The 144,179-nt window shown below is 35.7% G+C and overlaps 1 protein-coding gene across 4 annotated transcripts; it reads left to right on the top strand.

Moving 5' to 3' along the window:
- Positions 1-34,553: 34,553 nt before the first annotated feature.
- LOC308258947 (sodium channel protein type 2 subunit alpha) lies at positions 34,554-128,033 on the top strand (the record flags this gene model as incomplete). 4 transcript variants are annotated; one of them, XM_080689584.1, is made up of 26 exons in its annotated part: positions 34,554-34,820; positions 35,992-36,102; positions 47,636-47,733; positions 48,517-48,645; positions 49,027-49,118; positions 50,183-50,455; positions 52,611-52,674; positions 53,740-53,881; positions 54,025-54,231; positions 55,584-55,847; positions 61,454-61,804; positions 65,637-65,769; positions 70,070-70,308; positions 81,067-81,240; positions 83,647-84,003; positions 90,645-91,124; positions 100,823-100,943; positions 102,730-102,884; positions 106,199-106,372; positions 109,479-109,601; positions 111,053-111,334; positions 113,998-114,051; positions 117,367-117,508; positions 117,780-117,904; positions 123,464-123,734; positions 126,838-128,033. In XM_080689584.1, the coding sequence occupies 26 exons, from the start codon at positions 34,554-34,556 to the stop codon at positions 128,031-128,033; spliced, it is 6,024 nt and encodes a 2,007-aa protein (XP_080545710.1). The 4 variants fall into 4 exon arrangements, with proteins under 4 accessions (XP_080545710.1, XP_080545708.1, XP_080545707.1 ...); XM_080689582.1 differs by having other exon boundaries at positions 35,992-36,110; positions 47,644-47,733; positions 61,454-61,753; XM_080689581.1 differs by having other exon boundaries at positions 35,992-36,110; positions 47,644-47,733.
- Positions 128,034-144,179: the final 16,146 nt, after the last annotated feature.

The following is a 144,179-nucleotide window of genomic DNA, read 5'->3' as shown; positions in this document are numbered from 1 at the left end:
TTCAAAGGGATGTGACAAAATGATGTTAGAATTTATTGTCATTCCATCTACAGAGAGTAGGAAAGAAGGTAATTTAACTGTTTTATTAAATTCCTCAGTCTCTTCTGCTTAACCTTAACCTTTACATAAAAAATTACTTCCTAGATATAGATCTGGCAGGGAGTAATCTTACATGAAGTTTATGAATTTCTTTATAATCTGACAGGCTGTGACAGCATCATTTTCATCTGCATAATACTTTGCAAATTGCTTATGGTACCATCTCTGAGAGGTATTTATAGCCTGCATCAGGGTCTGACAAGCTAGTCTTTTGTAGTCTCTTGTTTAAAATGTTTAGGGGAAAAAGAATGTTTTGTAAGTTTGAAATTTAATATCCATAAATAAATTTTCTTTGAAACTGACATAACTATATCTCTAACAAACTACATCTGTATTATAGTAGTGATATTTTCTTTAAACCAAAATTTATTTTGAGAAGAACTTTTTTTTTGCTTTTAGATTTCAATTAGTTGAAAAATTTTAAAACTTCTTACATTTAACATATTCTGGCCAAAGCAAATTTCTACCTTCAAAAAGGTATTGAGAACTGGAAGTGGTGGCACAGGACTGTGATCCCAGTACTGGGAGGCTGAGACAGGAGGATCACAGGTTCATAGGTTTGAGACCAGCCTTAACAAATTACCTAGGTCTCAGGAACTTAATGAGACCTTGTTTTCAAAGATAAATAAAATAAGGCTGGGTATATAGTCCAGAGGCAGAAGGTCCCTGAGATCCATTCTAGTAACACACACACACACACACACACACACACACACACACACACATACACACGTATGAGGTGTGATATATTTTATTTTCCTGCTTTGCTGCTCTGCCTGATTATTTAAAATTTGATGACTTTGCTGTTTGATCAATTTGGGAAGTGGGAAAAAGAAAGTATTCTCTGTATACTATGAAATTTGTCATATACTTATGAAAATAATAATTATTTTATTAACATTTCCAAAGAGTTTGTATATTTGCTCTCTAAAAACTGAGAAAATTAATTTATGTATTTTACAATTATATTAATTTTCACAAGTATTGTTTAAAGATATATTACTAATAGCCATGAATTTATGACTATTGTTATTCAGAAATTTACTTTTATAAATATAACATATCTTCATAATGCATGTAATGTAGTTTATTTTGCCTTAATGTATTTTGTGTATAATAAATAGCTTTGCAAAGCCCACATTTTTGTTTATATTTGCCAGATATATTTTTGCTCACATTTTATTTTTAATTTTGGCAATTTGTTCTGTGCTTCTTTTAAACAAACAGCATCTGCTCAACTTTTGCATTGTAATCTAATTCGGTACTTTTTGTTAGTTTACTTGAAATAACCAATTTACAATTTATTATCATAAGTGGTTGGTATATTTGGGTTTTTCTCTGTTAACCTGTTTCATGGTTTCTACTTTTAATGCTTATTATTTATTCTAATTGGCCTATTAGGTTTTTCAAGTACAAAATTTTCATTCTTTTTCTCCATATTTTTCTAGTTATTTTTGATGCATATATTGACTTATTTTCATTCTATTATCTTAGAAATCATCTGCATCATAAATGAAACAATACCCGCTATCTTTATATAAAATAAAAATGTTAATTACTTTCTTCCCTACTTTAGTACATACATATATGCATGCATGCATATATACATACATACATACATACATACATACAGAGGGTTGGGTGTAGGCAGTGGTAAAGTACTTGCCCAGCCTTCCTGAAGTCCTGGATTAAATTCCAGGCATCACAACAAGCAAACAAATAAATAAATAGGTAGGTATTTCCTACTAAATTTAGAGAAACTTTCTTCAAAATTGTGTATATATATATATATATATATATTTTTTTTTTTTTTTTTTTAGTACTAGGGATGGAACCCAGGGGCTTTATACCTCTGAGCTACACCCCCAGCCCTAGTTTTTTTTTGTTGTTGTTCTTTATTTTGAAATAGGGTCTCACTGAGTTGCAAAGAGCCTCACAAGTAGTAGCTGAGGCTGTCCATGAACTGTGATCCTCCTGTCTCAGCCTCACAAATTCTGAAATTACAAGCATGCAACACCACACCTGGCTAAATTTTAATAGTTTTGTTAACATGTTGACAATGATTACACTTATCTCTCTGGTTTAACTCCATAGCCTGAGTTATTTTTAGTTGCAATTCCCCCCAGTTCTTTTCATCATTTTCTATAGAGCTAAAGTATACTTTAGAGTTGCTTTTCCTTAAAGGGCACATTGCTGATATTTTTTCTTCAATCTTTCTGATTGAAGAAAACATCTTACTTGATGTTTTTCTAAAGCCCTGAAAAAGAATGAACAATTTCAGTCAGGACACAAATATCTTTTTCTGTAGTATCCTGTTTTTTTCTTCTCAGAAATCTAATACTGGGAAACAAAAGAAACAACCAGATTTTTGCCTCCCATTGGAACCTAATAATTTTTTTCTACCAGAAATTTAATGTATTTTATGTTTTATTTTTAACCATCTCCAGCTCAACAGGATATATCTACTTTGGGGTAATTTTCATTCATGTATATCTTCTGAAATTGTACTTTTTGACTTATAGACTCTTTTGGCTTAAAGATTCTATTCTTTCTTAAGATTGAAAGTTATTGCATCTATTACTATTGTTTTACTTTCTCCTCAAATAACTATCCTCCATTACAGCTCCTTTTAGGTTTTTGTCATATATATATATATATATTGTGTGTGTGTGTGGTACTGGGGGTGGAACCCAGGGGGCTTTCTACCTCCGGGCTATACTCCCAGACCTATTTTTTTTATATTTTATTTGGAAACAGGGTCTCAGTAAATTGCTGAGAGCCTCACTAAGTAGCTGAGGCTGGCTTCGAACCTGTGTGATCCTCCTGTCTCAGCCTCCCATTGTTATGCTTATATTTTTAATAATCATTTCTATCTTGCTGTCCTTTGACTCTGAGATGTTGAAAAACATTTTGAGTTTCTTTTCTACTTAGCAGATTCAATTTTACACAGTTTCAAATTTGTTGGTTACTGCTTATATTGAACTAATGAATTTAGCTATTTTTAAAAATATTCATATAGTCTCCAATTAGATTCCCTCAATGTCAGCTTTGCTTTTATATCTATTTCATTTTTAAAAAATTTTTGATACTGGCGATTGAACCCATGGCATTTTGCCCCTAAGCTACATCCCTAGCCACTTTTATTTTTTATTTGAAATAGGGCCACAGTAAGTTATTGAGCTCCATCTTGAAGCCTGTGATCTTCCTGTCTTAGCCTCCCAAGTACTGGGATCACAGGCCTATTCCACTAGGCCCACTTTTGCTTTCATATTAAAAAGTGTCTTCTTTAATCTCACCTAGAGTATACTTTAGCATGACAATATTCTCTTCTTCTTGTAGTAATTCTATTTCAAATTGAAATACCTTCCCCAATTATTAAGAGCAAGACCTTTATTTTAAACAATTTTATATGTTCCTTTCTTTTGTGATTTTTTTCCTCTACTAACCTTTCTTATAGAGAATATTCTATGTTGAGTAACATTGCGATTGGAGACAATTCTATCAAATGTTATTAATTTATTACAAACTTGTTAAAACATTTTTAGGCAGAAGTAAAACCTTTAGCTTTGACTGGTTACTAGGTCAACTTGTTTTAACTTGTTCAAAACTCTAGTGGTCGCCGGGTGTGTTGGCGCACGCTTGTAATCCCCGCGCTTGGGAGGCTGAGACAGGAGGATCACACAGGTTCGAAGCCAGCCTCAGCTACTTAGTAAGGCTTTCAGCAACTTAGTGAGTCCCTGTTTCCAAATAAAATATAAAAAGGTCTGGGAGTATAGCCCAGAGGTATAAAGCCTCTGGATTCCACCCCCAGTACCACAAAAAAACAAAACAAAACAAAACAAAAAACAACTCTAGTGGTCTAAGGGAAATTGGAGGCCATCATAGCAGAGACTGTGTTGATTTGGTGACCAGGTCTAATCCTGGGAGCCAACACATGATTTTCTGAACTCATTGCCTCCATTGGGAGCATATTCCTGTTCTTTGTCTAGCAAGATTCTCTACACCTGTGGGCTGGGCACACACTTTCCCACTTTTCTAGTGAATATTTCAGAAACATTGGTGAGATTGGCAGTGCCCTGTTGCTGATATAAAACTTCTCTTCTTTCAGTCCTTGCCATGGAATCTCCTGTGACTATGACATTCTCTTAGAAAATTCCCTCTCCCTCTCCCTCTCATTCGTCTCCCCCTTCTTCTCTTTGCTGAATTAAACTGGCCTGCCAATTTCTTAAGTCCTGCACATTTGGCTTTTCTTTAATTTGGTCCTGCTGAACTTTATCTGGAAAAAGAAATTCATGGGTTGTGCAGATCTCACTTCTCTAGTTCTCCGCAGTGGTACAGGTTTCCTCTCCTCAACTCTATTTCTACTATCCAATGCTCTTTTCACTTACATTTAAAAGAAGAATAGATAATAGATGTCTATGATATAATGTCTACCCAAAGTAAATGCCTTCAAATCTAAGATTTTTATCCACAAATAAAAAAGATATGAGGCAATTTACTGACTTTAATATATTTTATTTATTTATTAGAAAATAATTTTATTTTTTTCTTTTTCTTCAAATTACCTTCCTTCCCCATGGAAAATTCATTCTCCATGGAAAATAACATGGGATGGAGAGTCAAAAAATGTATCTAATAATAACTACTTATATTTAAACCTCTATAAAACTCCTAGTTTCACCATGCATACAATGAAAGAAATAAACTGCATTGTCTCTAAAGTGCCTTCCACTTCTTCACTGTTGGGCAGACACCCATTTATAAAGAATTACTGAGTAAATCTATAAGGGAAGAGGAGTTATTCTCTCATTTAGAAAACAAGGTTGCTTCTGAGGAAAACAGGTCATGTACTAAGTTGTCCGTGTGCTGTTGTTTGATTTCTATATTGCTCTGTTAACTTTATGTTCGTGTGTGTGTGTGTGTGTGTGTGTGTGTGTGTGTTTTGCTGGAGATTTAAATCAGAGGCATTCTATCTCTGTGAAACACGTAACACTTCCATATCTATTTTATTTTTTATTTTGAAACAAGGTCTCACTAAGTAGCTGAGGCTGGCCATAAACCTTCGATCTTCCTGTCTCAGCCTCCCAAGCCTGGGATTACAGACATATGCCACCGCACCTGAATTTTTTATTTTTTATCATTTGAAGGAATGAAATATGCTGAACCACCTCAACTGTCTTACATCAGTGAGGTGAAGCTGATTCAGGGACTCTTCCACATGAATCTGTGTTAACACAAACTCTTTCTGACACAGAATCTTGCCACGCTTCTCATACCTCGTCTGAGCTTCATGTCAGTTTTTTCACTCTGTATTGTGTGCACGATGCTGACAGTGGTTTAGATAGTTGAAAAAAAGAAAAGGGACCATATTTCATTCATACCGAAGCATTGGCTCATGCTGGGCATGGTGGCATGTGCTTGTAATTCCAATATTTGGAAGGCTGAGGCAGGAACATTGTAGATTCTAGACCAGCTTGAGAAACATAATGACATCCTCAGCAATCTTGCAAGACCCTGTTTTGAGATTAAAAAAAAAAAATAAAAAGAGTTGGGGGTGTAGCTCAGATGTAGAATGCTCCTGGGTGTAACCCCTGGTAACACACAAACATACAACACACACACACACACACACACACACACAGACAACACACACAAATAAAGCATTGATTCATAAGAAATAGTACTTAGCTACTGTCTCTTTGTAAAATGAAAATGGCCTTTGAATGCTTTGTCTGTCCATTGAAATGGCCTCCATTTTTATTTTATTTATTTATTTATTTATTTATTTATTTATTTTCAGTAATAGGGATAGAACCCTCCAGCTCTATTTTTTATTTTTCATTTTGAAACAGGGTCTCACTGATTTTCAGAGGGAGGCCTCACTAAGTAGGTGAGGCTGTCTGAGAATCGCAATTCTCCTTTCTCAGCCTCCCAAATGCTAGGATTACTAGAGGGTGGGGCCTCCATTTTTAAAACTAGTAATTATTGAAAAATATCCTGAGTGAAAAATGTAAAAATGTTGTAAAATAAATAAACTAGGATTTTATCACTATCCAGTTTGGAAATTATTTTTTAAAAAACATACATGTTAAGCCGGGCGTGGTAGCGCACGCTTGTAATCCCCGCGCTTGGAAGGCAGAGACAGGAGGATCACGCAGGTTCGAAGCCAGACCCGCGCGCTGGCTTAGGAGACCCTGTTTCCAAATAAAAATGTAAAAATAGGTCTGGGAGTGTAGCCCGGAAGTAGAAGGGCTTCCAGGAACCCCAGTACCACAAAAAAAAAAATACATGTTATAGTTTATAATATATGCTACACTTTTTATTTCTGGTGGTGGTACTGGGGTTGAAACCCAGGGGCTTTCTACCTCTGGGCTATACTCTCAGATTCATTTTTTAAAAATATATTTTAATTGAAAGCAGGGTCTCACTAAGTTGCTGAGAGCCTCACTAAGTAGCTGAGGCTGGCTTCGAACCTGTGCGATCCTCCTTTCTCAGCCTCCCAAGCGCGGGGATTACAAGCATATGCCACCACGCCTGGCTTGTGCTAGGCATTTTACTTATATGTCTTTGTAGTGTATATTTTTAGTCAGAGGCGAGACTTTTTGTGTGTGTGCGTGGAACTGGGGATGGGACCCAAGGGCATTCTACCTCCCTCAGCCCTAGTTTTTTAATTCTCTATTTTGAAATAGAGTCTCACTGACTTGCAAAGGACCTCGCTAAGTAGCTGAGGTGATCCTCCAGTCTCTGCCTCCCAAATGCTGGGATTACAAGTGTGAGACACCACTCCTGGCCAGAGGCAAGACTTTTTAACATAGTCTTCCATTCTACTCCCTTAATTTAAAAAATTTGGTGCATTTTTAAATATTTGTGTTTTCTCATTATTTTCTTCTTTGATAAAGCTATAATTTAACATTTTCTTAAAGTAAAAATTCTACTTTATACGATTACTTAACTGTTAAAAAAAACATGGAATTTCTTTCTTAATGTCATTCTCATTTAAATAAAGAAAAAAAATGCTTGGGAGGTGGAGACAGGAGGATTGTGCATGTTCGAAGACAGCCTTGCTGGCTTAAGAGACCCTGATTCCAAATAAAAACATATAAAATAGGTCTGGGAGTGTAGCCCGAAGGTAGAAGGGTTTCCAGGAACCCCAGTACCACCAAAAATAAATAAATAAATAAATAAATAAATAAATAAATAAATAAATATTAAAAATAATAAAAATCAATAAAGAAAAGTTATGTTTTTACTTTTTATTATGCTTATTTTTACAATAACCTGTTAGAATCAACAATAAACAAATTCAGTAACATTTCAGAATACAAAATCAACATTCTAAAATCAGTAGTACTTCTATGATATTTTTATTATCTTAAAAAGAATAAAGAAAATAATCTCATTACAATGGCATGAAATATTTAGGAGTAAAATAAGAAAGGAAATTAAAAGTCTATGCACTGAAAAAGTAAATAGAAATATATGACTTTTTCCACAGATTAGAAGAATCAATATACTTAAAACGCCCAGAATACCCAGAATAATCTATAGATTAAATGCAATCTCTATCAAAATCCTAATGTCACCTAGGTGTAGTGAGGCCTGCACACACACACACACACACACACACACACACACACACACACACACATCATTTTTTATATATTTTTAAAAATGCTTAAATTTATATGGAACCATAAAAGTCCTCAAATAGACAAAGAAATCATGAGCAGAAGATCAAAACTGTAAGCCTCACATATGATTTATTTTCAAAATAAATCACAATGAAGTATTAACCAAAATGTGATGATACTGGCATAAAATCAAATATATACAGATCAATGGAACACAATAGAGAGCCCAAATGTGCATCAGTGGGTAAAGGGATGAAGAAATCATCATCAACACACATATACACACACGCATACACTGGAATAAAATTTAGCCTTTTAAAAGAATAAATGTGTAGCCAGGCGTGGTGGCGCATGCCTGTAATCCCCGTGCTTGGGAGGCAGAGACAGGAGGATCGCGCAGGTTCGAAGCCAGCCGCGCTGGCTTAAGAGACCCTGTTTCAAAATAAAAATATAAAAAAAAATAGGTCTGGGAGTGTAGCCCGGAGGTAGAAGGGTTCCCAGAAACCCCAGTACCACCAAAAAATAAAAAAATAAAAAATAAAAGAATAAATTTGTTATTTTCAACAAGATATACCCCTAACCTCTTGTTATATTTTTTATTTTGAAACAACCTGACTTAGTTGCTGAAGCTGACCACGAACCTGCAATCCTATAAAATATTTTTAAAAACTATTCAGACTTATTATTAACACAAATCATATAATCCCTTGTTTTGTATTGCTTTTGTTCATTGTCCTTTTATGTTTTTACTGGACTCAGTATTGTTATTTAGATTTCTATGTGTTTGACTACCTAATAAGGTTTTTAATTCATTGGAGGCAGAGAATACTGATGGAGCCAAGTCCTATTAATTTGAAAGCTAAATACCTTAGAGGCTGGTACTTCTCACCAAAGCATGAGCCCATGTTAGAGAAGCCTAGAGTGTTCTTGCTGACCATGCAGAGATAGTAAATACCTGAGAGGAACACTCTGTTAACTGAAAGGGGATGAGCTGGTGAGTGAGAACAGATAGCTAGCCTGCCTCAGCTTACTCAGGCCCAGCGTGGTGGAATCACACGGATTCATGGAAAACAGGGAGCAGATGAAATATAGTGGAGCGTGGCTTATGACATTTTCTTTCTTTTATTGCTATATAACTTCCATCAGATAAATAAACATTTTTCAAAAGTATGTTAGTTTGAATTTTGAAAAATTTATTCCCCTGCCTTGCCACTTCTCCAATTAAGAAACAGAACAACATTTCTAGTTCCCAGACCCCATTCCTAGTCAATCCTCCTGCTACCAGAGACAATCACTAATAATGTTTATATCACTATAGCTTTTCTGCTAAAAAACTTCACATAAATGCTACCCAAAACTATGAACTCTTCTGTTTTTTACTTTACTTCTTTCACTCAACAGAGTGTTTCTGTAGACTTAACCATTTTGTTGCAATCATAAGTAGTTCATAGCTTTCTGTTTTTGAGTGGTACTCTCTATTGCAGATAATTTTCATTCATCTATTGATGGACATTTGGATTATTTGGAGGAACTGCATACAGGGCACCTATCTGCTTATAATTCTAACTCTTGAGAGGCTGAGACAGGAAAATTGAAAATTTAAAACCAGCCTTGGAAACTCAGTGAGACCCTTTACTAAAATAAAAAGGGTTGGGGATATAGACCAGTAGTAGAGTACTCCTGGGTTCAATCTCCAGTACCATAATAAAATTCAAATTGCTTTAACTATTATGAAAAATGTTCCTATGAACATTTTTATATTTTTGTGGGTGTATATTTTAATTACCACTGAGATTTTCAGATATGATAAAAAGAAAGATCCAGTGATACTCTGCTTTTAATGACATACATTAAATATAATAAGAGACAAATAAAATAGACAAAGTGAAAAGTAACAAAAGATATATCATACAAGCACTAAGAAAAGAAAGCTGTTATAGCTACACTAATTAAAGAAAGTATATTTCAAGACAAATTATACTAGCAGATTAAAATGGTCATTTTATAGAGGTGAAAGGATCAACTTGTCGTAAATATTATACTCTTAAAAGTGCATGATAAAATAATTGTTTCAAAATCAAAGAAAAAATGGGAAGAACTAAAGTGAATAGACAAATCTAATATCATAACTAGAGATTTTCAAAGTTCTCTCTCATTAGTTAAAAGAACAAAAAGACAAAAATTAGTAAAGTCATATAACACACAGATAAATTCTCAAACATGCACATCAAATTGACATTCAGAGATTATTATACCTGACAACTGCAGAATATGTATTTTTTTTGAAGTGCCCATGGAACATTCACCACAGATCATACATAAGGGAAATAAATTTAAGTCTATTTTAAAGAGAGTTTGACTAAATTGGAATTAAATTCAAAAGCAGCAAAAGTAAAATATCTAAGGAAAAGACATTTTGGGAGGAAATTAAGCAACAGGTTTCTAAATGGTCAATCTATGGATCAAAGAAAAAATCACAGAGAAACTTTAAAAATGTTTCATACTGCCAGGTGTGGTGGCGTATGCTTGTAATGCCAGCATTTGGTTGGCTAAGACCGAAGGATCATGGTTCACAGACAGCCTCAGCTACTTAGTGAGGCCATCTGCAACTTAGTGAGACCCTGTTTTAAAATAAAGAATAAAAATTAGGGCACGGGGTGTAGCTCAGAGGTAGAATGCCCCTGAGTTTCATCCCCAGTCCCCCCCACAAAATATATCATACTGAATGGTAACTGAAATACAACATATTAAAAACCTATGTGTCCACACTTTTACCATTTCATTCTCATAAGAAGTAGGCAGAAAATGGACTGAATGTTGAGAATTGTAGAAATCATGCCTTGGTTAAACCAAAAGATCAATATCTGTCCTTTCAATGCTCTAGTAAGTATCTTCGCAATTGTTCTCTGATAAATCCCACAGAATGATGATGCTTCCACTTCCATCCAATGAGATGCCAGTGGAGAGAGTTTGGATAATGTGAATATTGACAGAGATTATAACTAAAGAATAAGTTAGATGATGATTAAAGAGTCGAATAGGCAACCAAGGAAAGTTGTGAAATATAAGATATGAGACAAAACCATCTGTTCCTGGTTTTAGTTTAATCCTTAATGAATATAAGAAGCCTGACTAAATGATCTCTTGGGAGTCCCTTCCAAACACAAAATGCATTATTTTAATTAGTATTAACTTAGGGTGCCAACACAGGAAAAATTTCTCTCAAGATCATAAAAAAAGGATTCATTTAATTCTAAATCTGTCATGGCCTCTAATTTGTGAATGCTTTTTGTTTGGAAAAATAACTTCTTTATAGAACTCAAACCATCCCCTCACCCCATGATCTTGTCTTTCTTTTATAAGAAACCAAACAGGAAATTTAGTTTGCAATTTGTGATCGTGATTTGAACTTTTCAAAGAATGTGTGAGTCATTTCTTGCTCTTTGGTAATTTCCAAATGACAAGGCTTTGCTTTGATAGATCAGCCCTAACTTTTAATTATTTCAATGTATTATATTTGGTTGGGAATGGAAAAAATATATAAGAAATGTCATTTGTGAGTATCAACTTGGTTGGTAATGAACAGATAGAAAGCAAATGGCCACTGTAGGGGGTTGGGAGTGATGTGTTTTCCTGAGCCTCTTCCCCTTTGTTGACTCTGGCCTGCTACTTTTTCTGTGTTCATTTGCAGAAGAACATAATATAGCAATGTGGCAGGATGGAAGTCATGGAAATCTACAATATGTGGGCTTCCGTGTTTGTGTATATTGATAGAGATGCTGTTCAACATTTAGCCATCTTATGAGTTCTAATCAGAATTTAAAAATTCACATAGGTGAGCCGGGCATGGTGGCGCATGCTTGTAATCCCCGCCCTTGGGAGGCTGAGACAGGAGGAGGCCTGGGAGTATAGCCCAGAGGTAGAAAGCCTCTGGGTTCCACCCCCAGTACCACAAAAAAAAAAAAAAAAAAAAATTCACGTAGGTGTAATTACACAGAGAAGTTTTATATATTGAATGCAGAAGATAATTTTTTTCATTTTAAATAGTTTTTCTCTTTTTGTTCCTGTAGGCATGATTTGAAACTTAATAATATTAAGAAAAAGAAATTTAAGTATGGTGGTAAACTCCTATAATCCTAGTATTTGGAAGGTTGAGACAGGAGGATGGCAAGTTTGAGGCCAGCTTCAGCAGCTTATCAAGATTCTTAACAATCTAGAGAGAACCTGTTTCCAAACAAAATTTAAAAAATTAAATGGAAAGTGTAGCTTAGAAGTAGAATGCCACTGGGTTCAATTCCCAGTAAAACACACACACACACACACACACACACACACACACACACATCATAAACACACACACAATAAATAAATAAATAAAATGGAGTATTGTTTACACTTCAAAGAATATTTTTCAATAATATGAATTTATTCAATAGCAACCTTATTGGTTTAACTAAGACCAAAATTACCCTTATTCTAAGGAGGAGAGAAAATTTTTTGAAGATTTTTTACAAAGCAGAGATCAATGGGTCAGAGTGAACCGAGGAACAGGATATCTAGGTCTTCATTTGTGGTTTCTACAAATTAGCACTAGGAATGATCAGAAATGAAGAAACATGTTGGTGAAGGTGGCTGCTAATATACCGAGTAGACAAACACACTGAGATAACACCTTTCCCATATGAAAATAAACTAAAACCGTATGCAGCTATACCTCTTTCGTAGCTGTATCTTTTCATTGCTGCGCTCGTCTATTTTAAACACAGCATCGTATTTTCAGACATTAAGGAGAGGCAACATTTTGCTTTGTCTGCTTCTCTGATGTCGAGCTGCCTCTCGCTGCTAAATTTGGCCGCTGAGCTCTCCATATCCCGGAGCTGTTCTTGGGTCCACCCTACAGGCAGCCATCCAGGTTAGGATTTTTTTCCGGACAGCCTGGGCTGGCTATCGTGCGTTTCATCTCCTCGTTCTGTGCTTGGGCTTGGGGATATTGGATGGCAGTGAGCTTTGCTTTATTTCTGGTGCAATTGTTGCTTCTCAGGGTCTGGCTTGGGCTCTGATCTTGACATTTATGTCACAGGTATCACTGGTGAAACTGCTGCGCAACCAGATGGCAGGCCTCCCGGGGTTGGCAGCATCTGCTATTGTCCTTGCTGTCACTGCTCCCTGCTCTACTTTCTCCTTCCTGTTGTGCTGATGCCTCATGTTGTCACTCAATTCCTTATTTGCTTTCTTTGGGGCCTTTCCAAATGTGAATGCCCTTCCCTACGTGGCTCTTCATGTTTTCACTGTGCTTGGAACCCCTTCACCGGGGAAGGCTCAGGACTAGGCTGCTTTCCTCGCCTTTCTTCAGGGCTTCTGCCTAAATCTCATTTTCTGATAAGATTCTCCTCAACCACCCTATTTAAAATTGCAGCTCAGAAGCTGGGCGTGGTGGCACATGCTTGTTAATCCCAGCATTTGAGAGGCTGAGACTGGAGGATGGCGGTTCGGAGGACAGCCTCAGCTACTTAGTGAGATCCTCTGCAACTCAGTGAAACCCGGTTTCAAAATAAAGAATAAGCCTGGTGTGATGGTGCATGGTTGTAATCCCCGCGCTTGGGAGGCAGAGACAGGAGAATTGCGCTGGTTTGGAGCCAGCCTGGCTGGCTTAAGAGACCCTGTTTCCAAATAAAATCTCTCTCTCTCTCTCTCTCTCTCTCTCTATATATATATATATATATATATATATATATATATATAGAGAGAGAGAGAGAGAGAGACCTAATATAATATATATATTAGGTCTGGGAGTATAGCCCGGAGGTAGAAGGGCTTCCAGGAACCCCAGTACCACACACACACACACACACACACACACACACACACACACACACGAATAAAAAATAGGTCTGTGGGTGGGGTGAAGCTCGGAGGTAGAATGGCCCTGGGTTCCATCCCCAGTATGGCAAAAATAATAATAATAATAAAATATTGCAATTCATCCAGGCATGGTGGGGCATGCCTGTAATCCCAGTACTTGGCAGGCTGAGACAAGAGGAATGCAGATTTGCGACCAGCCTCAGCAAATTAACAAGACTTGCAGCAACTTAGGGAGAATCTGTTTCAAAACAAAAATAAAATAAGTAAAATAAAATAGGGCTGGGTTGTAGCTTAGAAGAAGAACACCCATGGATTCAATCCCTAGTAACAAAAATATAATTAATACAATGCAGTATAGTATAATATAATATGAAATAAACCATAACTCACCCTTCTTCTCCCCCACTCTGATATTTTTTCTCATTTTTCTACATTACTGTTTCCATAGCAATTAATGCCACCTGTTGTGCTCTGTGTTTAACTTACTTATGCATTATCTATGTCCCTTCATTAGTCTGCATAGAATAAAAGCTCTGCAAAGTCAAGATTTTGACTATTTGATTTGTTATTGTGTCCCAAGGATTTGGAGGAATGCTGATCGACTGTAAGCACTTAGAACTTGTTGTTAAATGATTGACTGAACAGAAAATACTGAAAGTGTAGGCTACTACCTTTAGTACACTGTGCTTTGTGTATGGCAATGAAAAAGGGTTTGCACGACACAGGGGGAAGTGAATAATTAGCATCTGCAAGGTATATGGGACATTTTACTCATATTATCTTCTTTGATCTTCAAAATAATTTAAGTACTTTGCTTGAAGAACCACAACCAGAAAGCAGCAGTTAGTTGGGTCTAGCTCCAAAGTTATTGCCTTTCTTCCAGAGGTATGATCTTACCAAGTATGGCAAGTAAATAAGAGCTCTTCCAAAGGAATGATATTGCATGAACAAAGTGTAGCTAGAAACCATGTGCTGATAATGTGTGACTTAAAATATCCATGGGAGGCGGAGGCAGGAGGATCATGCAGGTTCGAAGCCAGTGCTGGCTTAAGAGACTCTGTTTCCAAAAAAAAAAAAAAAAAAAATATATATATATATATATATATATATATATATATATATATATTAGGTCTGGGAGTGTAGCCCGGAGGTAGAAGGGTTTCCAGGAACCCCAGTACCACCAAAAACAAAAAAAAAATCTATAAATTAACCCCATAAAATAAAAACAACAACTTGAAAAGGAGGAATTGATCTCATTTTAAAATTATACACTTCCGGGAAGATGGCGACCGAGAAAAGCGGGGCTTAAGAGCCTGCTAACAAGCAATCTTCATTACCACAAAATCAGTGCCTTTCATAGCCAGAAAACACCATCACTAGAGAAACAAAAAAATCACCAGGCTCCAGAGAGAAAGCGGACTGAGAACAGAGCTCAGAGCCACAGAGGAGATACACCGGCCTCATTCCCGAGGACGCGGCAGCAGCGCCATACTGCTGGCGGCAGCGGCGAGTTCGCCGGACAGCTACAGCAAGCCGAGGTGAGCCGCTGCGGAACAGCCAGGCGGGATTTCTCAGCACAGGGAGCATCTAAAGCTCCCAGTGGCTGAGCTCAGCACACACTGCAGGGATTCAGAGTGGAAATCAAAACCAAGAAGAAATAAGCCAGCCTCACGGCAGAGGGCGTAGCAGCAGCGCCATATTGCCACTGGCGGCAGCAGCGAATTCACCAAATTCACCGAGTCCAGTACAGCAACATCTGCGTACTCAAGAACAGTGAGTCAAATTGCGGGCCACAGAGGAGAAATCCCAGTACTGTACTCCTTGGGACTTGACCCAGTGGGGGAGTGGCGGTGGCAGAGATATCACACCATAGGAGGACGTGCAACCTGGCATCCCCCACAGTCTAAAGCAGCCTCTATCAACTCTCTGGGTCGGAGACTCTGTGATACAACCAAGTAAAGGACTAGTGGGGTCTGAGATACTACTGACTCGAGATCCAGAACACCTTAAATGAAGTCATAGTGACCCAAGGGAAGAACCCAGAGAAGGCACAAACTTCCGAAATCATGGGAAAGAGGAATAATACTGGAGCAATGAATGCCCACAACCCCACAACATCAGAACCTGATAAAACAGAAAATCAGAGATTTCTAGAAGATCAAATCAGGAAAATAACTGTAGAAATAATAGAGGTGCTTCGAAAAGAACTCAGAGAGAGCCAAAAAGAGATAAAGGATGCAATTAATGAAGTAAAGGCCTCAATTCAAAGCACAAACAGCCGATTAGACCACATGGAGAACAGAATCTCGCTCTTAGAAGATGATCATTCCAAAAATGAACGCATAGTTTCTAATCTAGAAAAAAAATATCCAATAGCAGGAATCTGATATTGAAGAAATATGGGCCCATTTTAAGAGAGCTAACCTAAGAATAATTGGAATAGAGGAGGGAAAAGAAGGTGAAACCAAAGGGATCAACAATCTCTTCAAGGAAGTAATAGCAGAAAATTTTCCAAACATAGAGCAAGAGTTCGATACACAGGTCCAGGAAACTTATGGAACTCCCGTTAGAGAGGATCAGAGAAGAGGATCCCCACGCCACATAATTGTCAAAATGACCAATGTGGAAGCCAAGCAGAGAATCTTAAAGGCAACAAAAGCAAAGGGCCAAGTGACATTCAGAGGCAAACCAATTAGAATCACTCCAGACTTCCCAAACCAAGTCGTGAGAGCCAGAAGGGCTTGGAGTAACATATTCCAAACTCTGAAAGAAAACAACTTCCAACCAAAAATTTCCTACCCAGCAAAACTTTCTATCAAATTAGATGGAGAAATAAGAAGCTTCCATGACAAACAGAAACTGAAGGAATTTATGTCTTCAAAACTAGCACTAGAGAAAATACTCAAAGAGATTAACTACAAAGAAGAAATAGGTAACACACACCAGAACCAGAGAAACAACATTTTCCATCCAACAGACAACTAAGATTGGTTATCTGTGGAGATTCATTATTTATGTTAGTCTTTTACCTATCTCTAAATTGTATTGTTTGCCTTTATTGTTGTTAATTTTTAGGATTTCTAGTTGGAATATTAATATACCTTCAGATATAGCATTTGGAAATATTTTATCCCATTCTATTAGTAACTTTTAACTCTGTTTACATTGTCTTTGGATATACAATATGTTTTTTATTTCTTAGGGAGTTTGTATACTCTTCTGTTGCCTGTGCCATTGAAATCATATCCAAGAAATCACTGCCAATTTCAATGTTGTGAGGTTTTATGACCCATATTTTCTCCTAAATGTTTATAGTCTTAAGATTTATATTTAGGTCTTTTATCTATTTTGAGTTAATGTTTGTATATGGGATTAGGTAAGGGTCCAATTTTATTCTTTTCCATGTAATTATTATTTTTCAACAATATTTAGTTAAAAGATTATTATTTCCACCACCAAATGTTTGTGGAAACCTTGTCAAAAATAATTTGACAATATAGGGAAGAATTTAGCTCTAGGCTTTTATTTAACTCCAGTGGTTTATATATCTGCCTTTAGAATAGTACTACACTGTTTCTATTATTGTAGCTTTATATGGTTTGAAATCAGAAAATATATATCTTCTAGCTTTGTTCTTTTTCAAGATTGTTTTGGGTATCTAGAGTCCATTTTCCATATTAGGATAGATTTTTTTTCTGAAAAATAAATATATAAATATATGATAGTTTCACCTAAAAAAAATAGAAAAAAGCCGGGCGTGGTGGCGCACGCTTGTAATCCCCGCGCTTGGGAGGCAGAGACAGGAGGATCGCGCAGGTTCGAAGCCAGCCGCACGCGCTGGCTTAGGAGACCCTGTTTCCAAATATAAAATGTAAAAAGAGGTCTGGGAGTGTAGCCCGGAGGTAGAAGGGCTTCCAGGAACCCCAGTACCACCAAAAAAAAAAAAAAAATAGAAAAAAATATTCTCTGGTAAGAAAGAAAGTAAAAAGAAATATTGAAATGTTATCTTTAAGTCATCAAAAACTTGGTATCAGACAAATGAAACTGTTATGTGAGATTATCATTTTTAATTTTGGATAAATTGCTATAATACTAGATGTCAACCACTAAGCCAAGCATGGGAGGGAGGGATGGGGAGAGAATGGGGTGGGGATCGGGTGGGGGCTGACTGGGCGATGTGTGCATGTATGTCTACAAAAGTTTGTATCCCACTATGGTGTATGAATACAGTGCACCAATAAAAATAAAAAATAAAAAATATAAAATATAAAAAAATAAAATTATACATATTTTATTGTTAAGATTTTTTTTACTTGTCTTCTTCTTGATACTTTTGGATCTAGTTATACAAATGCAAATTAGGAATCAATTTTAATTTGGCGCCACATATTTATGAAGATCCTATCTAATGCTAAAGCTCTAAAAGCTGGAAAGTCTTTAGCAAGCCCCAGCAAGCTCTCTGTCCTCAGGGAGCAGTACCAACTACTTGTCAGGAAGGTGGCATGCCCTTTATCCATCTCCTGGGTGTTACATTTCCTCTGATCCAGAGTTTATGTAAATGACTATAATAAATTACCTATACCTTCGGTTTTTTTTTTTTTATTTAGTAAGAGGTACATTGCTGCTATGATTTTTAAAGGCAATCTAGAAGTGAAAAACAATTCTGGAACTATATATACCAATTATTTGCTCAGAGAAACATTTTTAATACAGTATCTAGTTGAATGTTTCTGGTAATTGACAGTTATTTTACTTTTATTTTTCCTCTGTGATACTGGAGATTGAACCCAGGGGCATTATAGCTCTGAGCTACACCCTTACCCTTTTTATTTTAGTTTTGAATCAGCGTCTTGCTAGGTTTCTGAGACTCTTGCCATGTTGCTGAAGCTATCCTTAAACCCACAATCCTGTCTCAGACTCCCAAGTACTGGGATTGCAGGCATTCACCTGCCTGATGGTCATTTTACATTTTTTTAAATTTTTTGTGGTATTGGGGATGAAACCCAAGGACATTGTACCTCTGAGATACACCCCCAGCGCTATTTTTCAGTATTTTTATTTTTGAAACAGGGTCTCACTGAGTTGCGAAGGGCGAAGCTAAGTAGCTGAGGCTGTCCGTGAACTGCGATCCTCTGGTCTCCACCTCTGGAATGCAGGGATTACAAGTGTGCAGCACCACGGCCGGCCTGTTATTTTACATTTTTTAAATATGCATTTTGTTTGGTACAAGTCTTCTCAGAGTGTGTGTGTGTGTGTGTGTGTATGTGTGTGTGTGTGTGTGTGTGTGTGTGTGTGTGTGTGTGTATTGGGGGAAGGTAGATACTGGTGAAGGAACCCAAGTGCATTCTGAATACCTTCAACCTCACCCAGCCTTATTTTAATTTTTTATTTTGAAATAGGGTCTTGCTAAGTTGCTGGAGGCATCATAAAGTTACTGAGGCTGGCCTCAAACCTATGATTCTCCTGTCTCAACTTCCAAAGTACTAAAATTACAAGCATGTGCCATCGTGCCTGGCTAAGTCTCAGACTTTGATCATCATCACCTGCATTTGGTCTATAAATATTAGATGTGCTATTTATACTTTTTAACCAAGGAAAATGAGGAACAATAAAATTCTAAAAAGTATGAGCGGACAGCAGTTTCAGAATCTGACAACTCCAAGCCAGAAGTAGTTTGGGGACTCTGAAAAAGAACTCAAGGGGAAAACTTTTATAGCATGAACATGGAAGTAAAGCAAAGAAAACAGATTGGCTGCAATTATACGGTTGACTTATTTGGTTTATCCTGCTGGAAAATCTCTAGTTATATAGCTGTTAGTTGGTGGCTTCTAACTGGTTAGCTTTAGGTTTTGTTTTCTTGAATAGATCATAAAAATTATTTAAGTTGTGCTTTTACTTGCAAATAAAGGAAGGGTAAGGTCATCTGTAAGCCCCAATGGCTTTGTTTGTCTAGGGATTCTTCAGATCTGGTCACTGTTTTAATTTACTTTAAAATAATGAATCAAAATTCTCTTTCCTACATCTATACTACTCTTTTATCTGCCTTTTGGAGTCCCAGGAGCCTCATGCACACTCAAGCCCCATTCAACACTTCTTCATTGCTATGGCTCTTTGAAATCCATTATTTAATTACTTTACTTAGTATTCACTTGGTTCCAGGCACCACTTTATGTAATTCAAGACTTTCAAGAAGGAATACAGCATAGTTGTACCTCTAGGTAACAGAGGCAGTCACTTCTAGTCTCACAAATAGTGTGGAGAAGCAAGTGTCCTTGAGCTTGAAAACGCATTGTGTCTTCCTTCAAAGATGTTGCTCTTTCAACTACATTGTATTTTCTGCCAGTGCCATCAAAAATGCAATATCTATTTGGATTCTGATTACCTGTAGCTGCAGGAATTAACTTCTAATTTGTATAAAAATAGAGTAAAAAATTACATCACTTATATCAAGCCAAACAAAAATGTAAATCATATTAAGTGTTAATTCACATGGTAGTGGTATAATAAGAGATCAGGAACCAAAAGAAAATAAAGAAAACGAAAAAGGAAGAAAAAAAAAAACGTACAAAGCTGGACAGATGTGAAAATACTAATGAAAAAATAGAGAATTTGGGATTTAAATCTGCTATTGTTTCATCAGGTTAAGCTGATGACACAGAATTTCAGGTGGGGAAAACAGTATGAGCAACAGCTTAAAAGTAAAAATATGGAGAGTAAGATGCAAGTTTAGAAAAGCTTGAACACGCCATTTTGTCTGTACCACAAGATACCAAATAGGATTGTAGAGAAGAAGATTGGCAAGTTGAAGGGTTCTTTTCAGAGAGAAAAAATTGTACTTCATATGGATAACAAGAGAGAACAGTTGAAGACTCTTGATGTAACTGATGAAAGTAAGGTCATACATTTACTAAAATTGACCTAGATGTCATTTTATAGGTTCATTAAAACAAAGAAAAATGTATATAGAAGGAGGAGTTAAGAGGTTAATACTGAACTAAATTTCTACTTAGAATGAAATGTAAATTCAGACAATAAAGAAGAGTTTTCCTAAAGAAAAATTTCTAGAGCAGCTGGATATGACAGATTGATGGGACTGAAATGTTGAACTTTCTGTGAAGGTGAAGTAAGCTACAGAGTCAGAAATAAATACATGTGTGTTCATGTGTGTACATGTGCGTTGTGTATGTGTGTGTGTGAGAGAGGTGGAGAGGTAATTAAAGTAGGATATTTTAAAACAATAGTAGTCCATAAATATACATGCAGTTATTCTATATGGTGTAATAGTGAATCTTGAAAGCAACAGAAATAAAATTAATTTGGCATCATGAAACCCAAACTATATGGGATAAATAAAAGTATAGTTGCAGGAAAACAAGAAAAAGCTACTGGATAATACAAGCTCAAAAAAATTATTCATCAATTAGTTAATGAATGATTCATATTTTAGGGAGGATATTGTGCTGGATACTTGGAAATCACAAAAAAGATAGGATATAATAAAGACGAGATAAAGGGAGGGATATATAGGATTAAGCACAGTTACAGTGCTCAGAATTCACTAAGTACCTACTGTGTGTCAAGCATAGTAGTAGCAGATATACATTTATCTGTTAAGAGTCAAAATGAACCTTGATTTGTTACTGATGAGAAAACCAAGTCTCATCAGAGATTTATTCAAGGTCAAAGTCATTGAGTTGGTAGACTGCAAAACCAGACTATAATTCCGATTATTTGATCCAAGCTGGTGTTCTTTCCAGTGTCCCAAGACTTTAGAAGGGAGAGATAGCTTCCCGCTTAAGATGATGAAAAGAGATTTCTTAGAGGAAGTGGTACGTGAATTAATTTTGATGAGTAAATTGTGAATTGTTGGTTGGACAGGGGATATATTTCATTCCAAATAGAAGCAGTCAAGCAAAAATATAAATGTGAGAAAGCTGTGGATTTAGGAACAGAATATAGTTCATCTTTTGCTAAATATCATCAAAGAGGTATACAGAATGGAGAAGAAAGCTAATATCAGAGCACAAAAAGATAATAAATTTGAGTTTTAATTTGACTTAAATACCAAAGATTTGGGCAGCATTTTATTATAATTAGAGCCATGTTTAAAATATACTAAGAACTAGGGACAGTGGCACACATCTGTAATCCCAGTACTTGGGAGACTAAGACTGGAGGACTGCAGATTCGTGTCCAATCTCAGTCATAGAGTGAGGCTCTCCACAAATTAGTGAGACTTTGTTCCAAAAAATTTATTTTTAATAGGGCTGGGAAGCACTTTGGGTTCAATCTTCAGTACTACACACAGAAAAATATAATACTCACTCATAGTCATATATAAAATGGATAGATCAGGAACGGACTGAAGTATAGACGCCAATTGTTTTAAGTAGTACAGTTCTTTGATGGTAAGGTCCTGAACCTGACTGGGGCAATGGAAAGGAAAGAGGTAGGTATGAACAATTTCTCAAGGCATAACTGACTGTATCAAGTCCTCTCAATGGTGCAAAGCAAGGAGAAGGCAGATAGATGATGTGGAAGTTGGGCTTGAGGTGGGAGATGTTGGCTTTAAAATAAATGGGAAAGATAATTTGGCTTGATGGAGAGTTCTATGTTTGTGTCTATTATGTCAGCAGACTGTTACAGTGCCTGGACCATAGAAGGCACCAATATATCACAATTGCCTGCATATTTAGTCCCAACTCTTTGACAGGAATTATCCTAAGCACTAGAGACATAAAAGAGGAGAGAGAGAGAGAGAGAGAGAGAGAGAGAGAGAGAGAGAGAGAGAAAGAGGGAGAGAGAAAGAGGAAGAGAGTAAGGAAGAGAGAGAAAGAAAGAGAATATGAATTTCTTACTCTCAATTTTTATTTTTTTTGCAGGTCTGGGGATGGAACCCAGGGGCATTCTACCTCTGAGCTACACCCTCTGCCCTATTTTTTAATTCTTTATTTTGAAACAGGGTCTCACTGAGTTGCAGAGGGCCTCACTAAGTAGCTGAGGCTGTCTGTGAACCGCGATCCTCAGGTCTCAGCCTCCCAAATGCTGGGATTACAAGCGTGCGCCACCACGTCCGGCTTCCTTCTTACTCTCTTTTAATACAGTGGACGTAATGTTGTTCCACTCAAAGCAGATTATGTGGTCCCTCCTAATCTTCCTGTGTGCCCCTCCTCTGGCTTCAGACAATCTGCACTTGTGTCTCTCCTCAATGACAGTTTTCCAGTCATTTACATCTTTGTTCCACTTCAACATGGATTCTAAAGTACCTAAGAGTTAATGTTTCTCACCCACATCCTTAGCCAGTAACTGATTATTTCTGTCTTATGAAAATCTTGACCTCTTGCTTTAGGTAGGGAAGGGCTAAAGACATAATTATACTAAAAACTGTCCCGCAGGATCATGCAATGACCTTCTGTAGGATTTTGTTGGGATACCACATCCTTGCTTGGCTTCTTTATCCAGATGTGTGGGTTTCCCTGCTCCCTTGCTGGGAGATAACTTAAATCTTTTCAGTGTCTGCTTCTGGGGAATCTGACCTAAGACATATAATTTACATTGCAATGGAAAAGGATGAACAACCTGAATAATTTGATTATAGGGTGGATTAGGAGTGGTTGAAGCTTTAGAGAGAAATAAGGGAGAAGATGTGGTCCGGGTGTGTGGATGTGTGCGCACATGCATTTTGAGGGGATGCTTTGCAAGTTCATATAGTGTGGTTGGGGAAGTCCTCATTGATGAGTCACATCTGAGCAAGGACTGAGGGGAGTGAGCCATAACACCTCTCCATGTCTGCAGGGAAAGCACTTCAGCCAGAGAGAAGGGCAAGTGAAAAGTCAGGAGGTGGGCTTGTGCCTGGGCTTGTGGAAAGGAATGACCAAGTGGGAAGGCACTGAGAAGAGGAGGGTGAGGGGGCTGGGCAAATCTTACAGACCTACACAGGCCACTGTGTGTACTTTTTCTCTGAGTAAGATGGAGAGTCACTGCTTTCAGCGGAAAAGTGACTCAGTCATCTTGCATTTTAAAAGAACTTGGCTACTACACTGAGGAGACCAAGAATAGAGCGGAAAGCACAGTTGGGGGATGACTGCTCAGGTGGGCTTCCTGGGGAGTCACACGGGCTCTGAGCTCAGAGGGCTGCACACACCAGCCTCACCCTCTGCATGGTTCATAATGGTGTGTGCATGTGTGTGCGTGTGTTTTGGGAATTGAATACAAATGCATTATACCCCTAAGTGTTACTCTTAGCCCACTTTTAAAAATATTTTTGCTTTGAAACAGGGTATCGCTAGGTTGCTGAGAGCCACACTACATTGCTGAGGCTCCAATCCTCCTGTCTCAGTCTCCCAAGTACTGGGATTTCAGGTGTGTGTCACCACGCCTGGCTCTGTCGTAATATATTTAGGTTAGCTTCGAGTCTGGGTTTTCTAAGTAAAATTCAGGGAACGATAGCATATTCTGGATCTTGGTGTCTATTCTGCATCCTTCCCCTGCTGGGGTTAGGTTCAATTCCACCTGCACCCTCTCACCTGGAAGCACAAACTGCTCAGCCTCCTCTTCCCACTTCTTGCTTCCTTTCATCACGATTACTGGTGGGGAGAGGTCTGTGTTCTCCTTCCGTTAGTCTTGCTGGTCCAGGAAACAAATGCAAATCAAACTGTACTGAGAAACACATCTCTGGGCAAGCAGCACCAAGGCAAGAGAGGAACTCGGCCGTCCTCCACTCCCCATCCAGGTGTGTGCAGATACAGAAGCTGCAGTCCCTTGGGTCACCCCTTGCACGTTAATTGTGGCATCAGTCTCCTGAGAAGGGTAGTTTGACTTCTCTGGCTTTATCTGGATTCAGGTTGCTTGGGTTCTGAAGCTGGTGTCAAGATAAAGATGGTGGGAGAGAGGGGAAAGGTGGGGCCTACACAAGCTTCCATGTTAAATCCAGGGTGCCTGTGTGGGTGTGCTTACAGGAGGACAGCAAAAAATTGCAAAGAAGAACCTTCAGCTCTGGAAAGAGGCCATCTAAGTGAAAAATGAACTATACCAGTTGGTGTGGTGGCTCATACCCATAATCCCAATACTTGGGAGGCTCAAATGGGTGGAATCACAGGTACAAGGATAAGCTCAGAAGTACTGAGAGTCTCAGCAATGTAGCGAGACCCTGTTTCTAAACAAAAAAATAAAAATAGGTTCAGTTCCCAGTATACCTCCCACAAATAATTAATTAAAATTAAAATTAATGATACCTCACTACCTGGCAATGTCCCCTTTGCCCTGCCACTTGAACCAGGGAACCCATATTTTCATTTTGCATTGTACTCCATCAACTATACTAGTGGGTTGTGGCATTTATGAGATCATAATGGAAAAGTTACCATGATTTGAATCCAGGTGCTGGAATTAGAAAAATTGGGGGAACAGTTGAATTCTAGATGTGTTTTGATATAGAACCAAAGAATTTTCTGATGAATGTGGTGCAGGTTCTGAGATAAGTGGAGAGTGGCTCTCAGTGTTCACCTGTGGAACTGGCCATCATTTGGCAAATGAATGCGTGGATGGATGGATGGATGGATGGATGGACAAATGAGTGAATGAAAGATGTATCCTGTATGGATCTGTGCCTGGAATACATTGCTGGTCATGAAGGTACAATGGCAGAAGCAAATCTTAGAGGTATTTTTTAGAGATAAAAATACAGATGTGGCAACAGAGATTTTCAGTAAAGAAAACACAAACACTTCTAATTTAGGAAATTGGTCCCATTGAGGCAAATTAAAATATTTGAAAAATGGTATCAATTTGTAGGAAGATAAATACATCTTGAAAATGTTCATTTGAGGCTTTGAGAACAGACAGATGAGAAAAGTTGTGTGTGTGTTGGGATCCTGAATGAACAAGACTAGGACTAGGGATCTATATCAAGGGTGCCATCATAAAGGTATGAGCTGGAGTCACAAGAATGGGCAACTCCTAGCTAGATATGGTGGTGCATGCCTGTAATCTCAGAGCATGGGAGGCAAAGACAAGAGGGTCATAGATATAAGGCCAGTCTCAGCAACTTAGCAAGGCCCTCAGAAGCTTAGTGAGACTTTTCAGTTATTTTCAAAAATAAAAATAAAATAATAGGGCTCTGGTGTAGCTGAAATGTAGAATACTTCTGTGTTCAATCCAAAGGAAAAAAATGGGAGGGAGGGAGGGAAAGAGGGAAGGAGAAAGGAAAAAAGGAAGAAAGGACTGATGGAAGAATGAGCAATGCTTTGAGGATTGAATGTGAGGAGGGAGGCATATGACATTGCACAAAAAACTCTGCATGGCTTTGGTCATGATGAATTGAGCAGAAGAGAATCCCAGAAAGGAGGCAGAGAAGCCAAGGTCAGAAAAAACTAAGATGAGTAACTCAGAAGTCAAGAACTCCACATTCCAGTGAATCAGCACACATGTTGATGTACAAGTTTCTTGAACATTTATTAACTCTTTCTCCATGCCTGGTACCAGTATCCTCAGTATGACGCGCACAAAGCTACTGGGGAGACAAGCTCTGCTTGCCGGCAGAGGACAAGCTAGTAGCATAATAGCAAGTTTATACGGGGAAACTAAGTTATCCTCATTTGTTTAGCAGCAAGGGGCCCGCTGGATTCTACAAATATCTTGGGTATAGAAAGAAATCCAATGACTTTTCAAAAATCAGATATATTTCACATTACCTTTTTTGAGTTTGCATCTCAATAGTGCATTTCTGGTTTCCGAGGCGAAATGGAACAATGAAATAGATTTAGTATATGAAATCAGACACCAATGTGGACCTAAACTTTTGCTCAATGTGATAATGGCATGTCACTCAGGAGCCAGAAATCTTGATCACTGCCACACTTGGCATGTGACATTGCTGCTTTCTTCACAGACACGGAGAGGATCAAACAAGATAACTAATAAAAAACCTAAGGAGGTGGTAGCATTTAGGTCCAGTGTTAACATGATAGGAAAAAAAATCAAGACATGTTCTTGTATGCCCTCGTTCTTCTTTCTGCTCTACATGTCTCTCTCTCTCTCTCTCTCTCTCTCTCTCTCTCTCTCTCTCTCTCTCTCTCTCTCTCTCACACACACACACACACACACACACACACACACACATTTTGTGTCTGTGCCATTCTGGAATGAAGCTATTTTTAAGCATTGTTTTTCACTTCAAAGTCCTTCCTCTCCTGGCTCTGCCTGAGGGTTCTGACATGGTGAAAAGACCCAGACATTTAATCTACGGACTCACTTGGAGTTATAGCAGCTTCTTATTCCCTCATGGGAAAGAAGAGAGACTTAGGGAGAAATGTTTAAGTAGACACGCCCCATAAAAGTGAAGGAATGAGAAAATCTGAGCTGGAGATGTTGAGGTGAGGCATATGTAACATGGGGGCGCCCCGCCCTCAGGGAGAAGTGCTCTAGGAAGTTTCTTCCTTAACCTAATTATGAAGATTGAGAAGTGGAATTCTACAATCCCAGAATAATTCATCCACCAAAACAAATATTTCATCTGATTAAAGGTGGTCTTTCTGCTTATGAGCCACTTAGCAAGGATTGAATTAGTTCATGATACTTTATTAACATGCATTTAAAGCACCTAAAGATTTAAAAAGGATCTAACTAGGTGTGGCAGTGCATGCCTGTAATCCCAGCACTTGGGAGGCTGAGACAGGAGGATCACAGGTTCACAGGCAGCCTCATCAACTCAGTGAGGCTTGAACCAACTTGGTGAGACCCTTTTGCCTAATGAAAAGAAACAGGGCTGGAGGTGTAGCTCAGAGGTAGAATGCCCCTGGGTTCAATTCCCAGTACCACAACAATAAATAAATAAGTAAATCTAGAAATACACTGTAGCCAATCTGCAAAAAATTAAAAATGCTTGTATAAAGATATAGGTAGCTGGGTGTGGTGGTGTACACCCGTAATCCCAGTACTTGGAGGCTGAGACTAGAGGATCAGAGGATTACAGGTCTGAGGCTAGCACCAGAACCTGTTTCAGAATAAAAAAATAAAAGGTGCTGGGGTGTAGTGAGCCTCTGGGTTTACTTCCCAGTAAACCCCACACACAATTGGCATGCATTTCTGTTTTTAAAAAAAGTCCAAAAAACAATCGTTTGAAGGAATACCTATGCTTTTATAAAGAATATTGTTCAATGCACATCATATGAAAATAACTATTTCATATTGGAAATAAATCTATCTCTAGCATGTAAAGAAAAGAATGACAGTGTATACTGAACTTAGGTCTTCTGTGTTCTTTTATGCTGTGTTCTTAATCGGTAGCAGAAAAAATTTGTAAATCTAGTTATTCACCCACCCCTTCCTGGAATTGTTAGTTACAGAAATAAGCTGGTGGATTTGGGCAAAAGAGAAGAATACACAAAAGCACAGCAAGTAACAATGTAAAAGCCCCTAAAAATATACACTGAAACCGCTGGAATAAGGAAATTGAAAATTCTGGAAAGCAAATCTTCAAATGGAATTTTTACTCTAGGTTTAAATTACTCTATTATACAGCAGAACTAAACAACTAAACTAAAAGTTGCAATTATAAAACTAGATTAAAAAGTCACAACCCTAAGGTAAATAAAGATAAGTGTTTGTACACTTACCCATAGCCATTAATTATAACATGAATTATTACATGGCAATAATTATGTCCTTATCTATAAGATTATGTTCCTATGAGATTTAAGAAGCCAATAATTTTTTAGTATATGTTTATATTTAGAGTGCTTAGTATACAAATGTCAGCCATTATGGAAAGAAATTAGTAATTATTACTATGCATCTTTCTTGCCCCTTCATATAACTGGAACTATTTATTTTGCACATTTCATAGTGTGTAATAATGTGGCTTAAACTTTTTAATTTAGACTCAGAAAAGGAAATCATTGAATAAGGAACATAGAAATGTCATTAGAATTTAAAGACCCATATTTTAATACTTTTTCTCTTTTTACTTTGAATAAAATTGTTTGCCCTTCTCATTATTCATGGATCTTCCAAAATAGTGTCTAGCTTTAAAAGTTGTAACAAAATCTCCTATCTGAAAAGTAACATAATGGAATGCAGTTGCAGTTCAAAATTCTCAGATAATGGCCGGGCATGGCAGCGCACACTTGTAATCCCCACACTTGGGAGGCAGACACAGGAGGATCATGCAGGTTTGAAGCCAACCTTGCTGGCTTAAGAGACCCTGTTTCCAAATAAAACAATTATAAAATAGGTCTGGGAGTGTAGGCCGGAGGTAGAAGGGTTTCCAGGAACCCCAGTACCCCCCCCACACACACACACAAACCCTCAGATAATGCATGTCTTTATAGAAGTCTTATGAAATAGCGGTAAGTGTTAAAAATGGTCAGAGAAAAAGGAAAAAGTTAATGTGAATAAATTCTGAAACTATAGATCAATGTTGCACAGAATTCAGTCTCTCTCCCTCCCCCTTTCTCTCACATGTTTGTTTGTGTTGTGTGTGTGTGTGTGTGTGTGTGTGTAAGTAGGGTTTCAACTAGGGATATTCTATTTCTAAGCTATACCCCCAGACCTTTTTTTTTTTTTCATTTTGAAACAAGGTCTCAATAAATTGCTAAGCATTTCTCTAAATTGCTGGTGCTGGCCTTAAACCTGTAATCCTAATGTCTCAACTTCCCGAGTACTGGGATTACAGACATATGTCACCATACCCAGCTATAGAAATCTGTTTCAGATGGGAAAATATTTGGGTATTGCTCATTTTATGTCTTGGATGTTTTAGTAGAAATTTTGTGTTCAATCTTTTAAATATTCTAAGGCAAACTCAATGGGTAGGATCACTAGTGGAGAAAGAGCTGATCCTACAACTAATATATCAAAGAGATTGCAAATATTTTGGTATGGTTTTTGATAGTAAATGATTCCAGAAAAAAAAAATCTTAACTATTGCACAATTTTTAGAAACATGGATTCTGTAGCCAAAGAGCATAGGCTTAAAATCTCACTCTCCTAAATCCAGTTAGGAAAATTTAAATATATTGCAAATTATTTAAGTTATTAGCACCTCAGTTTCTTTTGTTAAATAGGTACTTCATCTGAATGTTATAAGGATCAAATGGCGGTTCCATAGCTCTTAAAATAGTGTTTGACCTAAAATAGATAAAATGTATTATTATCATCAATCTTCCTCTCAAGATGTAGTATTTGGAAAATTACTTTGTAAAATTTTATTCTCTAATTCATTTTTAATTAAAATCTTCTGGATAACAAGTATGTCTATTGCTGAGCAAGTCTGTAAAGTGAGACATTAATATGTTTGGTTAAGAAAAAGCCTAGAGCCGAGTGTGGTGGCGAACGCTTGTAATCCCCGCGCTTGGGAGGCAGACAGGAGGATCGTGCAGATTCAAAGCCAGCTAAAAGAGCCTGTTTCCAAATAAAAAAGTATAAAATAGGTCTGGGAGCATAGCTCAGAGGTAGAAAGGCTTCCAGGAACCCCAGTACCACTGAAGAAGAAGAAGACGAAGAAGAAGAAGGAGGAGGAGGAGGAGGAGGAGGAGGAGGAGGAGGAGGAGGAGGAGGAGGAGGAGGAGGAGAAGGAGGAGAAGGAGGAGAAGGAGGAGAAGGAGAAGAAGGAGAAGGAGAAGGAGGAGAGGAGAAGAGGAGAGGAGAAGGAGGAGAAGGAGAAGGAGAAGGAGGAGAGAAGGAGGAGAAGGAGGAGAAGGAGAAGGAGAAGGAGAAGGAGAAGGAGAAGGAGAAGGAGAAGGAGAAGGAGGAGAGGAGAAGGAGAAGGAGAAGGAGAAGGAGAAGGAGAAGGAGAAGGAGAAGAAGAAAAAAGCCTAGACAGTTATAAAATATTTATATGTTCAATTATAGTAGGACAACTTGCTTTGAGGATGGGATCTTACAAATATCTTCCCTTGTCTCTAGCCTGTTATATATGAGCAATAATGCATACAGACGAACAGATGGACAGATAAATTGTTCCAGTAACAGTTTCTCCCAGCTCTGTTTGAGGAACACTCACCACTGTGACCCTTACTGTTCCTGTGTTTCAAGGGAGGTTTCTTCCTTGTTCCACAGGTGGAGAATATTCTTAGGGATGCCAGTTAAAGCACAACATTACCCTGGATAGAGTGATCACTTCAAGATGGGCATGGAACCCACCTGAAACCAGAAAGAGAAAATGAGAGGTTTTCTGGGTTTTTTTTTTCTAGTAAGCTTAAGTCTGGGAGGTTGGGTAGCTGGATCTGCTATAGCACCTTACCACAAAAAGCAAAGAATCTGTGTAAAAGCTATCACTATGGAAGTGAGAACTAAAGAATACAGCATAATTATTAGCCGAGCTCTTAAATCTTTCTATGCTTAAAGGTAGCCCAATACCAGGGAATGAAACTGGGGTGTTCTATCTCTGAGCTATATTTCCAGCTCTATTTTATGTTTTTGTATTGAAGCAGGGTTTCACTAAGTTCCTGTGCAGCTAACTTAAACCTATGATCCTTCTGTAGAAACCTCCTATGTACTAAGATTATAAGAGTGTACAGCCATGGCCAGCACTCTTCCTCTTTTTTAAAAAAAATTGTTTTTCTTTCCATATTATTTATTTATGTATTTAATTTTTTGGTAGTATTGGGGATTGAACTCAGAGGCATTATACCTTCAAACCACACCCTTAGCTCAATTTTATTTCTTATTTGGAAACAGGGTCTCGCTAGGTTGATGAGAATCTCACTACTTGGTGAGACTGTTCTTGAACTTGGGATCCTCCTGTCTCAGCCTCCCAAGTACTGGGGTTACAGGAATGTGTTACTCTTCTTTCTTTTACAATCAAAAGATACCTGCCACAGTGACTACATTTTTTTTTTTTCTGGCTAAGCCTTCACCTTTTCCCTTTCCAACAAGTCATTTTTGAAGAAAATCATGCAGCCAGAAAAATATGCAGATATATAGATTTAATAGTTAGAATTGTTCTAACTATAATTAGAGCCACTGCCCAATTTCATTTAATCTCTATTTTATGTTTCGGTTGCATGAATAGGTAGATTTTTTTCATGACTGAGTTAAAATCATACATTTTTGGTGTCAGACTTTGAATTCTGCTTATATGATTTTAGGGGCCGTTTTCTGATCTTTGTGTAACACTTTTATTCAGTTTTCAAATAAGGATTTTGAAAGCATTCATTTGATAGATTTATGAGAAGAAAGAAAAGGTACAGTGCATGTGAAAATCTTAGTTTTGTGATTGGCACTAAGTCCTCAAATCTTTGCTATTATTATCTATGTTATTAGTTGAAAAACTGGCTAGTAGGATCTCTCTTTCCTGTGAGTTCCTTTTTACTGGTTGCTTTATTGTTGTTGTTGTTGTTTGTTTGTTTGTTTTGGTGGTACTGGAAATGGAACTCTTCTACCTCCGGGCTACACTTTCAGACCTATTTTATATTTTTATTTGGAAAAAGGGTCTCTTAAACCAGCGAGGCTGGCTTCGAACCTGCGCGCTGCTCCTGTCTCTGCCTCCCAAGCGCGGGGATTACAAGTGTGCACCACCACGCCCAGCTACTGGTTGCTTTTTAATGACCTAAATCAGAGATAAAAAATAATAATAATACTGATGTATCATTAGGTTAATTTTTTTCCCCCTAGGAAAAGCTAATTTATATGGCAAAAAGAATATTTTTTCTTGAATTAGCAAATAATTTTATTGGATTTTAGATACTCTGGTCCTGAGGCTCATGTTAAATCTGACTACATGTAATATTTTCACTAATTACTGCTTTCTATGGATTTTTATTTTTAACCTTTTACTGTTTGCTTTCTTTTTTACTTTTAACTTGAATTACTTATACTGATTGAATGACTTCCTGGTTTAGCAACTATAAAGCATGAGCAAAAGCATTATCAGTTAACAAAATTAATCGATGAAGTCAGCAGTGTTAATGGTGCTGATGTTCAGATTAAGACACTCTTGTCAGCAGGCAGGGCTTCATCACAGAGAGCTCTGGGCTTCATGTATGTCTGGCCATACACGCGTTTGTCTCCACAGTCCTCGGCCCTCTAGTGGTAGTTACAGTAATGCCACTTTGTAGTTCCCGCACAGGAAATGCTTGTTCTTACTTCAGTTACCAGAATCCTTTTACAGGAAGTTAGGTGTGGTCTTTGAAGGAGAATTTGAAAAAAAAAATTTTTTTTTTCTTTTTCTTTTTCTTTTTTTTTTTAAAGCATGATGGAATTTTAGCTGCAGTCTTCTTGGTTCCAGCGTATCAATCCCAAACTCAGAGTGTAAAAGCTTCTTCAGGGGTAATGTGTTAATATTCTTATGCTTATTTTCTGTGATGCTTCTCTACCTTTACAGTGGAATCCTTGGGGAAATCTGCAGGGGGACCACTTTCATTTTGAAGCTGCTGGCAGCATGTGTTAGCATGTCTTTTCTATTAGAGCATCCAGGCATGACAGTTCCCTCTCTTGAGAGTGTGAGGGCATCTCCATGCCTATGCCTGTCTCTAGGCATGAGGGTCTCTGAGGATGAATGAGGAAAAGGAGGGATGTTTTGGAGGTACTGTGCTACTCGGAAGGCAGTCTGATAGCTGGTGGCTGAAAGGTTCTGTTCAACTTCAAAAAAATTGTGGAAACTGTACAGTAGCTTATGTTATTTCAGATTCCCCTCTGTTTTGTTTGATAGATACTGCAGAAATAAATTGGATTTTAATATATTTTACTCTTAGAAAATAGTGCATCTCATGTATTTTAGTGGGGACTCTTATTTCTGCTGTGTGGAGGTTAAAACTGATTGAATTCTTTAAAAAAAGGGAAAAAAGATTCAGTGATTTTGTACAGATGGCTTTCAGGAGCCAAGATTTTGGCTATATTGTTTAATAGCATAGATACTCCTGTGTCCTGGTTTAGAGACTACATTTGGAATGATTGTTGTGCTCTGTTGAGTTATCTCCTTTAGTAAAATAGGGTTCGGAGACCATTTGAAACTCCATTTATGTTATTATGATGACCCATAGAACAGGAGTTTGCTTAAAAAATAAAGCATCTTAAACTTATTTTCTCCAATTCCAAATTCTGAAATGAATACTCATACTACTGTGCTAGAGTTTTGTAAAATGGAATTTTTTAAAAGTCTATTTCTACTTCATTTCCAAAGGCACTGCAAACTTGTTAATTTAAGAAGCAATTATACTAGCTAGCAGCAGGTTCCTGAGCCAGGGGGTCCAAGCTACAGACCTCTGATGTGAATGACTTCCTGCCTGGCTTGGCAGGAACTGGATCCCTTCCTGTGCAGCTTCCGAGCAGTTCCAAACACCATCGGGCATCTCCTGCTCCTCCCCATTCCCTTGCTTCCACGCAATGTCTACCTGTGTTTCCACAGCCTGGCATTTCAGAATTTTCAGATCTCTTTACCAGGTGTAATACTTTTGAATAAACTCAAAGATGACAAAGTTGTCCAAGGGGAATGTGGATAAAAATGGAGAGAAACATGCAAGATCCTCGCACTGCCCCATTTCTACAATTTTATGTGATTTTTCATCTCTCATTTCAGTCCTGATATATTTTCAGAAAGAATGTTAACAAAGATGGCTGCCAAAATATTCACACAAGTGAAAACAGCTAGCACAAATCCGTATCCTTCATTTCCAAGCTCTGAATTGGGTCTTTTCCCCCCAAACAGAACAATCATGTAAAATGTTTTGGGAGTGGAAGATAGGATTACCTCATAGACACCTACTGAATGTGAACTATAGTTGTCTATGCAAGCAAATGAATACAGGCAGGAGATTCCCTGAATGCTAAGCACAGCTTCCTTTGCAAAGTATTATAGCTATTTTGGCTTTATATACTTTATATAAGTACTCAGTGTCAAATAATTGCATGGTCACCTTTTATCCTAATGGTCATTGCTTTTTCTCTCTCCTCCCCATCCCGTTTCTGTAGCACTTTCTTATGCAAGGAGCTAAACAGTGATTAAAGGAGCAGGATGAAAAGATGGCACAATCAGTGCTGGTACCGCCAGGACCTGACAGCTTCCGCTTCTTTACCAGGGAATCCCTTGCTGCTATTGAACAACGCATTGCAGAAGAGAAAGCTAAGAGACCCAAACAGGAGCGCAAAGATGAGGATGATGAAAATGGCCCAAAGCCAAATAGTGACTTGGAAGCAGGGAAATCCCTTCCATTTATTTATGGAGACATTCCTCCAGAGATGGTGTCAGTGCCCCTGGAGGACTTGGACCCCTTCTATCTCAATAAGAAAGTGAGTTCTTAGTCACATGTCTTTATTGCCCCTACTTCCTGTTCCTGAGCTATCTCTGGGGGGTGATGGTGAAGAATGCTGTGTCTCCTCCTGTCTGTCTAAAGTAACACTATGGTGCTGGGTGGACCTGACCAGGTAATAGGCTGACTATCTTAGAAGTCTTTTGGAAGCAAACATTTGGCTCTTCCTTTTTGAAATAGGCAGAAAACTGAAGAGGCATGCTGCAGGGGGGAATTAAGGAAAGACAAAATCTATTATTCCTTCTATTGAATATTAATTATAACTTAAATTGAATGCAAATCAACCCTAATCCTCTTGCAATATAATGAGTGAAGTAAAACATAGAAAGTAGAAGTGTATTTTCAATATATTTTTTCTATTTTTAAGAGCAATATCTAAATTTCTTTTGATCTCTACCTATAGATAAAACACTTTGCTCTTCAACAGGTTTGATTATTTTCACACCATGGACTTTTTTCTTTCCATTTAGCTCCACAAAAGAAATAATAGCAGATGACTTTTAAGGGCTAAAAAAAAAAAAAGAGTTTAACAAAGAACACACCTAGAAAACCTTTAAGTTCCTATGGAAAAATGATCTAACCAAAGAAGTAAACAAAGCATCACTTTTGTGCTTTCTGTGAATTATAAAGGCAATTTTAAAATACGAATGTTAAACCAGGTATGGTGGTCCATGCTTGAAATCTCAGTACTTGAGAGGCTGAGACAAGAGGATCACAAGTTTGAGGACAGCTTCACCAACTTAGTGAATCCCTCCAAAACTTAGTGAGACCTTTTTCAAAATAAGTAAACTAAATATAATAGGGTTGGGGGTATAGCTCAGAGGTAGAATGCCTCTGAGTTAAATCTTTAGTACCATACATACATACATACATACATACATACATAGAAAAAATACTTGATAAAAATACTAAAAACTTCTATGGCTCTGACCACAGATTTTCTGTATATTCTTAAAGTCCTTCTGTCACTTACCAAATTAGGAGTTTATAGTACTCAGGGAAATCATGTTCATCCTGCCATGTATCTGTAATGAATATATTACGGCATTATTCTATCATGCAATGTTTTTAAATATGTTTTCACCTTTCACCTAAAATATCTTTAATGCGTATTCTAAATTCTGTTTTCTGTTTTGTGTTTTCTTTTTCAGACATTTATAGTATTGAATAAAGGGAAAGCAATCTCTCGATTCAGTGCCACCCCTGCCCTATACATTTTAACTCCTTTCAACCCTATTAGAAAAATAGCTATTAAGATTTTGGTACATTCATATCCTTTTTCTGTTGATCACTTAATATACGTTTTTGTTCTACCAGATTATTGAAATGAGTATTTTCAAAATCTTTGTGGTTAGCAATGTTACATGCTTTTGTTTCCTTCCGTCTTACTCAGCAGTCAGCATGTTGTAAATGGAATCATAGGTAAGTAAAGTCTTTTGCCCATCACATGAGTATTTCTCCTTTCTCTGTCTCATTGCCTTATTTTTTCTCCTTCACACTTTTCTGAATTGCTTGCTCTACCCAATACCTCATTTATTTTAAATTACAAGGCTCTCCTTTTATCTCTTCACATTTTGTAGTGTTATATAATGGAGTAACTTTTTATGCAATACTTTTTTTCATTGCTTTTACAATTTTAAAATATATACACCTAGTCTGAAGTATGTAATTGCCTGTGATTTGGTCTGATTTATATTACTTTCTGCCCTTTATCTAGCTCTGGAAGCTTTGTGTTAATAGGGCATACACACTGGGCATGGTGGCACACGCTTGTAATGCCAGCGTTTGAGAGGCTGAGACAGAAGGATGGTGGTTAGTGGACAGCCTCAGCTACTTAGTGAGGCCCTTTGCAACTCAGTGAGACCCTGTTCAAAATAAAGAATAAAAACTAGAGCTGGGGGTGTAGCTCAGAGGTAGAATGTCCCTGGGTTCCATCCTCAGTATCGAAAAAAAAAAAATATATATATATATATATATATATATATATATATATATATATATATATATATATATGGCATACACTATTCTCTGTGTGGACACTAGCATTTCCAAGATTTTTTTCCAAGTTATTTTCCCAATAGCATTCCCATTAATGATGTTCTTTTTTCTGGCATTTATTCCTGTATTTTATTCCCAAGGCTTAATGCCTGCCTATTTATATACAACTTTGTTGTATTCTTTTTTTCTTCTTCTTCTTATCGAAGCATCTACTTCCTAGAGATAAGACTGACAACATCTTGATGAGAGAGAGAGAGTAATTTGGAGAGATTATCTACTCTTTAAAGTTAAATAGAGTGCCCCAGGCAATAGTCTGGCTGACCACAGCCCCGGAAAAGCCAAGAATGCAAAGGCTGAGAGGACTTGGGCTCTGCTGGGCAGGGGCATTTGTAGAAAGAACTCAGAAGCCTTGTTATGAGCAAGATCATACAGGAGAAACTGTTGTCCTTAGACAGGACGTTTGATGTTTTGTTCTTTAGAAAGTATCAGCATTCGGGAGGCTGAGACCGGAGAATCGCAGTTCGCGGACAGCCTCAGCTACTTAGTGAGGCTCTCTGCAACTCAGTGAGACCTGGTTTCAAAATAAAGAATAAAAAATAGGGCAGGGGTGTAGCTCAGAGGTCGAATGCTCCTGCGTTTCATCCCCAGACCTGCAAAAAACAAACAAACAAAAAACAGAAAACAGAAAAAAAAAAAAAAAAGAAAGAAAATATCATGACTTGGCAATCCCAGGACACTGTCAGGGCCTACCTTTAAAGCTTGCAGCATAGGTGCCGGGCGTGGTGGCGCACGCTTGTCATCCCCGCACTTGGGAGGCAGAGACAGGAGGATCACGCAGGTTTGAAGCCAGCCGCGTGCGCTGGCTTAGGAGACCCTGTTTCCAAATAAAAATGTAAAAATAGGTCTGGGAGTGTAGCCCGGAGGTAGAAGGGCTTCCAGGAACCCCAGTACCACCACCAAAAAAAAAAAAAAAAAAAAAAAAAGCTTGCAGCATAAAAGCTAATTATTACTAATAAGCTAATAAGCACGGGAATAGTTTTAATTAGATAAGTTTGGGAATTTAAAACATGGAGTAATCTTCATACAGGTACCTACAGCAGTTCTGGGGGGAGGAGATATAAGGATGTCCCCAGTCATGTGGCCAGCAATGTATTTAGAAGCATGACATTCTATAAGTGCTATCTGCTCTCTCTCTCTCTCTCTCTCTCTCTCTCTCTCTCTCTCTCTCTCTCTCTCTCAACCTCTTGTGCATCTTTTTCTCCAACTTCTGAATAGATACCAACATATAACACGTTTCAATTTGGTATTTAGATTTCAGGTTTAAAATTCACTTTGTCTTAACTTAAACAATAGTCTTTCTTTACCTTTGTCTTCCAAATAAGAGAACCCAGTTGCCCATGGGAAAAATACTTTTGAATTAGCATTTAACATGATTTACATGATGACATAAGACTCTAATGTACCAATAAAAGTATACTAAAAATAAAAATAGAGAAATGAATGAAGTTGTTTTCTAAAGTATAAATGATGATATGTTATCATGTCTCAAGTATTTATTATCTGTGTGCTAAACAGATCTCACCATAAGCCAAAGGTGGTGGCACATGCTTGTAAGGCCAGTACTTTGGAGGCTGACACAGAGAGATCATAGGTTCATGGCCAGCTTCAGCTACTTGAGTTAAACCATGTTTCAAAATAAAAAATAAAAAATAGGACTAGGGATGTTGCCAGAGATAGAAGGACCCTGGGTTCAATCTCTAGTACTTCAAAATAAATAAATAAATAAATATATAAATTAATAAATTAATTAATAAATCTCACCATAAATTATTCATTATACTTTTAATAAACTATATTTTAATTATTAGACAGGTTTTTGTTGTTGTTACTGGGAATGAAAACACGGGGTGTTCTAACACTCAGATATATCCTCTACCCTTTTTTAATTTTGATTTTTTGTTTTGATACTGGATCTTGATAATGATGTGATGAGAGTCTCTCTAAATTTATAAAACTGGTCTCAAACCTGCAATCTCCCTGTCTCACCCTCCCAGGTATTAGGATTGCAGGCATGTACCACCACACTCAATTGTAGACATAATTTATATGTGAAACTATGTGGAAAACTCAGACTTAGCCCACTGCTCTGTTCATATAGTAGATACTGGGAAGACATGTATTAAATAAGTAACTAAACCGGGCATGATGGTGCATGCTTGTAATCCTAGCACTTAGGAGGCTGAGACAGGTTTGGAGGATCACACAGGTTTGAAGCCAGCCTCGGCTATTTAGTGAGGCTCTCAGTAACTTAGTGAGACCCTGTTTCCAAATAAAGTGTGAAATAGGTCTGAGAGTAGAAAAAGTTCTTGGGTCCTACCCCCAGTACCACAGAAAAGTGTAAATAAGTGACTTCATAAATCAGAAGTTAGAGAATCAGCCACAAAACACGTAAAAAGAGGAAAGATTTAAAAGGATCAGAAAAAAATTTATTTTGTGCCTTAAAAAGGCTGAGAGGACCTGGGCTGTGCTTAAAAAATGAGATAAAATTTTAAATGCCCAATCTAAAATAAAAATGTAATATTTTTTGTTTTAAAACTTGTATAGAAAGATCATGTATTTCTTTGAAAATGTCATAAAAATCTATCATTTTCCATCTTCTTTCCCCCACCCCACAAAAAAAATAAATCCTGGGAGATTCTGAATCTCAATTTAAGACATTCTGAAACAGAGACTGCCATGGTAGAAGGAAAAATCAGTTTTAGAAGTTCTGATCAAAGAATCTCGGCCCTGAAGATATAGTTTCCACCAGAAGCACTTTCAAAATCCAGATACAACTTGAATTTGATGGTTTCTATTTGCTTCCCATAAGACATAACTCAACAACCTCCAAGGGACAAAATTGTAGAATCTTTCAGAGATGTAAGTTGAAATGTGAAGGTAGCCAGGTAAACCTAAGGTGTGTAAAGATGGGCTGTTGAACCTCTCAGAGGCTTACAGATGATACATCATAACAGATTTCATCCAATGGAGAAAATTAGATTCCTTTAAAATTCTAATTGCCTGAATCAAATTATTATCTTTCAAATATTTCTTCTTAGAGTAGAAATAGAAGACAAGGGAGGCCAGCTAGTGGCCTAAGATTGATAAATTCTTCAGTTTCTTGGTGATACTGCAGTGATTGATCAGAGAACCAGGTAATCACAGATGTATTTAAAAGAGTATTTTGAAACTGATTTCACAATGACTCTGTCCTATTTCCCATAATGCAAACCCTAAAAACACATCTTGATTTCATGACTTCAAGTACAGTGTCCTTTGCTTGAAAATGATCATAGAAAAATGGTGGATGATGGTGGGAACAATTAGAGTTGGAAAATGTCGTCAAATTTAGATGCGTTTTGCAGAAGGGCTGACCATATGTGCTGAGAAATTGAATGTGGAGCATAAAAAAAAAAAATAAGAGCTGAGGATGACACCAAGCGTTAAGTCTGGTCAAAAAAGAAAAACAGAGTTTCCATTGACTGAGTTTAGGACAACTTGGGTGCAGTAATCTAATGGGAAAAAGCAGAGCCTTGATTTTCCTGCTGACATTTCATGGGGAAGTTGAAAAGTTGGGCGCATATGCAAATCTGGAGTTCAGAAAGGGTTGGGATAGAGATAGAATTTTGGGAGCTGTTAGTACATGGATAGTACTCAAAGTGATGACACTGTTTTTGACTGCCAGAAACTCAAGACACTTCAAATGACATAATGAATACTGAACTCCCTATCATTCAAAAAGGATAGGAAAATGAAAAATCTAAATGTGAGTATCAGAAAGCCTAGATTTAAATCCAACTTCTGAGATGCACTTATTAGATCTGTGATGTTGAGCCATTCTGTTTCAATATCATTTTCTCTTTTTGTAAAATTGTAATCATAGTTTACAATCAATAATAATAAGATATATGACAAATATCTATCCCCATGTAGGCACTTGAAAAAGAGTAATTATGACAGCTGCTGTTGGAAGTAGCTATAATTTTTTGTGTGTGTGGTACTGGGGTTCCTGGAAGGCCTTCGACCTCCGGGCTACACTCCCAGACCTATTTTTACATTTTTATTTGGAAACAAGGTCTCCTAAGCCAGCACACGCAGCTGGCTTTGAACCTGCGCGATTCTCCTATCTCTGCCTCCCAAGTGCGGGGATTACAAACGTGCGCCACCACGCCCAGCTAAAGTAGCTATAATTTTTAAAAGAAATTTTTTATGGTACTGGTGATTGAACCCAGGGACATTCTACCTCCAAGCTATACCCTCAGCCCTACTTTTTAAATTTTTAAAACAAGGTCTCACTAAGTTGCTGAAGGCCTCATTAAGTTGCTAGAGCCGGCATAAAACTTGTCCCTGTCATCCCCCATCTCAGCCTTCCAAGTACTGGGATTGTAGGCATGAGCGACTATGCCCAGTTTTATAAAGATAGAAGAAAAAAATCTTTGTTTTTCTTAAAGAATTGCAATACATTTAACTACTGTGTTGCAAGGAAAAAGCTTGTATGGTGCCAAAATTTGGAGCTTTTCTTCACTAAAATACAATGTGAACCATTCCAACCATCTTACTTTTCAGATGAGAGATGAAGCCCAGAGGTGGGTAGCACCTTTCTAAGGCTATATTTTTTTTTAACTTCAGACCAGGTCCTCTGATTCTCAGCCCAGCACTCTTTGCATTTTTATTCTGGTACTGGGAATTGAACCCAGGGGCATTCTACCTCTGAGATAAACCCCGAGCCCTATTTTTTATTTTTGAAACAGTCTCACTAATTTGCAGAGCCCTCACTAAGCAGCTGGGACTGGTCTTGAAGCTGCAATCTTCTTGTCTTAGTCTACCAAATCCTGGGATTACAAGTGTGTGCCACCATGGCCGGCTATTCTTTGCATTTCTTATTTAACAGAAAAGAAATACTTTTTATATTGTTTAGATCTAATATATTGGAGCATTGCCAATGTCTGTTTCTATACATTTCAAAGTTTTTATCAGTGGCTCTAATTTACTAAATATAAAGAAATTATTTAAAAATAACCATAATTTTCACTAGGTATGGTGGCACACATGTATAATCTCAGTGCTTGGGAGGCTGAATCAGGAGAACATTAGGTTCAAGGCTAGCCTCAGCAACTTAGTGAGGTCCTCAACAACTTAATGAGACCTTTGATCCTCCTGTTCAGTTTCCCAAATAGTCAGATTATAGGCTTGTACCACCAGGCCCAGCTAAGTCTCCACTTTTAAGTTAGAAAATCTTTCACAGAAATTTATTTTTTACCCCTAGTTTATATATAAATATATCATACATAAATATATAAATAAGTATACATCATTTATACATATATAAGTATATACTGTATAAGATGTACATAGATTATGTTATTATATAGTATATATATTATTACAAAGTTCTTAGAGCACAGTATCCTGTCCTTCCTTAAGAATAACAGAAATATTCTGCATTTTATATTCAATAAATGAATGATCAGTGGTAATAAAAACAATGGGTAATTGTTAGCAGATGATGACTGTATCCTATAAGAAAAATGTGATTAATATAATATTTTCATATATATTTATACAAACTCACCTTGAAGAATTAAGCAAGTTGCTAGAGCCCAGGTTCATGGCCTTAAAGTTCATGTTCCTTTATCCTGTCTCATTGATATAGGAGTAGACCTACTAGTATTCCATATTGAAGGCTACACAATCATTTTTAGTGTAAACCTGAAGAAAAAAATTTTCGTAATATTCACATAGAAAATATTTTAAATTTGTCAAGTGAAAAATTATTATCAATCAGTAGGTCAATTCAATTTTATTAATAGTAGGTACAAACGAGTGAGTAGATTATAATTTTTCAGACTATGTATAAGGTTAGTCTGCCTCTACTTTATTTTGTGTAGCCAATCTCTTAAGAAATTATTTTTCCAGGATACATTGCTCTTTTGAAGAATGTACTCCAATTTGTGTCTTGCCCTGTGGATTTAGAAATCATAGATGTATATATTTTGTCACTTGTTTTAGCCTTCTAAGATCTGCCTTTAGGTGCAGTTTCTATATTTTTTCATTGTGTGAGATCATAAATACAAAATGCACACCTATACCACATTTTATCATTTTAATATATATTTACCTAAATCCCTGTGATTTCAGTTGCTTATCAAAATTTAGAAACTTGAAAAAGTATATGACTAATGAAATAAATTAACACTGATTGATAAAAATAATGAATTTTAAAACTTCCTATTTAGTGTTACATAATATTCCAAAAGTATACAAACCTGATCCTAGTTACCTTCTTTTTTTGGGGTGGGGTCTGGGGATGGAATGCAGGTCATTCTACCTCTGAGCTACATCCCTGCCCTATTTTATTCTTTATTTTGAAACAGGGCCTCACTAAGTTGTGGAGGACCTCACTAAGTAGCTGAGGCTGGCTGTGAACCATGATCCTCCAGGCTCAGTCTCCCCAATGCTGGGATTCCAAGCGTGCACCACCACAATATTTGTAACTTTTTTTGAGTCAGTCTCTCTCTCTCTCTCTCTCTCTCTCTCTCTCTCTCTCTCTCTCTCAGAATTTTTACCTAATATTTCTTTTACTGCTAAATGATAATCATGCAATATAGAAAACAACTGTTTTGGGCAAAATGCCTTATTATTTATGACTTACTGGCCAATAACCATCAGTTCTACTATTAATACTAAATATATATTTTATTTTGTTTTATATAACTAAATTATGCTATTATACGCAGGAGTTGTTGGAAAATCATAAAACTATGGCTAAGTGCATTATGTGGCATAAGTCTCATGAGGCTATTAATATTCATCTCATGTTTATTCTATGTCCTACTTTTTAAAATGCAGAAACTTGTATATACAATATATGAGAAGATCATTATTCGAGGAATACTTTAAGATGCTTTAGGGGTATGTGACTGATAGACCTACACAGGTCAAGCACTATTACAAACAGCTTTCTACTGGAAATATGTTTTTAATCTGAGGACTAAAGAAAAAATTATACATTTTTTCTTTAGTCCTCAGATTAAAGGTATAAGGTGCAGAGTATTTCCAGGGTGTGAAATGGTGTTTGCATGACCCTGATTTCAGAAAGGGCACATAAAACCCTCATAAACATTCCATGACCTAAAATACTTGCAAAACTACTGAAAAGGAAGGGGGTGGCAGTGTAATGAAAGTAAAAGATGATGAAGCTGAAGAAGTTGAGAGGGGTCAGACCTCTTGGAATTTTGACTCTGTGCGTTAAGACTTGTGATCATTGTAAGAGCAGTAGAAAGCTACCAGAATGAACCAAATTACCTAGATCATGTTGGTGGAATGTACAGAATAGGTTGAAAGGAGTGGAACATGGATTCAGAATGGCCATTTTAGAGGAAATGGCAATGATTTGAATGGAATATTAGATTTGATACTAGTCTTTTTTTATTTTATTTTTGCAGGTCTGGGAATGGAATTCAGGGGCATTTGACCTCTGAGCTACACTACACCCCCTGCCTTATTTTTTTATTCTTTATTTTGAAACCGGTCTCACTGAGTTGCGGAGGGCCTCACTAAGTAGCTGAGGCTGTCCGCGAACCGCGATCCTCCAGATCTCAGCCTCCCGAATGCTGGGATTACAAGCGTGCACCACCACGCCCGGCTTGATGCTAGTCTTGATGAACCTTGGGACCAGGTAGTGATGTGAGGATGAAAAATAGTGGGCTGGACCTGGAATTTTGTGAATTTTGACTCGTGAAGTTGATACTTGGTGCTAAGTTGGGTGTGTAGGTTTAGGGAGGGGGAGAAATTTAAGATTGTGCCTAGGTTCCTGACTAGATCCTGAGACATTTTATAGTATACAGAAGTGTTTTATAGAATACAGAAGTGTCGAAGGAGCAGTATTTAGCTGGAGCAGAGGGAGAAGATAAAAAAGATTTTTAGAATAATTTTAGGCCTGAAAACTTGGGAAATACGCATGCAGTTGTTATATGAAAAACCAGGTATGTGAAGTTCAGAAGATAAGTTTTGCATGGAAACAAGTATTTCATAGTGGTGTGCACGTAGATGATACCTGAAGCTATGTTTTCTGAGGAGCTGTACTAGGATGAAGAATGCAAGAGAGGGGAAATGGATTGGATACTCTATGACTTTCTTTTCAAAAAGAAATACTCAACATTTCAAAGGATTTGGTTTTTCCTTTAAGACATGAAGAAACCACAAATTGAAATGAAAGAGAAGAGACATAACAAAAACAACAAAAAGAGTGAGGGATCATCTTTGTTGAGTTCTGCTGAAAAGAAATCAAATAACTCAAAATGAGTTGTTTCTTGATGGAGAACCATGGAGTTGTTTTCGTCTTTAGAAAGAAAAGCTGGCAGGCTGAGAATGTGATTGATACACAAAGAAAAGAAAGAGAAATAGCTCTTTCAGGATGTTTGGCTGAGATATGGACAAGAGAAGTGGGCAGTAAATAAAGATGGTTGTGAATCCCCCTCTTCCCCAAAATGAGAGAGGTGTAAGCAAGCTAGTGTTGATAAACGAGGCCACTAGAGCAGAAGAAAATAAAGAGAAGAAAGAGATAAGTGATTGCTTAAAGTATTCTGGAGAGGGGAAGGTAACCAGTATGGGTAGAAAGATTGAAAACTTAACAGCAAAAACAAGAAAATTCATCCCAGCTCAGAGAAGTTTATCAATTTGGGAGTGGGTAGTGGAGCCTAATGCCCTCTTTTCTTTCCTTGAAGTAATACATACTCCATCAGCTTGCAATGTAGAAGAAGCAAGAAGAGGGTTGTTGATCAGAATAAAGTAGTGTACAGATATGAATTTGGAAGTAGCTTTGTGGGAAGTGGGAGGTGGAACCAAGTAGAGAAATACAGGACTGTGTCCAGGACCACTGAGGTTGGCTGTACATTTAGAATGGCGCCCCTCCACCAAAGAGTGTTATGCTTCCCTGTTAGGGCTTATGAGGCCATTGGGCATAGTGGAAGCTCTAGATCTGTATGCAAATGGTAAGGCATCTTCAATTTTATTCTGTGTTTATAGCAATGAACGAAAACGGTGTTTCTTCTTGAAATGGTGTTAATGTTATTCTGCTTTCTCTAGATTGTAGTGCCCTCACGGGCTGGTCTACATCACTCATTTCCACTGTTTTCATGTGGACACATTTGAAAAAGCTGAAAATTAAGTCTTATTGTTACTAGAAACAAAAAATCAATTATTACTTTGGAACAAATTGTAGGTACAAAGAAACTTTTTATATTAATACAACAATGAGTACTCACTGTCCTATTGTATGGTAATTGATAACTTTGATATATATAAGTAATAGGATAATTTATTATAAAAATCAAAGGGTATGAGTAACATTTATTTCCTCCTTGAAATTCTTATAATTGAGTCAAAATTCACAATATTGACATCCAATGTTTTACATACTTAAAAGTGAATCCTAATTATAATTGGTAATATTTATAAAAGTCATTTTAGTTATCTGACCACTGAATATTTTCTTATATTGTTTTGATGTTGTTGTTATTGCTGCTGCTATTTCATCAATATAAAGAAAAGTGAAGGCCATTAACTATAACTGGAAAGGAGGAGTAGGATAGAGTGAAACAGACAAAATATTTTCAATAAGCTATGTCCTCTGGAGTTTGGGAAGTGAAGAATGTGATTTATTGTGCATCTAAAATGTGCAGTAAGTTTTAGAAAATTTAATGTATTTTGACGAATTTGATTCTCATAGAAATCCTGTGGAATGATTTTTTTTTTTTTACTTTTTTATCTACATCAATCAATACTCAGGCAAGTTAATAAATAATTTGGCCTTAGTTACAAGTTCAAGTAATCCATACACCATCACCAGCCACCTTTTCTCCTGTGAGAATTTTATAAGCAATTATAGTTACATTATGCACTCCATTCAGAAAGACCCTTATTATAAGACTTTTTTTTTTTATGGTACTGGGGTTCCTGGAAGCCCTTCTACTTCTGGGCTACACTCCCAGACCTATTTTTTAATATATATTTTTATTTGGAAACAGGGTCTCCTAAGCCAGCGCGGCTGGCTTCGAACCTGCATGATCCTCCTGTCTCTGCCTCCCAAGTGCGGGGATTACAAGTGTGCGCCACCACGCCCGGCTCTATAAGACATTTTTAATAGGGTGACACTTAGAATTAAGTTATAAAAAATTTAATTACTTGAATTTTTTTGTTTATCTTTTGCCAGGGGTTACTTATATGCTGAACTTACAGGTCTATTATTTAGTTGAGTCTCCTGTTAAGAAAACTTAAGTTGAGCCGGGCGTGGTGGCACACGCTTGTAACCCCTGCACTTGGGAGGTGGAGACAGGAGGATTGTGCAGGTTCGAAGCCAGCCGTGCTGGCTTAAGAGACCCTGTTTCCAAATAAAAATATTTAAAATAGGTCTGGGAGTGTAGCCCAGAGGTAGAAGGGCTTCCAGGAACCCCAGTACCACCAAAAAAGAAAAAAGTTGATAATTTATTCACTGATGAACTTACTTCTTTTTATTTTATTTTTGAATTACCAAAAGTATATAAAGTATATAAATAATCTCAAATTAGTTGATGGCTTGGGTTAAAGATGTTCTAAATATGGGATTGTTGAATGTCATGAATGGGGGAAAAAGGCCAATGATAAAATAATAAGTAGCATAAAATCATGAGCATGAAGTCTTTAAATTTCATGGTGGCATATATATGGTAGTGCATGAAAGCAAGATCTTTTTCTGTCAAACCCTGTCTTCCTTGACAATATTCTACTTTATTCAATGTGCTCATTATGTGCACAATTCTCACCAACTGTGTATTTATGACGATGAGTAACCCTCCAGACTGGACGAAGAATGTGGAGTAAGTAGAAAATGTTTAAATATCCTTCAATATTGGCTACGTATATGTTTCAAATAACGCTTTTAACATCTTGAGACCTTTTGGCTTCTTTAACTAGTTGCTCTAAACCAGACACTGATTCAGATTCATGATAGTCCCTGATTCCCTCTGGACAAAGCTTGCTGTTGCCCAATCATTGCTCAAATTACCACCCTTGTTTCACTGTGGGTGTTTGTAGCCTTTTATCTTCTTTATGAGTCTTATGTTCTTTTTAACATTACCAGTGATTACTAATATTCACTGATATATCTTCTTTTTTCTCAGGCTATCACACTTTCATATTTTAGTAGCATACATTTGTGTCCCTTATTGGCCCGTATTCTGTGAAATACAAATCTTCCATTAATTTTGAAGTTAGTATCTATTTGCTTAAAACAGATCAAAAGCCAGTGTATTTCAGATAATATCATCATATAAAGTTCTATTTTGGATTTTTAAATCAACTAATATGGAATATATATGTTTACCTATTGATAGTCAATGAGAATGTCTTTCAGAATTTAGTAGTACATTTTTATTTATGCTCTATGTTCCCTATCATAGCAAGACCAATACAGAAGCATCTAGTTTTTTGTGGTTTTAAGTCATCTTTATGATATGTACACACTGGGCATGGGCAGCTCAATGGTAATGGTTATCATGCACAGAGCCCTGAGTTTAATCCCTGTCTCAAAAAGAGAAAGAGAGAAGTTCACACAAATTATCTACAAGATTGTTAATGTGAGTTTGGATATTTTCTCTCAGGTATACCTTTACAGGAATTTATACTTTTGAATCACTTATTAAGATACTTGCAAGGGGCTTTTGTTTAGAAGATTTCACCTTTCTCCGGGATCCATGGAATTGGTTGGATTTCACAGTCATTACTTTTGCGTAAGTATCTTAATACATATTTCTCTCCTGGAAGAGTAAATCACTGGTGGGAGCCTATACTTTATTTCTCTTTGGTGGCTTCCCTTAAGTGTTTTCTTTAGTTACCATGTGAGTTTGGAAAATTTTTCCTCCAATCCAATTATTCAGTTTGGAGAAATTAGGAACTATCATAATGAATTATATGCCTTGAGTTTCATTTAACACTGTACAGTAATGACATATAGTCTCCCTAATAACAGACTATGATCAATGGCAGGGCCATTTTCCTCTTAATCGGGAAGTTGGATGGCAACACTCACTGAAGTTGAAAAGGTCTTGATTAAAGACCGACACAGACTTAGATTTCCCGAAATTCTGAATAACTCTGATTTAATTCTACAGGTATGTAACAGAATTTGTAAACCTAGGCAATGTTTCAGCTCTTCGCACTTTCAGAGTCTTGAGAGCTTTGAAAACTATTTCTGTAATCCCAGGTAAGAAGAAACTGGTATAAGGTGGTAGGCTCCTTATATCTCCAACTGTTTCTTGTGTTCTGTCATTGTGTTTGTGTGTGAACTCCCCTATTACAGATATGTGACAGAGTTTGTGGACCTGGGCAATGTCTCAGCGCTGAGAACATTCAGAGTTCTCCGAGCACTGAAAACGATTTCAGTGATTCCAGGTGAGAGCCAGGTTAAACACCGAGGCTGACTTTAGCTGCGCTGATCCTGCAGTCATGGCTCTTCTGCAGAAGCCTTGTTGCTTGCCGCATACCGCAAAGAACTAAGTGAAAAGCAGGAATTGGTGCATCGTGTTTTGGATGGGTTCAATTCTATGCTTTTTACGAGTTGCTTTCTTTGAGACTGTTCTAAATCAGCCTTTGAGTTTAACGAGTTTTGCATGAGGCCTTTGCAGTAACAGGCTACCTGATTTGCATTCTGGTGACATCAAGCTTTCTGCATAGAAGCTAAACCATGAGACAAACTGATGCAAAATTTGACCATCTTGGCCCAAAACTGGCAATCGTTTTAACTGCAGATAAGTGAAAGAGCAAGGGATAGCATGAGTGCTGCATGGGGCTCAGTTTTCAGATGTCTTCCTTTTTTATAACCCATACTCTAGCTTTCAGAATTCACCAATTTATAAGCCCATAATTTAGTGACTTCAAGATTTCTCACTATTCTATTCCTATAAAATTTTCTCAGAACCAATAAGGGGTTAGAGAGTAAGACATCTGCAAATAAAAGCAAAATATTTACACAAGGTTAATATTTAAGCATGAAGAACAAGATCATTTCTTTTGCTGTTAGGCATGTTTGGAAACACACATTTGGTTTGTTTCCACTCAGTTTTCTAATGAACATACAGATTCTGCTTTTATTCATTTTCACCAGCTAGCAGGCTTCTCATGAAAATGTTATTCAGTTACAAACATTAAACTAATCTTGTTGGCATTCTGCATGACATTTTTGTTTTCCAGGACAAGCTCATGATATTTTGTTCCTAAAGTAGCTTTTGGACAGTGTCTTCAGATTCCTCCCTTTCATTATATTTTCAGGCCTGAAGACCATCGTGGGGGCCCTGATCCAGTCAGTGAAGAAGCTCTCGGATGTCATGATCCTGACTGTGTTCTGTCTGAGCGTCTTTGCTCTAATAGGACTGCAGCTGTTCATGGGCAACCTGCGGAATAAATGTTTGCAATGGCCCCCAGATAATTCTTCCTTTGAAATAAATATCACTTCTTTCTTTAACAACTCATTGGATGGAAATGGTACCGCTTACAATAAGACAGTGAGCATGTTTAACTGGGATGAATATATTGAGGATAAAAGTAAGATATTCTCTTTTAACTATTAAGTTGTTTAGTTTTTTATAAATATTAGAATCTAAAAAATTAGAATCTATCTATGGTGCAGGTTATCTCAAAGTTGATATGACACATGTGACAGTTTAATTTAAAATACCTTACTTCATGTAGTAGGGAAATCAAATTACACCTCAATCCTTTCTCCTATCAGTTGACATGATAAAATTCTATTTGAAAATACGTTATCTTTTTCTAAATCAGTGTTGCAAGCAATTCAGTATTATTCCTATAAACAAAATAAATATTTGGTAAGCATTAGTTAGGAGTTTTCAGGTATATTACTAAATAAATCAATAGTCTGAACTATTCAGTATATTATGCTGAAATGTGTTGTTAAAAAATAGAGAGAACTTTAACTTGGACCTACTTGGTTGACTGGAAATATATATATTGAAATATATATGATGTATCTAGAAATGTGGAAACAGTTCACCAAGATGAAATAGAAACTCAGGTACACAAGAGCAAGTTAAGCAACCCTGATTTAGATATTCAGTTATGCGGGGCGTGGTAGTGTATACTTGTATTCCCAGCATTTGGGAGGCTGAGGCAGAAAGGATCACAGTTCAAGAACAGTCTCAGTTACTACTTAGTGAGGCCCTTTGCAACTCAGTGAGACCCTGTTTCAAAATAAAGAATAGAAAATAGGGCTGGGGGTGTGGCTCAGAGGTAGAATGACCCTGGGCTCCATCACCCCCATTACTACTGATAGGAGGATCATGCTGGTTTGAAACCAGCAGCACTGGCTTAAGAGACCCTGTTTCCAAATAAAAAGAAAAAAGTATAAAGTAGGTCTGGGAATGTAGCCCAGAGGGAGAAGGGTTTCCAGGAACCCCAGTACCACCAAATAAAATAATAATAATAATAATAATAATAATAATAATAATAATAATAATACTTTCTATTTACTATTATAATAATAGGATAGGAACAAACTTTGCCCATGAATCTTTTCTATATTTCTGATTATTTTTAGATGATTTTCTATTAATAATATTTTGTAGGTATCAAAGAATACAACCAGATTGAGACTCTTCAGATATGGTGTCAAATTCCTTTCCTGAGAGGTCATACCACCATGTATTCCCCATAGCAGTGACCATCTTATGGAACTCTCATGAATATTGACTATATATATATATATATATATATATATATATATATATATTTTTTTTTTTTTTTTTTTTTTTTTTTTTTTTTTTTGGTGGCACTGGGGTTCCTGGAAGCCCTTCTTCCTCCGGGCTACACTCCCAGACCTATTTTATATTTTTGAAACAGGGTCTCTTACGCCAGCGCGGCTGGCTTTGAACCTGCGCGATCCTCCTGTCTCCGCCTCCCAAGCGTGGGGATTACAAGCGTGCGCCACCACGCCCGGCATTGACCTTATATTTTTAAAAAAATTTTATAAAACATTGTCAGAGCCAGGCATGGTGGTGCAGATTTGTAATCCCCACGCTTGGCAGGCAGAGACAGGAGAATCACGCAGGTTAGAAGCCAGCATCGCTGGCTTAAGAGACCCTGTTTCCAAATAAAAAATATAAAAAATAGGTTTGGGAGTATAACCCAGATGTAGAAGGGTTCCATCCCCAGTACCACCCAAAAAAAATTATCAGAAGGAAAAAACACCTAAGTTCATTTCTCTTGATAAATTAAGTAGAAATTGGCAGGGAAAAAAATGTCTGAATCTATTTTGAGTCTAGGCAAAAGAACTTGTAAACAAAATTTTACTTGCATGGGAGAGTACTTAGAAGCAAGAAGGCTTCCCTCTCTCTTACTTTGGGCCAAGCAAACAACCTTCATCTCATAGCTCTTTTTTAAAATAGCCCAAACAGTTTGAGTTTATACTTGCAATAATTTCACTTTCATAAATGATATAATAGTTATTTTTACTGAGAATTTAAAATATATTTTCTAAAAATGTATTTAATCAAAAATGTTATATCTTTATATTTATTTAGTATTTGATTATTATGAAAAAATTTTTATGTTACCATCATATGTATTATTATGTCTATCTCCTTGTGATTGAAAACATGTGTAAACTTTATTGTCTAAATCCAATGGATGAAGTGCTTTGAACATTTTTAATGATTCTTTTTATTACTTTCCCCTTAAACAGGTCACTTTTATTTTTTGGAAGGGCAAAATGATGCTCTGCTTTGTGGCAACAGCTCCGATGCCGGGTAAGTTGATCTTTCTCTTGGTTCTCAGACTTCACTCTCCATTGGCTTCAATAACCTCTCACCTCCCACCCACCCAGCCCCACACACTTCTCATTCAAAGGTCTCCATAAATTCTACTTCACACTGACTCTCAGAATAGCCAGGATAAGTATGGCTTCTCACCTCCTTCACACACTCATACACAGCAATTATTTTTCCATACTGGGTCACATTTAATCTTCCAAATTAGCTCAGCAGAAAATAGAAAAACAGTGCATATACATAAGAAGCTTAAGCTAATATAATTCATAAGCACATAACTGTAGAAGTGTGATATTTTGTTTATGCTAATGTGATTTCCCTGGCTTAAAATGTAAATCTCTGATGATAATTTCAATAATTGAGGCATGGTGAGTATATGTCTAGCATATTTTCAGAAAGTACATAAAACCAAAAAGTGTAGTCTGGAGAGTCTACACAATCTCAAACTTGATCCACCAAATAGTATCATATTTCCTTGCCTTAGTTTTTTTTTTTCTATAACACAAAGGTATAATAATAAGGTCATTTATAAAGTGGATTCATGAATATATAGCTATTACAAGGCTTTTGGTTATTATGACTGATATTATACTAAGATATGTTATTTTTAATTTTTCTTGGTTCATTATAATTACACATAATAGTGGGATTCATTGTTACATATTTATAAAAATGATAATATTGTGGACATTAATAAATGATACCTGTACCCAAAGTTCTCTGAATTTCTAATAATAACTTTTCCCCCTGTAGACATATTTATGTCACCATGTCCTCAAGTCCCAGAAGATGTTAACTAGGATATTATTGCTTTTAAATGAAGATACAGTCAATATAACTTGATAATACTAAATCACAAGAGAATACACAATCATAATAGATACTGTTATTATATAAATCATTCCCCATGCTTCAGGGTATAGTTTTAGGTAAGATGAGAGAAATAGGCTTTCTCTAGAATAGTTGGGCATCTATAGATACTAAAAGCTAAAAAGCAAAATCACAGCTACTAACTTCCTCTCATTCCTCTAACCCTAATTACAGCCAGTGTCCAGAAGGATACATCTGTGTGAAGGCTGGGCGAAACCCCAATTACGGTTACACCAGCTTCGACACCTTTAGCTGGGCTTTCTTGTCCTTATTTCGTCTCATGACTCAAGACTTCTGGGAAAATCTCTATCAACTGGTGAGAACAGATGTAATGATTCTTCTGAGAAACATAAAGTACAGAGATCCAGGGAACCACCATAGAATACTTTATCACTTTTGAGTGTGAGCACCTAACAGCCTGCGTACAATTTATTAAGATGTTTCTTCCATTTTTTACAGACACTGCGTGCTGCTGGGAAAACGTACATGATATTTTTTGTGCTGGTCATTTTCCTGGGCTCATTCTACCTAATAAACTTGATCCTGGCTGTGGTGGCCATGGCCTATGAGGAACAGAACCAGGCCACCATGGAAGAAGCTGAACAGAAAGAGGCAGAGTTTCAGCAGATGCTTGAACAGCTAAAAAAACAGCAAGAAGAAGCTCAGGTAGAGTGAACAAGCCCAGAGACTTCTGCTTTTATCTCATTTCTCTGGCTTCATTGTTGAGGTCAATGGTATGACAGTTGACATCAGAAACATATAGTATGTATTTGGTGTTAGGAACTTCATTGGCTAGATTATTAATTTTGGTTATTGCTGTCAAAATTAATGGCATCAAAAGATGGAGAATTATAACTGCTTTATTGACATTTTTCCTTGTTTAAGACCTTTTCAGGAAATACTCTTATTTACTTAAGCTTACAAAGTAGGTAGACCTACATAATCTTAATTCAAGTATTTTCTAACCTTCTGTGTAAGAGGACTTTATTTAGAATTATTCCTTTGTTATAAGAGCATTAAAAGTTGGGAAGTTCAGAAAATTAGAGTCAAAGTGAGGAGATTTTTATTCCATATTATTCATAAAGTGTGGAAGGCAAAGACTTATACAACATTTGTTCTCATGTGTATGATGTACAGGTTCATGGGTTACATAAAAAATCACTAAAACATTAATAGTCTCTGCCTCTGCAATATAAATAGTACAAATTCTTTAATTTGAGCTTGTGTCTTCAAAATAAGATAAGTATCTAATTATATTTGCTAGCCCCTATGGCATTCACTAACCAATTGCTTTTTTTTTTTGCTTCTTTTCATATTTTCTTGCTACTGAGTTCAGTATCCTATCACTGAGTATCCCTAAATGTGTAATAAAAACCACAGAAATAAAGTGTGCTGTGATAGTAGCAACAATATTGAACACTGTACTTTTTCTAAAACCTCTATTATCATTATTTGTAAATTTATACAGATGCCTTGAACTGGGATTCCCTAATATATAATCCATAGTATGTTTTTTTTGTACATTTCCTAATGACATACTTAATTTAAACCAAAAAGAAAAAGAAGTTCATTACGATGAAATTTTTAACTGAGTTCACTTTCAGTAATTCAGTCTAGCACTAAAAGATTTTGCTAAATGGAAGTATGATGCAGGCAAATGCCTCTTGGGCTTAAATAGGAAACTTTCAATTCTTAAATTATTTCCTATCAAAAATATTTCTAATTAATAGAAAAATGTTATGACATTTGAGTGTATTCTTCATATGACTAGATAATTAGAATGCAGGGTGTGAGGCCAGATTTTGAAGGTTTTCATCATTCACATTTGCCCTCTCTTTTGTGCATGTTGATTATATTCCATGATTAGCCTGGTGCAAATGTACTGTTTTCCAAATATGAAGCAAAATGGAGAATTTATCTCAAGATCCTATTAATGGTTTAAATACAATCAAAGAAGTAACATAGATCAGTGTTTTAAAAGTTAATATATGATCAACATTTACTTTGTGCCATTCCAGGCAGCTGCTGCAGCATCCGCGGAATCCAGAGATGCCAGCGGTACGGGTGGGATTGGAATTTTCTCAGAGAGTTCTTCAGTGGCCTCAAAGTTGAGTTCCAAGAGTGAAAAAGAGCTGAAAAACAGAAGAAGGAAAAAGAGACAAAAGGAACGGTCTGGAGAAGAAGAGAAAGAAGATGGAGTCCGAAAATCTGAATCTGAAGACTGCATAAGAAGAAAAGAAGTAAATCAGCTGACATATGAAAAGAAGTCTTGTCCACGCCAGGTAAACAAAAACATATATATATATATATATATATATATATATATATATATATATACACACACACACACACACACACACACACACACACACACACACACACATATATGTTTGTTCATGCCCTTGTTTCAAAAGGAACTGAAGCAAAATATTCCCAAAAGTGTAGCCACGTTTTACAAGTAGACATAAACAGAAGAAGACTGATGATGACATTATACAATCAGTTATGTATATATATATATATATATATATACACACACATACATACATACACACATATGTGTATATATATGAGTATCATATATATACATGAGTGTATACATGTAAAATATATACATATATACTATATGTATATATGTGTGAATATATATACATTCATTTACATATATGTGTATGTATGTGTATATATATATATATATAGTTGTATAGATTGCATTTTCCTAACAAAGTTTTTTTAAAGAATAGGATAGAATTTAATAGAGATAAAGCTGTGTTGCTCTGGGGGAAATGCTTTCAAAATAATAATGGCCATCAAATGTTTTGGCTATTGCCCCAAAGATTTTATGAGTTTTACAACTTTTTGGAATCCCAAGAAGAAATTTTTAGATTCCACTGGTCTTGGGAAGTTTCTAATTTTGTTAAAAACTCAAGCAACTCTGGGCCGTTTTCCACATGAGGAATTATCAGCAGATGGTTCCCATCCCTTCTTAGCTACTGTGCTTGGAACCACTGAACTGAGTGGCAGGGGCCCAGAAATGGACCAGGGACACTTTCAGACCATCTGTGCAGTTGTTCCCCTCCACATGGGATCTTCATATGTGGAGTGCTTTGTTCATGCCCTTGTTTCAAAAGGAACTGAAGCAAAATATTCCCAAAAGTGTAGCCACGTTTTATAAGTAGAAATACACAGAAGAAGACTGATGACATTATACCATCAGTGATGTTCAATTGTGTTTGATGTTCTGTGCCTAATATTAAACACAGGATTTACAGTCCTATAATAAATGCTCACTGGATGTCACTTGTGTACCCATAGAAGCTCTTGAAAATTTAAAATTTAGGATTATTTAAAATTGCTAAAAGAAGCTGGATATGGTGGTGATCTTGGGAGGCTGAGATGAGAGGTTTGCGTGCATGTCCAAGGCCAGCCTTATGACTTAGAGAGGCCAGGTTTCAAAATAAAAAATAAAATAGAACCTGGAGCATAGCTCAGAGGTAAAATATCCCTGAGTTCAATTTTGAGTGCCCCCCCCCAAATTACTAAATGAATTCCCAGGAATATACAGTACCTCAGAAGATCATTCCACAAGGAGTGAAACTTTAATATCCATACAGAAAAAAATAGTAATTACAACAACATTGATGGTAATTGTAATGCTAATGTTTGTACATTGTATTGCTACTCGCAATATGAATTTAAGCCACTCATTACAATCCTACATAGGTACTAATTTAATTATTATAGAAAATGTTTGGATATAATGAGGGCTGTTTTATTGAGTGTTCATTTTATGTCTGTTTTTCACACTCATAATTAATGCTAACAGCTCTGCTGCATATTATTATTTATTTTGCAATGCTAGGGATTGAACTCAGGGCCTCAGACATGCTACTGAGCTACAATCCCAGGCTGCATAGTATTATTTTCACTGTAGTTCTGGCTCAGTGAAGTTAAATAATTGCCCAGTGTCATATAGTTATTGAGAGCTGATGTAGTATTCAAACTTGACCTGACACTAAGCCCTTGATCTTCCCACTTTATCAAATAGTTTATAAATAACATCTTTAAAAACGGATGAGAAAATTTATAATCTATCTTCATTTAAAAATATACATATTGAAGATTATACTTGCTCTTTATGCTTTTTATTTTACTTTATTTTTATTTGTTAGTACTGGGGATTGAACTCAGAGACATTCTATCTCCAGGTTACATCTCCAGCCCTATTTTTAATTTTTTTTGTTTTGAAACAGAGTCTTGCTAGGTTGATGAGAATCTCACTACTTGCTGAGGCTGTACTCGAACAGAACATGCAATCCTCCTGTCCCATCCTCCCAAATACTGGAATTGGAATTTCGAGCACGTGCACCACCACACCCAGCTTCTATATGCCTTTTGTAAGATTCTCTCTCTCTCTCTCTCTCTCTCTCTCTCTCTCTCTCTCTCTCTCTCTCTCTCTCTGTTTCTCTCCCTCTCTCATACATATATATGTGTATATATATTGTGTATATATATATTTTTTTCTTCACTATATGTTGGGAACATATTCCTAATTTCCACCTCATTCATTCCCTCCCCCCTCCCTCCTCATGTCTGGCTTAGTGATTAATATGTTTGTGAATGTACATCATGTACATTAGGGAATTTGCTTTATTTCTAATCCAACAGAACTAATTCTAGGCAAAAGTCTAGGCTCTGTCCCTTCTCTTTGTGCAGATTTTACTCATTATATTACCCATTGTCTCTTCTTTAACTTTTGCGTGCAATTTGCTAGTTGAACATTATGAGTGATAATTGACTCATGAGACATGGCATTCATTCTTAACCAGATTGTGTCTAAAAATAATCATACTTATTTTTTAGTCAAACAACTGGATAAGAAAATAGAGAAGAAGAGAAAGAGTGAGAAAGAAGAGAAGTGAAGGGAGGGAAGGAAGAGAGAGAAAAAAAGAGAGAGAAAGAAAGAATTAATCTTAATATTGAACTAACCCCACTGTCCCACTGTGCAAGCCCTGGAGATAACACTGAGAGGTCAAGCCTGGTAGAGGTGGTTAATCTGGATACAATGATGGAGGATCCACCACCTTAAATTTTTCAAAGGTCAAAGACTCAATTTAAGAATACCTGTTTTGATGGGAAAGAGACTATGTTCATAATCATTTCACCTTTTATATTGAAAAATATCTAATGTAGGCTTTTACTGCAAGATTATAATTTTCTCAGTGGAGTAGGTGGAAATATGAAATATTTCTTAGACATCTACTTGATTTGTTCATGTGGGAGAAGGGAGAAAAAATCAAAAGCGCAGTCTTTAATCAAATCTCAAGACAATCTGGGCAGTTTATTTTGAAACCTTTTAAAGACACAGTTGACCTTTTAAAGTTATTATTTCCCTCCTTACTTGTGATAAACCAGGAGGTTATTTAAAGAGATTCATTGGTATGAAAGATTTCTCTTTTAGAACAGCATTTGATTATTATATAACTATGTAATTAACATAAGCATTAAAAATTGATGCCAACAGATGGAGTACCTTCTCTGTCATATAGCTGCCACATGTAAAATATATTTTTGTATGACTTCATTCATCTATATTATGAGAAATATTTGTATATTTTTATACCTTACCTTTTTAAAACATTTGTAGTCTAATTGTATGGATTACTTACTCTTACTAAAAATGATCCTTCCTTCCTTCCTTCCTGTGATATTGGGGATTAAGCCCTGGAGCATTCATTCTACCTCTAAGCTACACCCCAGCTCTATTTTATTTATTTTCATTTTGAAACAGTTTCTCACTAACTTGCTGAGGTTCTTCCTAGGTTGCTGAGGCTGGCCTTGACCCTGGGATTCTCCAGTCTCTGCCTCCTAAATTCTGGGATTATGGGCTTAGCTAATTTTTTCTTTCTTATTGCCAAGCATTTCTTTCTGCCTCTCTTTTGTTCTAACAATAACCCGTAAGTCAACAATCCTCTAAATCCTATCACTATAATGTCCTCACAACTAGTTCAAATCCTGTGTGAAAAGAAAGAAGACATGAAAGAAATTTAATAGTCTAAGTGCTATTTTAAAAACAACTACTTATATAGAAAGAAATAAAAGAAAGAATGACTCTTAACAATGAAGTAAAACATTAAAACAGGAAAAGGAAGAATGAATCATGTTGGAAGAACAGATAAATCTCAAATATGCTTCTTTATGTAGATAATGAATAGGATCACCTAAGAAAGTTTCTTACATTTATAGATATCATTGAGAAAGATTTATGATCTAAAAAGAAAATTAAAAGCATATTACTATTTGGGCAATGCAAAGATGATAATAGTAATTATAAGAATAAGTAATATTGAATAAAATAATTAAAATAAATAATTTTAGTTGGCTTTAAATCTTTTTGTAGAGAAAAATTGAGCTAATACTGTTTTATGATAATATTCGTACTCTTTCTAATAAAATCATCAAAATCCAATTTAAGCTGGATTATACGAAAAAGAGAATTATTGGATCATGTAAATTGTGTCTGTAAGCAGCTTTAGGCATGGCTTAGTCCAGGAGCTCAAAACATTAATGTTATCATGAAAAGTCTTTTTTATATCTCAGTGCTGGTTCTTCCTATATAATGGCAAGATGCCCACTGAAGCAGTAAACATAGAGGCCATAATTTTGGCAGTCTTGACTGTAAAAGCATCTCCTTCCCAACAGTTGGAAATGAAAGAATTGGCCATAAATGGGCCAACCAGGGTTTTGTTATTGTCTTCAAACTCTTCTGTGTGTTGGAGGTATGCAATACCTTGGTTGGCTAGGCCTGGGACACTAATGTCTGTCTTCTACATGGAGGAATTGGTCTGACAGTTGAGGAGCATTTCTGAAGACAAGCAGAGCACGGTCAACAGAAGGGAAATGGATACTGGTCAAGCAAAAATAAGTGTTAACTAGTGTAAGGTTACCAAAGTAGACCTGTTCCTCTCAGTGCTGCTGTGACTAAGACATGGGTCACTTGCAGGCTGGAAGTGACAAGGTGAGCATTTAGAGGACTGTTAGTGACTGTGATGAGATTCTTAGCGAAAACAAGGCTTTTGTAAATATGCTGCTCTCTGGGTTTCTTGACATAGAAGAGTGAAAATCAGAGATTGAGTCATACATTTATTTCAGCTTGATTTGTTTAATTTATTCATGAAGACCATTATAAAATATGCCGAAGGAAGGGGAGAAGCTGCTCCTTGTACTATAATTAAACAGCTCTACTAGCAGGATTGATTTTATTTTCCTTGGTGGGAAGTTCTATATCAGGGTGTGGTCACTTGTGAGCACTTACTAAATACATTTTTGGCTTCAAAAGATTTAAATGAAGGTGTGCATTTAATAGCTTTTAATTGAATTGTTATGTAAAATTAACTTCTAGAAAAGGGTTTAGCAAAAATTGCTATTCTATTGCTTGGGAAACTGAAACAGGATTGCAGATTTGAGACCAGCCTCAACAACTTAGGAAGACCCTGTTTAAAATAAAAAATAAAACAGGATTAGGGGTGTGTGGCTTAGAGGCAAACATCCCTGCATTCAAACTCTAGTAAAAAAAAAAGTGCTGTTCTAGTTATCAATAATAAGACAAAAATCGCTATGGAAATAATTCTACTTAAAGGTGTTGGTAAAGTAGAAAAAAATAAGAGAACAAATAAAAAAAGAAGGAAGGGTGAAAAAGGAAAAGCAAAACCAAAGAGATGAATCTAGTTGAATGCAGGGATGCTGCCAGCATATACCATCTTGCTTCCACCTGTTCAACAACAATTCTTAGATAAGTTACCTTCTTTGAAACAATGCATCAAGCCATGTTTTCAGGATACCAGCTCTCATTTCTCTTCATCTGTTTTTTGTTTCTTATTTTTCTTAGTCTTTATTGAGCATTGGAGGGTCCCTTATTTTTCCAAGACGCAATAGCAGGGCCAGCCTCTTCAGCTTTGGAGGTCGAGCAAAGGATATCGGCTCTGAGAATGACTTCGCTGATGATGAGCACAGCACATTTGAGGACAATGACAGCAGAAGAGGTTCTTTGATGGGGCCACGCAGACATGGAGATCAACGGCGTCACAGCAATGTCAGCCAGGCCAGTCGTGCCTCCAGGGTGCTCCCCATTCTGCCCATGAACGGGAAGATGCATAGCTCGGTGGACTGCAATGGGGTTGTCTCCTTGGTTGGAGGCCCTTCTACTCTGACATCTCCAGCTGGGCAGCTCCTGCTAGAGGTGAGTGCCTACCTCAGTAGAAAGAACTTCAGCTGATAAGATGGAAGCAGGAGGCTGGTGCAGGCAGGAGTGTTGCTTTTTGATTTTCATATCTAAGAATTTTTTTTGAGTCTGTTTTTCAAAGGCCAGGAAATGTTTTTTTTTAAAGCTATAACTTATCTTGTCAATTTGTTGTACATGTACTTATCTATGAATTAATTAAAATTATCAGATGGTTCTCATAGAATTAATTAGAAGTATTCCTTTATCCTTATTACTATGGTTTGAAACTTACCAGAAAGCAAAGCAACAATTTATCCAGCATTATATTTCATTAATATTATTTTAGGTATGAGAATTATAAAATAAGTAATATATTTTAATTGTTATTGTTTTAGGGCTTAAGGGTTAATTCACATTCAGTATATTAATATAATAAAATGATCACTAAAATATATAATTAAGTTGAATAGAAGAAAATTTAACATGAATGTATTGTCAAATATATGCCTTAAGGATTTTGTTATCATTGCTCCTTTAAACTGAGAATTTGAAATTCTGCTTGAAGTAGATACCATTACTAAATATATCTATGTCCTATAGAGCAGCATCCCTTTCTTAATAAGTTAGAATAATATAATATTTTTAGTATCCATTCAAATGATCCTGGTCATTATAAATTTGTGTAGTAAAAAAGTAAGTACCTGTTATAGTCACGTATTATAATTTTAAGAGCACATTTCAAGTTTTATTTAAATGTTAAGAATTCATTTTATTACCAAAGTGCTTTCAAATGAAGCACATGAAAAAATGTCTCAGCTAAATATTAGACACTTATTTGAATTTATTACTAGAATTTCCTTCATAAAACATGACACTGTTATTACTGATATTGTATAAAATTTTATTTACAAGCATGAATCCCTGGGTTTGATCCAAAAAGCAAAAAAAAAAAAAACTCAGCAATATCATTTGATTATATTTTATGGTTCTCTAAGTCATATTAAAAATCACCTTGCTGGACATGGTGGCTCATGATTGCAATCCCAGCATTTGGGAGGCAGAGACCGGAGGATTGTGGTTCTCAGACAGCCTCAGCTACTTAGGAAGACCCTCTGTAACTTTGTGGGACCCTGTTTCAAAATAAAGAATAAAATATAGGGCAGAGGTATAGCTCGGAGGTCGAATGCCCCTGGGTTCCATCCCCAGACCTACAAAAATAAATATCACCTTTGTAAATTTTTATAACTCCACTTATAGTTACAAGCTCTTCAAGGCCACATCAAATGATTATTTTTAGTCATTCATAGAGGGAATTCTTGCTTTGGATTATAAAAGTAGCTACTTATCTTGTTCACTTGGTACGTGTATGTGGGTGGGGGGGGCTCTCTTCACTCCTCTCTCCAAAAGAAGTACCCAGGTACCCAGGAATTAGGCAAACCATAAAAGTAGAACTTTCAAGCAAAAGAACCAGAATGAAGAGGAAATGTCAACCTTTCTTTAAAAATAATTATAGCCAGCTTTGTACCATACACTGTCCAGAACACTTTACATGTGTTAATTCGTTTAACCCTCACAACAGCCCTTTACAATAGTTACTAATATCATCCCCATTTTTCAGAGGAAGAAACTGAGGCCTGTGCATGGTGGAGCTAAGATTTGACCCCAGGTATGCTAGCTACTGAACCTACATTCTATCCATACTGAAATATTGCCTTCCATTGAATCTTCTTAAACGAATAAAGAAAAAATGGCTAATGAAACACTTTGGCTGTAACCAGTATTAGACAAATTACTCTCCGACTCCTATATCAGAATCTCCTAGGATGCTTCTTAAAAATGAGCATTCCTGGATCCACCTAGACCTACTCAGACTGAAACCTAAAAGAGAACAATGTCTGGGAGTCTTTCACTCAAACAAACATCCTATGTGGTCTGTATACATAACAAATCATAACCATCCTTTGACAAACATTGAGAAAACACCCAAAATAATTTTTCATAAATATAAAGAGAATAGTAGTTTGTCAGAAACTATCTGGCATTTATCACTAATAATTATCACTAATCACAAATCTATCCTATCAGAGAGGAAGGAAGAAACCTCTGAAGGCAAAGTTGGTGGCAGCTTGAAGCAAAACCTACTGTAAGCTCTTGACTTCCTGCTTCTTCACCTCCATTGACTGATCTTGCAGTTGAGGGTTGGAGGCAGGGTGTTGCCCCTCAGAGCCAGCTGAAGATGCAGCCAGATGAAGCAGCCTGGGGAGGGGGATATAGCTCAGAAAAAAGAACAGAAAATTAACAGCTGCAGGCAAATGCTCCAAAGCACAGTTTCCTGATCTTTACTCATAAATTCAGTAGATACATTTTAACTTAAGAATTTCCTCAGCCTTGTCATTAGAAGTTTTGGGATATATCATTAAAAACTAAACAGATTTAGAGTTCTGCATATGGTTTCCCTACCCCAGTACTGGGAATGAAACCCAATGGTGCTTTCCCACTGAGCTACATCTCTACCTTCTACCCCTCTTATTTTTCTTTTGAAACAGGATCTCACTAATGTGCCTAGGCTGGCCTCATACCTGCAATCCTCCAACCTCAGCTTCTGCATTTGCTTTTGAATAGACCAGAAAATAAAAACAGATAACCTTCCTGTGACATTACTTTTTTTCTTAAAACTTTGCCACTTTCAAACAAGGCAAAATATTTTCAATTGCAAGATGACCCTTTTGATTTAAAGAGCTTTATTTTCAAAGAAAAGTTATTTATTTTTTTGTTTTACTTCTTTTTTCATTAAATTAATCTTAGAGGGATCTGTGTGAATTCTTATCACCATTAGTAGCAGTTGTATCAATTGAGTGAAAACTTTGGTTTTAAATATGTAAGCATTAGAGGTCTGCAGGTTAATGAGGAAATAAAGAATGTTAGTTGTTCACATCATAGTAAGGTCAAAATAGATGAATAGTATATTTTTCTTTTAGAAATGGTGGAAATACTCAAAGAACTGAAGATGACTTATTATTTATTAACACATTCCGACTTGCATTCAAATGCTTGAATTGCCCTATAATACTTAACTGTGATAATTATCTTGTGATAATTAACTTCATTGTTTGATCTCCTGAAGTAGGAATCTATTTCTGCCCATGTTGAGACCCAAATGAATTTATTTTAGAATAGAGAAGTTTGAAATTATTATCTCATTGCTATATTTCAAAGCCTCCTGAACTGGTGTTAACTCCTTAGAGCTTCAAAACCAAGGGTGGATCATTTGTGGATTGAGTTGTTTTGTAAATCTATAGCAGAGTTATAACTAGTTAAATTTTAGTTTTATTATTTGGTATGTTAGAAAATATTGTATCTTTAATAAACAAAAGCATTTGCAATTGGAATTTTCATTTTAGGGAAACTATACTAAAGCCTATTGGAAAAACAATAATATTTTCCCATTCACTAAATAAATGAATGTCTATAAAGATCTAATAACCAAACTGGGGATTAAATGAAGGAATGATATATTCAGACTAAAGTCCTCATTTGGATTGGTTGACATACTAGAATATCATCTAATAACGGTCATGGTCCCTCAATCTCAAAACTCCAGGATGGAGTAATAGGAAAGTACAGCTTGATAAACCCAAGTATCTCAGAAAGGTGATTATCTGATGGATTTTCAAACAAATTCTCCAAGATGATAAATCCAGCAATAACATAATGAGCTACTGACATTTGAGAAAGCCTGGTGATCACTTAGTTTAAGTAGTTATAGAAGTTATAGAAATAGTTATAGAAGTGATTTGGGGTTTGCCAAACTCAAGAATAAATATTATTTTGTCTGAAACTTTATTTTTAGGGCACAACTACTGAAACAGAAATAAGGAAGAGAAGATCCAGTTCTTACCATGTTTCCATGGATTTACTAGAAGATCCTACAGCAAGACAAAGAGCAATGAGTTTAGCCAGCATTTTGACAAACACCATGGAAGGTATGTCAAAAGTCTTACACCAGAGATACTTGTGGTACTTTGTCATGATGCAAAACCATTTTCTTAAATTTCAAAAAAAAAAACTTCTTAAACTGTTATCTTCTCATTGTTATTTTCTTCACTAAGTAAAAGTAAAATCTATGTAGAACACATGGATCCTACTGTCTTCTAGATTTTCATAATTAATCTACATAAAGCAGCTGCAGATTTGTCTATTTGGAATAATACTTCCAGAGATTCAATTTTAAACTCTTGAAACTTACTGTGTGCATGACATTGAAAAGATTGTAATGGTAAATGTTTATCATTGTGATGATGCTAATCCATTGGAATTGTATTGATTACTTGATACATTATTATAAAATCCCATGATTGAATCAGAAACATAAATGAAAAATGAAATCAAGGCTTAATATTAACCTCTTGAAGCAAAGTGTTCAAAATTTTGTAGTATTACTGTTACCTCCTTCTGACCAGAGTAGTAAAATATATCAGCTTTTTCTTTAGTTGCCGGTTCTGAGTAAAGAATTCAACATTTAGAAATCCAGATCTCAACACCAAAATAAAGACCTTGGAGACACCATAATCTGTGATCTATGTTTAGCTCAGCCACATGTTAAATATGTTACTTTATGGCTTGAATTTTGATTTCCTCTTCAGTAAAATGTGATTAATGATGTTTAGACATAAAGTTATTATAAAGATTAAATAAGGCATCACATATAAAACACCTATGTGCTGGCATGCAGAAGAAATTCATTATTAGTCCTTATGTGTTATTTTAATTCACATGTTTTTGCCTTTCCATACTATGAGTGAATTCAAACAGCAACTGCCACCTTCAACTACTTGGAAACTATGTTCATGTAAAATGTGTTCTAGCCTCCTGCTTTGCTCACCTTTTCCCTTCCCATTTTATATTTCCTCTTTACTTTTATGTAAAATATATTCTATTCCTCTTTTTTTACAATCCCCTCTCACACCTGTTCTACCATGTAAGAAAGTTGTGTGTGTGCATGTGTGTGTGAAAGAAGAAAGAGGAAAGAATGAGACTGAGAGAGAGCAAGTGTGCACATACTCTTATTTCTGTAAATTATGGTTTCTCTGGAGACTGAGTAGATTCTTGGAATAATTATCTTCCACTCTGAATGCAAAGATCCCATGATAGTTATACCAGTACCAAAAGCCTAAAATTTACATCCCCAAAACCCTCAGAGTAGATGTCAGTGACTACACACATCATAGACAAGATAGTAGGACAAGACCCAATTTTCTTAATGTCCTAATGCAGTATCAGAAATCTGTTCACTGATTTCAATGGAATATTAAACTCTAGTGCGTTCTTCCCCAACCTCGCCTGCATTAGCTTGCACTCCCTCTTCCCCCCCAGCTGCCAGTAGCTTGCTCCTCCCTATCCCTCCAGGTAAATCTTTTGAAGATTCTCTGGTCTTCTGCTCCTTGCCATAGCAAAACCACTGAGAGGAAGCTGCCAGTGGTTCTGCTACCGATGTCAGCAGCATGTCTGCTCCCTAAAGCAGGAAGTAGAGAAGGAGACAGGGTAAGTCTAAATCAACAGTCATACTTTGCACTTCTGATAGCATTAAGTTTGAGCTAACATAAGAAACTATTTTTAAAACATCCAATCATCACCAAATTGGACTTGTCCATTAATAACAAAGTTCAAAATGAATGTACCCACATCATCCTCAATGGAAATATGTCTCATGGGGTGGCTTAGGTTGTTCTAGAAACAAGTATGCCTGAGGAAACAGCAGGCGGAGACTTCTTAAATCAACAATATCGCTCTTGGCTTCATATTTTTGTGAGAGACAGTGACTATGTTTTATTCTGTTTTTCATCAGTTGCATGCAGTGTGAGGCTGCCTTTTCTTTATTCCGTTATATCCAGACACTTGAATGTGGCATTGGTCAAGGCTGGTTGTGGCAAAACTTAGCACATTTTGCATACTATAGCTGATTTCAATCATTTTTTGTTGTTGTTGTTTTTATTATTTATGGTGGCAGGAAGATTTCTTGGTTGATATAATCTGTTTATTTGAAGATTGTTTCTTTTCCGATTTAGTTCACCTTCCCTTTTTGCTAACCAGGCTTGTTGATCCAGCTGACAGCTTGTTTTCCTTCTTTTTAACTACAGCCAAGTCTTCATTGTCCAGAGTAATGAATAGCCTCATGTTTACTGAAGCTGTTGCGTATAAGAAAAATTGTTTGGTTTTTCAGGGTTTTCATAATGCAAAACCTTACAGAGAAGTTTCTTAGTCACACCTTTGTGAAGAATGGTGTGAAGATGAGTTAGGAGCACCCAAAAAAATTAGGGCACGCCAGCAAAAGATAGGAACTTAGCTGTCAACGACTCTCAGGATTCCCACCCAGGAATAATGGAGAAGTGGCTGTGGTTGTCTCCTGAGTACTTTGCTTTGTTTCAAAATGTGAGATGATTCTTCTTCTTCTTTTTTTTTTTTAATGAATAATTGAATGGTTTTCTTTTAGAACTTAAACAGCTTTGCTCCAGTTTTCCCTAGTGGCGAGATGAACATCTGCTGAAGCTTCCCTTTTGAACTTTGCTCTGCTTTATTTTCCTTTTCTGCGCTATTCCCATTTTCTTCTCTTTTTTCAACCAAATGAAAAGATGTTAAAAAATATTATAAAATTATACAGGCAAAGGGAGATTTTTCAGCTTCTTGTTATTTATTATAAATGATCTTGCTTTTTATTTTTGTTGTAAGCATCAAGTTATTTGGAAGTCTTAAAATACCTACAAAGTAATTAATGTATACTAATTATGTATATATTTCTCTACATATGCCTGTTTCTCTAATTTATATCTCAAATATTCTTTATTATTTACCAAGTTATATATTTAAAAATGGAAATGAAGAGTTCACTTGAAGAATTTCATTATCCAAAGAGACAACCAAAGAGTCTATCTTAAATGGAATTTTGTTTAAAAAAGAAGCAATGACTTAAATCATTTAGACAAATATTTATCAGTGGGAAATTAATTATTAGTTATCATCATGATTCTTAATTTCATGTTGGTTCCTCCCTTACAGTGTTTAGTTCATAGTAAACAATACCAGTGTGAAGGGATATTCTAGATGTCACAATGGTAATACTAAAGGGACTGGCATGGGTCAGTTGTGCCATGGATGGAAACAAAACAAAATAAAACCTTCCATTTGTCTCAGGGATAATAAATGGTAGTCTATGTTTTGCAGAGCTGGTAGGGACATAGGAAGCATTGATATAATATAGAAAATAAATTTTGTAACCTTAACCCCACTCCTGAATTCATTAAGAGATCACATGAAAAAAAAAGATAATATTTTTATTTCCTAATTCCCTAATAATATTTGGTATTACTTACCAAATTTAATATTTGGGATATCAGATTAAAGATAAGTACATTTCTATCAACTCTTTTATATTATTTAGTTGAAATTCTTTTTGAAAGTACTATATATTTTTAAAAAAATAATATAAAATTTTATGTCACAAGCTTAATATAGTAATTGATTTTAACATATTAAAATAAGTTTATAGCATGAAAATTTATTAATTCTAAGTTTATAGCATGAAAATTTATTAATTCTATGTATTTTCTCCTAAAATTCTGTTGTATTTTTGGGCAATACATGACTCCCACTTTGTGAAATGTTGACATATGATAATGATGAAGAACCTAATTTCTTTGGTTGAGTATTCTCTCTTTTGTGCCCTCTAGTTAAATTCAGAAATGTAGATAAGTAGAATCTTACTGAGTTTAACATGCAAATCTGTATTAAATGGAACTTTATGTGAGGATTTTTAACTGAAAGTAATGATACTGACAAAATTATTTCATTAGAAACCCCCAAAACATATTTAATCCAAGAAACTGAGATTCAGCATTACTGATTAAGGGTTTTAGGACATCGGCTGAGAAGCTTTTGATAACATATGCCTCTTGATCTGTCTGGACATGGATGAGCTTTAAGTGTACTTAATGTAAGTCCTACTGTTTAGTTTCTGGCAGCCTTGAAGACAGTTTTCAAGTATTTTAATATAGCATGTAGAATTTTGGAAATTGTGGTTAGCCATTAGAAAAAAAATTGAAAGCTTACTAGCCTTTCTGTGCTTACCTTTTGACACCAACCCATGATATTCTTTTTTTTTTTCTCCACCATGAGATTAGCTCATGATACTCTTTAACAATTTTGGATTATTTTTTAAAAATACTTTAAGTCAATGACTTAAAGTAATAAAAAATAACTGGCTTTCATCAAAATTCCATTTTTTTCCAGAACTAGAAGAATCCAGACAGAAATGCCCACCCTGTTGGTATAAATTTGCTAACATGTGTTTGATTTGGGACTGCTGTAAACCATGGTTGAAAGTGAAGCACCTTGTCAACCTTGTTGTGATGGACCCCTTTGTTGACCTGGCCATCACCATCTGCATCGTCTTAAATACACTTTTCATGGCCATGGAGCACTACCCCATGACAGAGGAGTTCAGCAGTGTGCTATCTGTTGGGAACCTGGTAAGAACTATTAGAAGAGTTTATGACTGCCTTAGTACCTGTATATCACTTTCTAATAAAAATATGTCACATTTACCTAGACAGCAAAATTTGGCATCCTTTGTTAATAAAAAAATCTTGCTATGACTATACATAATGCAAAATATTAAATAAAGTTTAGGTACAGTTTGATTTAGAATTTAATTTAAATTCCTAATTCATTAGAAAGGTAATTCTTAATCTCTAATAACAAAATCATGATGCATTTCTCAGGTTCTAAGAACAGATTCTTCAGACATGTCTACATTTACTAAACAAATAATAAAATATTTTAAGTCAAATAATATTGAAATATCATTTTAAGCCGAGGGTAGTGGTGCACGCTTATAATCTCAGTATTTGGGAGACTGAGACAGGAGGATCACAGTTTGAGGATAGCCTCAGCTACTTAGTGAGGCCTTTTGCAACTCAATGAGACCCTGTTTCAAAATAAGGAATAAAATATAGGAGTGGGGTGTAACTTGGATGTAGAATTCCCCTGGGTTCCATCCCAAGTACCACCTATATATATATATATATATATATATATATATATATATATATATATATATTAATATGCACATTAATATATATTTTGGTGGTACTCGGGATGGAACCCAAGGGCCTTCTACCTCTGGGCTACACTCCCAGACCTATTTTTTAAATATTTTTTATTTGGAAACAGGGTCTTTTAAGCCAGCTGAGGCTGGCTACGAACCTGCGTGACCCTCCTGTCTCATCTTCCCAAGAGCAGGGATTACAAGCGTGCGCCACCACACCCAGCGAAATATCATTTTAAATACTTTAAGAAAGGTCCTAAAATAAATAAATAAATAAATAAGTTAATTAATTAATTAATTAAAAATAAAGGTCCTGCTGGACATGGTGGTGCATTCCTGTAATCCCAGTATTTAGGAGGCTGAGACAATAATAATATAGATTCAAAACTAGCCTCAGCAATTTAGTGAGACCCTGTTTCAAAACAAAAGATAAAAATGCTCTGAAGTATAACTCAGAGGTAGAGTGCTTCTAGGTTCAATCCCTAGTATCAAATAAATAAGAGGTCTTTTATGGCGGGAACTTTATATGGGAATTATTATATATGGTTTATTTTATGGTAGAATAATAGAAACAAAAGTAGAATTATCTTATACATAGAAACCAAAAAATAGTCATCCAACAAAAATACTTGGTATCAAGATAAAATGCTTATGTGTTCCCATGATCCTCACAATATAATAAATGCACATAAAAATTGGTTATATGTAAAAAGTAAATAATAGGAAATGATATATTTATCCATAAATTAACCACAATTTTTTAATTTAATTTTTCATACTGGTGATTTAACCCCGGGTTATTTTACCTCTGAGCCACAACCCCAGCCCTATTTTATTTTATATTTTATAACAGAGTCTCACAAATTTGCTCAAGGTCTTGATTAGTTGATCAGAGTAGCCTTAAATCTGTGTCTCTTACGCATCAGTTTCCCAAGTACTGGATTATAGCCATGTGCCACCACACCTAGATAATTATTTATTATAGTTTATATAGGCTTTAAGAGCATCCAATGTTGAGGTTAATGTGTGTTGACCATTTATTTTGTGTCATGTGCTGCAATAAATGATTTGCATAAATTTATTCTTTCTAGATTCCCAGTTCTAAGGTAATAGATACTATGATTGTCTCTATTTTACAATTGGGGAAACTGTGCCATAACAGTGAATAGACTGAAAGTACTCCCCCAAAACCCGAAAAGCTCTTCCAGAGAATACGGTTATCATATAGCTATCTAAAATAATGCTATCTAGTCCAAAATTTTACCTCTATTGAAATATCTTAAATACTATCTCAAAAAAAAAAAAAAACAAGCAGGCAAGTGACACAAGAAATATTTATGGAGGTAGATAATTTGGGAAGAAATCCATTGAGTTAAGCACAACTAAAGGGAATTCATTACCTCCTGTAACTAAAATTTATTTGGGACAAGCTCCAGGTTATAACCTCTCTAGATTTCAGTTCTCGGTGTTACTGGGAATCAGCTTCTTGTCAATATATTTATCTCTGCCTGTGTATTTTTCTATTGTTGACAAAACTCTACCAACCTTATTCTAATAAGGGGGAGGGGCTAATAGTTATTTCACTTCTTTTTGAGATTATAAAGATGTTTTACAACTCAGTAGTGTTGATGGTTGTACAACTATATGATCATACTAAAAATCACCAAACTGCATACTACTTAATATTCCCTAGTTTGAATGTATCACTATTATCCAATGATCTATTAATGAACATTCTAGTTTATTTATTTATTTATTTATTTATTTATTTATTTATTTATTTATTTATTTATTTGGTGGTACTGGGGTTCCTGGAAGCCCTTCTACCTCCGGTATACACTCCCACGGACTACACTCCCAGACCTATTTTTTAACATTTTTATGTGGATACAGAGTCTCTTAAGCCAGCGAGGCTGGCTCCGAACCAGCGCGATCCTCCTGTCTCCGCCTCCCAAGCGCGGGGATTACAAGTGTGCGCCACCACGTCAGGCCTCTAGTTTATTTTGGATTTATGTCTGCACCATTCAGTAAACCAGCTTCACTGGTTTAAGAGACCCTGTTTCCAAATAAAAAAGTATAAAAATAGGTCTGAGAGTGTAGCCAGGAGGTAGAAGGGTTTCCAGGAACCCCAGTACCACCACCAAAAAAAAAAAAAAAAAAAAAAGGAAATGATATGTAAAGAATTGGAAAATGAGACTCATATTGGAGACAAAAAAAAAATCACTCAATAGAAATAGATCTGGAGATGACTGAATTGTTAGAATAAACAGAAGATAATTTGAATTTGGAAATATTTTGAACATTTTAAAATGATCATAAATAATACAAAAGAGAATAGGAACAAAAATTAAAACTATAAAATTTCTGAGAATTTTAGAATTCTAAAATAAAAATTCTAAGATGAAAAAGTCACTAGATGGGTTTAAAGCAAAATTGTGCCTATCAGAAGAAATGGTTGTTGAACTTGAAGCAAATCAATTTGATATTTTAATATGTGATAGTTGTATAATGCAAAACACAAAATAAGAAAAGAAAGCAGAAAAAGACAAATATCTGAAGAAATAAGGTCCAAAAAATTTCTCAAAGTTGTTGAAAATAATTACATTATGTTAACTTACAAAGTTTCAATGAACACCAATAAGAATAAATATAGAGCAAACTACATCTTAGTCCTGCCACTGGGGAGTAGGGAGGGACTTTGGAAACAGCCAGAATAAAAAATACTTATGTACATGAGGCTAACATCTCTTTAGAAATAATTTAGGCCAGAGGAGGGAAGGAAAGAAGGAAGGAATGAAGGAAGAGAGGGAGGGAGCGAGGGAGGGAGGGAAGGGAAGGGAAGGGAAGGGAAGGGAAGGGAAGGGAAGGGAAGGGAAGGGAAGGGAAGGGAAGGGAAGGGCCCCATTATTCTACAAACATTGAAACTACCACCAAAAACTACTATCAACAACAAACGTGAAATAATTTCAAGATAATCAACGCTATAGAAGTGTTTTGTGCCAGTTCTAGGGAATTTGTAGCCACACCAGAACGACACTATAAGAAATACTAAAGGAAGTTCTTCAGGCTGAATGTGAACAATTATTTAAATAGAAATTTGGATATGGGGATGATGGTGACTAGAAATGCATAAATGTGAATAGATATAAAAGATTATCTCTTTTTCATAATTTCTTCAAAAGACAACTAATCATTTAAAATTTTATAACATGTAAATGTAAAATGTATGAAAAGATGAGAACATTTTTATTCTATATAAAAATTACAGGACAGTGTCCTTTATAAACATAGAAGCAAAAAAATTATTAGCACAATATTATAATTAAAATCCAATAATAAATAAAATGTTATTAATTTTGGAAAAGTAAGGCTTCTCTCAGAAAGGCAAGATTTCTTTAACACTGAAAAGTGATCAATTAATTGGTTATATAAAAAGAATAAGCAGAAGTATGCTGATGCATGCTTATAATCCCAGTACTTGGGAAGCTGAGACAAGAGGATCACAGGTTTGAGGCCAATGTACAACTAATGATACCTGAGACCTTAAAATTATATCCAAGCAAGAAGACAAATAATTAATTAACTTATTTGTTTACAAAAATCTTTATCAAGTAATGTTTTATAATTAGAGCTGCCTAATGAATTGTCTCAGACTTAATTTCAACTATGTAGTTTATTTTCTTTCTCCTTAGGATAAAAACTATTTGAGTTAAGAGCTACTTTCTTAAGAACCAATAGAAAAGTTTAAAAATAAAAAAACTGTCATTCATTTATAAACTAAGGCCTCTGAATGAGTAATCTACTTAATGTTTAGACCATTAGCCCTTTTCTAATCAATCAGCCCATTAGCCCTCTCAGCTCAAACTTAATATAGAAAATTTTTTAAGTGAAAAGTAATTTTGAATTTTACCAATATATGAAATTATACATAAAAATTACCATGTAAAGTAATATTTTTAACAAATATATCCTCAAATATATATTTTCTACTGTGCTAATTTTATTTTTTCCAATATTAAAGTACTTGGATATTCAAAGGACTTTTTTACATATACTTTTTTTGGTGCATTATAATCTCACATTACAATGTAGTTCAGAGTGATAGTAAAAGCAATGCATAAAACACTTGGTAAGTTTTCCCCTGGTTCCTGCCACACTCTCTCGCCTTCCTGTCCATGCTATTGATATTAGCATTGGTATTATTATGTATGTATATAATGTAATTGTGCCAATTTTAATATTTTATTTAATATTAATGAGCATTACATGTTTAATCATTTGTATGCTCTTATGTTTTGATTCTATAACCACTATTAAATAAGAAAAAATTCGCCGGGTGTGGTGGCGCACGCTTGTAATCCCCGCGCTTGAGAGGCGGAGACAGGAGGATCGCGCAGGTTCGTAGTCGGCCTCGCTGGTTTAAGAGACCCTGTTTCCAAATAAATTTAAAAAAGGTCTGTGAGTGTAACCCGGAGGGAGAAGGGATTCCAGGAACCCCAGTACCAATAAATAAATAAATAAATAAATAAATAAATAAATAAATAATTTTAAGCCGGGTGTAGTGGTGCATGCTTGTAATTCTAGTACTCGGGAGGCTGAGACAGGAGGATCACATAGGTTCAATGGCAGCCTCAGCTACTTAGTGAGGCTCTCAGCAACTTAGTGAGACCATTTTCAAATGAAAATATAAAATAGGTCTGAGAGTGTATCTCGGAGGTAGAAAGCCCCTGGGTTCCATCCCAGTATCACCAAAAAATAAAAAATAAAAATAAAAAGTAAAAATTAATAATAAATAATTTAGGTTTCAATTGGTGTTAAAGCACACTTCAATGCCAGGTGGCTTTTTGAAAATTTACATTCTGTTTCTTTGCAATTTTTTTAAACAAAACCAAATTCCTTTTTGTAAATCGATTCATAGATTTCCAATTCCTTTCTAAAGGAAAGGTTATAATAAAAAATCTTACAAGTAATGAGGACCAGTTGGAGCTTAAAAAATGAATCTGGATTTTTTTTTTTAATTTGAATCATTTTTCTGTAACTCAAGAGTAATTACTTTAAAAATAATGTTTCCATGAGCCAGAGGGATTTCGAAAATACTTTGAAATTACTACATCTATCTTACTCTATCAAGCATTTTAAATCTGTTAGGTAAATGAATTATATAATATCTTTCAATATCAACCAGAAAAGAGAAGTTTTAAAAATTGTTTATTGGTGCAGTGTAGTCCTACATCTTAGTGGGGTGCAAGATGGTAGAGGCATACGTGCACACATCACTCATTTAGCCTTCCACAGTTCCCATCCCATTCCCTCCCCCTCACTCCTTCTCATGTTTGTCTTAGTGATTGACTTTTATGTTTGTAAATGAACGTCATGAACATTAGGAAATTTCCTTATTCCCTCCTCCCATCTCCCTCAGTTAGGTCGCCTTATTTGCTCATCTATAGTTTCTCCTTTTTTCGTCTAGAGTTCCTCTGATGACCCATTTTCTCCCTAGTTTCCACATATTAGTGAGAGCATCTGATTTCTTACTTTTTTGTGATTGACTAATCTTACTTAGCCCAATGTTCTCCAGTTTCATCCAATTTCCTGCAAGTGACATAATTATGTTCTTCGTTATGGCTGAGCAAAATTCCATTGTGTACATATCCCATAGTTTTGTAATCCACTCTGTATTTTGGCAATTGCATTTTGCAACTATGAGAATAGATATTCATGCATTAGTTTGGTAGTTTTATTTCCATTATTGGGTATCTACCCAGAAGTGGAATTGCTCAAACATAATGGTAGGTTCGATTCCCATTCTTCTGAGGCTCCTCCGTACTGTTTTCCAAAGTGGTTGCATTAATTTGCAGTCCCACCAACAATGTTTTAGAGTTCCCACTTCTCCACTTCCTTGCCAGCATTTTTTATTTGTGTTTTGTTTGAATGATTGCCATTTTAGTTAGAGTTAGGCAAAATCTCAGAGTAGTTTTTGATTTGCATCTCTCTGATTGCTAATGATGTTGAGCATTTTTTCACACATTTATTTGCCATTGGAATATCTTCTTTTGTGAAATATCTGTTTAGTTCACTTTCCCATTTTTGATTGGGTTATTTGTTTTCTTAGTGCTGAGTTTCTTAGGTTATCTGTATATTCCAGATATTAGTCTACTATTGGAGGAATAGTTGGCAAAAATTTTCTCCCATTCTGTTGGGTCTCTGTTGAGGTTCTTAATAGTTTACTTTGCTTTACAGAAACTCTTCAGTTTAATGCAGTCCCACATATTGATCTGCCTTTTAGTTTCTTGCACCTTTGGGGTCTTGTTGGGAAAGTTTTTAGCGGTGCCTGTGTGTTGCAGTATTGGGCATGTGGCATTTTCGAGGAACTGCAAAGTCTCTTGATCTATCTTAAATTGACTGTGCAGTGTGGGAAAGTGGGGTTTATTTTCATTTTTATGCATATAATTAACCAGTTTTGCCAATACCATTTATTGAAGAAACTATCTTTTTTTTTCCCAATGTATGTTTTTGGCACCTCTGTTAAAAATTAATTGGCTGTAAGTATGTGGATTTGTTTCTGAGTCTTATATAATGCTCCATTGGTCCATGTATATGTTTTTGTGCCAATAGCCTGCAGTTTTTATTCCTATGGTTTTGTAGTGTAGTTTAAAGTCAAGTATTGGGATTCTTTTTGCATGATTTTTGGTGCTAAGAACTACTTTGGCTATTCTGGGTTTTTTTGTTGTTCCAAATGAATTTATGGACTAATTTTTCTATGCCTATGAGGAATGACCTTGGTAATTTAATGGGTATTATGTTGAATTTGTAGATCACTTTTGGAAGAATGGACATTTTGATATTTATTCTGCCCATCCAAGAACATAAAAGATCGTTCCATTTCCTAAGATCTTCTTCAATTATTTTTTTCAATATTTTATAATTTTCTTCTTAGAGGTCTTTTACTTCTTTGGTTATTGTGGGGTTATAGTAGCTCGTTGCTTCCTTGTTATTCCTCCTTCTCGTGATTTCAGAAGTTTATAACTGTTACATTTAATAGATTTCTTTCAATGTCTAGATGTCAGGCGGTATATCCAAGGGTAAGTTGTGTTGTATTCTACGGTGAAGGTTGAATGAGGAGGGAAATGAGGTCTTAAATGAAAGAATAGGGTAAATTCACATATAGGATAGCATTCAATGAGCGTATGAGTTTGGTAAGGTAGTATATAGTAGAGATTAGAGAGAGTGAATATGTAGTAGTATTCTAGTAACCACTCTAGAGTAGTTAGTATAGTTGTATGAAGTAGATTTAATACAAGACAAAGAAGAGAAAAGGATGGAAAGAAGAGAATAAGTATAAACAAGAGAACAGGCTTGAGAAAGGGGTGGTGAAGAAAGCAAACAAACAAGCATACAAACACACAGAAACAAAACAAAACAAAAACAAAATAATGCAACCCTACCAATATATGAATACTCAGCAGACTTGGCCTCTACAGTCTCTCTCTGTGCAGATGTTGAGCCACCAGCACCTTTCCTGCTGCAAGCCTGGTTCTTTGAGTCTCTCTCAGTTTATGCAGCTAGCCAGTATTGATGGGCTGGATTTAATGTTATATATAGTTCTCCCTCCACACTTTCAACCAATGCAGAGCCTGAGTCTCTCTTGCTAGTGTAGGTGGTGGGTGCTTTTGGGAGCAGACCCAGTGTATGCATAGGAGTTCCTGTTCTCCACAGCTAGGGCTGGGTTAGTCTGACTTATTCCCATTCACCACCATTGGGTGGTCTCAGATGTCATTCTAGGGCTCTGAGACCTGCGGACTGTAAGCCTTTTTGCCTAATTATCCCTGGGTGCTGTTTGCTAATAAAAGCCTCTGCTACATCAAACAGTGGAATCTATTCCCACCTTTGCTAGGTAGAACCACAAAGTCTCAGACCCTGTGAGTTTCTTGCTTACAATGTGATTCCCTGTGGCTGTGCTGGATATTCTCCCATAGGGATGGCATGTTCACTTATGGTGTTGTTGAGCACCATTCTGGATCTCTGGAGGGCATGGTGAGCTCAGCTGCCACTGCTGCAAGTTGAGGCTGGTATTCGGGCCGGAAGAACTGACAGCTTACAATTCCAATGAGCTGCAGCCATTTATTTTTTTCACATCATTTTTGTTTGTTTTGTTTTCCTGTGGTTTTCTGGCAGCCCTGGTGCAATGAAGCAAAATGGTGCTGTGCCTACAGCCACAGATATTGGAGGCAGATGGGGTCCTATTCTGTTCTCTTATTTGCATTTTAGTTTTTCTTTTCTGCAGCTTTCACTTGCCGTGATTTTTTCTTTTTCTTTTTCTTTACTCTTCTTTTCTTTTCTTTTTCTTTTTTTTTCTTTCACTACTGGGAATGGAACCCAGGAGCACTCTACCTCTGAGCTACATCCCCAGCCCTGTATTTTAATTCTTTTTATTCTCTATTTTGAAATAGGATCTTACTGAGTTTCAAAAAGCCTCACTAAGTAGCTGAGGCTGGCCCTGAACCATGATCCTCCTGTCTCAGCCTCCCAAATGCTGGGATTACAAGTGTACACAACCACACCTGGCTGCCATGCTCTTTTTAAATTTATGCTGGTGTCTTTCTTTTGTCAGAATGCTGTTTTCATGGCAATATACTGAGTGTCAGCAGGACTGATGTGTACTGCTCCCTTCAGTTGCCATCTTCCCCTTGACCTTGAGAAATTTTTGTTCATTATTAACTAAGTACCAAAATTTATTCTTCCAGAGGAAAAGCTAAATCTACTAAATATGTCTATTATGAGCTCTTATTTCTTAGAAAGTAATGTTCTCCCTCTTTCATTCCTTAAATATTTGATACACTTAAGTTATGGACCATTGTTAGCTAATTATCAGTTATGGTAAAATAGCAATAATTAATACTGAATATCTTATTAAGGGAAGAAAAGCAACTGGGAAGCACTCAGGAAGGGATGGAATAAAGAAGCTACTAACAAAAAAATAAAAAAAAACAGAAAAAAATGTCAAAAACTTCTAAAAGCAAGTTTAAATACTAAAGTTTCAGTTAAATTATCTAATGGTGGTGTTTTTGTGTTGGTAAAGTTAGAGAAAGTAATTTGTGTTTATTGGTGATTTGTGGCATGTTAGGAGAAAAAAGCTGAGCCCAATTAAATTTAACAGATTCACTCAATAAAAAAATAAAGGTTCTTTACCATTTGTTTAAAAATCAAGCTAGGTTACATGTGGAGGTTCCTTACATATGGAGTTTGCTTTGGCCAAACTTTGGGGTTCAATAGAAGAAAGTTCAAGAATCAGACCAGTGCAAGTTTAGACAAAAATACAATCACTTAAAGAAGTTTGGTTATAAGGAGATGATACAGTAGATGGTATTGGCTAATAAGGGGAAATAGAGTACAAGAAGAGTTTGTTTGATGACAGTGATGATATTTTTAAGTTGAATGGAGTATCTCTACTTCCTCTCCCAACAGAAAGCAGCAGATAAGTGAATTGAGATAGTGAATTCTCATGAAGTCCAAAGAGATGGAAGCCAAAAATAGAAAAATCAGCTGAAAACAGAGATGGATCTTTCATTTTCACAAAAATAATAAGTCAAACCCTGGCTATGAGTGTAACTAGTCTGATAGATAAAGAAAAGTGAAAGTTCAGATTAATTTCCCTTAATTATGAGAAGCACGAGTATTGAGAGTATAGAAAAAAAGAAAAATGGTTAAAGATATATGGAGGAGAGCGAAGGTTTGAAACAGTTGTAGAAACTGGAAACAGAGAGTGGAAAATGCTAATTTCCTTTTGCCAGCAAAAAGGACTTTTTTTTTTTTAACACTGTCAACACCTCCAGGGTCAGTGGTGAGTTTTGGATGGCTGGACAGATCAGAGGCAGAGCCAAGCCACTGATCCAAGTAGGTAGCATCTTTCATATAAAGCAAAATATTGTGCTAATATATATATATATATATATATATATATATATATATATATATATATACTTTGTCACTTCACAAACCTTAACTATAGTTAAAAATATTAAATGTTCAATTGAATACAAAGTGTTTGAGATTACTAATTCATTGTTCCTAAACCAAGCTTTAGAACTCATAATTCAATTTTGATGTATTGGGAGTGAACTGTTTAACCATTAGTTATGTTTCCAGAGTATTCACTCACAGAATTGACTGCATTTCTCACTAGGTCTTCACTGGGATCTTCACAGCAGAAATGTTTCTCAAGATAATAGCTATGGATCCATATTATTACTTTCAAGAAGGCTGGAACATTTTTGATGGTTTTATTGTGAGCCTCAGTTTAATGGAACTTGGTCTGGCAAATGTGGAAGGACTGTCAGTTCTCCGATCATTCCGGCTGGTAAATTAACTTGGGACTGTTCACAATAATTTATTTTTGTCGTTAGTTTAACTAATCTTCATTCTTACTAAGTAAAATTCCAAGATTTCTTTATACCTATAGTATTACTTGAATATATTTCTAAAACAAACTGAATGGCCTCACCACCAGATTGTAATTTCTTCCTCATCATAGTTTGATAAATTAATTCAACTCAACTTTCAACAGTTCTCTCCTTAGTAGTAAAATGGCTGGCCTGATGGGGAGGCAGAAGTGGGGAATCACAAATAAACCCAAACCACAACTAACACCACAACATGGCCATCTCAGTTATATGGGGTTTGTGCTAACCATGCTAAGATTTTATTGGGGCCTAGGATGGGCTCCCCTTTTTTGAGGGTTTAAGCAATTATGGAGCTACTCATTCCTCTCTTTGTCCCCATAAAAATCAAGACTTGGAATAGAGGACCATGTACAAAGGAAGAGGGTAACTAGCAGAACCCTTACCTATTTATTCCTTCAGTCAGATCAGAAAATTACCAACTCCACTCTTGAGAACAGTTGCCTGTATTATACTTTGATAATTTTAAAGATGTACTGTCATTTGATATTTGTATTTCACAAATTTTTAGCCCTTTTGAAATTGAGACAAAATATCACTCAACACATTTCCATTTGAAAGTTTGATATGTTTTATTGTGTTGTTACTTTGAGTTAGTTCTCAATTTTTGTGATTTGTTTTCAAATAATAGAGGTTGTATATCTTTACCAAAGACAGGTTCCAATAGATGGTTTATCATAATACCTTTGGCCTCAAGACATTGTTGTGAAATCTGTTTAGAATTTCTTTATGTGTTGAGAGTATGGCTTAGTACTAGAGCACTTGTATAAATTACGTGAATTGAATTCCTAGCACTAAAAAACAAAAATTAAAAAGAATAAATATGGTTCTAATTTCAGGCTTGAAGGATGAAAGAAATATGATAAAAGTTAAAAATCATATGATAATTAATATGGGCAACTAAAAATGTCATGGTAATATGATTCAGTTTATGAAAATAGGGAGCATAATAATATCATTAGCATCTGGCTTAGTTTGTCGGGATCTTCTGTGTAAATTATTCTCTGGGAATGAATTAAACAGTTTGGTGCTTATCTTTGCTCCTTTGGGTCACTTAGATGCCATTAAACAATGCACTACTCTCAGTATGACATTTACTGAAGCATCAGAAATAAAATACTGTTGCTGTTTAACTGTCAATGGCACTTTAGAGGCCTCTATGAGCTAATGCGACCAATGTGTTGCGCAGTGTCAGAGAAATTTTACACACCATAATCAGTTAATTAAGTCACTGAACACATCAAGGTTGAAAAGTACAACTTTTGCTTAAATTCAACTATTTCTCCTTCAAGCATAATAAATCTTAAAAATAAAGTCCAATGCTATAGCAAGCAAAAGACATAACTAGATTAAAATAATCTAAATACTCCAAGAAACGAGTTTATTTTTCTCTTGTACTTTATTTGTGTTTATATTATTGGGGGGGGGGGTCTGGAGGTGGAACCCAGGGGCATTTTACCTCCGAGCTACACCCCCTGCCCTATTTTTTTAATTCTTTATTTTGAAACTGGGTGTCACTGAGTTGCAGAGGGCCTCACTAAGTAGCTGAGGCTGTCTGCCAACCCCAATCCTCCGGTCTCAGCCTCCCGAATGCTGGGATTACAAGTGTGCGCCACCATGTTTGGCTTATATTATTTGTACTTGTACATGTCTGCATAATAAATAAAGTACATTGCAAAATATATTCACTTTTGGCTTTCACTTTATTTTATTTATTATTTTATTTTTGTGGTACTGGGGTTCCTGGAAACCCTTCTACCTCTGGGCTACACTCCCAGACCTATTTTATACTTTTAAAAAAAAATTGGAAACAGGGTCTCTTAAGCCAGCATGGCTGGCTTCGACCTGCGCGATTCCTCCTGTCTCTGCCTCCCAAGTGCAGGGATTACAAGTGTGCACCACCACGCCCGGCTCCACTTTTGGCTTTTAAATAATGAGAATCTCTACTTCCCTGAAAACCAGCCTTTGTTAATTAATCGCCATTAATCTTGAATATCTTAGTTGCTTTTTTAAAAAGAGGAAGCCTATACCTAAGTATACTCCATATGTTTAGGTAGGATTCCTATTATTAAAATGACAACAGAAAAACTGTGTAACATAATTGTTTTGTTTGCAAGATAAGTTATTTCAGAATGAAAAATACCCTATATCACCCAATATCTGCTACATTTGCTAGATATAGATTGACTTCCAAGTAATTTATCACTCTACAACTGAGATAGTTAAACTGTAGATTTCTTCTGTAAACAAAATTACAGATGTTTTAGAAATAAAGGATATTGACAGCTTTTTTTCTCTTTGTCCAGCTCCGAGTCTTCAAGCTGGCCAAGTCCTGGCCCACACTGAACATGCTGATCAAGATCATCGGCAACTCAGTGGGGGCGCTGGGAAACCTCACCTTGGTGCTGGCCATCATCGTCTTCATTTTTGCCGTGGTGGGCATGCAGCTCTTCGGCAAGAGCTACAAAGAGTGTGTCTGCAAGATCTCTAATGACTGTGAACTCCCACGCTGGCACATGCACGACTTCTTCCACTCCTTCCTAATCGTGTTCCGCGTGCTATGTGGAGAGTGGATCGAGACCATGTGGGACTGCATGGAGGTCGCGGGCCAGACCATGTGCCTTACTGTCTTCATGATGGTCATGGTGATTGGAAACCTAGTGGTATGTAGTAAAACACATTTTCCTTATTTTCAATAGAAATAATGCAATCACAAAAAAGTATGTTCAACAGAATAACTGTGTGTGTATGTTTGTATGCTTGTGTGTGTGTGTGTGTGTGTGTGTGTGTGTGTGTGTCTTTGTATCAAGTTCAAGAGCCAGGATTTACACTATGGTAATCCACAGACATTTAAAAATGCCTCTTGAGCCAACATCATACTTCTTCACTGTTCCTCTTACTATGTCATGAAGAAGAGATTTCTTTCAGTTTTTATACCCAGATCAAATGGAAGTATTACTAAGGATAGTTATTCATTTATTTAGAAGCACTAGCTAGCAATAGTATCCTTTGAAAATGATTTAAATTTGGATTCCCTACAGATTAAGGAATCAGTTCAGTTTAGAAGCACACAGGTTATTTGGTACATAGTAATTGTAGTGGAGCCAGGAACATTGACTTAAGAAATACTGTCATTTCTGTACAACATTAACCATGCACAGTAGCGCTTTACTGTCTTGGAAGTATGGGAAGATAATAGGAAGATAAATATGACACAGTGCTATGACACTTACTCATACAGGAAAAAAAATAGAGTATTATTATGTGTCCAAAATATGTAAATGAAGTGCTGTATGTTAAATTCAAAAAATGGAAACATCACTTTATATTCCTAAGGTTGGCCGTGAAAGTGTGTGTCAAAGAGTTTGAATTTGAAATTGCGATTTAAGATTTTGTCTATGTGGGAAGAAAGATGACCATTTAAAACGAGAAAAGTACACCCAGTGGTTGGGGAACAGAGGACAATAGACTTTGTGATAAAGCTCAGGCTCTTATACTTTAAAGAAATAATACTACGTTGTCTGATTAGGACTCAAACTGGTAGAATATAAAAAGGACTACCATGAACAGTATTTTTGAATCTACAACTTATAAATTTTATTTCCTTTCATATAAGAATAATTTTCAATTTCCAAAAAGAAATATGCAAAATGAAAAATATTATTGTAATACCATAAATTGCTAGATTTCGCAGTCCTCAGTATTATCTTAGATAATTCTGGGAGTGTTTGCTGATTTGTTTGTTTTGCAGTGTTGGAGATTGGACCCAGGGCCTCACAAATGCTAGGCAAGTGGTCTTCCAGGGAGCTACATCCCTGGCCCTGATTTATTTCTCAAGTACTAAGAAACATGAACAGTGAGCAATTCAGATGTATGAAGAGTAGCTTAAAACCTCACACATTGATTTTCAGTAGTTTCCATGGGTCAAGAATTTGGGAGCAACTTATCTGGATGATTCTGGCTCAGGACCAGCCACAAGTTTGCTATTAGGATTGTCTGAGATTGCTGAAATCCTGCTAGAGCTTGACAGTCCAAGAAGGTTCAACCTCATGGCTGTTGGCAGGCCATGACAGTTCATTGTTGGCTATTGATTGAGGATCTCAGTTTCTCTCTAAAATGCTTCTCAATGGGACTGCTGAGTATCTTTATGATATCACAGCTGGCTTCTCCCAGGGCAGCTGACATAAGAGACAGGAGAATTCTCTACATATGTTTTTTTTTTCTTTCTTTTTTTTTTTTGGAATTGGGGATCGAACCCAGGGTCCTTCTACCTCTAAGCTACACCCCCAACCCTTTTTAATTTTTGTTTTGAAACAGGATCTCACTAAATTGCTTGGGCTGGTCTAGAACCTGGTATCCTCCTGTTTCAGCCTCCCAAGTACTGGGTTTACAAGTGTGAGCCACCATGCCAGGGTTATGTTCTAATCTTGAAAATCATATTCCATCACTTCTTTCATGTTCTTTTTAGTAGAAGCTAGTCATTAAAAAGATCTCATACTTTAGAAATTATTAAGTCTTATTTTTTGAAAGGAAGAATATCAAATAGTTTGTAGATATATCTGAAAGCCACTCCAGTCTCTAATACAACTTTAAAATGGTCACTTCTATAAAAGTATAAGATGAGCTGGGCGTGGTGGCACACACTCGTAAGCTCAGCATTTGGGAGGCTGAGACTGTGGAGGATTGGGGTTCACGGACAGCCTCAGCTACTTAGTGAGGCCCTCTGCAACTCAGTGAGACCCTGTTTCCAAATAAAGAATAAAAAATATGGCAGGGGGTGTAGCTCAGAAATCGAATGCGGGTTCTATCCCCAGACCCTAAAATAAAGATGTGACTTCATTTCTCACACATATTTGGCACACACAAGAGAAGAAAAGAAAAGGCAGCAAACCAAATTCTTTATGACAACAAAGAAGGGTCAGGCTGTAGCAGGGAATTCAGAATGGAGCAGCAGAAAGTCAGTTGGGGACCAGATTGGGTAGAGTTTAATTTATGGAATGTCAGACCTTGCATAATATGAATCAATGTTTCCTTTAGGCAAGTCAAAGCTCCATTGACACTGAGAAATTATGTTTGGGTAAAACTTATGTAGCAGGAGAATACAGAGTGGATTGAAAGAGAAAGAAGCGAGCCCATCATATAGCTATTCATTTACTGAAATGTATTACATCTCTCTAATATGAAATTGTACAGACAATTCAAGTTTAAAGATAGTTTCAGGAAGTGTCAATTATCTATACTTATGGATGATATTTAATGTTAAATTCAATTGCTATGCATGCATAAGAATGAGCAAATATTACTTTGTATTCACTAGCAAAAATTTAAGTTCTCTGCCTTTAAGTGAAAAATAGGCTCTTCTTTCTTTTTGACTAATAGTTAAAGAAATGTTTTGTGATGTTTGGGATATATTTTGGGAGTAGCTAAGGTGGTAAACTCTTCATATTTATTATTATTAAGGATTTTCTTCTCATATCACTTTTACTTAGGTCAGGCTAAATGAACTTGATATATTTCTCCCACAGTGTTTGCTTTCCATCTTTACTAGAATGGTCCTTCAGAGATAAACTGGCATAACTTCCTTTGAACACATATAAACTGCCCCATGGGGCTTCATAACAATAGCTGTGGGTAATCGCTGCCAGGCCTAATCTCTGGCAGGAGAGAGGCAGAGCAAAGACTCCACTTCCCTGTCCAGTTTTATCAGACATTCTTGGTTTCCTGACACCACTGCCAGATCCTTTTACACGTTCAAGGCAGGTGCTACTAAAAGAGAAGATGGGTTTTTAAAGACAGCTAGTTCTCCAAGTAGTGGACACCATTTCCTCTAAGTGGAGGTGAAGCAGTAGTCTACAGGAAGGATGTGAGGTTTGTGGTTTCTCACACATCGAAATCAAAGTGGAGAAAGTTTTAGCATGCACATTAAATTTCAATTGGGGACCTCAAATGGAAATACTAGTAACATTTTCCTTTCAAGAGACTAATTTGGAGAACATATGGAAGAGGTGATTACACTCAGTGAATTGGCAGTCAGTCCATGTACCATTGTGAAAGAGGATTCAGAGTTTCAGTCTCTGAGTGAGCCTGTTGAACTCTGCTCACCTTATGCCATCACTGAATACACCAAACACTTGGGCCAGCTGTCACGCAGATACCTTAGTGACAAAGGAGATCTAGAAAAAGTGATTGGCTAGATTCACAGCAGAATTTGGGGGGAGAAATAAGATAATGGAGTGATTGTGCTAGAGAAGGGAGGTTGGATACTGGTGTCAATGATAATAATAATTGAACTTTCTCAAGAAAAAATTTTTGCACCAGGAGCTGTTCTGATAGTCACATGGATTCTTTTTTTGAGCCCTTACAACAACCTTTTGAAAAGTACACTCAGACAATTATTTTATTTACAGCTAAATAGATTCCCATTGCTTGTTTTATTTAAATGTGATAAAGTGATAAAACAGCATTTAATGATAGAATTTTGATTTTTACTAATACCCAAGTTCTAAAATACGTGCTCCTTTAGTACAGAAAATAAAACTGTGGAACCAAGAGTGTCATGAAAGAATTTATAAGCAATTATTTTGCATAGTACAACCACAGGCAGACTGCTAAAAATAAAAACAAAACAAAACAAAACAAAACAACAACAACAACAACAACAACAACAACAACAACAAAACACTTTCCAGAATCTATAAGAGAGAAAAGTCATGTTCAGGGAATATTTATTTTTCTCTCAAAGTAGAATACCATTAATTTAGCAGTTTATAACAGATCATAGAAACAATTTGAATACAATTATAAAACTTTATAGTAATGACTATAATCATTGTAAAAGTTTAGAGAAAGGAAATATCATGGGCTGGGTTTTAGCTCAGGGAGAGAGCACTTACGTAGCATGCATAAGGCACTGTGTTCGACCCCTAGCACTCCAAGGAAAAAAAGAAAGGAAATACCAATGAGTAGAAGTGAAATACTATTTCCGTATTTATTTTGCAAACATAGCAATTAAGAATAAAGACCTCAAAATTAGACTATCAAAACAGAAATACAGCCCTCTACTTACTGTGATCTTGGATAAGCCACTTGAAGTATATGGTATAAAGCTGAAGTATAGAAGCTTAGAACAAAGCAATAGTAATTACTGCCTGTGAAACTACTGAAAGAGATAAATCATGTGAATTTTATGAAAATGCTTTGCACAAGATCTGGCACTTACCAAGGGCGCAGTAAATGCTCCTTTTACCATTAAGCCTAGAACCTGGCTTTAGGACATGTTCTAAAACATCTTTAGATCTACTAGCAAAGTTTTGCTTGTTTAAAGAAGAATCCACTCTGGTGTTCTATTGCACAGTACTGTGACCATAGTCAGCAACAATGCATATTTCAAAATAGCTACAAGAGATAATTTTGAATGTTTTCACTACAAAGAAATTACAAATGTTCCAGATGATAGGTATGATAACTTCTCTGATTAGATCATTACATAAGGTACCAAATCATCACAATTGAACTCTACAAATATGTACAATAAATGTGTCAATCAAAAATAAAAATAAACAAGAAAAAAATGAATCCAGTGTTGGACATCACTGTGGGGGGATTGATTGACATAGATCAAGAAAATCCTCTCATTAGATAAGGACAAATAAACCTTAAGAAATTGATGTTAATACACATTTATGAAGCACCACAATTTAGTGTGTGTTTGTATTTGTGTGTGTGTGTGTGCGTGTGTATATGTTCTTATGGATTGAACAAATTGGATTTTATCTCTGAGCTATACCTTCAGAATTGTTTAATTTTCTATTTTGAAACAGGATCTTGCTTAATTACCATACATTGGCTTTGAGTTTGTGATCCTCTTGTCTCAGCCTCTCAAGTACTGAGAATAAAGGTGTGTTTCACTGGGCCCAGCTGCAATTTGGTTTTGTAATAGTTAAAAATTTAAATTTAGCATTTAATTTGTTGTTCTTCTTTTATCTATTCTTCATCCAAATACCAAATCCAAAGACAAGTCAAAATAAAACATAATTTTATTTGTAATTTCTAAAAGCAGCAGATCTTAGGATTGTCACAGGACATGAGAAATAAACTGACAGATTGGTTTAGTACAAACTCTCAAAATACACTTAGTCTTTCTTGAATCTTGCATCTTTTCTTTTATATTTATTTTTTTGTGGCACTTGAATTGAACCCAGGGGCTTCCTACCTCTAAGCTATATTCCCAGTCCTATCTTATCTTATTCTATTTTTCATTTGTAAAAGGGTCTTGCTAAATTATCATGTGGCAGCCTCAAACCTGCAATCCTCTTGTTTTGGCCTCTTGAGTATTGGGATTACAAGCATGTAAAACTACAGCTGGTGGGATCCTACACATTTTTACCTATGTTTTCATTGGAGTTTTACTGAGAATCTTTTCCGGGATATTGTGTGTGTGTGTGTGTGTGTGTGTGTGTGTGTGTGTGTGTGTATGCGTGCACACGCATGTGTGCTAGCTACTTGTGTTTGCCCTTCCCCCTTTACCACTACATCTTTCTTCTGTTCTGTATTCTTGGATAATTGTCAATCAAATCCTGAGGAAAAAATTATAATAGTCTTGTGTTCCTGAAAATGCCTGATTCCTTAGAAATTTCTGAGTGTGCACAGTGGGGTTATTTCAACTGATTTTCTCATTCACTCATATTGTGGGGCTTATTTTTGGAGACCCATGGTAGTCCGTTAACTCCACAATCTTGAATTCAATACTAATGTCATTACTATTGCATAATAATAATTCTTTATCATATTTCTAACTATTGTATATGTAGAATGGCCGTGATTTCCTGAATCAAAAAAGGTACTTTTGATCCAGCAAAAAAGTATATTTTTCTCTAATTTAGCAAGTCATCTTGGTTTAATAAAAGGCCCAAAGGCACAAAACTCAATTGCATTTAAATACATTGGGACTGTTTGGATTTTATGCTTAAAATTATAATAAATTATTAGTGACCTACCACCACAAATAAAACTTTTTCTCTTATAGTTGTCCAGATTTCTCTCAGAGAACTGAACCTAATATAGTTTTATGCAACAAAGGCTTTGGTAATTTTAATAAGTAAAAGGGAAATAGTGTTAATCGTATTATGTGATATTGGCAAGGTATTTTTTTTATTACATTCACCTTTTCTTCAGGACAGTTTATCAGCAACCAGAATAAATATCTAGCATAAAGTAAGAAATGAAAACATACTGAAAAACTTATAGTTAAAAGCAATTGAAACAACAGAATATTGTGATCACCCATTTTTCTATTGTGTTTTAGGTTCTGAACCTCTTTCTGGCCTTGCTGTTGAGTTCCTTCAGTTCTGACAATCTTGCTGCCACTGATGACGATAATGAGATGAACAACCTTCAAATTGCTGTGGGAAGAATGCAGAGAGGAATTGATTTTGTTAAAAGAAAACTACATGAATTTATTCAGACGGCCTTTGTTGGAAAGCAGAAAGCTTTAGATGAAATTAAACCTCTTGAAGATATAAATAACAAAAAAGACAGCTGTATTTCCAACCATACCACCATAGAAATAGGCAAAGACCTCAATTATCTCAAAGACGGGAATGGCACGACTAGTGGCATAGGCAGCAGCGTAGAAAAGTATGTGGTTGATGAAAGTGACTATATGTCCTTTATCAACAACCCCAGCCTCACTGTGACCGTACCCATTGCTGTTGGAGAATCTGACTTTGAAAATTTAAATACCGAAGAATTCAGCAGCGAGTCAGATATGGAGGAAAGCAAAGAGGTAGGGATTCTGAAATAAGAGAATATTTTGGCATTCTGAGTTTTTATTGCATCAAAACTACTAGATATTTTTAATGGCATGCTTTCTCCTGTAAGAAAATGGGAAATATCTATTGACATATTTTAAGGAAAAATGGTGACTGATAAGATAATGATGGGTTTAAATATAGCTCAACTAATGATAGGCTGACTAACTTTTTTCAAAGGTTCATCTTTTGAATTCTTGATAACAAGCCAATTAATGTAATGTTTCTAGGTATCTTAAAACAATTTTAAATTCATGAAAATGCCTCATTGTGTGAACTTTATTCCTTATAATTCACTCACATGAATAGTTTCTAGAAAAATACTTGATGAAAAGTTAGTTCCAACTCACATTTTGTTACATTTTGCCTTTTTTTTCTTTTTTTTTTTCTTTTTTTTTTTTTTTTTTTTTGGTGGTACCAGGGTTCCTGGAAGCCCTTCTACCACTGGACTACACTCCCAGACCTAATATATATATATATATATTTTTTTTTTTTTTTTTTTTGAAACAGGGTCTCTCTTCAGCCAGAGAGACTGGTTTCGAACCTGTGCGATCCTCCTGTCTCCGCCTCCCAAGTGCAGGGATTACAATCGTGCGCCACCACACCCAGCTACATTCTTGCCTCTTATAAGATACTTCATAAAGTGTGATTTCTATTTAGTTTTCCCACATATGTTATTTTGTAGAAAATTGGACTCATAGTTTTCTGTTTACTGAAGTAAATTGTTTTTTAAGAAACAGAAATTCATGATAAGGAATCACAGTAAACATATTTTTAACACTACTGAACCCAGCCAGGCGTGGTGGCGCACGCTTGTAATCCCCGTGCTTGGGAGGCGGAGACAGGAAGACCCTGCAGGTTCGAAGCCAGCCACACTGGCTTAAGAGACCCTGTTTCCAAATAAAAATATAAAAATAGGTCTGGGAGTGTAGCCCGGACGTAGAAGGGTTTCCAGGAACCCCAGTACCACCAAAAACAACAACAACAAAAACCACTACTGAACCCAGTATACACTGTATAAATAAATAAATAAATAAATAAATAAATAAATAAATAAATAAATATTAATGCACTACAGAGTGTAAAGTTCCAAGTTTATTAACTCTGTAAAAGTCTTTATTGCTTAAAGTATTCTTTGATTTATAAGAAGAGAATGAATACCAGAGTATGGTTTTGGTTTGTTTTGTTATTACTCTACAATTTAACCTGAAGGATTAGAGCAGAAAGAATTTAAAATCTCAATATATAATTGTTTAGGTATATAGAAAAGAATATAAGATTTCCTAGTACTATAGCTTGTAAAAGTCAACAAAACTAACATTCAAAATTTTTCTCCTTCCTTTTTTGAATTGACAAGGAAACCAAATGACTCTTTTACTTCTATTAGTGTTTCCCTATTTGAAGAAAAATAGATGGCATAGAGGAAATTGTGATACTGAAAGATAAAATTTCAGTAGTATAATCCAGTCATGATAATTATATTATTATACAGTCAATATAATGTATATTATAGTCATGATAATCATGGATCAGTTAAAATCATGAAGAAAAATATATTTCAAAGAAGAGAACTTCAGAGTAATTTAGCCTATAATCTATATTTATTTGACAAAATTGCTAAAGTATATGCTATATTCCATTTTTCTTATTCTTAATTTCTTATTAAGTGGTTAGGTAAAAGTAAACTTTAAACAGGAATTCTGACAACGCTTAAATGCAGGTACTAAAATTTAACATGATAAGTAAAAGCACCAGAGTTACCAGTTTCACAAAATAACTGATGAGATTCAAGAAAAATGAGTAAAACCTTAGAGCCTGAACAAATAACTACTGTAATTAGGGGAACTCAAATTAAACTCAGTCTATTAGTTTTTAGTTAAATTTTAGTGCCTTTTGAGGTGTGAATTTTTTGACATCTTGTCTTCTTAATTTTTAAAACTCCTAAAGCCTTAGGCTATTCAAAAAACATGTATATCTTCTTCTCCTTCTTCTGTACTAGGAAATGAACCCAGGAACAATCTACCTCCGAGCCATACCCTCAGCCCTTTGTATTTATTTGTTTGTTTGTTTGTTTATTTATTTATTTGCTTTTATTGATACATTATAGTCTCACATAATAAATGTAAATCATGGTGACAGTGACATACATGCACACAGTTCATGGTGGGTCCTCTAATCCCCACCTCCTCATTTCCCTGCCTATCAATACAGGGTACAAAACTGACACTGGTATAGTCACATGTGTGCACATAGTTGATGGTAGTATTTCCACTAATGAACCTCAGTCTTTCTCCTTTCCTACCCTTAGATCTCCTCCCTGGATCCACTGAGGTTTCTCCTCCATTATCTGGAGTCCTTCTTGTATCCCAGTTACTGCATATACTGCACATTTAGAGAAAACATAGAACCCTTCACTTTCTGTGATTGACTGATCTCACTTAACATAATGTTCTCCAGGTCCTTTCATCTTCTTGCAAATGATATAGTTTTGTTTTTCATTGCTGAGTAGAATTCCATTGTGTATATCTTCCATAATTTTGTAATCCATTCATCTGTTGATGAACATTTAGGTTGTTTCCATAATTTGGCTATTTTGAATTGTGCTGCTGTGTGAATGTGGGTATGCATATATTACTGTAGTTATCTGGTTTTAACCCCTTTGGAAAGATATCCAGTAGTGATATAGCATGATTAAATGCTAGAACCATTCCCAGTTTTCTAAGGAATCTCCACACTGATCTCCATAGAGGCTGAACTACTTTGCAATCCTACCAACAGTGTAAAAGAGTTCCTATTTCCCTATATCCTTGCCAACACTTATTGTTATTTGACTTCTTTATGACCCCAGCCCTTTTTATTTTTTATTTTTGGAACACGGTCTTACTAAGTTGCTGAGGACCTCATTAAATTGCTGAGGCTGTCTTCAAACCTGCAACCCTTCTGTCTCAGCTTTCCAAGTACTGCGATTAAAAGGTATGTGCCATAAGACCCAGCTAAAAGCATGGGTTTTTCTTCATTTAAAACCATTAAATTTGACATAAGAGATGTCCAGTAAGGTCTAGGTTATAGTACGGAAATCCTCTTTCTTTCTAGTTTTTCTTACTGCTAAGCTTTTTAAAATTCGTTTTCTGTTTGAGTGAAGTTGACTGTATGAGTTAAGTACTCCAAATAATATTGTGGACTCAGTATTTTGGAAATGGAAGAAAATAACTAATCTTCCCATTGGAAATAGAATAATTTTATCATTTGAGTTGTGGTACCCTCTCAATATTTGCCCACATAGGGATTGTCATCTTCCTATTGCAGTTTATTGTTAATTGTGGTTTTTATCAAGCTTTCTGGGTATAAACTCACAAACATAAAGGGAAAGAATAGAGAGAGATTTTGATCTTTAAGAATTTTACCTGGTAGGTATCACTCCACTGGGAAACAAAAGAAAATTGAAATAATTTTTCAAGAATTTCCAATACTGCCACTTAAAATATCTTTGTAGTGTCTGTATTCTAGTCATTTTTGTTGGGTAGTGCTTTTAATTGATTATGTAGAGTTATGTTGCTCAATATCAAACATAAAATATTAAATATGGCATGAAGCTTATTACTATTGCTTTCTAAATGATTTCTATACTTAAAGAAAATAAGAGGGACTTTACTTTTTTGGAACATCTAAATAAATTTCCTTTTATAGGGTAGACTGAATGGATTACGAGGTTGTTCAGATGTCTAAACTAAATTCTCTGTTTTTGCTAAATTTGAGTGGTATTCTATCAGTTTTTTGAATGTCATCTGGAGTATACCATTTAAAATTAATGTCATATCCATATATTTTGACTTGTATTATTTTAACAGTATCTAATGTAATTCCTTTTGTGATTTTGAGTAACTAATTTTCTCTTTTTTAAAGTTTTAAAGACTGTTGTAGCCATGCTTGGATGATAATTTTTTAAAGTGATATATGGTAGTGTTATGTAGTAGTTGTGACCTTCACTGCTTACCATTCTTACTTCTCACAGGGGTAAAATCAAGCTGGAGTCATCAAGAATGCAACTCTGGTGTTTTTTAACCAGCCAGAGACTCGTGCAACCACTTTTACCCAGGTTACCCAAGCAAGTTGTGTATATATAAATATAATCCATTTAATTAAATGACTTTTGACTGGCCTGCATGTTACTCAGCTATGATCCTTGCCCATCCATTGGCAGTAAAACAAAAATATGCACAGCTGCTATTATGCTGAGTCATATAAAGCATGGTCAGGCGAGTCTGACAAGCCTAACTTAAAAAAAAAACATCAATTTAGCTGCTAACTTTCTCCATAGGTTTTAATTTAAATTATATTTTATGAAATTAAAAGTGCATGCCTTTATGGATTATTTAATTTCTGTTTAATGTTGCAAAATTTTGAACATGCCAAGGGTCTAAAGGAGAAATATAGTGTTTGAAAATTTCTTGCAGAAAGCCTTTCTCTCCTCTGCTTTTTTTTTTATATATATAGCCTCAATTAGTGTTCATTTTTGGTGTTTTTTGTGTTATTATTGTTGTTGTTGAGTGTCCTACTAAGTTTTACTAAAGGGTATCCTGAAAATCAATGCAATCCCTATCACATATTTTTAAGACAAAAGTCACATTATGTTTTTCATTTACTAGATTATTAAGTAAAACAATTTTGCAGTGTTAACTCATATGACAGTACTCAGCATTTAGAATAATCACAGCCAATTTTTTTAAAAATACAGGACCTTATAATACAAGGCTTCTACCAAAAAATGTATGTAATTATTATTACTTATAAAAGTAAGTGGTCAGTGCTGTTCAGAGCAAGTAGAATTGTTCAGTTCACTTGTTTCCTAATAAGTGAGAATAGGTAATAAAGAGAATCTAAACATCTACATTTTTCCAAAGGAAGAAATAAAACTTGTCAAATTAGGCCCACCTTTAGCCAGTTCATCTTTTGGTTTCTTGATTGGGTAGCATTGTTTTTAATGAATGATGCCTGGAGTATTTACAGGCAACTTATATTTAAATGTTCTTCTTTAAGTGCATAAATTGCAATAGTTCCATATAGTGGTACACATTTGACAATATTAATGAGTAAATATGCACTTCACTTAAAATTGTCATATTTATGACCTTATCTGAAATTGAAGATTTTTTCATCTTAATTTGATTCATCTGATTTTTATGGGTGTTTTACACATTTTTATGTTTTAATCAACATGTTCTATTGATATATTTACCTCTTACTTGATGTAAAAGAAGTCATAAAATTGATATGAAGAAAAGTTTTATAAATTGGACTTTCTTGCCTACATTTCATGATAATAATTTAAAGTAAATTTGTTTCATGAATATTCCAGTTTGTATTTACTTACATTCTAACTTAATGTATAGAGGAGTTTTTAATATAATGAGCTGATACTAAGGTTTATGATGTGAAACATGGAAATTCACAATACTTTCTTGAACCTACAATGTTTAGTTACATACTCCAGTTTACTACCTGCTTTTAATTGGTAATGTGTGGTTACATTGTGATTCATCAATACAGTTCTGCTAGGGCACAGACAACAGTCCAACCACTGATTCACCATGGACTTTGACAAGATGATTAAGCCTACATTTCCCTATTGAAATAGATACTGGATTGACCAAGGTTTAGCAGTAATGTGCTGCTTAGATTGTCTTTGTAAATTAAGTACCAGAAGTGTAAATATATTCAAATGATATATGTTATGAGTCCTGTGCTGTTCCATATTAGGAGAAGACAAGAAATGATGAGAAGACAAGAAACTGCCTCTTCTTAAAGAGGCTCCCTTTACTCCTAAGACTGCAGACCAATACACACAGAACAGAAAGAAGGAAAACAATGCTGAAGTGATTCAATAGTAGTTTTCCTGACTCCAGAATTAAAACTAAAGTTCACTTCATAGACTCACCTTAGGTCAGAATTACTGGCAGTTTGGTTTTAAATTAGCATTCATAATTCTTTTTTTTTTTTTTTGTGGTACTGAGGTTCTTGGAAGCCCTTCTAGTTCCGGGCTACACTCCCAGACCTATTTTTATATTTTTATTTGGAAACAGGGTCTCTTAAGCCAGCGCAGCTGGCTTCGAACCTGCGCGATCCTTCTGCCTCTGCCTCCCAAGCGCAGGGATTACAAGCGTGCGCCACCACGCCCGGCTTAGCATTCATAATTCTAAGAGCTGTTGATCATTGCTTATATAATTCAGAATCTTGAAAAATTGGTGTTAGTCTGCAGATAAAGGCAAATATTTTTGTATCCCCTTGAATGTAAAAAAAGCATCAAACAGGAGATATTAGAAATAGTTAATGATTGAATAAGAGTCTATGCAGTGGATGTGTGTTTACACAGCAAGTATTTATTAAACACTAACATTGATGATAAAAGGCATGATATTTACTAAATATACTTAACTCTGTAGAGATATTCTAAAAATATAAAGTACATTCAAGTTATACTTTTGTAAAAGTAATAACATGATCATTAAGTAGATATTTGGTTTCAAGAAAAAAATTGCAAATTCTCTATCAGTATTTAGTTGCTGCACTAAAATGAACAGGAACAATGCTCATTCCTAAAGAGAAAACATAGTAGTATCCTTTATCATTAGAATTTCCAGTGATGAATCCTAATAACAAATCTTTATTTTTGTACTGGTAATTAAACCCAGGTACATTCTCTCTCCAAGCAACACCCCAACCCTTTTTATCTTTCATTTTGAAACAGAGTATCCCTAAGTTATAGTGCTCTGGCTTTGAACCTGCAATCCTCCTGTCTCAGACTCCCAAGTACTAGGATTACAGGCATGCACCTCCGAGGCCCAGCTAATATTCTCTAATTTTATCCTTGCTCCAATTGTTGGGTGAATTGTCAACTTGAACAAGTAATTGAAAACAGATGATTGATCTAGTGATTTTTTTTTTCATTCATTTAACAAAAGCATGTTGGTGATTCCATTCGTTCCTAGTGCTGAAATATATTGGTTGTATTATCCATGGACCTAGAGTGTGTGTTTCCTCACTCCAGATGTCTTATAAACATGTTAGAGAGACCCATACTTAATCAAAGGTCAAAATGTATAATAACAAGAATTACGAGCAATGTGGGGTACATATGCCAAAGTAAAGGAAGAATGGAAGAAATCAGGAATCTAGATGTACTAGGGAGACTTTATGGAAGGGGAGAAGCATGTGTGCTGTAAAAGTAGCGAAGAAGAAAATGGTTGTGGTGACACAGATCTTCCCAATGTCATGTGGAAGAAAACAGCCCAGCTACTTGGCAATAGGAGTTACGGTAGACGCTACCAGAATCCTAGGGGAAACGTTTCAATGTTTTCAACCAAGATTTCCTGTAATACTTTGGTGATGGCTCCCATTCACTGTCCAGAGCTAGACTTTATTCTGTTGTGAAGCCCTTCATTCATTTATCCATGCATCCATTCACGTTTTAACGGTTTTTATCGAGCACTTGGCAACAGACTCAGCACTGATGGAACTCTGATGCAATCATTCACTTGCCAGAGCCAGCCTAGCATGTGGAGAACCCTGAATATGGATCCTCAGGTTTTTATTGGACCCAATACTTTGGTGTTTCATCTTAGAAGAAAATATTTTCAAATTTTAATGTCAAAAATACTATGGTCAAGTGCTGTGTTATATCTGCAATTAACAATCTTCAAGCACCTAATAGTATATATTTTTATTTCACTGTATTGGAAACATTTAATAACCACAAAACTCATTCTAAGAAGACAGGAGTAGCTAACATTTATGCATCTATCACTGATATCGTTAAACTACCCAAGATGAAACATCCATTCTGTGTTTTCAGTGTAACCCTGATTCTTAAAATGAATATTTTATAATTCTTACTGTGCTTTGTCTGTAGTTACATAAGATTTGATTAAGCTTCAATTTGTCTGATTATCTGCTTCATATTTCAACATCCTGCAGATGACAAGATCTGTATTATCAGGTCCTCAATAAGTAACAGCTACAAATTAATTGGATGGATTAAAGGAGAGGATATTTTAGTAAATTCTTTATCAATTATATGTATATAAACTCAACTATATAAGAGAGTTTAACTGAAAGAGAAAGATATAAATCAGGAAAAGTCTAAAAAATTAGAACATTTGTAATCAATATCCTTACTCTGGTGTTTCATCTTAGAAGAAAATATTTTCAAATTTTAATGTCAAAAATACTATGGTCAAGTGCTGTGTTATATCTGCAATTAACAATCTTCAAGCACCTAATAGTATATATTTTTATTTCACTGTATTGGAAACATTTAATAATCACAAAACTCATTCTAAGAAGACAGGAGTAGCTAACATTTATGCATCTATCACTGATATCGTTAAACTACCCAAGATGAAAGCATTTTCAATGTTACTAATTGATGTCAAACATACATATTTTTATTTCATCAGAACCAATATGTTAGGTAAATACTTCATCTGAACTTATTTTCATAAAGCACAGGAGTCATATTCCTAGAGAAAAATGTAAAGCACAGGAGTCATATTCCTAAAGAAAAATACATATAATCCTCATCCCAAACATAGAATCTTCACATTACTTTCTACAGCACCCATTTGATTCTAGTTCAATATACCTCAGTGTGCATTTTATCATGTGCTTACCTCATCCTTTTGATAAAATAGCTCTTTTCAGCTGAGCCATGTCCTAATGTTATGACTAATGGTAATAACATTGAAACAGGTTCGAGAATGCTGCGGCCCAAACTACTCTGATTTCATGTGGCACTCACACCTGGTCCTGAGCCATCCGTGTTTCATCTTAAGACCAAGCTTAAGACTGGGATCCCTGTATTTACGCCGATCCCAAGAATAACCTGACCAGGCTAAAGTTAATGCATTGCAAGACTTAAGTCAACTTTTTTCTATTTTGCTGTTGTTGCTATTTGACTTAAACTAAAGGAAAACAGAACAACAACCAAAAATTCATTTTTGCCTGTACTAACAGGCCAGGTAAGAGTGCCAGAGTAACAAGTAGTTTCCGAATGCACAAAGAATCATAGGAGTGCATTGGCCAAAGAGAATGCAAATATCAGCTCTTGCTATATAGCTAACAATATGCTGCTCTTGGGGAATTAGACAACTCTAGAATATATTTAATAACAATTAGTAGTATATGTTTTCATGTCAATGAAAAGTGGATAAATTTAGATTGTTGCTGTTTATGTGCACTTGATCAAATCTTTTCTGCATTTGACATGAAAATACACTCGTGCAGCTTTGTTGGTTGGGTCACAATTTTAGAATAAAAAGAACTATACAATTTACAAACTAATTTGCCAAAGCAAGATCACAGATGAGCAAAATGATTCTGGTGGCTTGCATAAACTTTCTGCAGGATTTTACTTAGGAAATTAATTACATGGGCTTAACCAAAAGTCATTTCAGCTGTTAGCACCGTATACCAAAGAAAGAAAAAAGTTATACTATCATGCTCTATCTAATCTTGTGACCCCCCACCTCTATCAAAGCAGATTGGCAATATATTTAAGTTTCTCTTAAATTACAGATCAAGAAAATGCATACAGAAGATGGGGGGGCACACCTTATGATTTATTTGTATTAAGATAAAGAAAAATATTTCAAAGCTTTTCTGTGGGATTGATTTTCAGAAGCTAAATGCAACTAGTTCATCTGAAGGTAGCACAGTTGATATAGGAGCCCCGGCGGAGGGAGAGCAACCTGAGGCGGAGCCCGAGGAGTCCCTGGAACCTGAAGCCTGCTTTACAGAAGGTGAGCAAAGCAGTAGCAGGAATAGCTTACCCATCCTTCCTTTCTACCTCTATCTATCTGTAGTACTCCAGCACTAAGTACTGTTCATTTATTTGATATTCTTTGATTTGTTTTCCATGAAAAAAATAATTACAATTTTTAAGCATAAGGTTTAATAAGTGATATTAGATACTTTTCTTTTGGGGGCTTCTGTTCAATTCTAAGAAACTCTTCTAACTGGCTTTTCTGTGGCCTAAAACCAAATCATACATAACTCTACTTAGGTTTTAAAAGAAACGTTTAAAAAGAAAAACTAAAGAATCCCAAAGTGGTAATTTGTCATTTACTGTTTTGTCATAGTATTGTGAGTGCTAATCGATAAATATTCATTAAATATATCTGAAGAAACAATTACCTATCAGTCAATATATTTTATTATTTCTTAACAAATATAATAAATTATACAAGGCTAAAATTACTATAAGTTATTTGATCTGGGGAAAATATGCCATTGGAGTAATTTAAAGATTTGCTGAAGTCTAAAATTAAATTAGTAGAAGTATAGATTATTTATATGTTGTAATAATGCTGTGTAACAAACCACATAAAACCTGCTTTTCTATCTCCACTCCTAATCCCTTCTGTGTAACTCTCAGACTTTTCTGTTTCCAAGTTTTGCTTATATCAGTTTTTTCACTCTTATATCTGCATGTACTAGACATGATTTTTAAGCATTTTTCAAGATCTAGCCCCAACTACACTTCTTTCATAGTAGTAGGCTTTATTGATGAGCTCTTATAAAGCTTTGTCTTGTGATATCTGCTGCTTTTTATAACTATAGCATTTGCGAACAAATCATCTCTGTTTAATAAAAATGCACATTCTTTCAGGCCAAACCTGTTTTACATGCTTTGGTATTATGCTATAATTTCTCCATTACAGTTTTTTGAATATAGCAGGTATTCAGCAAATATTTAAGGGCCTTTGATCTAGTAGTTCACAAATTAAGCAAAGGTATTTATTACATTGTTACTGAAAAATGTCCAGAATTAAAGCAACATAAATACTCAATAATGGTCAAATTTTTATATAAATTTAGTAAACTTATTTAAATAAATATTATGAAATGTTTTGTAAATCTATTTACTTATGGTAAGACAAAATATTTATATTATACTATTAAGTGAACTAATCAGAACCCAAATATATATAATTTCCACATAGCATAAGGATAATAAGAGGAAGCTGGAAATATTAACTTTTACTAACTTTATTGTTCTTTTTTCTATTTTGTGTTTTTATAATGTAATATAATTCATCATAGTATTCATGTAAAAATAAAATAAATATTTATTAAATAAATTATTAAGAAGCCACATGGGCTTTGCTGGGTGTGGTGGCACATGCTTTAATTGCAGTACTTGGGAGGCTGAAACGAGAGGATTGCAGGTTCGCAGGCAGCCTCAGCTACTTAGTGAGGCTCTCCACAACTTAGTGACATCCTGTCTCAAAAAAAGAAAAAAAGAAAAAGAAGAAGCCATATGGGGGTGGATCTCTTCTGGGGCCTATGGTCCTCTTTGTCAGGGGAGCTGTTTTTGTCCTTTATCTTTCCTTGGATTAGAATAAATCTTGCACTCCTATAAAAAAGCCATATTAATTATTTTGATTTCAATAAATGGAAGCCATCTTTAAACATAATTACTTACAATATATTAAAAGAGAATAATGCAGATGAATGTCTCACCAACACAAATATATATGGTTGAAGAGTAATTATTTTTTCTTCACTTATTCTCACCTCTTTTAGACTGTGTCCGGAAGTTCAAGTGTTGTCAGATAAGCATAGAAGAAGGCAAAGGGAAACTCTGGTGGAACCTGAGAAAAACGTGCTACAAGATAGTGGAGCACAACTGGTTTGAAACGTTTATTGTCTTCATGATTCTACTCAGCAGCGGGGCTCTGGTAGGTGGTATAAACTCTGCTCCTTCACCTTCACCTAAGCTCCTTTCCTTTCCCTCTAATGAGCGCATACTACCTATTTTGAAAATCGGTGTTTGTGAGAATTAAAGACAAAAATGTTTGATGTGTTCAACACAAAGTAAAAGGCCAAATAAATAGCTATTGTAGCTGTGTATGTGTCTTAATAGAATCAAACCCAGGGTTGTCTGGTGTCTTGGGATATTTATTTATTTATTATTTATTATTTATTATTTATTTATTTTTGCTGTGCTGAGGATGGAACCCAGGGGCATTCTACCTCCAAGCTACACTCCCAACTCTATTTTTTATTCTTTATTTTGAAACTGGTTTCACTGAGTTGCAAGGGGCCTCACTAAGTAGCTGAGACTGTCCCTGAACTGCTATCCTCTGGTCTCAACTTCCCAAATGCTGGGATTACAAGACTGCGCCACCACGCCTGGCCTTGTCTTGGGATATGTATTAATTAAGTAATTAATTTATTAATTTATTTATTTATGGTGGTACTGGAGTTCTTGGAAGCCCTTCTACCTCCAGGCTACACTCCCAGACCTATTTTTTATACTTTTTTTATTTGGAAACAGGGTCTCTTAAGCCAGTGTGGCTGGCTTCGAACCTGAGCGATCCTCCTGTCTCCGCCTCCCAAGCATGGGGATTACAAGTGTGCGCCACCACGCCTGGCCTTGTCTTGGGATATTTAAAGAGGGAGTCTTCTAGCCAAGCATGGTGGTGTAGCTTATAATCCCTGCTCTTGGAAGGCTGAGACAGAAGGATCACACAAGTTCGAAGCCAGCCTCAACTACTTACTTAATGAGGCTCTCAGCAACTTAGTGAAACCCTGTTTCCAAATAAAAATATAAAATAGGTCGGGGAGTATAGCCTGGAGGTAGAAAGCCCCTGGGTTCCACCCCCAGTACAACTAAAAAAAAAAGAGGGATTCTTCTGACTTATGGTCATCAGAGGCAGTTCTTATTAAAAATGACTAAGCAGATATAATGTGGAATTATCATCCCAATATCAAAAGTTCCATACTATAGGGAACTTAATTGTCTTGTTCATACTACTAATAAAATTACTATACTGTAAACTATGATGAGTGGCACATAGTATGTTAATTTAATTACAAAGTAGTCTAGTGAGAGCATCACACACATAATTTATGTCTGATTTCACTAAACAGAATGGTTAGCTTGGTCGAAATGCTGATTGATATAATAAAAATGACCATTGGGTGATACAAATGTGTTTGCATTTATCTTATTTTTTTCACTTATTTACTAGGTTGGTTGGTTAATTTCCCTAGGAATATAATTTCATTATATCTGAAGGCCTCTAAACCTACTTCTGATTAAGAATCTTATATCCTGCTGGGCGTGGTGGCACATGCTGTAATCCCAGCATTCAGGAGGCTGAGACCAGAGGATTGTGGTTCGCGGCCAGCCTCAGCTACTTAGTGAGACCCTCTGCAACTCAGTGAGACCCGGTTTCAAAATAAAGAATAAAAAGTAGGGTAGGGGGTGTAGCTCGAAGGTTGAATGCCCCTGGGTTCCATCCCCAGACTCGCCAAAAAAGAAAAAAAAAAAAAAAGAAAAAAAAAAAGAATCTTATATCCTGAGTCTGGCGTGGTAGCACACGCCCATAATCTCAGTACTTGGGAGGCTGAGACAGGAGGATCACAGGTTTGAGTCAGCCTCAGCAATTTAGTGAGACATTAAATGAGACCCTGGTTCAAAATAAAAAATAAAACGGGCTGCGGGGAGTAGCTCTGAGGTATAATGTCAGTGATTCAAACTCTCATACCAAAAAAAGGTGATCCTGCATTTTACGATGTGCTCAAATCTGAAAAGGATCAACATCATTCATCCATCCATTCATTCCCAATACTAAAAGAATTGAACTCGGGAGCTCTCAACTATTGAGCTATATTCCCAGCACTTTTATCTTTTATCTCTTTTTCTTCCTTTTTTTTTTTTTTAATTTCTCTTGGTCTTTAAGGCTGGGTCTCATTAAGTTGTCCAGGCCTGACTTGAACTTGTGAACCTTCTGCCTCAGCCTCCTGAGTCACTGGGATTACAGGTGTGTCCGTGTCAGGTGCCCTTGCTGTAAGAGTTATTGGTTCTGTATTATACTCAGTAAAAGCTCCCCAAAGTGCACACATAAGCTGGCGCAGTGGCTTGCTCTGAGAAGCTGCCAGCTTCCAGTTAAAAACTCATAGGCCCTTGTGTTGAGCCCTAGTCACAAGCCTGGATTTCTCAGTTCTCTGTTTAGATACACTTATTTTCTCTTTTCTCCAGACCACCTGATAACTTTTTTCTGCTAGAGAATTATCTAAACCAAATGAGGTGGCAAACATCTGTAATTCCTGGGAGGCTGCGACAGAAGGATTGTAGGTTCAAGGGCAGTGCTCACTAACTTAGATCCTGTTTCAAAATAAAAAATAAGATATAACTGGGGGTATAACTCAAAGGTAGAGTGCCCTTCCTACCCACCCCAAAAGAGGATTTGGCTAGATAAATAGTCTTGTCATTCTAGAAGGACCAAGGACTCCTATGAGTGAGTTCTCCACCCTTTACTAAGAACTCTGCAAAACAAATGGCAGAGGGAGGGAGCTTCAAGCCATTCACTCAGAGCCACAAGGAGAAAAAGAAAGAGGAGAGAAAGTGAGAGAAGAAATTCTAATATCTTTTATGGAGACTGGGGTGGGGGCCTCTTTGCCTTATATCTTCATTACTGAACGGGCACATTCTAGAGAGAGCAATGAAGAAAGCCAATCTACAACCTACTCCAAATGGCTTTCTGCCTTAAGAGAAAAGCAGCTGACAATTTCTTAAAATTTTAATCTCCCAGGGGTGGGGATGAGGGTGGGGATTGTACTTTAATAGAAAATTTAAAAATTATTTTGAAGCTGGGTGTGGTGGTACATACCTGCAATCTCAGTTCTTGGGAGACTGAAACAGGAATTCTTTAAGTTGCCAGCCTGAGCAACTTAAGGAGACCCTATTTCAAAATAATAACAATTTAAAAAAAATAAAATAAAACTTGTGGGATAGCTTAGAGGTAGAATTCCCCTGTGTTCAATCCCTAATGTCTCCCTGAGCCTCCCCAACACAATTATCTGAATTCTTCAGTTGACCCAAATGCCTGGTTAAAGGTCACTGGTGTACAGTGTGAAGTTAATACACTTATGTGAAACATGAAGCCTGCCAGCCTCAGGTGCACGAGACAATTGCATCATTTCTCCCTAAGATACAAATAAAGATTGTGACAATGAAATTCCGTGGATTTTTTCTTACTTACAGGCCTTTGAAGATATATATATTGAACAACGCAAAACCATTAAGACCATGTTAGAATATGCTGACAAAGTGTTCACTTATATATTCATCCTGGAAATGCTTCTAAAGTGGGTTGCCTATGGTTTTCAAATGTACTTTACCAATGCCTGGTGCTGGCTAGACTTCCTGATTGTTGATGTGAGTATTCCGTGGTTTCCTGTCCCCTCCTTGGCAAGCGATAGTAGGTACTAGTCCTGCCTGGCATAGAGTAGGCATTCAGGAAATACCGCATCAGCCCAGATACAAATGACATTTTCTGCTTTCCCAGGGAAAAGATGCTTGAAACATTTTTTTTCCAATTTAAATGTATATGCATTCTGGATAAAATAAAAGCCACCTTATATTGTGCTTATTTATTTAGTTTTAAATTAATATTTTAAACTCATTATTGATGTTAAATAAGATGGTAATTTATATATTTTTTCTTTTTTTTTACTTTTGCATTGCACACAGTAACTGTATTTTAAATTCTTCACAAGCATCTTTGAATTAGTTTACTTGTCATTTAAAAGCCTATTGAGAAGTATTTGTCATGCATAATACTTACTATAAAGAAATTTGAAAGTTCAAAAGGTAAGGGACCCCTTGATTCATATGATTGTAGGAATAAATTCACTATTGACCAATTAAAATACATAAAGGCTTTTAAATAGGTGAATATTAGACAAGTTACTGCTAAAAAATAGTAGAGAATTCATGCAGAATTACACTAAAAGTCTTCTGAAACCAGGAGTGGTGGAGTATGCCCATAACCGCACTACTTGTAAGAATGAGACAGGAGGATCACAGGTTCAAAGCCAGCCTCAGCAATAGTGAATCTCTCAGCAATTTATAAAGACCTTGTTTCCAAATAAAAACATTAGATATAGCTTGGGGGCATATCCTGAAGGCATACGTCCTCAGGGTTCTGTCCCTAGCAACACAAACACATACACATGTCTTCTGGAGATAAAATAAGACTATAAGTAATATTTCAACCACATATATTTGAACATAGTAAACAAAAAAGTACCAAAACTATGACTATTCTTATTTTGATAATGAAATTATGCATGATACTACTTTCTTATGCTATTTTGTGAATGGCTATTACAGATTGATAGATTGATAATAAAATATCTGATATTTAATATATCTAAACAAAGTTAAGTCATAAAGTCAACACTGCTTGAATACAGATTCTTTAGTCTTCTGGCAACTTTCACTTATTTTACCTAATATATACCCATACTCAACTATTTTTTATTCTCTTTGGAACTACACCTAAAAAACTAGTAACCGAATTTGACTGTGGGGAAGAGCAAATGTACGCCTAGGGAGAAAAAGACAACTTTTGCTTTTTATGACTTTGGATTCTATACCATGTAATAATTTTGATGTAATTATGCCTTGGATGTTTTTTACTTATCCAAGTAATATTTTTATGAATTACTTTCTCAGTTTTCTCTCAACCTAAGTACTGGGATAAACCCTTTATGATGCATAATGAATAATGATGTAAAGGAATGTGGAGGGGTAAATTTCTAAAAATACAAAACATACAATAATAAAATAAGCCTTTGGCATATAGGTTTTATAAATGTTAAGATCAAGCTTTTTTCATAAAAGACATAAAATATTGCAGCCAAAACTCTAATATGATTACATATTAAACTGATCAATAGTTTACCTTAAATCAAATGTATTTATTGTTCATATACTTTGTTATAGAAGTTACAAATATGAATAAGTCATTTTTCTGGTATTGAAGGAGTATACAGTCAAATAGTAGGGACAGATACATTTTCAATAACATGTCGGCACCTATATTTGATGTGCTATTTGCTTTGTTTGAGGAAAGAGGAGTCTTCAAGAGGGAAGAGAGGTGTGAACTAGAGTTTGAGGGACGAGGATGTCCACATGTTGGGATGAGAGAGGGACACTAGTGTGTTAAAGCACGGATGCCAGCTCAAGAAACAAGAAATTGTCCTCCAACTTGAGCATAGAGGCCAGAGCAGGAGGGAATTGGTTTGTCACTGGTGATGATGGGGAAAAAGTAACTTAGAGATAGTTTGATGAATCCAAGATGCCATCCAAAGAAATTCAGACTCATGACTTAGTAAGAGGAAGCCATTGAAGAAAATTACAACTGGGGAAATGATGAGCTTCCTCTTGGAGGGTGTGAAGTTGAAGGAAATATAAATAATGGAATAAAAAGGAAATTATTTAGAAATCAATAGACCAATTAGTGCCCTAGGAATAGAAGACTTAAATGTAGCTGCTTTTCAAACCTAATTATACAAAATTGTATCTTTTACAATCTCTCTCTTTTTTTTGGTGGTACCTAGGAGTGGAACCCAGAGGCTTTCTACTTCCGGGCTATACTCCCAGACCTATTTTATACTTTTTTTGGAAACAGGATCTCACTGAGTTGCTGAGAGCCTCACTAAGTAGCTGAGGCTGGCTTTGAACCTGTGCAATCCTCCTGTCTCAGCCTCCCAAGTACTGGGATTACAAGCATGTGCCACCACGCCCGGGCAGACAAAGTGCCTTTTCTTATTTCATATGATTGTAATAAATTTTCTAGGTATTTTCAAACTAAATCAGACAATTTTGTGCCACCTATGGCAGTGTTTTATTCTTTTTTAAAATGAGAATTTAGAATTTTTATCAACTTCATTAGCCATCTGTATGAAAGAATAAGAAAAAACTCTTGTAATTTTTATTTATACTAAAACCTCAGCCTTTTGCTGGGCGTGGCAGCGCACGCTTGTAATTCTCATGCTTGGGAGGCGGAGACAGGAGGATCGCACAGGTTCGAAGCCAGCCACGCTGGCTTAAGAGACCCTGTTTCCAAATAAAAAAGTAAAAAATTAGGTCTTGGAGTGTAGCCCGGAAGTAGAAGGGTTTCCAGGAACCCCAGTAGCACCAAAATAAATAAATAAATAAATAAAAATAAAACCTCAACCTTTTTTAATTCATTTTTATTTGACCTAATTAATTATTCTTCTCAAAATATGGTTTGTGGATCAGTATTATTAAGCTTACCTTGGAACTTAAAGAAATGTAAATTATCTGGCCCTATTCTAGTCCTAAAAATTCAGACTCTGCCTGTGAGTAGAATTTTTACCAAGCTCCCTGGGTGCTTCCAAAACTCACTAAAGTTTGAGAACTGGATTATTGCACAGAACAGGTTGAACTGTGCAGCCAACTGTGTAGACATGTTATCTATAAGTAAGGAAATCATGTTGCCTTTCCTCTGCAGGTCTCACTGGTGAGCTTAACAGCAAATGCCTTGGGCTACTCAGAACTTGGTGCCATCAAATCACTCAGGACCCTGCGAGCTCTGAGGCCACTGAGAGCCTTATCTAGGTTTGAAGGAATGAGGGTAAGACCAAACGCTTTGGAATTTGATGTGATTATCATTGAGAACAACCTGATAATTTGTACCTTACAAATGACAGAACTTGTTTTAAAGAAAAGGGACTGGGGATGTAGCTGTCCTCACTATCACCAAAAAGAGAAAAGGAGAGAGAGAAAGAAAGAGGGAGAAAGAGAGAGAGAGAGAGAGAGAGAGAGAGAGAGAGAGAGAACAAATTCATAGAGAATTTGCAAGATTACATTCAAAACGACATACCAATCAATCAATCAATCAATCCTACATCTATTAGATATCCATAATACTTGGTACTATTATTAAAGAAATAGAATACAATTTCTTATTGTTAACTAGAGTTTCATTTGGTGGGAATTTCTGATTTTGCATAGGCTGATGATGAGAATCATATTCGTTATCTTCACTCTATTTATAAAGGTGAAAGAAAACCTACTTACTGTAATGTAAAACTACCAAATCATTACTCATCATTTCTTCACTGCTCCATATGGTGCATTTGGAGCCTTTTGAAGTCTGAATCTGGCCTTAGTTTTCTAACACAGGGTGACATGTCTAAAAAAAGTAGGTCAATGTTGAAATCTAAAACTCATTTAGAAAGGTGATTCAAAGGAGCAGGGAGAAGTTTGTACTGACTTTTGTCATCACCCCCAGGGGCACAAAACCTGAGACTACAGGCCTTAAAACCTAGAAAACTATCCGCCTTCTCTCTGTGGGTTTAGCAGTTCAAAAGAACTTTTACAATATGCTTTTTGTGATACTTGAAAATAGATACTCCAACTTCATCTGAATGTTGCAAACATAACCAGAGACTGTGGAGTGAGTGTCTGTGTGTGTGTGTGTGTGTGTGTGTGTGTGTGTGTGTGTACATGTACCCATGAGTATGGTCATGTAGAAAGGAATTGTTAACTGCTAGATTATTTTTACTATAACAATTGGAAATCACTGTTTTTTTATGTAAGTTTAATAAGCAAAGAATATCATACTCTCAATAATAGGGGAATTTTCATATTTTCTCTGTAAAATTCTGCCTCCAGGTGTTCTATTTTACTCTCAAGTTTTATTAAATTATATAGTTTGAATTTTATAGAATTGTTACATTCACATGATGATCTTCCTTATATACTCATGTATTCTTAATTGTTCTTTAAATTTTTAATTAGTTTTATTTCTTAATGAAAATTGTTACATGTATATCTTTGCCTCTTGAGAAATAATTCCACAATATAAAATTCACTTTATATTCAAAATTATAAGCTCAAAATTTTGAGTTGGAGCTACCAGATATTTCTACCCAATATTCAACTTTGAGAGCAGATATTATTTTCATAATTTGTTATTATTTTTATATTCAAATATAAGTTAAAAACTAAGAGAAAATAATGAAATAAGATGAAAAGTGTATCATTGGTTTGTTCATATTTTTTTCTTCTTCTCTTTGCCAGGTTGTTGTAAACGCTCTTTTAGGAGCTATTCCATCTATAATGAATGTACTTCTGGTCTGTCTGATCTTTTGGCTAATATTCAGTATCATGGGAGTGAATCTCTTTGCTGGCAAGTTTTATCACTGTATTAACTACACCACTGGAGAGATGTTTGATGTAAGTGTGGTCAACAACTACAGTGAATGTAAAGCCCTCATAGAGAGTAACCAAACTGCCAGGTGGAAAAATGTGAAAGTCAACTTTGATAATGTGGGACTTGGATATCTTTCTCTGCTTCAAGTGGTAAGTAACCATTTCATTATTTTCTGTGATGTATAATTCAAATGAGTCTAACTTTCTTCTTTCCCCACAATGAGATGCCACCTCACCCCTATTAGATTGACTTATCAAAAGGAAGAAAGTTAAGAGGTGTTGGTGAGGAGATGAAAAAATATCTTTGCACGTTCTTGGTGAGAATGTAAATTAGTATAGCCATTGTGGAAACCAGTATGCTAATTTCTAAAACAATCATAAAATAACTACCATGTGATCCAGAAATCATATAACTGAGTGTATATTCAAGAAATGTCGAATCAGCATGTGAGAAAGATGCTTACAGTATCTTTTTCTCATACTAATTTCATATTGCAAATAGAAATAGCCAAATATGGATTTAACCTAAGTATTCATCAATGGGTGAATGTATAAAGAAAATGTAGCATATACATTCACACAGAGATATTTAGCCTTAAAAGAGAAAAAAAGTTTTGTCTAACACAGGCTGACATGTCTAAAATCAAAGCAACATGGATGAACCTGGGAACATTATGTAACCTGAAAGGAGCGAGTTACAGAGAGACACATACCACATAATCTCACTTATATGTAGAATCTAAAAACATTGAACTTATAAATGCAGAGAACAGAATTTTTCTTACCAGGAACTGAGAGTAAGGAGGAAAAGAGAAGTTGGTGAAAAGATATAATATTCTACTTAGGAGAAATAAATTTTGGATACCTGTTGTATAGCTGTAAGTAATAACAATGTACTGTGTGCTTGACTATCATGAAAAGAGTAAATTTTAAGTTCTAAACACAAATTGATATGTGAGATAATATATATGCTAATTAGCCTGCTTACCCATTTTATAATGTATACACATTTCAAAACATCCCATTATGTAGTCCAAATATAAATAATTTTATGTAGTTTAAAAATAAATTTTAAACTTAAGTCAATTAAAATAAAAATGTATATAATTTTAGAAATACTCCTAAACTACATAGAAAGAAAATGAAAAAAGAAAATACATCTTAGTGTTTGAAAATACTTCCACATACCCATCTGTCTATATTCTTCCACAGTGATTACTGAGCTTTCTTGTCTACTCCAAGCTTAAAGCAAAATAGCTTTACAGAGTATATAGTGTCTCAGACATGCATTATGTGGCCCAGCACAAGTCCTTTGTTTCTGGGATTTCCATTTAGGTTCTCGCTGTTTTCCTCATTACCCACTCTGAACAAAATAAAGGGACTGATCCCCAGGGTGATTGGAAAGGTGTGTGTGTGGGTGGGGGGGATGAGTGGGAGAGTGGAGAGCTCTACTCCAGGCAGTATCGTAGCCCTACCCAAACTTCACCAACACTTCTCACCTTCAATCCCCACTCCAACTGGCCTTGTGTTCCCATCTTCTTGCCCACTGGTTGAACACTTACAAGTAGGAAAATTTCTTTCTTGTAAATGATAATCTTTCTATCTATAAATTCCACTACAAATCTATAAGAATTCACTCAGCTCTTCAACTGACCGCAATGTGTAATATCCACTTGTTCCTGGAGGCTATCCATGTCTGAAATCCCCAACAGTATAGAAATAACCACAGGAGGGTCAGAGCCCATGGCACCAAGAAACTGAAAACAATACGTAGTACTTTTGTTTGTAGGATGACTATGTCTACATATTAAAATAAAAATATTTAAAGTAATAAGTTGTGGTTGAATGTTTCTTTTTAGATTAGGAAAGTTCTTCTTATAATTATCTCCAATCGATATGTTCAAAAAATAAAGGAAACTTTCATGAATAAGCCCTTTTGATTGATGCTCAGTGATAATACCATTTAAAAGGAATAAATGGAGAAGGAAGCATTGAAATTAAAGAATATAGAAAACTTTAGAACTCATCTCATGCTGGTGCTATAGACATGAAATTTTTCCAGTTTCATGCTAGGTTCTTATAAGCATATCAGAGTCAAAAGTTGTTACTGTTTTTATGACATACTAATAGTAAATAATAATTTGATGTTAAATATACATATAAAATTATAGAAGATGTATAAAGTCAGAATATTCTCAATGAATGCATTATAAAGAAAATACAGAGTAGAACAAAAAATTTAAATATTATCCATAATCTGGGCATGGTGGCTCATGCCTGTCATCCTGTTATTTGGAAGGCTGAGACAGGAGGATTGCAGGTTTGAAGCCAGCTTTTCAATGTAGCAAGGCTCTCAGCAATCTAGCATTTCAAAATGAAAAATAAAAAGGGCTGAGGTCTAGCTCAGAGGTAAAAGGCCCCTGGGTCCAATCCCCAGGATGATACACACACATGCAAAACATTAACCAAACTATTTTACATACCTGTCTCTGAATGAATCTTAGTTACTGTGATAATTTTTTAAAATGATACAAAATAGGATACATTTGTGGGTACCATGGATGTTTTAATATATATGTTAATACATGTTTTAATTTAATTTAATACATTAATTTAATTTAAGACATGCATTTATTACATGCTTATTCTGAGAATATATTAAAGTAAGCATATCTACCTCCACAGGCATTCATTATTTTTTCATGAAAACATTAAAAATCATTTTTTCAAAATTTTTTGAAATTTTACTTTGATAATTTATTTTCTAAAATATTAACATAGGAGAAAAATTAAATAAAATAACTTTTTTACAGGCCACATTTAAGGGATGGATGGATATTATGTATGCAGCTGTTGATTCACGAAATGTAAGTCTATTTTAAAAGTTGCTTAAGTAAGTGAATATTTCCAAAGTATTGACCTACTGATGCTGTCAATAAAATAAAACTATTGATACATTTATAGAGCATATATACTATAAAAATAAGGTCTTTAATGTTGCATTATTTCATAATTTGATTAGAAAGTTTTCTCTACTCACTACGAGTTTTTAAATTTTACTTTTATTTATTTATTTGCATTGCTGGGTAGTGAATCTAGGACCTTTCATTTGCTAGGCAAACACTCTGCCACTGAAGCACAGCCCAACCCTCCCTGTGAATTTTTAACATATCTTTTCTAGTAGCATGGTAATTGACACTTAACATTTTTACTGATTATATTTGCCAAAGACATTTTATTTTTGGCTCTGTTGTCCTGGCCATTTGTGCATTAGAAAACCTCTCGGACCATTTTATTCATTTGTCACAAAATTATTTCCCCCAGCTTTTCATCTTTCTTGTAATAAAGATGTAATTCATAGTTTGGAGGGGAGAGAAAGCAGAAAACAAAACAACAAAAATCATAACAACATTTCCCACTGGGAGACAAGACAATGTGATAAAAGGAAGAAATTTTAATGATCTACCTCATGAACATTAGTACCTTTGAAATGTTTTGTATAGTATTTAGTAATGTCTTACAACCTACCAAAAGAGAAATAATATTTTAGAAAATGAGGTTGATTTCTGGTCTCTCAAAGCAAGCAAAAGAAACTTAAATTGCTCTTTCTCTAGTACCAACAACTAGCTTTCTGAATAAAAATTTTCTGAGTTATTTTTATAACTTCATAAATACAGAGAAACAGAAAAAAAAACAAAGAGAGAAAAGGTTAACAGCCCTGCATCATACCACAAATTTTAGCTACAGCTTTGATTGCATAATAGTAATTTTTTTATTAATGACTGCTAACAATGCAAAGAGATTTCTTGCATTATCTCATTTAATCCTACCTAACAATCGTAAGTAATACCATCTCCATTTACTATTAAACAGAGGTTTTTTATTAGCTACAACCATAAAAACGGGCCATTTCCACTTGTTACAGCTGTTTCCTACCTCTTTGATTTGTTCATTCCTTGAATATCAATATTCCTTAAATATCAATATCAACATTTCCTTGAATATCAATAGCCTGTATGACAGGCAATTTGCCTGTCAGTTTCTTGCTTAGTAACTTCTCAGACATTTCATGCTAAGTACATTCAAGTACATTCTAAAAAATACAATCGAAGCTGGGCATGGTGGCAAATGCATGGAATCCCAATACTTGGGAGACCAAAATGGGAGGACAACATGTTCATGGCCAGCCTCAGCAACTTAGGCCATCTCCAACTTAGTGAGACCCTGTTTCAAAATAAAATATGAAACAGTACTGGGGGTGTAATTCAGAGGCCCTAACGTTCCTGGGCTCAATCTCTAACACCTCAAAAAAGTAAAGTAAATAAACATATAAATAAACAAATAAATTAAAAAATTGAATTGGCCACTACAATTATGAAAGGTTGCTAGCTCTTTCATTAGTAATCAGGGAAATGCAAATTTAAACCAAAATGAGACATTACATGCACTCCTGCCAAATTTGTAATGTTACAAAGTGTGACAATATAAAATGTTCCTAGGAATAAATAGTAATAAGAATTCTCATACTTCCCTGGTATGGGAAAATGGATGAATGTTCTTTAAAAAAAACATTTGTAAAACCTGTCATGGTGGTGCAAACCTGTAATCCCAGTACTTGGAGAGTCTGAGACAAGAAGACTGCAGATTTGAAGCCAATCTCATCAACTGAATGAGGCCCTTAGCAACTTAAAGACCCTATTTCCAAATAATAAAATAGGACTGGAGGTGTAGCTTGGAGGTAGAATTCTCCTGGGTTAAATCACTGGCAACACACACACACACACACACACACACACACACACACACACACACAGAGAGAAAAAAACAAATAGTTTGGCCTTATCACATAATTTGATAAAATCGAAGATAATTCTTTAACCCTGAAATTCTATTTTTAACAAAACATCCTACAGAAGCTTGTGCACAAGTATAGGATAATCTATGCATAAGAATGGTGATGATGTTTTACACTGTGAAGAAATAGGAAACAACTCTAAGTAGCAGAAATAAACAAATAAATATTTTATGGTGATGGACATTAATGAGTATGGCCTGTACAACTATGTGAATGAATCTAAAAGATATACCATTCAGTTAAAGAAACTAGATACATACTATGATTCTATTTATACAAAGTTGAAATATTGATGAAGCTAAACCTACCAGTTTAGAATGCATACTTGTGTTAATATTAAACAAAAAGAAAGGAATAATTACCATAAGTGGAGATACTGATTGACTTGAGCAGGAAGGTAGAGTTTGTTTGAGAAGGCTACAGTTTCTGAGGTTCTGATGATATCTTAGGTTGTGGATTTCACTTTATAAAAATGTATTGCCCTTCCTATTTATATGTCATGCAGTATCTTTTACATGTATTGTGTTTAGTATTAAAGGTTTAAAATATCATCGTATATTACTATGCACATAAATAAAATCAAGATCTCATCAGAGAACTCTGCTTTTATAATCATTCTCATATTTTCTTTTTTGCTCTGTTTCTTTGGAAACAAAACATTTTGGTTATGACCCACTAAATTGACTTCATAATAAAACAGGTTGTCAGTGACTGGTTAACTTGGTTCAGCCAGTGGTCAAACTAGCTGAAATGATACTGCCAACATACCTATAGGTACACGTAGGACGATTATTCTAGCCTACCTAAAGATATGTAACGGATATTAAGCCATTATACTTAGCAATTGCTACCAGCCAAGCTCTACCCTAATCACTTTCCACATATGAGCATATTAACTTTCACAAGTACTCTATAAGGATTGGGTTGTATTATTTCCATTCCAAGATGAAAAATTAACAATTTTAAAAGAAAATAGTGTAATCTAACCTCTTTCTGTAGGAAAAGGAAATTCTCAATTTGAATCTTGTGTTGAGATCTTTATTACTAGAAAAATAAGTGCATTTCAACTATAGAAATTTATTTGGTAAAAATGCTTTTATTATTTATAAATTATTCATATTTTATTAATTATTTTACTTTCTCAAGCTAGTGAAAAATCTTTCAGGATTCTTTAACACTCATGTTATATTTGAAAGTTCATAAAATCTGTTCAATGTTTGTTTTTCATTCCAGTTATGAGACATGCTTGAAGAATTTCTAATTCACGGATGTGCTTTTTATAAAACAATTATTAATTGTAATGGTTATCATTCTTCATATTTTGTAGGTAGAATTACAACCCAAGTATGAAGACAATCTGTACATGTATCTTTATTTTGTCATCTTTATTATTTTTGGTTCATTCTTCACTCTGAATCTTTTCATTGGTGTCATCATAGATAACTTCAACCAACAGAAAAAGAAGATAAGTATATTAAAACTTCATCTTTCCTTGAAAATATGAGCCTTCTGTGCCACACTGCATCCTTTAGGATCCAAAACACAATCACTAAAAGAAAATAAAGTAAAATACAGAAATTATTTTGAGATTTAATGTGCCTAGCATAGCATAATTTATATATTGAATATATAAATTTCCATTAACACAGATATAAAAACATTAGGACAGAATATGGGAGCCAATTTTCACATGGTTGTTAAGTGAATTTTATAGCCAGCTAATATTATGATTTTAACTAGATTTTGTTTTATTTCTTTACTTTGGAGGTCAAGACATTTTTATGACAGAAGAACAGAAGAAATATTACAATGCAATGAAAAAACTGGGTTCAAAGAAACCACAAAAACCAATACCTCGGCCTGCGGTAAGAACAGTAGACTTCTATCATTGGTTAAAGTGATGTCACTTTCACAACAAAAATTGCAAGAAAGTAGTAAATCTGGCTAGTCTAAGTACCCTAAATGATGTGTTTTATATATTCATGATATACATAAAATATTTAATGTGTAAAATATTTTTATTGATAAAATTTTAGTCTTAAATGCCAGTAGTATCATACAGAACTGATGTGTTTAGACAATTTTTATAGGGAAGAAAATACATACAAATGGATACATACTATGGAAATAGTGAATGCTGCCTGACTGCAGTGGGGTCTGACTGATATAACTGGTCTGTCTCAGGACCATTTTATGCAACTCTGCAGACTGGAATGTAATGAAATAAATACACAGGAGTTTTTCCTATTTTAAACAAATAGCCAAACCTCATCTTTATTTATAGGTTGATACCATACGTGGTATGTCTTTTTATGGCCCTTCCAACTGTATATTTGCCATTGAGTGCCAATTCTGTTTGGCTGCTGCAGGGGACCGTCAGGGGAAGCCCTGGGTTCTTCCATTACTTCTGAAGGAATAGCTCAGATACTAAATCTCAGAACTTCTCCACATGGCATAAGGCCATCTGGTATTACTCAGAGAATCTTGAATCTATTGGAGACATATAAAACCAGCCATAATCAATAGTGTTCAGTCTGTAAATCTGCCAGTGGCTCAAAGAAAGTAGATAGCTATATTGGACATAGTATAAAGAATGAACAATTCCTAGTCATTGAGATATAATACGATTTGAGTGGAGAAAAACAAGTATAAAATAGTCCCTCTATGAGAATCTATGTAATCCAAAACCCTGTGTGTGTGTGTGTGTGTGTGTGTGTGTGTGTGTGTGACATTTTCAGAAAAAAGAAAGAATTTTTTTCTATCAAATGATACATATATTTACCTGGGTAGTGGTAGGGCACATGTGAAGTCTCAGAATTCTTAGATAAAATATTATCAGTGTCAAGTTGGCAAATTAGGACATAATCTGGTAAACATCCAACCCTGCATCTATTAACAATGTATACCATGCACTGTGCTAGGTATTTGTAATGAAATATTGGGCAACGTACAGTTTATTTGATGCAAAAAATTTTAATCGAATAGTCATGTCAACACATGGAAATATCCAAGAGGAAGCAGATACACTTAGCGGAGAATGCTGGAAACAGAGAAGAGGCTGATTGATGAGGCAAAGAGGAGGGCTTTAGTACAGTGATGTGTTACCTCAGGTTCCAGGAAAAAGTGGTAACTTACTATTTGGGAATGAGGATGAGAAGAACCTTAAATAAGGGTGGATGTGGAGGCCCTGAAGAAAAAGGGCTAGTGAGAAGAGAGTGCAGAGTGGGGCTTCACCGGGACATATTGAGAACAAAGAGGTTAGGATGGGCCAATAATGCCAGGCTTTACTGGAGTTGTATTTATTCTAAGAGCAGTGGTGAGCTATCCAAAGGGAACCCGCCCATTTGGTTTTCTGATAATCACTTAACCAGGGTGACAGAGAAAACTGTGTACGCATTGTAGATATGTGTGGGAGCTATTTGAGAGTTGATGGGTAGTCTAAACCGCAGTAAAGAGCAAGAAATGGAAATACACACAGATTAGTGATCTGCCACAAGAGTGATGTGAAAAGGTTCATCTATCAGTTGACTATGGGGAGGGAAAATAGTAAACGACAGAATGATGAGATTTTTGTCCTGCACAACTGGATGAAGAGCAGTGTTATGCAGGATGGGGAGAGGGAACATCAGTGTTGGAAAAATGGAAGGTGTTGGTTTGCACAATTTGGCAACCAAATGCAGAGAGAGAGGGAGAGAGAAAGACTGTGAATGAATAGTAGTAGTAAAACAGAGATTTCTTAAAATTGAGAGATTAGGTTTAATGCACAGCAAAAGGAGTTCAGGAGAAGAAATACTGAAGAGAGAATAAATATGGAATAAAGTTGCATAGAATGTGAGTCAAGAATGTGGCCATCTAGGTTAGATTTAGAGAATAGGGACTGAGTCCTCTAAAGAATTTGGAGTAACACCAGAAAAGTCAAGGCAATGTGAAATGAGTAAATAAGTAGAGGAGTTTATTTACACTTAGTGACTTTGATGTAAAAAAAAAAAAGGAGCCAGTACTGTGGTTAAGTACTTGGGAGGCTGAGACAGAAGGATAACAGGTTCGAGACCAGCCCGTACTCCAGTAATCTCCCCCCCTCAAGGATGGAAGGGGATAGGAAATTTCTGAAAAGTCTGTAAAGATCCTGTGAACAAATGAGAGGGACAAAGGATTGCTAATTGTTTTTATGGTCAAGATAATTTAGACAATGCATTGTTTGGTGGAAATGGCCTTCCGGATTATATAGCTTCTTCTAGTATATTCTAAATTTTGGGGTTTAAGATTACAGTTGAACTTTAAGGTGTTCCATTAAAAAACCATATGAAGTTGTGTATGATGGCACACATCTCTAATTCCAGTTAACTTTCCCCACTTGGGAGGCTGAGACAGGGGAGTCGCAGGTTCAAAGACAGGTTCAGCAACATTGGGAGACTGAGAAACCTATGGAAATTCTGTTTCAAAACAAAAAATTTTAAAAGGACTGAGGTATAGCTTGGAGGTAGAATGCCCCCTGGGTTTAATCCCCAGTACCACAAAAACAAAACAAAACAAAACATATGGACATGGAAGGAGAAAGTTATTAACCATGCTGATATGAAAATTAAGACCAATTTCTGATCTTTGTGGTAATCTGAAATTACTGTACCCTATGGTCCATGTCTGCGCCCCTGAGAATCTCAGCTTCCAGACAAATGGAAGAGAGGGAAAACTAAACAAATGAGAGCAAGTCATTTGAAATATATCATAAATTTTATTATAGATAAAAGAACAACATTTTCTGAGAGCACAGAGTGCTTAAAATTTACACTTGCTTCTAATTTGCGGTACAGAGAAGAAATGAGGGTTTTTTAGACAGGGGACAAATAAAGAAGGTAAAATGATTCAATAGATTCTGCATTATTTTACTAGGAGTGATTGAACTAAGGGGAACGTAAGAGACTTACAAAGGAAAATTACAGTAAATAAAAACTAAGAAAAGACAGTTTGAACTGGAACTAGACACATTTATTAGGTGGAAGGAGACCCTGAGAAGCCATTCCAAATTGAAAAAATAGGATTCCATTTTAGCAGAGAAAAGAGCTAACCAGAATAGAACAAGGGTTGTTTGATGCCCAACAATTTCCACTGGGAGTACTGGGAGTCTTGCGATAGGGGAAGGGTGGAGCACTAGTGTGAAGAATCCAGACTGATGAGCATGCCAGGATCTGGAAAGAGCAAGCCATGAATGTTCTGGTAGCAATACGCCCCCATTGAGAAGATAGGGAATGGCAGCTCAGAAAAGCTTTTTTTTCTTTTCTCCTTTTTTTTTTCTCCTTTTTTTTTCTCCTTTTTTATTGAACATAAATAGTATACATTTAAACTATATTTGGTGCCCTCTCCCCCCCGCCCCCATTTTCCCTTCCCCCCTCCCACCAATGGTTGTCCAGGTTAACCAAGTCTTATTCATTTTTTTTATTACATGTTCAGATGTAAACCCTCATTAATCAAGATCAGCTTTCCTCCTCTCCTATCTTTCCATTCAAACTTTGCTGGTATTTCCCCTCCATTATCTGGAGTCCCACTGGTATCCTTTGTGTTTCCTAGTTTGGGCATATTAGAGGAAACATATGTACCTTCTCCTTCTGTGCTTGGCTGATCTCACAACATAATGTTCTCCAGGGCTTTCCATCTTCTTGCAAATGATATAATTTTGTTCTTCTTTATGGCTGAATAGAATTCTATTGTGTGTATTTCTCACAGTTTTGCTATCCATTCATCTGTTCATGGTGATCTTGGTTGGTTCCATATTTTGGCTATTACAAACTGTGCTGCTATGAACATAGGTATGCATATGTTGCTGTATTTCTCTGAATTCAACCCCTTTGGAAAGATACCCAGGAGTGGTATAGCTGGATCATGTGGTGGATCTATTCCCACCTTTCTTAGGAATCTCCACACAGATCTCCATAGTGCTTGAATTCAGAAAAGCTTTTAACACCCACAACCAGAGCATCTGAAACACTAAGCAGACACAGGTAAAATGGAACAAACAGGATCCACTGAACAGCAATGGTGTATGAGTTGAGGACTTAATTTTATAAACAAGATATAAGGCCAGTTAGTACTTGAAAACAAGGTCCAAATTACCTAGGGTAAAGGTTGAATATCTGAATTGTAAACTATTCCTTTTTGAAAAATATTATTTATTTATTTATTATTTATTTATTATCTTAACCGAAGAGTTGCCTCAATAATCTTCGTAAAATTTTCCTTCTTTGAAAGGAAAGCACCTTACATAACCATAAATCAGTTTTCAAAGCTGATAAATTAACTGTACAATGCCATAGCCTAAGATACAGAATCTAATCCAATTTGATCAGTTTTTCTTCTAATACCTATTATAACCTTTATGATGGATTTTAAGATGATGTGACTTTGATGAGAGGGGGAAAAAAGACTGGATATCCTAGAGAAGTATTTGCTTATTAGATTTTTTTTTTTTTTGCAGTACTGCAGATTGAACCCAGGGGCATTCTACCTCTGAGCTATATTCCCAGCCCTATTTTTTATTCTTTATTTTGAAACAGGGTCCAACTGAGTTGCAAAGGGCTTCACTAAGTATCTGAGGCCGTCCACGAACTGCAGTCCTCCTGTCTCAGCCTCCCACATGGTGTTGTTATAAGCGTGCGCTGCCACACTCGGCTGTTTATTAAATCTTTAAATGATTTAATATTAGGTGATATAATACCAAATATAAGAGCACATGGAATAATAATACTTATTATAGTTACTGATATTTATGGACTGTCCTTCATACATATGATGATACTCAAATCAAGCACATAGTAGGTGGTCCTTTTATTTTTATGACCTAAATGTTTTACCATAAATATATTTGATGTAAATTAATAATAACAAAAATGCTACTGACTGCTGGCAAAGGCATTTCCTTAGCTCTGTTGTTGATGTTATGGCTTCCCTAATGGACTCTCTGCCTCTAATAGGTAGTTTTTCATCTGCAGTTATTTTTAAAACATCTATAATGGCCAGGAATGGTGGCACATGCTTGTAATCCCCGCACTTTGGAGGCTGAGACAGGTGGATCACACAGGTTTGAAGCCAGCCTCAGCTACTTAGTGAGGCTCTCAGCAACTTAGTGAGACCCTGTTTCAAAATAAAAAATAAAACAGGTCTAGGAGTATAGCCTGGAGGTAGAAAGCCCCTGGGTTCCACCCCCAATACCACCAAAAAGAAAAAAAAATCTATCATGAATAGTATACATAAAACTAATACATGAATACGTGAAAAGATATATTCCGATACCCCAAATTGTCTACCATATATAAAACAAATGTGGCATGGTTTATGGAAGTTGATTTTTTCTATTGCTATGGTAAAATCAGAAAAGTCAAATTTGATTTTTTTAATGTTCTAAGTAAACTTTTCCATATTATTTGTTCTAGAACAAATTCCAAGGAATGGTGTTTGATTTTGTGACCAAACAAGTCTTTGACATCAGCATCATGATCCTCATCTGCCTCAACATGGTCACCATGATGGTGGAGACGGATGACCAGAGTCAAGAAATGACAAACATTCTATCCTGGATTAACCTGGTGTTTATCGTTTTATTCACTGGAGAGTGTGTGCTGAAACTAATCTCCCTTCGTTATTACTATTTTACCATTGGATGGAATATTTTTGATTTTGTGGTGGTCATTCTCTCTATTGTAGGTAAGAAGTGCTTTCTGATCTATTAAGGAATTCAATAGAAAAAACTTTGTGTTTTCAAACTTTGGAGGTGAGCCGGGCGTGGTGGTGCACACTTGTAATCCCAGTACTTGGGAGGCTGAGACAGGAGGATCGCACAGGTTCGAAGCCAGCCTTAGCTACCTAGTGAGGCCCTCTGGAACTTAGTGAGACTCTGTTTTCAAATAAAGTGTAAAAAAGGTCTGGGCGTATAGCCTGGAGGTAGAGAAAGCCCCTGGGATTCATCCCCAGTACCATGCACATACACAAAAACAACTTTGGAGGTGTCTTTAACTAATAGTTTTTATTCTGTCTCAAATTTTCATTTGGAGTCTAACAGTGCATCCTTTGGTTTGTCACTTCTCTAATTATATCTATTCATGGAATGTGTACTTTCTTTTCATCTTTCATTTTTTACCTTGTCTCATTTCAGAGGATGGTGTCTGAAACTTCAGCGTAATACTCCTGTACTCGGTCTGCTTGGAATAAACAATTTACACACACACACACACACACACACACACACACACACACTATTAGAAATGATCCATAAGCATCATGTCTTTGATAATTGGAGTAGTGTTTACACACATTAAATATATGATCAAACACATATATAAGCTTTCTGTTATATTTGATTTCAGAGATAGTTTTCTATGGTTTGTAATATTTCTTCTCAGAAGTAGATGTTCTATCTTAAAATTTTGAAAGAAGCCAGGTGTGGCGATACAGACTTATAATTTCAGTACACGGGAAGCTGAAACAGAAGGATTACAGGTTTGAGGGCAGCCTCAGCAATTTAGGACCTCAGCAACTTAGTAAGACCCTGTTTCAAACTAACAACATAGGGATGAGGATATAGATCAGAGTTAGAATACCCATGGGTTCAATCCTCAGTACTACAAAGAAAAGAAGAAAAAGGAGGAGGAAGAGGAGGGAGGAGAAGAAAGAAAGATAGATAAAAAAATTCAAAACAGATTTAAGACAAGACTCAGCCTATTTGAGAAAAGGAATGTACACTTGGAGAGGAAAATAGTATAACAGCATTTCTGTTTTATTACACTTTTCAGATAATGTGTGTTTTACAAATTGAAGATTGGTAATCTTGGATAGAGTAAGAATATTGGTGCTCTTTTTCGAACTGCTTAGTTGATTCTTAGCATTTTTAGCAAAAAGTGTTCTGAATTTTTTTCTACTGGGAATTGAACCCAGAGGCATTCTACCTCCAAGCTATAACCCCCAACCTTATTTAAAAAAAAAAAAAAAAGATTCTCACTAGGTTTATGAGAGTCTTACTACTTGCTGAGGCTGTCCTTGAACTTGCAATCCTGTCTCAATCTCCCATGTACAGGGATTACAGGTGTACACTACCATGCCTGGCCATGCAAAATGTATTTTTAATTATAATATATATGACATAATCCTATTGTATACATAATAAACCACAGTATAGCATAAAAACTTTTATATGCACTATAAAACCCAAAAATTTGAAATTCATGACTCACTTTATTTCTTTATTCACTTTTCTTTACCCACAATATCTCCTATGTATTCCTGTATCACTATTCAGACTACTTTTTTCATCAGAACAGAACATTATAACAAGGTGTGATTCCATTTTATTCTCAAAACAATGCTATGAGGCAAACATGGTTGTTAAGTAGTTATTAAGAGATGACAGATATTAGAAAAGTTGATATCATAGAAGTAAGGAATAGAATGATGGTTACAAGGGGCTGAGGAAAGTATGGGGAGGGAGGTCTGGGATGAGGTTAATCTATGGGGATGAAGGTGTGTGTGTGTGTGTGTGTGTGTGTGTGTGTGTGTGTGTGTTGTTTGTGCTGAGAATCAAACCCAAGGCCTCATGTATCTTAGGCAAGCATTCTACCACTGAATTACATGCCAGCCCAGGCTTAACTTACATATGAAAGTAAGACCCTCCAGTATGCTACCGCATTGTAGGATAACTAAAGATAACAATAATGTGCTTTCCTTTTTTCAAAACCTACAAAAGCATTTTTTAATGTTTTCACTACAAAGGTAAATATTTGAAGAGATAGATGTTAAACCTGATTTAAATATTACACAATGTATATGTATATTGAAGCATCACATATTTATTGTACAATTTTTATGTTTATGTATTGGTCAAAACAATATATATTTTTTTTAATGATGAGAGTTGAGGGTCATAAATATCTGACCTGGGTCTTCCACTTATCAGCTCTGTGACCCAAGACAAGTTACATCAGCTCTCCAATGCCTTGTTTTCCAAAGAATACTATTTGTAAAGTATTATTGTAAGGATCAAATCAGATTATGTAAATAGATTCACTTAGCACTAAGCCTTCCATGAAGAAAAGACTCTGTAAATGTTTTGAGTGAGTCTGCCTCAAAAGCCTGTATTTTCTCCTGTACAATATTCTGTCTTCCCAAATATAGAAGAATCAGAACTATCTCAAAGAATAAAAACTCTCATTTTGCTAATTGAAAATTATGTATTTACCCTTTACTTTTTGTGTGTGTGTGGTACTGGGGTTCCTGGAAACCCTTCTACCTCCGGGCTACACTCCCAGACACCTACTTTTTTATATTTTTATTTGGAAACAGAGTCTCTTAAGCCAGCGAGGCTGGCTTTGAACCTGCGCGATCCTCCTGTCTCCGCCTCTCAAATGTGGAATTACAAGCATGCGCCACCATGTCCGGCCTTACCCTTTACTTCTTACACAAGTAATAGTAGTATTTTGGAAGTGTAAATGCATTTTTGTGCTTGCCTATTTACTTTATAATTTCTTTAACCTTCTAGTGATTGAGTCATTTTTGACAGATGATTATCAAATGAGTAAAACTGACCACGAATGTCTTAATGAAGAATAAGATCTCAATGTTATAGTACCAAACATTCCAATCTCATTTTACTCATTTTACTGAAGCATTACAGATTATTTGTGTGTATGTATAATATATGTACAATGATTACATCCACATGTTGTAAAACTAGATAGTATTTTTCTTATGATATAAATTTTTGTTTGTTACTATTACTAACATCATTTTATTTTTTTTGGTTATTGGCTTTCTGCAGGAATGTTTCTGGCTGAGCTGATAGAGAAATACTTTGTGTCCCCTACCCTGTTCCGAGTGATCCGTCTGGCCAGGATTGGCCGGATCCTGCGTCTGATCAAGGGAGCCAAGGGGATCCGCACGCTGCTCTTCGCGCTGATGATGTCCCTTCCTGCGTTGTTCAACATCGGCCTCCTGCTCTTCCTGGTCATGTTCATCTACGCCATCTTTGGGATGTCCAACTTTGCCTATGTTAAGAGGGAAGTTGGAATTGATGACATGTTCAACTTTGAGACCTTCGGCAATAGCATGATCTGCCTGTTCCAAATCACCACCTCTGCTGGCTGGGATGGATTGCTAGCGCCTATTCTCAACAGTGGACCCCCAGACTGTGACCCTGAAAAGGATCACCCTGGGAGCTCAGTTAAGGGGGACTGTGGGAACCCATCTGTTGGGATATTCTTTTTTGTCAGTTACATCATCATCTCCTTTCTGGTTGTGGTGAACATGTACATCGCTGTCATCCTGGAGAACTTCAGTGTCGCCACTGAAGAAAGTGCCGAGCCCCTGAGTGAGGATGACTTTGAGATGTTCTACGAGGTTTGGGAGAAGTTTGATCCCGATGCCACCCAGTTCATAGAGTTCGCCAAGCTCTCGGATTTCGCTGATGCCCTGGATCCTCCTCTTCTCATTGCAAAGCCAAACAAAGTCCAGCTCATCGCCATGGACCTGCCCATGGTCAGTGGAGACCGGATCCACTGCCTCGACATTTTATTTGCTTTCACAAAGCGTGTTTTGGGTGAAAGTGGAGAGATGGATGCCCTTCGTATACAGATGGAAGAGCGTTTTATGGCCTCAAACCCATCCAAAGTCTCTTATGAGCCCATTACAACCACTTTGAAACGCAAACAGGAGGAGGTGTCTGCAATTGTTATCCAGAGAGCTTTTAGGCGCTGCCTTCTGAAGCAAAAGGTTAAAAAGGTTTCCTCCATATATAAGAAAGACAAAGGCAAAGAAGGCGATGGAACCCCTCTCAAAGATGATATCCTCACTGATAAGCTGAACGAGAATTCGACTCCAGAGAAAACTGATGTGACACCTTCGACCACTTCTCCACCTTCCTATGATAGTGTCACCAAACCAGAAAAAGAAAAATTTGAAAAAGACAAATCAGAAAAAGAAGACAAAGGAAAAGATATCAGGGAAAGTAAAAAGTAAAAATAAACAAAGCATATTTCATTTTGTGATCAATTGTTTACAGCCTGTGATGGTGATGTATTTGTGTCGACAGAACTCCCACAGGAGGTCTATGCCAAACTGACTGTTTTTACAAATGTATACTTAAAGGTCAGTGCCTATAACAAGACAGGGACCTCCGCTCAGCAAGCTGGGACTCCATAAATCAGAGAAATAGCACCGACAGGAGGTTTCTGTTTTCACAACCAGCTGACACACTGCTGAAGAGCAGAGAGTAATGGCTACTCAGACTATGGGAACCAATTGAAAGGGGGGAGGGAAGTTAAATTTTTATGTAAATTCAACATTTGACACTTGATAATAGTAATTGTCACCACTGTTTATGTTTCAACTGCCACACCTGCCATATTTTTACAAAATGTGTGCTGTGAATTTATCACCTTTTTTTTCCCAATTCACAGGTTGTTTACTATTATATGTGACTATTTTTGTAAATGGGTTTATGTTTGGGGAGAGGGGTTAAAGGGAGGGAATTACACATTTCTCTATTGTATAACTGGATATATTTTAAATGAAGGCATGCTGCAATTCTCATTCACACATAAAAAAAATCACATCACAAAAGGAAAGAGTTTACTTCTTGTTTCAGGATGTTTATAGATTTTTGAGGTGCTTAAATAGCTATTCATATTTTTAAGGTGTTTCATCCAGAAAAATTTTAATGTGCCTGTAAATGTCCCATAGAATCACAAGCATTAAAGAGTCATTTTATTTTTACATAATCCATTATATGTACATGTATATATGTATATATGTATATGTGCGTGTATATACATATATATGTATACACACACGTGCACACACAGAGATACACACATATCATCACATAGTCATTCCGAGTCCCAGCAGCATGACTATCACATTTTTGATAAGTGTCCTTTGACATTAAATACAAACATCCTATCAATCCTTTCTAAGAAACCCAAATTGACCAAAAAGCATCCCACCACCACTTTATACAATTGATTCTGCTTTTTTCCTGCAGTATTGTTTAGCCATCTTCTGCTCTTGGTAAGGTTGACATAATATATGTCAATTAAAAAATAAATAAAAATCTGCTTTGTAAATAGTAATTTTACCCCGTGGTGCATGTTTGAGCAAACAAAAATGATGATTTAAGCACAGTATTTATTGCATCAAATATGTACCACAGTAAGTATAGTTTGCAAGCTTTCAACAGGTAATACGATGTCACTGGTTCCATTATAGTTTGAAGCTGTCACTGCTGCATGTTTATCTTGCCGCTGCTGCTGTATCTTACTCCTTCCACTGTTCAGAAGTCTAATATGGGAAGCCATATGTCAGTGGTGAAGTGAAGCGAATTGTTCTACCAAGACCTCATTCTTCATGTCCTTGAGCAATAGGCTGCAGCTAACACTGAAGAGCTTCTTGCTTCCGACTCTTCCATCTTAATTGAACACTACAGTGAACAGCCTGACTGCACAAATACCTTGCAAGCTGCTTAAATCTGTTGAAAATATATGGTTAGAGTTTTCTAAGAAAATATAAATACTGTAAAAAGTTCATTTTATTTTCTTTTTCAGCCTTTTGTACATAAATTGAGAAATTAAAAGTATCTTCAGGTGGATGTCACAGTCACTATTTTTAGTTTCTGTTCCCAGCACTTTTGAATTCAAGCACTTCACAAATTAAGAAACAAGGACTAAGATGCTGTGTAGGTTTCTGCTTTTTTTTTTTTTAACTAGTACTGTATGTAAACTTGCACACACTTTAATGTAAAACAATTCTCAGACTGAGGTGAATGTTCATTTGCTTTCAAATAGTAATGCCTTATCGCTGAAAGAGGCTTAAGAAAGATCTGTTGATGTTCTTGGCATTGCTTGATTTAGATGTTTCCCCAGGTCTTTTATTCAGTAGCCATCAGTCTTTTCCCAATGTTTGTTTACTCGATAGATCTAATGTTACTGATCCATATGGCATCAGAATTCTATTATATGTGATATGGGATCCAAGCTCTTTTCTTTTTCTTTTTTTTTCTTCACAAAACCAGGTAGTGAAATTATATTACCAGTTACCGCAAAACGTTTTATGTTTCACAAGCAACATTAAACATAGATTCTTTATACTAAAGCTATTGGCTTGTAGTGTGTTGGTGAAATGCATGCAGGAAAATGCTGTTACCATAAAGAACGGTAAACCACATTACAAATCGAGACAAAAGAATAAAGGTTTTGCTTTTGTTTTTGTATTTAATTGTTCTGTCTTTGTTTCTCTTTTTAAAAATGCCATTTAAGGGTAAATTTCTCTCATGTACAAATGATTTATGAAAAAAATGTAAAGATTACACATTAAATATAATAATTAATCTTTAAAAATTTTCATGGAATGGAAATTAATAAGAGGAGTGTATTGGATATCTAGTTTTAACATTGGCCCAAAACCTGGACATGGTATCAGGTAGAGTAGTGGAAAATTACAAAAATTAATAAAAAATTGACTAATATTTTAAGCGGTGTTTCCTTTCCTTCCTGTTTACCTATTGTTTTGCTTTGTTTTCACTTTTCCAGTTCAGTTCCTTCTTTATATATTCTCATTCTGCTTTTCCACGTCCCCTTCCACTCTTTCCCTGGGCCCTTATAATTTTCCTTCATGATTTCCTCCTTGTTTCTTTTCTGTTCAACAAATTTTTTACTTAATACAGTTTTTAGATAGTGACTCCATGCACTGAGGCTCCAAATAATTTGCTCTTCCTCCATAAAGTCTCTACATTTATTTTGCAATGTCCTTGGCAAAAGTCCTAAAAATTTAGAATTATATATAAACTCTTCATGATATATAAACAGACTTCACAAGTTAGATTTGGTTTTTCACTTAATTATGAACAATTTTGGAAATGATTTTCAGTTCTGATTCTTTATTAGAATTACTTGAGATGCTTGAGATGCTTTTTCTTTAAAAAATGCCAATATGTGGATGAAGATCAGACCAATTGATTTCATATCTCTGGGAAATGAGACTTGAGCTTATAATATTTTTATGACTCCCTATTAATACTGATCCACACTAAAAGTTGAGAACGAGTGATATAGGGTCTCCTTGCTCAACAAAAAGTATATGTATTTTGCAGATAATATATCTGTCTTTTTCATAACTTCATTTTGTGACTATTATGCAAAGAATAAAGATGCTAATGTGCTTTGGAGTGTTTTGTCTTATAATGTGAGAAAGTGATACTGATCCACTTGTATCAAAGGTTCTCCCTTAGGATATGTTTTGTAGAAAGAGAGTTAGAATGGCTTAGAAAACTTCTTTAAATTACACACACACACACACACACACACACACACACACACACACACACACTATGGCATCCCAACCATACATATATATTGGTTTGAATATGGAAGATTGTCTAGGAAACAGTATAAATTCATAAAACAGGCCGTAGGTGAATCTTGCATCAGGATCATTAATCTGGTCCAGTGAGAAGTAACTCAAAGTGGGCCGCCAAAAAGACATATATAATAATTTTGCATTATTAATTTACAAATCTAGACCCAAAGAAATTCCCATTCTCAACTTCTCCATTCTTGGGACACTTATCATGAGCAGTTGTTTTCCTGAGCTTTGTATAATATAGCCCATTCACAACCAAAAGGGAGGAGAGAAAGAGAGTATTAAAAATGAAAGGGAAGATGAGCATGCTGGCACATGCCAGTGATACCAGTACTTGGAAACCTAAGACCGGAGGTTCAAAAGTTCAAAGCTAGCCTCAGCAGTTTAGTGAGGCCTTTGTCAACTTAGTGAGACCTTGTTTCAGAATAAAATAAAATAGGGCTGGGGATGTAGCTCAAATGTAGAACAACACTAGGTTCAATCTCCCATACTGGCAAAAGAAAGAAAAAAAGAAAAAAAGAAAGAAAAGAAAGGAAAGAAAGAAAGAAAGAAAGAAAGAAAGAAAGAAAGAAAGAAATGAGAGGGGATGATTTATATACTATCTTCTAAAAAAAAAGTCTGCTATCAATACCTGCAACCATAATTGGGAAAGGAGCATATAAAGAGTTGTAAGAGAAAGTAATGATTCTTAGCTATCAATATGATATGTAATAAAAAGTTTCTTCTCCTTTTTTCTTAAAGATGAATACCTGTGTAAAAGAGGAAGAAGAAATAATGCAATTAAATGTTACAATGATCCCATGGATTCACAGTGGCTTTTTTTTTATATGAACTGAATACATTTTGAGTGTCTACTACTTATCAAGGTTGTAAGAAAGATGAATATGGCCGGGCGTGGTGGCGCACGCTTGTAATCCCCGCATTTGGGAGGCAGAGACAGGAGGATGGCGCAGGTTCGAAGCCAGCTGCGTGATGGCTTAGGAGACCCTGTTTCCAAATATAAAAAAATGTAAAAATAAGTCTGGGAGTGTAGCCCGGAGGTAGAAGGGCTTCCAGGAACCCCAGCACCACCAAAAAAAAAGAAAGAAAGAAAGAAAGAAAGAAAGAAAGAAAGAAAGAAAGAAAGAAAGGAAGAAAGAAAGATGAATATGAAGTATTAAAGGAAAACCATAGTCAGAGGTGAAGGCCCTGGACAGACATGCTCACATGTCTGGTGTCTAGAGACAATGCTGAACGGTCTTGGCTCCTGACCCTTCAGCAGCAGTTCAAGCAGGGAAGCCAGACACACTATGTAATCTGACAGTATTACGGCTATGTTGCCCATTCTCTGCCAGTAGCTTTCAGATACTTCCTTTCCCTTTCTCTTTATTTTGAAGATTTCTGTTTTCTTATTGTTTAATATAGCATGAGTATAGTATGAGTATGATTAGAGCTTTTTAAAAATATTCAATCTGACAGCCAGCTGTGGTGGCGCATGCATGTAATTCCAGCATTTGGGAGGCTGTGACTGGAGGATCCCAGTTCCTGGGGCCCTTTGCAACTCAGTGAGGCCCTGTTTCAAAAATAAAAAGACTAGCCTGGCATGGTGGCGCATGCTTGTAATCCATCCCCGCGCTTGGGAGGCAGAGACAGGAAGATCGCTCAGGTTTAAGGCCAGACTCTCTGGCTTAAGAGACCCTGTTTCCAAATAAAAATATAAAATAGGTCTGGGAGTGTAGCATGGAGGTAGAAGGCCCCTGGGTCCCATCCCCAGTACCACCAAAAATAAATAAATAAATAAATAAATAAATAAATAAATAGACTAAAAAATAGGACTGAGGGTGTAGCACAGAGGTAGAATGTCCCTGGGTTGTTCCATCTCCAGTAGTGTAAATAATAAATAAATAAATAAATAAATAAATAAATAAATAAATAAATTCAATCTGACATCTGTTAAAAGCCTATCTCAATAGACATCGAGTTACTTTGTATATTTGATTTCACTTTTACCACCTTATTTTGTGCTTTCTATTTTTAAAGGTTTTTTCCTCCTACATCTTTCTTCTCTTTCTGTTTTCTGTACTTACATTGATTTTTTTTTTCTTTCCTACCCTCTACTGGTTGGGAAGTCATACATGACCACCATCCGTTCATCTTTTTTGTTCCTTTTTTTGTCTTTTTTCTTTCTCCATTTCTTTAGTGGTGTGTGTGTGTGTGTGTGTGTGTGTGTGTGTGTGTGTGTGTATGCGTGTGCACTACCTCCCAGCTACACCCCCAGACTTCCCAACAATTTTTTGTTTTGAAATATGGTCTCGCTAGGTTGCCGAGAATCTAGCTACCTTGCTGAAGCTGTATTAGAAACTGCACGCCTTCTGTCTCAGTCTCCTGAACTCTGGGATTACAGGTATGCACCACTCATGCCTGGCAATTTTATAAGTGAATACTCTTACTTTTTCTGTGGTAGTATGGATTGAATCCAGGGGTTTTCTAACTCTGAACTACAACCCCTAGCCCTATTCTTATTTTTATTTTGAAACAGGATTTCACTTAATTGCTGAATCTGGGCTTGAACCTGTGGTTCTACTGTCTCAGCCTCCACATGTGCCACCACACCCCAGCTTATTTTTACATTTTAATTATATACTTAATTATGGTGAAATGTAATCAATATTTTTACCTGATATGGAACAATGAAATTTCCTAGACAAATAACATATCATCACACATCTCTCCTATGTTATTTTTTCTACTTATGTTAACTTTATCTTGGCTGATACCCAACAAATTCAATGACATTTTTTTGCATAATTGTATAGACAATGCTTATTTAGACTTTGGCACATGTTAATTAATTCCTTTCCTCAATGTTGCTTCTTCTGCTACAATTTCCATTAGGTATTCTATTTCCCTAAAATTTAAGGAATCAAACTGACTCAATTTTACTATTACTGAAACTGGCTTTATTTCAGCCAAAATTTTAATAGTTTAACTTAACATATATATATATTTTTGTGGTGGTACTGGGGTTCCTGGAAACCCTTCTACCTCCGGGCTACACTCCCAGACCCATTTTTATATTTTTGTTTGGAAACAGGGTCTCTTAAACCAGCGCGGCTAACTTCGAACCTGCGCGATCCTGATCCTCCTGTCTCCGCCGCCCAAGCGCAGGGATTACAAGCGTGCCCAACGTCCGGCTCAACATAATTTTTATGTTTCTTCTTTATGAGTTTTATGGAATAATTTCTGATTTAGAATTTATACTGATTGAAAATTGTGAAGATTCACAATTCTTTTTTTACATTTAGTTCAGAACACTTCAAGAAAAGTATGTTTTTAACACTTGCAAATATTTTTACAGTTTACGTTTTCTATTTTCTCCATCTGGAACTTCTGCATATTATATATTGAATCTTCTAAGTCTTCCTTCCATGTTTCAATATCTTTTTTCTTATTAGTGCTATGTATGAACAATTGATTAGACTTGGTATTAGGATAGTGCTGGTTTTATATACTTCCTTTGGGAAGTATTCATTTCTGAAAGAATTTCTGTAACAGTGGGGTTAGTTCTCCCTCACATATTTAAAGACTTCAACAGTAAGGCAGTCTCAAACTTGAATCTTCATTTAATTAAAATATCAATTTATTTAACATATATAGGCCTAAGAGTTTTCTCTTTTCCTTTCAGTTTATTTATAGAATTTATTGCAAAAATTATTAATATCAGTTTCTTGCTATGCCTTTATTTTATGGTAGTATTTCTGGTCATTATATTCTTTCATTTCTGATGTTAAATTTTTATTTTATTTTTTATTTTTTTTAAATTTTTAATTGGTGCACTGTATTCATACATCATAGTGGGATACATACTTTTGTAGACATACATGCACACATTGCCCAGTCAGCCCCCACCCAATCCCCACCCCATTCTCTCCCTATCCCTCCCTCCCATGCTTGGCTTAGTGATTGACATCTAGTATTATAGCAATTTATCAAAAATTAAAAATGATAATCTCACATAACAGTTTCATTTGTCTGAAACCAAGCTTTTGATGACTTAAAGATAACATTTCAATATTTCTTTTTGCTTTCTTTCTTACCAGAGAATATTTTTTTTCTTTTCTTTTTTTTTTAGGTGAAACTATCATATATTTATATATTTATTTTTCAGAAAAAAAATCTATCCTAATATGGAATATGGACTCTAGGTACCCACAATGATCTTGAAAAAGAACAAAGCTAGAAGATATATATTTTCTGATTTCAAATCATGTAAAGCTACAATAATTGAAACAGTGTAGTACTATTCTAAAGGCAGATATATAAACCATTGGAGTTAAATAAAAGCCTAGAGCTAAATTCTTCCCTATATTGTCAAGTTATTTTTGACAAGGTTTCCACGAACATTTGGTGGTGGAAATAATAATCTTTTAACTAAATATTGTTGAAACATAATAATTACATGGAAAAGAATAAAGTTGGACCCTTACCTAATCCCATATACAAATATTAACTCAAAATAGATAAAAGACCTAAATATAAATCTTAAGACTATAAACTTTTAGGAGAAAATCTGGGTCATAAAACCTCACAACATTGAAATTGGCAGTGATTTCTTGGATATGATTTCAATGGCACAGGCAACAGAAGAGTATACAAACTCCCTAAAAAATAAAAAAAAAATTGTATATCCAAAGACAATGTAAACAGAGTTAACAGTTACTAATAGAATGGGATAAAATATTCCCAAATGCTATATCTGAAGGTATATTAATATTCCAACTAGAAATCCTAAAAATTAACAACAATAAAGGCAAACAATACCCTTTAGAGATAGGTAAAAGACTAACATAAATAATGAATCTCCACAGATAACCAATCTTAGTTGTCTGTTGGATGGAAAGTCATGTTTCTCTAGTTCTGATGTGTGTTACCTATTTCTTCTTTGTAGTTAATCTCTTTGAGTATTTTCTCTAGTGCTGGTTTTGAAGACATAAATTCCTTCAATTTCTGTTTGTCATGGAAGCTTCTTATTTCTCCATCTAATTTGATATAAAGTTTTGCTGGGTAGGAAATTTTTGGCTGGAAGTTGTTTTCTTTCAAAATTGGGAATATGTTACTCCAAGCCCTTCTGGCTCTCATAACTTGGTTTGGGAAGTCTGGAGTGATTCTAATTGGTTTGCCTCTGAATGTCACTTGGCCCTTTGCTTTTGTTGCCTTTAAGATTCTCTGCTTGGCTTCCACATTGGTCATTTTGACAATTATGTGGCGTGGGGATCCTCTTCTCCGATCCTGTCTAAAGGGAGTTCTATATGTTTCCTGGACCTGCGTATCGACCTCTTGCTCTATGTCTGGAAAATTTTCTGCTATTACTTCCTTGAAGAGATTGTTGATCCCTTTGGTTTCACTTTCTTTTCCCTCCTCTATTCCAATTATTCTTAGGTTAGCTCTCTTAAAATGGGCCCATATTTCTTCAATATCAGATTCCTGCTGTCGGATATTTTTTTCTAGATTAGAAACTATGCGTTCATTTTTGGAATGATCATCTTCTAAGAGCGAGATTCTGTTCTCCATGTGGTCTAATCGGCTGTTTGTGCTTTGAATTGAGGCCTTTACTTCATTAATTGCATCCTTTATCTCTTTTTGGCTCTCTCTGAGTTCTTTTCGAAGCACCTCTATTATTTCTACAGTTATTTTCCTGATTTGATCTTCTAGAAATCTCTGATTTTCTGTTTTATTGGGTTCTGATGTTGTGGGGTTGTGGGCATTCATTGCTCCAGTATTATTCCTCTTTCCCATGATTTCGGAAGTTTGTGCCTTCTCTGGGTTCTTCCCTTGGGTCACTATGACTTCACTTAAGGTGCTCTGGATCTCGAGTCAGTAGTATCTCAGACCCCACTACTCCTTTACTGGGTTGTATCACAGAGTCTCCGACCCAGAGAGTCGATAGAGGCTGCTTTTGACTGTGGGAGGTGCCAGGTTGCACGTTCTCCTATGGTGTGATATCACTGCCACCGCCCCTCTCCCACTGGGTCAGGTCCCAGTGAGTACAGTACTGGGATTTCTCCGCTGTGGCCCACAATTTGACTCACTGTTCTTGAGTACGCAGATGTAGCTGTACTGAATTCGGTGAATTCGGGGCTGTTGCTGCCGGTGGCAATATGGCACCGCTGCTACGCCCTCGGCTATGGGGCTGGCGTTTTTTTTTCTTGGTTTTTATTTCCACTCTGAATCCCTGCAGCGTGTGCTGAGCTCAGCCACTGGGAGCTTTAGATGCCCTCTGCGCCGAGAAATCCCGCCTGGCTGTTCCGCAGCGGCTCCCCTCGGCTTGCTGTGGCCGTCCCGTGAGTTCGCAGCTGCCGCCGGCAGTATGGCGCTGCTGCCGCGTCCTCGGGCGGGAAGCCGCGTCCTCGGGCGTGAGGATCTCCTCTGTGGCTCTGTTCTCAGTCCGCTTTCTCTCTGGAGCCTGGTGGGTTTTTTTGTTTCTCTGGTGATGTTGTTTTCTGGCTTTGAAAGGCGCTGATTTTGTGGTAATGGAGATTTGTTGTTAGCGGGGCTCTTAAGCCCCGCTTTTCTTGGTCGCCATCTTCCCGGAAGTCTGATGTTAAATTTTTAGTTTACCTAAATTTTTAAATTTTATATGTAGAGATTGTTTAATTTTATTCACATACTCAGAAAACAACTTTTGATTTGTTGAATTTTTTATAGGCTGTAGTATTCTTTTTTTTTTTTTTTTTTTTTTTGGTGGTGGTGGTACTGGGGTTCCTGGAAGCCCTTCTACCTCTGGGCTACACTCCCAGACCTATTTTATTTTTGGAAACAGGGTCTCCTCAGCCAGTACGGCTGACATAGAGCCTGTTTCTGCCTCCCAAGTGTGGGGATTACAAGCGTGTGCCACCACGCCTTGCTAGGCTGTAGTATTCTTTTTTTTTTTTTTTATTCCTGATCAAGTCTTTCACTACCAGTTTATCTTTTTTTACTTATGGTTGGATATTCATTATAACACTGAGGATGATAATATTAGCTTTGTTTTGTTTCTGGTCCAAATAGGGAGAATCTTAGAGTAATTCAATATTAAGTATGCTGTTCGATGTGGAGTGTTTTTAATAGATACTCATGATAATCTTTAAGATCTCTTTGGCCCCTAATTTTATGACTGAATACTGAAGTGTTATTTTTTGCATTTTAATCATAGTACTTCTCTTCCATATTCAGATATTGTGGTAAATATCACTGAGTGGTTTTATAATGTCAATTCTAATTATGTTCTGAAATTGAATCCAATTTGCTCATTTGTATTACCAACTTCTAATGTTTCTTTATCTGATTTTCTAGTAATTTGCTGCTTATTCTTACATCTGTGTTTGTCAGTTTTGTGTCTTGTAATGTGCTCAGTAGCTTTTGCCATCAAGATTATATTAACATCTTAAAATGAGTTAGGAAAAGTTTTCTCTTTGTATGTTTCCTTATAGAGAATAAAATTTGTTATTTTCCTCTTAATTACTTGAATAATTAACTGGTGAAGTCTGGGTCCGAGTTGTTTTTGTGTGCAAGTTTGTAATTCTACATTTATTTTCTTTGATTGATAGAGGGCAATTTAGATTTGGGTTTCTTCTCTTTCAAATTCAATAAGTTGATAGTTTTTCAAATTTATTCATGCAAAATTGTATATAACTTCATGTCTTCTTTTAAAGTTATATAGGATTTATATTAATGACTTTTCTTGATTCCTGATACTGGAATTTTGTGACATCCATCTTTTTACTGATTCAGTATTTCAAAGAACCAAGTTTTGGATGTTTAAGTTCCTCTGGTGCTCTCGTCTATTTCATTGTTACTATCTTGATTTTCATACTTATCATCTTCCATCTGTTACTTTGGCTTTAGTTTACCATTATCTCCTAGGCTCTTGAACTGGCTATTCATCAATTTTTAGACTTTATTCTTGTTTAGTAAATATGCTAAAGTATACATTTATCTCTAAACATAACTCAAATAGAATCCTATAAATATTAGTATATTTCCTGTTGTTTTATTTGAGTTTAAAATATTCTCAATTTTTAATTTTGATTTTTTAATAAAAATGTAGGTGAACTGAATACCACTTAGTTTCCTAATACTTCAGGGATATTATAGACATACTAGTTTATTTTCCCAATTTAATTCCCCTTTATTCAGATCATATATTCTACATAATTGTGATCAGTTAAAACTTGGAAAAAATTGCTTTGTAGCTTAGTATCTATCAAACGTAATATGTTTCATGTGTAGTTGAAATTCAAATGCATTAGTCTGTTGTTAGGTACAATGTTCTAAATATGTAAAATAGATCTTAATAGATTGACCCTACCATTATTATGAAATAGTGATCTTAATTTCTAATAATACTTAATTTAAGTTCATTTGATCTGATATTATTATACAATGGCTTTGGAATGGTGAATGCATAGCATACCTTCTTTCATTGTTTTGCTTTTAAAATTTCTATAACTAAAACATAAAAGTTATCCAAAAAATCATAAATTTAAATCCAAATGCAGTGTGTGTGTGTGTGTGTGTGTGTGTGTGTGTGTGTGTGTGTGTTTTAAGATTCTCAGGCTGGGCACAAAACAAAACTTACCAATATTTAATATTGAATACTTGGAATTAAAACAAGGGGCATCCTATCTTTGAACTACACACCAAGCTATAATTTATTTTTATTTTGAAATAGGGTCTCACTAAATTGAGGAGGGCCTCATTAAGTTGCTGAAGCTGGCCAAGAACCTATGATATTCCTATCTCAGCTTCCCAAGTAATGGGATTACAAGTGTGAGCCATCATGCCCAGCTTGAATTTGGGGTCTTAATTCACAAAAATTCAATATTACTATGGAGTTATAAATACCAAATTTGAAGATGAATAATTTTTTTCTACTGCTGATGTAGTTCATGTCTGAATTTTGGTTGTTTGAAGCAAAATGCCTAATGGTCTTCCTAATCAGGAAAAGGAGTGAAAAGTACTGGTCAAGTAAAATGCAATAGTGGGCAATTGTAACTTTATCTTAATACAAATAGAAATACACACAATTTCAAATGTGATAAATATTACAGCACATTATTGGAGCCAATTTTAAGGTGTTAAGAGAGACTACCATCCTATGCCCAATTTTAGAAAACCTCCTATAAAAGATATGCATTATTAGAAGAAACTATAAATAGGCTTCACAACTTTGTCATTCTTTCCCCACACTAGCAAGCATTCTCCTAGAAAATTTGCCAATATTTAAAAATATATATTTTGTTGTGTCTTGTTTGGCCTTTTTTGGCAGTCCCTAAAATAGTAAAACATAGAATTCCCATATGACCTCACAATTTCACTCCTAGCTATGTGACCAAAAGAAGCTGAAACTTGTACAAAAATATTCATGACAGCATTACTCGTAATAGAACAAGATGGAAAGAATCCAAATGCCTGTCTATGAATGTACAAATAAATGTTTGCATATACACATAACAGAAATAATTCATCCATAAAAAGTAATGAAGAATTGATTCATACTACAACTCCAATTAGCCTCAAAAATAATATAAGTAAGTATTATATTATGTTCCAAGAATATAAAAATTAATATACAGGATGCAGGTTAGAGGTTACCAGGGAATAAAATAATAGAAAATAAGCCGGGCGTGGTGGCGCACACTTGTAATCCCAGCATTCGGGAGGCTGAGACTGGAGGATTGTGGTTCACAGACAGCCTCAGCTACTACTTAGTGAGGCCCTCTGCAACTTAGTGAGACGCTGTTTCAAAATAAATAATTAAAAAAAAATAGGGCAGAGGGTGTAGCTCAGAGGTCGAATGCTCCTGGGTTCCATCCCTAGATCCGCAAAAAAGAAGAAGAAGAAGAAGAAGAAGAAGAAGAAGAAGAAGAAGAAGAAGAAGAAGAAGAAGAAGAAGAAGAGGAGGAGGAGGAAGAAGAAATGCTTACTTAGGGTTATGAGTGGTTTACTGGGGTGATAAAAGTTCTCACACTAAAGAGAGCTGGTTCTTGCACAACACTGCAAATATACTAAATACCACTGAACTGTACATTTTATTTTATGTACTCTAATTGATGAATTGCAGTCTCATAATGTAGTTCAGCATGAGAGTGACATACATGCACACAGCACTTGGTAAGCTTTCCTCTCCCTCCTTTCCCACTCCCCCTTTTCCATTCATGATATTGAGATTGGCATTGGTATTCTCATATATGTTCGTAATGTCAATGGAAGTGTTACCTTAATTAATTCTTTCTCTCCTCCTCCTCCCCTGGACCCCCTTCCTCACTCCACTGGGGTTTCACCTTAATTATCTAAAGTCCATCTTGTATTCTGATTACTACAAAGCTTCTGCATATGAGAAAAAATATATGACCCTTTACTTTCTGTGACTGTCTAATCACTTCATCTCCAGGTCCATTCATTTTCCTCAAAATGGTATAATTTTGTTCTTCTTTATTGCTGTGTATATTTCTATTGTATGGATATCCCATAATTTTATAATTCATTCATTTGTTGATGGACACCTAGGTTGGTTTCACACTTTGTCTATTGTAAATTATGTGGCTATAAACATGGATATGCATGTATTACTATAATATTCTGATTTCAGTCCCCTTGGAAAGATACTCAAAAGTGGTATAGATGGATCACATGGTGGATCTATTCCCAGTTTCCTGAGGAATCTTCACACTGATCTCCATAGTGGCTGCACTAATTGGCAATCCCACCAGCAGTATATAAGGGTTCCTCTTTTTCCACATCTTCACCAATATGTATTATTGTTGACTTCTTGATGATTGCCATTCTAAATGGAGTTACATGAAATCTCAGTGTAGTTTTTATTTGTATCTACCTGATTGCTAATGATGTTGGACATTTTTATATACTTATTGGTCTTTTTTTTTTTTTTTTTGCAGTACTGGGGGTGGAACCTATAGGGGTTCTACCTCCAAGCAACACCAAGCCCTATTTTTTATTCTTTATTTTGAAACAGAGTCTCACCGAGTTGCCGAGGACCTCACATGGCTGAGGCTGTCTGCGAACAGTGATCCTGATGTCTCAGCCTCCCAAATGCTGGGATTACAAGCTTAGGCCACCACACCTAGCTGGTCCTTTGTACTTCTTTTGTGATATATCTCATTAGTTTACTTGCCCATTTTTTGCTTGGGCTGTTTGGTTTTTCTTAATGGTAAATTTATTTATCTCTCTCTCTCTCTCTCTCTCTCTCTCTATATATATATATATATATATATATATATATATATATATACATACACACACACACACACACACACACACACACACACACACACTCAGAGGAGTAGCTAGCTGGTAAATATCTTCTCCCATTCTGTTGTCTTTCTTCAAGGTTCCTGATGATTTTCTTTGTTGCACAAAATCTTTTAATTTTATCTCATTTGTTAGTTCTTATTTTAATTTCTTGTGCCTTGGGGGTTTTATTGAAGAAGTATCTACCTGTACTTTTATGTTGTAGTGTTGGATCTATACCCTACTCTAGTAATTTCAAAGTTTCTGGTCTTATTTCCATGTCTTTGATCCATCTTGAGTTGAATTTTGAGTAGTGTGAGGGGTTGGAATCTAATTCCATTTCTCTATAAATGGATAACCAGTTTTCCATTCCTAACACTATTTGTTGGAAAGGCTTTCTTTCCTCTAACATATGTTTTTGGCACTTTTGTCACAAATCAATTGACTATAAGTTTGTGGATTTGTTTCTGTATCTTTTTTTTATGTTCCACTGGTCTTTGTGTCTGTTTTTGTGCCAATACCATGCTGTTTTATCACTATAGCTCTGTACTATAATTTGTAATCAGGCACTGTGTTGCTTCCTGCATGATTCTTATTTCTGAAAATTGCTTTAGCTATTCTGGGTCTTTTGTTTTACTAGATGAAATTTAGGACCAATTTTTCTAGTCTGTGAAGAATAACATTGGTATTTAGATAAGGATCGCATTGAGTTTATAGGTTACTTTGGGGAGAATGGCCATTTTGATAATATTTATTCTGTTCATCCGAGAGTATGGGAGATATTTCCATCCTCTAAGATCTTGAATTTCTTTCTTTAGTGTTTTATAATCTTAATTGTAGAGTTCTTTTACCCCCTTGGTTAAAGCTATCACTAGGTATTTTATTATTTTTGAGATTATTGAAAATAAAATTGTTTTCCGGATTTCCTTTTCAGTGGATTCATGATCGGCATATAGAAAAGCTACTGAATATTTTAGGTTGTTTTTGTATCCTGGTACTTTAATAAATTTTTAATCAACTCTAGAAGTTTTTTGGTTAAGTTTTTTGGGGTCTTCTAAAATATAGGATACTGTTATCTGCAAAGAGAGAGAATTTCAATTTTCCTTTTTCTACTCATATTCCTTTGATTTCCATTTCTTGCCATGTCTTGTTTCTGATTTTTAGAGGGTAAAGAAACCCTAAACCAACCAGTAGCAAGCAAAGATACAGAAACATCAATTAATGGCCTTCGATCAAAGAAAAGTCCAGGTCTAGACAGATTCCCAGCTGAATTCTACTAGACCTTTACAAAAGAACTAAACCCAATCATTTACAAATTATTCTGTGAAATATAAAGAGACAGAATTCCCTTACAAAGTCCTTTAATGAAGTGAATAAAAATACCTCAAAAAGGAAGTTACAGATCAATATCCTTGATGAACATAGACACGAAAATTCTAAACAAAATAATAGTGATAGGCCATCAAAATCATATCAATAAAA

Source organism: Muscardinus avellanarius (genome assembly GCF_963383645.1).
Source record: "Muscardinus avellanarius genome assembly, chromosome: 2".
NCBI lineage: Eukaryota > Metazoa > Chordata > Mammalia > Rodentia > Gliridae > Muscardinus > Muscardinus avellanarius.
The sequence above is the reverse complement of the archived record's forward strand: the minus strand, read 5'-3'. Positions and strand labels throughout refer to the sequence as shown.